The sequence below is a fragment of the Protopterus annectens genome, chromosome 3.part0, assembly GCF_019279795.1.
Source record: "Protopterus annectens isolate FY-2018-M chromosome 3.part0, PAN1.0, whole genome shotgun sequence".
Classification (NCBI taxonomy): Eukaryota; Metazoa; Chordata; order Ceratodontiformes; family Protopteridae; genus Protopterus; species Protopterus annectens.
The window spans coordinates 1139144416-1139288594 of NC_056731.1; positions in this window are offsets into that span (position 1 = coordinate 1139144416).

Genomic DNA, 144179 nt, shown 5'->3' on the forward strand with positions numbered 1-144179 from the left:
GCAAATTCAGCTCAAACTTTGCCCCCACTCACCTCCAGACACTTGCCCCAGAAAATACCTACAAACATAGCCCCCTCCAACTATATATAAGGAACAGGTCCTGGCTGCACTTGCTAAGCCCAATTGCACTGCCTCAGTGAACCCTGATAACATCCTGGGATGCCTCCTGCATAGCCCAAAGTATAACCTATCAGGGCCACTGGAGTCACTGTATAATTATAGTGTCAGAACAGGCACAACTGTCATTCCTCTTCATAAGGGTGGACCCACAACAGATCCAGGAAACTACAGACTTATAAGTCTGACTAGTCTTATATGCAAAACCATGGAATGAATTATTATGGAAATAATCAACAAAGACATAGGAAATCTTCAGACACTGGACCCAGCCCAGTCTGGCTTTGTAAAAGGAAGATAATGCCTACTAAACCTGGTGAACTTCTTTGAGAAGGTCACTAGGGCAATGGATGAGGGTGTAATGGTACATATTGCCTACCTTGACGGGGCTAAAGCATTCTATACAATACCTCACTCAGGCATTGTTAACAAACTTACAGAATTAGGCATAAACCTCAATATAACATGATGGATAGCCAGCTGGCTCACATATAGAACCAGGAAGTTAGGACTGGTGAAACCACCTCCACAAAGAGGCTGATCACCAGAGTAGTCCATCAGGTCTCTGTGCTGGGCCGGCTTCGCTTTGACATCTACTTCTCAGAAGTCAAGGCCATTGTCAAAAGCCTCTGGCTGATCATGTTTTCAGATGATTGCAAACTAACAATAGGCACAGAATCCCCATAAGACACTATCATCTTACAAGAGGGTCTGACAAATGAATGGTGCCAAAGTCATGGCTTAAAATTGAATGCCAAGAAATGCATAATAGTACCTTTTGTGAAGTTGGCCAACCTGGGAAACTACATCATCTATAAAGCACGACTAAGAGTAGACACATTCCTCAGGGATTTGGGAATACATGTAGATAGGATCCTGGCCTTTGACCAACATGTGTCCAAGGTAGTAAGGAAATCATTCTATGTTGCTCAACTTATAAGTAAGGGCATGGCATCTGTCTACAGGGAAGTCATTGTGCCACTGTATTCAGCACTCATCAGACCCATCACTGAGTATAATGGCCCCTTTGACATGTTTCTGACCAGACTCATGCAACAACTGGAACATCCACAAAGGTTCCTTACACGAAGAATACAGAACATAAACACAATGTCCTATGTGGATCATCACAAAGGGTTATCTCTTTATTCTGTCGATTACATACTACTGAGAGGCAATCTATGCCTCTCTTACAGAATGTCCTTGGATTCTGCTCTGATGGACTATTTGCATATCCGCCAAACAATAGCATCAGAAGTACTAGATCTAAGGACCTAAATTTTACTTGTGACTTAAATAGAGCATGCTGAAGAAACAGATATGTATGTGTGTGTGTATGTCTATATATATAACATCTAATTTCAAAACATCGAGACCATAACATCGAAAATTCAAAACATCTAAAACTCGTAATATCGAATTTCATAACATCGAAAATGTATAACCTCGAGTAGTGTATCATCAAACATGTAAATGGCAGATTATTCTGTTAGTCTTGTGGTATCACTATAAGATGTTGTAGTTTTTATTTATATAGTTATTATCTATATAGTGTAGGAATTTATAGTATTTCTATAGTGTTTATTTTGCCACTGTGTACGTGTTTTTAGGCCATACAGATAAGTGATTTAGACATTATGTGTACATTCTTTATGGTGATCACGATACAGTGGGGTTAGGAAATTAACTTTTTCCCACTGTAGTGTGATCTCGGAGTTGGTATATTTAATTTATGGGGGTGTGTGGAGGGCAGAGCTCCCAACAAGGGGGGGTGCAAGGGAGCTTGCCCCCCTGCAGAAACATGGTAAAAAGTGTGTTTGTTCATTTGGTGTTGTTATAGGTGAAGGGGATGTATATTTATATGTGCTTTGTAGTTTTCAATGTGGTGATGTAAAGTTTCAGTGTTTTGAGTTTTCGATGTTATGAGTTTTATATGTTTTGAAGTAGAACTATATATATATATATATATATATATATATATATATATATATATATATATATATTTACATACATACATACATGCACATATTATGTATATATATATATATATATATATATATATATATATATATATATATATATATATATATATATATATATATATATATACATGGAAACACTTTATAACCTTGAATTACTGAAATGTCGAATTTCAGTATCTCGAGACTATAAAGCCGAATGTTAAAAATAGCAAAAGGTCATAATTGCGAACTCGAATATATGTCGAATTTGCGGTTATGACCTTACGCTGCGAAATGTCCGGGATTGTGTTTTGATGGTGCGCGGTGCCGTGTGTGGATGTAGGTGTTATGTCAGGTAAGTGTTTTCTAAGGGTTTTGAGTGGGAGTTAGAGTGTGTGTGAGTGTGCTGATGTGTTTGATGTGTGTGTGAGGGGTTGGAGAATGTGCATGTGTGAGTTGGCTTTTGTTTTGTGTTTGTGCGATCTCGGAGTTAGTGTATATAGTTAGGGGGGGTGTGGGGGGTGCAGGGGGGCTTGCCCCCTGCTTATGTGTGTATGAGTTGTGTATGTGTGTAGTTTTGTTTGTTTATGTTGTGATGTGGATGTTGTGGTGTATGTGTGGTATAGTGTGTGTGGTTTTTTCGGTGTTGTGAATTTCGAGTTTTTTTTGTGTCAGTGTTTTGTGGATTCGGTTTTATAGTCTCGAGATACTGAAATTTGATATTTCAGTATTTCGAGGTTATAAAGTGAATCCATATACACACATATATATGGGTCCACTATATAATCTCGAAATGCTGAAATCCTGAATTTCAGTATTTCGAAAGTAAATAGCTGAAAAAAATACTAAATCCCGAAAACCCATAACCGCGAAATTTAAAATCCCGAACGTACACTACACATACAGCACACACATACACATACACACAACTTCCCCCCACAATAAAATATATAATCCTACACTACAGATAAGCAGGGGGGCAAGCCCCGTGCACCCCCACACCACCCCTACTTAATTATTCTAACTCTGAGATTGCCCAAACAGACACACAAAGGAAACTCACACCCACACATTTTACAGTTCCTCACACACACACATCACAGTCACAACACACACTAAAGCCCCTAACCAACGCACTGACACATAAATACTTACCTAAACTTCCACCCATCCATTCACACACCGCACCATCAGAAGCACTAATTCAACATCTCCGAGCTTCAGGATTTTGAATTTCACGCTTCTGCGGGTTTCGATATTTAGTGTTTTCGGCTATGTAATTTCGAAATACTGAAATTCGGGATTTCAGTATTTCGGGATTACATAGTGGATCCATATATATATATATATATATATATATATATATATATATATATATATATGTATGTATAAGAAAAGTCCTATTCTCTGGCACAGGCTCCCCACCCCTGATCTGGTACCCATGTCTCTGATGGACAGAGCTAGTCAGTTAATATTGTCCTAATCAATGCACGCCCATTTGTATAAACCTCTAAGTTACATTATACAATGACTATCCAGTAAAATTCAAAAAAGAGCACACTCATTGGTCAGCCCAATCAGCGTGTCCATTGTATATCTGAGAATATACCAATGGATATAAAGGTCTGGTTGCCCAAACTTTTTTCCATTAGTATATCCAATAAAACTTTTACTTTTCTTTCTTTTTTTTTAAATAAATTTACAAAACCTAAGACCTCAAATGACCATAGGAGATGGCACAGAGAAAAATAAGAGGATAAACAGTACATTCTGCAAAACTAGAAAAACATACCTGATTATCGTTTTATTTTCTCTATCCTGTCTCTCCCAAATGTTAGACGTCTCCTGGTTTCTTTTTTCTTAATAAATAAATAAAAACAAAGCAACAGAGATCTTCCTTTCTCCATTGCTTCCTTTACACCGCACTGATGTACTGTGTAAGCATTGGAACGCATGTCCCATAAGCATGTGCAGTACATCAGGAAAACCCCAGGCTACCGAAGAAAACGTGAAAGGGTATGGGAGTGTTATACAAAGACATTAGTCAAGAAAAGGAAGTATTTTTTTCTTAAATAATGTCATTGTATAATAGCAATAACTGATTCTGTGGTGAGGTATATTGAAGATTTACCCATGGTTGGCTTTATTTAATCACTTGGGCTTCACCCTCATGATTAAACGGGTAAATCTTTAATATAACACACCAACATCATCGGTTATTGCTATATTAGCTCATGGGACACATTTGGGTTGCATGGCTAGGCTTATAAAGGCCCTAGTCATTGTTAGCCTAGTATTCATCTATGAATATATGAACTATTGTAAGGTCAGGTGATGGTGAAGTCAAGAACAATAATGTGTACCTTTCAACTATCCCTGACTTTCAGGGATGTTTCTGATTGTGGTTCACAATTTTTCTCTGTCCTTCATCAAATTTGTGACCTTGTGACAAAACAGTGGGGGTTAAAATCATTAAATGATTCTGGAAAACAGAGTTATGGATTTAATGTGCTGCAGAAAATGTTTACTAAAACAGATCCTGCTATTCTACCAATGTCATAACTAAATATTATCACTATTTAAAACTGTCCCTGATTTGGGGATTTTGTCCATGATTATTTTTGGCTTTGCTCCTGATTTTAGAAATAAGAGGTTAAGAGTAATGGCTGTGAACTCTGATATGTTTATGTTTTATGAAAAAAAATGACTTCCAGAATATTCTCAAACAAGGAAAATGAACCTTACCTTACTAAACTGAACATATAGATAAAAGTAGATAAAAGGCTTGTCATTAAACAATTAAATAAGAATTAATGCTGACAGATAAGGCCTTATTCAATCAGCACCTTTATCAGTCTGAATCTTCAAGACTGCAGACATTCTAGTTTGTAAGAATTGTCCCTCCATGATAAAAAGCTATCTGCAAACAAGATGTGTCACGGTTTGTGACCACAGATCGCAAAATGTATGGCTTTTAAATGTATGGTGACATAAGCTCTTATGATCTGAACTCTTGTAGAACATATGTATCGAATATGGCAGAGGAGACCAAAATGACACAAGACAGGGATGTGAAGGGAGGAAATGCAGAAACAATAGGATGACTTACTGGTACATTCTAATGTGAAAAACTGAATGGCTTTCTACATTTTTTTCTTTTTTTGTCGATTCTGAAGTTTGAAAAAATATCTTCATTTTCCTAATTAAGATGTTGGCAATCAAGTGCTGTTACAGAATAATAAAAAAAAACAGTTCTCTGTAAAGTCTTTGGAGACCATAAAGTTCTGTCTGCCAATGAAAGCATACCCCACTCCTTTTGATCCTGGGCTAGAACTTTGGCAGACAATATATAAAGTCTAGCAGAGGGAATGCTACAACATATACCCATTAAAGATTAATGTACTTGTGGCATGAGTGGTCCTTTCTTCCCAGTCCTTGTTTTCCAATAACAAGAAGAACATAATTTTATTTATGTCAGCTTGACAAGGAGTCTAGATCAAGAGAGAGAGAGAGAGAGAGAGAGAAAACTAAACTTCTTTAGGATCATGAAAATGCCTTGTTTATTGCAAACTCTGGTTTATTTTGGCTAACGAGGGTGTTTATTTTACAAAAACAGCCAAATTGAAAAGTATTTTTATTTTCTCAACCTGAGAAGGTTTTTGCTTTATCACAGAATGTTATTACTATTCAGTAGTTATTCAGTTTGTTTTCATGTCAAGATTATCACAGCCAAGTTACTTAAAACACAAAACTTGAAAGCTTTAAATAATTTTAAAACATTCACCAGACTTTTATGTTATATGTGTTCTGACATGTCCAAATGTGCAGGGTGAGTATATGTGTGTGTGTGTGTGTGCAAGTGTGCATTTCTGTATGTTGGCTTCTGTTCACAAATGTGTCTATTATGCAATTAAAAGTCAAAACATTGAAGAAAAATGCTGGAAAAAATAAAGTGGAGATGGTGTGAGTAAACTTCAACAATGTATCATCCATCCTGGGTCAGAGAAGCAGTGTGGCCAACTGCATTGCAGATTCCAACAGAAATGCTGAAGGATAGCAGTTGTAGCTATTGCCTCAGTGTGGCTATATATGGCAGTTAACCAGGAAGACTTGCACATGTATGCAGAAGCATGCATGATACCTCCATGAAGTAGCAGTATATATGAAATCTACCAATAGAATGAGTTAGGTATTAATAGAGGAAGTCATGGGACAGCCTGCTCCCTGACAACTGATTTTAACATCTTGAGGAGCAAATCTCTCTCTCTCTTCCCCTAAACATAAGTTCAAACCCACTATCTACTTTTATCTCTTCTCTAAAACTAACTTACTTCCTATAACACTCATATCAGATGGAGACATCCAACCCAATCCCGGTCCCTCCCTTTCCGCCAACTTTACCACATCCACCTCACTTTTAGGCCTCCAACTCCCCACCACTTCAACTAAGCACCTATCAATATACTCTATCAACCTACAAATTCTTCACACTTGGGTTGTCCACCACTCCCCCCCACATATTAACTCTGTCAGAAACCTGGCTCAAACCTCATATCACAAAATCCCCCCCCCGGCTATAACATCTTCCGGCAAGATAGACTTTCTAAAAAAGGAGGAGGTATTGCCATCCTGTACTCAGAACAACTCATTCTCTTCCTCCCTCTCCCTACCCCTCCCTGATGTCTCCCCAGCAGAACTTATCCTTCTAAACTGTCACCTTAACCCATACAGAAAACTTGCCATAACATCTGTCTATATATCCTCTGGCACCAATATTCCAATACTCGAATCCATATTATCCTGGATCTCCCATCACGTATCATATGAGACAATAATACTTGGTGACATTAATATTGATTGGAATAAACTCTTTCCCAACTCCCCTAGCCTTAGTATTAACCTTTTTGGTTCCACTCAACCTATCTCATTTCCCACTTGCATCCATAGAAACTCCAGTTCCACTCTTGATTGGATTTTAACTTCCAACTGAAATCAGTAGCATAACTCCATCACTTTACCAGACTCATTAAGTGATCACCTCCCTATGTCAATATTAAGACTGCCTTCTCAAACTCCAAATACTCACCTCTATAGGAACTGCCACAACCTGTCCTACTTCAATGCTGAAACTTTCAACAACCAACTCTCCCTTGTCAATTGGGCTCAACTATATAACCTTCCTGTAAATGATGCTGTTCTTGAGTTTAACAATATTTTCCTAAGCATACTAAATGCCCTACCACCCATCAGGAAAATTAGCATCAGATCTAATCCTGTTCCCTGGGTCTTTAAATATACCCTTTCCACCATGAAACTTAGAGACAGTACTTGGAATCAATGCATAAAGTCTAAATCTTCTTCTCTCCTCCTTAAATACAAACAATTAAGAAACCTGACTACAAAAAACTTATCATCCAGGACAAAAAAAATTCTATCAAGGTGCCCAATCTACCCGCTTTTCTAACCCAAAAAAGTTTTGGCATACTATGAACAATATTCTCCATCTGGGGAAACCTTCTATACCCAATCCCTTCCCTAATAAAACACCTCATACAACCGCCACTCTACTAAACAATTACTTCATAGACTCTATTAGCAAACTAATTCCCCCTGACAATAATCAAAAGCAACCCCCAATCCCCTCCACCACCCACCTCCAAACAGCCTTCTCCCTGAAACCTGTTTCCACTGCATATATAAAGCCCCTTTGCAGAAAATTAAACCATGCTCTCCCTTCTTTGGCAACTTACCCCACCAATTTCTCAAACTTGCAGCCAGTTCTATAGCATATCCCATCTCTATCCTTATAAACCGATCTATCAAACAATCCTCAGTCCCTGACATCTGGAAATCCTTTTATACAATATCACTTCACAAAAGAGGTAACTCTACTGATCCTTCCAACTTCCAACCAATAGCCATCCTCTCCCCTGTCTTAAAAATTCTAGAGAAATGCATTCATAGACAACTTCTTACTTATCTACTTCAGGAAAACCTTCTCATCCCCTCTCAACATGGATTTAGATCCCATGACATCCACAATCCTTCTGTCCTTCACCTAGACTATAGCTGAAGCAAGAGATAATAAAAAATTGGTGTCATTTCTTTTCCTTGACTTCTTCAAAGCCTTTGACACCATCTCCCACCCTAATCTCCTCACTAAACTAACAGAACTAAACCTCTCCACATCCTCCATTAGCTGGTTCTCTACTTATCTGATTAACAGGCAGCAATTTGTTATAGCAGTCTTCCTACTCACCTTTCTTACCAGTCCAAACCTGTGTCCCCAAGGATCCATTCTAGGCCCCCTTCTCTTTAATATTTTCACAAACAATCTATGCTCCACCTGCTGCATCCCATGTCTGATCCAGTATGCTGATGATTCTACTCTTATAACCTTTCTGACAACCCTACCAACCTTCATTCCCTCACACAGACTTCTTTTAACACCATTGAACACTGGTTAAAAGATAACCAACTCATCCTTAACCCAAAGAAAACTAAGCTTCTTCTTTTCCTTCCAAACTCCATGTCCAACCTTAAAACTTCCTTCAAACAGCACCAGCATTCATGCTGACTCCCATACCAAACTTCTAGGAATTACAATTGATGATCAACTAAAATTTCACTATCATATCTAACAATCCATCAAAAAGACCAATCAAAAACTCGGTTTACTGTATAGACACAAAAAAAAAATCTTATTCGCCAACTCAAGGACCTCACTCACTCAAGCCTATCTCTTCCCCTGCTTACTATATACTTCCCCTATTTTTGCACACATCCAAGCAAACCTTTTAACCAAACTTGAACAAACTTACAACCAGATTTGCCTGTAACCTCCCTTACTAATCCCATCACTGTCATGCCCTTAAAGAGCTACAGTGGCTCACATTCCCTCAACTACGCCAACTTTTACAGCTACATATGGTACATTCTCTACTTCACAAACCTAAAGATTGTCCCTCCCTGTCCACCCTCATATCCATTCAGAAACCCTCCCAATCTCTCTGTAGCACTGACAAACTACTTCTTAATACCTACAGCCCTAACAAAACTATAGGCAGATTACTTTATAAATGCTCCATATCTCAAACTTGGAACAGACTGCCTACTAATATACATTCTATAAATCTTCGACCCATTTCAAAAGGGAACTGAAAAACTACCTTGCTAACTCTCCCTCCTGTACCTGTCAGCACCCTACCTAACTTTTTCTCCCCAAATTGACAGACTATAGCTATCATCCCTCCATAATTGTTACATAACTCTACAACAATTAGTTCTATGGTACCCTAGCAATGCCTCTGAGCACGTTTTACTTAAATCTCTTCTTTTACCTCCCTTAGGTGCTTTACTTTCTGACCCCCCACCTCATCTTTCACTCTCTTTTCTCTCCTCCATACTCCTCCTCTCCTCTCGACTTTAACCTTTCCATTTGATACGTCTTCCTTCTTGCTCTAGACATTAATGATGTTTTATAGGGCTTCTTTATTTTCTAATAATCTCTTCTACTCTGTATGCCCTATGTGTAAATCCACACTTTTATGATTTCAAGATTTATCTCTGTTAATTCATAGATGTACTTTGTCCTGGATCTTATACTTTGTTCCTGCATGAGTGTTTCTGTACTTATGTATTTTTATTTATATTACTTGTAATGTAACTTTGTTATTGTTATTGTTATGTTATCATTTGTTGTGGAGCTTTTCTTTTCTCCTCTGGTCTCCACTGAAAATGGGCCCCTATCCCAGTAGACTAGCCCAGTTAACAAATGCCAAATAAATAACTAAAATGGGATGATAAGGCTCATCCTCAGCAGAGAGCAAATGAGTGACAGAGCTCTTGCCCTGACTGATGAATAAGTGGGGCTGGCTTTTGCCCTTGTAGAAAGAAAATAGTGAGTCAGATGGGAGAGGTGCTTGATGGTGGTAGTGTGGGAAATAAAAACAAAGGGAAGAAGAAATGCATTGCTCTACATATCAAAACCTTTAATATCTGTAAGTAAGATGTATGTTATGCTACTCCAGTTCATAAAGTGTCCTTTTAAACAGACAGTACAGTGTGTTTAATAGATGGTTTATGAAATAGTTCAGAAATCAACACTTTTCCTGGCTATCCTTCAAGTCATCTCTGTTTTGTCGATTGTGTATTTTTAGTGTGAAGATGTTATGATACAGTAAGCTTCATCTCAGTGTATTGCATTTTGTGAGCCAGCTGTGCTTTTTCCAGGGTCTCTTCCCTTTTTCTCCACTGTGGTATGAGCATGGAATTGGTGTATGTAATTTTGGAGGGTGTGGGGGGCTTGCCCCTAACATCAAGGGTGCAGGGGAGGCTTGCTGCCTGCAAAAAGAAACTTCTTTCTATTTTTATGTTTTTCAATTCACATTTTTTTTAAATTACATTTTCTGTAAATGGTAAGCCGAAAAAGGTATCTTTAACGGCTTGTAGGTGAACCAATTTTAACTTACCACATGCGTATCACCAAATTATAGCTAAATGCAGTTGTTCTATCTCTGTGGGCAAGTTTGGGGATCTTAATGAGATTTACTGTTATATGCTTATATGTGCTGCTCTTTTATTTTTTCCCCATTTCTACAGCTTAGGTGTCATAAGACTGAAATTACACACTTAAAACTTGATATAGTGTGCAGTTTGAAAAGTGTATTCATATGCAGTAACAAACTGCTAACTGTGTAAGGCTAGAGTTGTCTTACTATATGTTGAAGCTGTACAGAATGTCCTAGACACCATGTCTCCTTTTTCCTGATTTCCGTCTCTGTGTTAAATACAATGTGGAGAATGTCACCACCAAAAATTGATAACCTCTTTTTTATGCTAAATATTTTAAGAACTTAACTCTGCAGTTAAGGGGTATTACAGCAGTAAATATGTTTGTTTCAATAGCTGTAGTACTTTAATTCTTTAATGGAAGACATTTAAAAATACCTTTGTTAAGAGTCACCAGGTGGTACTGAAAATTAGATTGGAAGGCAAACTCTTATACTGCCCTTGTGGAATTAAATAAATCAACTCAACAATAAGAGTCTGTAGTTAGTGCAGAGGACAAAAGCTTTGATCGGTCAGTGTGTTGCTTCCTGTTCCAAAGGTACAGGGTTTAAACCTTTTCACCTTTATTTACTTACTCTGTTACCTCAATCAAGTGACAACCAGAGAGTCCATTGTGAAAATTAAGAATTTGGGCTAGGTTCCTTAATGGTCTCCTGAACTGCATGCCTAGTAATTACCAATGAACCTATAGTTTTTCTTTAACATGTGAAATGCCCATAATCTTAATGGCTGATTTTCATGGGATTCAGAGCTGAATTCCTAGCACAACAAAACTGGAAGAAGATCCTGAAGCTTGAAATAATTGGCTTCTTCTTGCTTCACATGAAAGGTGATTGTCACATTTAGTCACTAAAGCAACTTTGCCAGGATTCTTTTTTCAATAATTTTTATTTTTATTTTTACATTAATAAATGTCACAAATAAAAACCATCTTACAACATGACCGTGTGCATATATATATATATATATATATATATATATATATATATATATATATATATACACACAGATACATACACACATATATACATACATACACATACACACATATACATATGTTATACATTGATGTCAAATACCACAGGATATAGGTCATACAACATATCTATTTACACTATGTACATAGATGCTTTCATTGTTAATTCCACAGTTATATAGACAGTATATACATTCGTAATATCCAAGTTATTATTTAATATCTGAACTTGTATGTGTTCTTTGGTTCCATTATAATGTATTTCTAAGTTGCTGTGTGATGAATTATGCTAATATGATGTTAAAGGTTTGTTCCCAAATTTCTCTGGATTTCATGTTTTTGTTTCTTTTATCTATTACTATTTTATGAGCTAAAAGGTGTTGCATAGCTACTTGTTTAAAACCCTCCCAAGAGATATTTATCGTATCTAGCCATTTAAAAGCTATATACAGTTTCATTAGTAGGCAAATTGTTAAAAGTGTATTTGCTTGTTTTCTTGGGATGTTGGGTGGGAGAATGTGTAACAGAGTGAATTCCCAAGTTAATGTTGATGTTTGATAACCCGTTTTTTGTAATTGTACCTTGAGAGAGTTCCAGAGTTTATAGACACATTTACAGCTCCAAAATACATGGATTAAGTCAGCTATCTGGTCCTTACAGTGTGGGCAGAAAGGTGATTTTGATGTGTTAAATTTGTGTAGGATTGCAGGTGTAAAATAAGCATTATTATTGATCATGAGCTGAGTGTATACTAACTTTTTGAGGGGTAGAATCTTCAGTGTTAGATTGATTGCCTGGCTTATTTGCTGATCATCTATGGATGGTTTAATTTTTCTCCAGTAGTTAGAGAAGAGGAGGTCCTTCTGGTATTTGATTTCATTTATCATTTTATATGAATTGGTAATAGTTTTCTTTGTTGTGATAATAGTTTTCCAAAGCCTGCTACAAGTTTCTATGTCACTATTGGTCATAGTAATATTTTGGAGATAACTGGAACACAGTTCTTTGATTTGTCTTAGGATTATTATGTGTGATTTAGGAGGTTTAAGTTGGTCCTCATTTCTTGTATTGAACAGTTAAGGTAGGGATAGATATCTTGGATTGTTTTATCTTTTAGTCTGGGAAAAGGGACTAAGTCCAGCATCTTATTGTTTATTTTTAATTTGGGTTTTATGAAGGGGTTGCAGTATTGTCATGGCATGTCTAAGGTTCAAGAATTGAAAGAGTTTTTGCGCTTAGGTTGATAGAATGTTTTAAGGGCTCTATAATGTTATAAGTTTGTATTTCTTTCTGCTTCAGGAATGGAAGTGCTTTGGGATTAAAACCTAGAGCTTTAATATATCTATAATATATTGTCACCCAGAGAGGAGACCAATTTTCCATTGACGGGTTATGTTCAGCTATTCTCAATATTCTGTTAGTGTTAATGATCGAGTAGTACATTTTAAAATCTGGTAGATTTAGTCCTCCTTTGCTTTTGGGGAGTGTTAATTTTGGATAGGAGATTCTGTTTTTTTTGGGTTCCCATATAAATTTTGCTAGGAAGGTATGAATTTGTTTGAATAATTTATTATGTATTGTTGTCTGTGATGTCATGAATATATACATTAATCTAGGTAAAATGTTCATTTTGATTATTGATACTTTGGCCAAGAATGGTAGTTTTAGGTTGTTCCATCTTTTGCAGTCTTGCATTATATTTTGCCATTTAAGGTTTACATTGTGTTGGTAGAAGTCTTTGTTACTCTGGAAAAAGGTGATTCCCAGGTATTTAGTTTCTTCTTTAATTTTTATTGTGTTTAACAATGGTATTAGTGAGATGAGTTTGGGTGTTTTAGGGGAAAATATTAGTTTTATTAAGGTTTAGTTTGTAGTTAGACATAGTCGAAATGTTCAATTGCAGCTATTATTTTGTTTATATCTGCATTTGGTGTAGTGCAGTATATGTTCAGATCATCTGCAAATGCAGTGAGGTATATTTTGAAGTTGTGTATTGATGGAAGATTGTGATATGTATTTTGTTTAATGTATAGAAAGAGTGGTTCTAGGTATAGGTTAAACAGGAAGGGTGATAGTGGGCATCCTTGTCTTGTTCCATTTTTTATTAGGATCCTATTTGACCAAGTTTTATTTATATACAGAGATGTGTATGGGTTGCTATAGAGAGTTTGGATGATCTGAATGAAGTTATTGGGTATATTAAAGTAGGGTAGTGTTTGGAGTAAGAATTCTATCTTAACCCTATCAAATGCCTTGTGGGCATCCACTACCATTGTGTAGATGTTGATATTGTATTGGTTAGCGTAGGATATTAGTGCATGTAATGTTAATGTATTGTCACTAGTCTGTCTATGTGGTGTAAAACTGGATTGTTCTGGGGAGAAGATTTTTTCTATCAGATTTTTCATTCTGTTTGCAAGTATAGAGGTAAATATTTTAGTATCTATATTTAAGAGGGAGATGGGTCTGTAGCTGTCGGGGTTTTTGGGGTCTGTGTGTTCTTTTAATATAAATATAGTTTTAGAGGCATTAAAGTGGATATCATTTATTTTATAGTTTATTATGTAATTCAGTGTATAGTATAGTAGTTTGGCTATCAAGGGGGAAAATGCTTTGTAAAATTCTGATGTGAGTCTATCCGGACCTGGAGCCTTATGCACTTTTAAGTGTTTGATTGTTGTAATAATTTCAGTGATGGATATCAGCTCAGTTAGTTTTTTTTGTTGGTCTAAATTGAGTTTAGGGAATTTCAGTTTTTGAAGAAAAAGAGTTCTATCTTCCTTTGAGGTTTGTAGTATTTGTGGTCCATATATTTGAGAGTATATTTGTTCAAATGTTTTAATAATGCCTTCATTTTGTGTGTAGTTTTTGTCTCTGTAGTTTATTTCTGATATATTGGAGGCATTTTTGTGTTGGCAGATAATTCTGGCCAGAGCTCTAGATAGTATTTGAGCTTCTTCTGCGTAAGTGGCTAACATTCTGGCTTCATAGAAAGATAGGCTCCTGGTTTCTAACATATATAGATCCCTTTGCAGTTTAAAAAGTTCTGCTTCTGTTTGGTTCTTAGGGTTATTTATTAGTTCTTTTTCAAGATGCTCTATTTTCCCTTTCAGTATATGCTCCTCTTTCAGTTGTATTTTTTTATAGTATGCTGCTTTTTTGATAAACAATCCTCTGATTTGTGCTTTGGTTGCAGCCCATTCTATGTCAGTTGGTACTTGGGAGTTAGTGATATTTGTAAGAGCTATTTTTAGTATTGCTTCTGTTTCTTTTATTACATCCATTTTGGAAAGTAAATTAGGGTTTAATGACCAATTATGACCCCTATTCTCTAAATATATCTTTCGTCCCAGTTAATGTTCAGTGTGATTTTGGAGTGATCTGAAAAGAACCTGGTATGTATAGTTATTGTTGGGTCCATGTTAATGAATATGTCAGAGATTAAGAAGAAGTCTATCCTTGACCACATTTTGTGGCATTGCGAATAGAATGTGAATTTCCCTGTTTTATCTGCACTGTTCCCATGTTTAAAAGGGTCATATAGTTTGAAATCTTGTTTGAGTTCATTAAGGGCTAATGTGGCTTGTTTATTATGTGATTTGGTCAGATTAGATTTATCCTTTTCTGGGTTTTGATATGTATTCCAGTCACCTCCAATAACTAGGTAGTGATCTTTAAATTGGTTTAAGGTTGGGTATAATGACATAAAAAAGTGTTGTTGGTTATTACAGGGTGCATAAAAATTAAGTACCATTATAGGTTTTGGTATTGTAGGACTATTAAATGTTACATAGCACCATCTTCCCTCCTTGTCAGCTTTGGTTTTAAGTATTTTTTAATTATTATGGCAGCCCCAGCACTGTTTGTTTTCCCCTCTGAAGCTATGATTTGACTTATCCATTTCTTTCTGCTAATTTCTGCCTATTGATCTGCAGTCAAGTGCGTTTCTTGTATTAGTATGAGGTTGGCTGTGGTTTTTAATGTAAGGTGTAAGAATAGTTTTCTTTTCTTCTTGTTTTGGAGCCCTTTAACATTCCATGATTCTATTTCCCACATTTATTTATTAGGTGTATTCCTTAGATATGCCATGTATATTAGTTTTGTTTTGTTAGTTTTGTATGTGTTACTGTGTGATGGTTTAGGAAAGCATCTATTTATCCCCATCCCTACACTGTGCCTAACCACTATATCCCTGGACCAGGAATAATCAGGGGGGGAGGATGAAGGTTCATTATATGGTTTACCTTTACATCTAATCTTGGAATGTGTTTTCTTTTTAGATATAGATTTACTCCATAGTATCCCCCCTGTGTTACTATAAACAATGTGGACAAAGCTGAACAAACTAGTTCCTTCAACAAACACTGCTACTTAATATCCCTAGCCTCTTCTAACATATTATTTATACAGTGATGGTATTGCATTTAAGGTACAGCATGTATTGTTTTTGTCTTGTGACTAATTCTTTCTAAGAGTATTTTTAAAACAGCATATTAATATACATTCCTTAGTAAATTATAGCAATATGTGTACCATAGTAATATTGTTAAACAATCAATCTTGTCATTTTTACATTTTTCTCTCATTTGACTTATTTTTCCTCCCCTTTACTTATTCAGGTTTCTGCCTTCTTTGGTGCCTATAGTGATGTTTTTCCACATCAGTCTGTGTGGGTTATAAAATATATACTTGGCACCTATTTAACAGAAGTAGGAAGTATAGAGAGACAAAAAAAAAACAGCTTAGCCAAACAGTCCTTCTGCTATAGTTGACATATTAAGGCTATATTTATATATTTACATTATCCCAGGATTGTTAGGTTATTTTACTAATTTCCTGAGATTACTTCTCTCCAGGATCTTTTAACACATTTCTAGTATTTACATAAAACATTTAACAATTTTTTCCCTTTTTTTCCCAATATTAATCTATGAGCTAGCATAATTCTGACAGTTTATTTCTTGCCTATTATTTAAGGCTGGAGTTTCATTCACCTACACAGTACTGGGTGTACTGTTTTAGTGAATGGTTCAGTTCAACAGTACCTTATTTCTTCAAGGTTTTGCTTACAGGTTGGTTGACACCTATGGTGCAGCTTTCTTCTTTTAGCTGGTGTAGATCAATTTTCATTTTTCAGGCAGTAAAATCCTTTGGAGCTTGCTGAAATTCATTTTATCTGACTGTTCTTAATGAAGCCATCAAAAGCCTAGGGGGACTGAATTTGCAAGCCAATATCCGAGGTGGGAACTTCCTTCCTATATTCGTGCATCGGAAACAGCAGTTAATTTTTGGTTCCCACCCAGGCTGTACTTCCCTTTCCTGTGTTCCTCATGGCTCACATCAATGACCCAAGGGCCTAGACAGCAAGGGGAAGATTTCAGAGTTGGATCCCAGCTAGAGTGCTCATGAATGGGGTCGTTTTTTCATCCAAGGGACCTTTTATCTTTTTTTTGTGGATTTATTTCACTTCTGAAGGTGGAATTTGCTTGAAAACAGCCAGGGATGTCTCTTTTGCCTCTTTGAGGTTAGCAACCATGTATTTAACCTCTTTGATGTAAAAGATTAACTGATTTGGATATTTCATCTGGAATTTGATTTTTTTTTCTATTAGGAACCTGCAGTATGGAGATAGTAGTTGTCTTGCTTGTCTTATTTGTATTGGGAGGTCTTGAGCAAAGGAGATTTTATTATTATTCCAGGTGAGTGTGCCTTTTTTCTTTGCTGCCAGTATGATTTTATTTACATCTTGGTAGTTTAATATTTTAATATAGACAGGTCTTGGTTTCAGTGATGTTTGCATTTCCCTCAGGGCTCTGTGGGCTCTCTCTATTGTTATTTGCTGCATTTCTTCAGATTCCTCTAGGAGGGAATTTATTATTTGCTTGATTGTTGCTATTAGATTGTTATGAAGTACAGTTTCAGGTATTCCTCTGATGATGATATTGTTCCTTCGAGATCTTGCTTCCAGGTCTGTTAATTTTGCTTGTAAGTTTTGTATTTCTTTGTCATGGGCATCAGTTTTTGAGAAATAGAGTCTATTTTTATTTCATTTTCTATTATTTTGGACTCAGATTTTTCCATTCTGGATATTATTTGGCTGAATGAGTCACCAAAGGTTTGAAATTGTAATGATAAGTCCTTTAATGCTTGCTGGATAGGTAATAAGGCAGATTTTATGTCTTCCAGATTAGCTGGCTGGTCTGTCTTGGATTTATTTGTATTTTTAGAGTTGTCAGTTTGTTTAGTTGTCTTTTTGAAGTTGTGTCTTTCTCAGGTGAGGCTAGTACTGAGAATTTGGTCTTAGTTGTTGTTGTTTCCATATTATTTTCCTCTTTTGACATCTTGCTGTATAGTGTTTTACCAATCTTGCAGTCAGATGCAGGGCCTTAGTAGCACATTGCTTAAGCTGTTATTCAGAAATCTTAGTTAATCCTGCTGTTTCTGGTCACTTTTTCTTCCTCTTTTGTTTGCTGGATGATATTAGCAGTAAATATCTATAGTTATTTCTGTATTATTAATTCTGCGTTGCCTTCAGGGTTTGTTTTAATCCGGGGTATATCGAGACCTAGGTGACAGCAGTGCTCACAGAACAGCGACCATTTTGAACTCCAACTTTGCCAGGATTCTAAATTTAAAAGTGATTAAAATACTAAAATATAAAAAAAAGAAGGCTGGCAGTTTTAAAAAGGACTATTAAAGTTTATACTATTATATCTTATTATGTTTGCTTAAATGGTCATGACTCTGTTTTTTTGGTCACTTAGTGGAGAAGTGTAGGATTTATAAACAGATGCTAACAAAGAAAATCCTTTTTTCCAAGAAATGCATTTTTGCTATGTGAGCACATGCATCAGACAGTGCAACAGCAGGAAGCAAACATGGAAAATGACAGTTCAGAATTAGAAAACTGGTTGATATCACCTGTTCATTTCTCTCTTATATGAGCTTCAGGATTTGTGAATCTGGGAGGTTATTTTTATCTTTCAGTACACCAGTTCACAGTACCGATTTAATATACAGAGTCTATAGGAACACTGTCTGATATACTCACCACACTTTGCCGATATATGTGCTTACATTTTTCCTAAACACTTTATTTTCTGTTATCAAATGCTGCCCTTTTGTTTTCTGCAAACACACTGATGTGGGGATTAGTGCTGTTTGATCAAAGTGTCTGGTTTTCCCTTTGGTTCCCTTCTTGTGTGCCTTCTCTGTATATTCTCTTCATATGCCCATGTTGGTTTTCATTGGGTGCATCAGTTTCCTCCCACATCACATTTCAAAGACATGTTAACAGGTAATCCTTCAAACTGCCCACAGGTTAGAATGTAATGTGCGCGTGTGTGTGCGTGTGTGTGGGTGTGTATGCATGTGTGAGTGTGTGCGTGTGTGCATGTGTGTGTGTGCACGTGTGTGTGTGTGTGTGTGTGTGTGTGTGTGTGTGTGTGTGTGTGTGTGCGCGCGTGTGTATGTACATCTGTGTGTGTACGTATGTGTGCATGTGTGTGTATGTGTGCGTGCGTGGGCATGCATGCGTATGTGTGCATGCATGTGGGTGTGTGTGTGTTTGTGTGCATTCTACAGTAGACTGGCATGTTATCCAGGTTGCAATAGACTGACATTCTATCTAGAATTAGTTTCTTTATCATGTACTCATTGATTGCTGGGACAAGTTTCACCTCCTCTACAAGCCTGAACTGAATAAAGCATTTCATGGAGAATGAGCAAATTAATGTTTTCTACATCTCATTTTCTGAAAGACTGTACTCTTTTTGATCTCTGTTGATTTTTCTGCCCGTCATTTCTTTGATTTACTTAAAACTGCACTTACTACATTTACTTGCCCTCTCACATTTTATTTAAGTGGCCTATACAGCAGGTCCTTCATCACTTCTTGTATTATCTTACTTGCCTCAGTTTTGTCTGTGTCATTTTGGAGATATGCCTACTGAATGGCAGTGACTACTCCAGTTTGTATCTCACCAGCTTTACGGAGTGGTAATATCTTCCTACTTCTTCCAGATTAGCCTTATCTAGTGCTTTCAGGCAAAGCATCAGGTCTGCTTGCTGCCACGTCATGTAGCTTTCTTATTTTCAGTTCAAATTACATGCTTAGTATCCCTTTCTGCATTACTGGCACAGCTTCTGAGGTCTTCTTGGTCATTTGCATATATCTGCATTTCTTTTTATTGAATTCAAGATATTGTGTTCTTTGTTAAATCCTTGAATCTTGTCAAATACATTTCCAGCCATTCTGGTTCAGTTTGTGTCGAACTTGATTACCAACCCAAGTATAATCTATATAAGAACTTTTTCCTTGAACAGCTGCAGTAAAAAAAAATACAGTTAGCAGACGATGGAACTAAAACCAGTAATCAGCATTATAACACATCATAGTTGGCTCAGTTTCCTGTTAACACTGAAAATCTGTTGTTGGACTAATGTTTTACCCAGTACTCTTGGATGCTCTTTAAAGCTACTTAATTTGACTAAAAATGATTTGTCCTGTACTCTACCAAATGGTTTACTAAAATTTGTAAAGACTTCAGCAGTCTCTTCTTGGTCTTTTACTTTTGGTTACCCAATCAATTAACTATGTCCCTTATAAATGTTTTCTACCTTAAGCAACAAGGTTTTCTTGAGGCTAAGTACTCCAAAATTCTTCCTTCACAAATTATTTCTTACTCTTTCATTCAAGTGAGGTCAATTTCAACAATCAGCTGTTCTTTTTTTTTTCTTTTATGGGAAATGAATAATTTTCTGTTTTACAGTATTCAAACACCTTATCTTCTTACCATGTTTTAAAAAGTTACTTGATGTGAAAGCTTGGAAGTTGAAGTGAGAAGAAGAAACAGTGCCTAAAAGAAGGCAGAGAATAGTTATAGTTTGGGTATTAGTTTGTAAGGCATTTTATGATTACTGGAAAATATTGATATCCAGAAAACGGGTCTATATTAGAACGTCAAAATTTCATTATTTCGAACGTTCTAACATTGACTCCTATTCAGCGAATGCTGAAAATAGCGAAATGACAGATAACCAAAATTTTTCCTAGGGAAAGAATTCAGTTGTCCGTTTCTGTCGTTTCACTATTTTCAATGCTCTGGTGGAAAGTTATGGGTTGGGTTCAGGTAAGTAAGTGTGCAATTGGGCGTGGGTTAGGTGAGTTAGGGTTAGGGCGAGAGGGGGGTATGTGTGTGATTGTATGGGCGTGTGGGTTAGGGTGGGTTAGGTGAGTTAGGGTTAGGGTGCGGGTGAGGTGAGTGTGCGATAGTGATGGACCTTAGGGTTAGGGTTTGGGTTAAGGTAAGTGGATAATCAATAAAACACGATGAACAACAACTGCAAAACAGAATTCCAGGACCAGCGATGAACAAAACAGGAGATATTTAATAGCAACACATCCACCGACTAAGCGCTTTCACCTAAAAAGGCATCATCAGAGTCGGTTTACACTTGACAAACACCATATTTAAAGCAATTATGACAAATTAATTGATGACATCAAAATTCAAATGCACCAATGAGCCAAAACACTACTGCTAACTATTTAAAAAGACAATACCTAGATTTAAAATTCAAACAACTAAAGCATTGACAAAAAAAGAAAAATATTATTATCATTCTAACCACACATTGCTCAATACAACCAATCTAAACATTTAATTTAATAATTTTAAAACATGTATCCATACTATAAACTTTAAATAAATGACATTGACAATAACAAAACAAAAAACATATACAATTACACTTTTTGTTATATATAATTTGCTTTGTGCTTTAAAACTGGCTTGATGGATATATAATCATTAATGCCAGGAAATCTCATGGCATTAAGCCTCACCTGCCATTCAACTTCTAATAGGGCCACCTTGTTACCTATATCACCCCCTTGGTCTTCGTGGATTCTATCTATGACAAAAAATAAGAATTTTTTAAAAACCTTACATTGACAACTATGTAGAAACAAAGCATTATGTTGATCTTTATTTTTTATACTACGTATGTGTTCACTAATTTGATCACGCAGTCTACGTGTGGTCATACCCACGTAAAATGCATCACATGTAATACATGAAGCAACATAGACTAAATTCCTTGTATTACAATTGCACAGACCCGGGCAGGGTATTGTACGCTCAAAACCTTTTATGACTAAATGTGTACCCTCACTAATAAACCTACAACATCTACAGTTACCACACTTGGACATTTTTGATTTTCTAACTCTAGGTACTTTCTCCATTATTGTTTTTAAATTTTCACCTTTACTAAACACAATTCTAGGTGTTTTCCCAATAATATCTTTAGTTGCATTGTCCAAACAGTGATTCCATATATCACGTACAACTGTGGCTATTCCAATGGCTTTCTCATTATATTTGAGAATGAGACATGGCTTCTCCATCTCTACACGTTTATCAGTACTTTGCAAATGTATATCACTCATCGTATCTACACTACTTCTCAATATAGGGGAAAAGGCCGTATTCCTTTTCCTTACCACTTCTCTTTTCACCTTCAATAATAGTTTGAGTGGATAACCCCTATCCATCAACATACCTATAAGTTTATACATTTCCTGTTTAAATAGTGTTTCGTCACTGATTAGTCTTGATATGCGTACCATCTGTCCCTTTGCCACACCTCTTTTTTGATAATGAGGGTGGCAACTTGTAAAGTGTAGGAGGGAATTAGAATAACTATCTTTCCTATACAAAGTACTAGCCAAACCTTCACCATCCTTAAAGATGGTCAAATCCAGATAGTTCACTTTGTCCACACTCCAAGCATGGGTGAATTTCAAAAAACTCGTGGACGAGTTTATATATTCAACAAACTCATTTGCACTAATCTCATCTCCATCCCACAAAATAAGCAAGTCATCAAGAAACCTGTTATATAGCACTACATTCACCCAAAATCTCGATTGGAAGATGTAAGCTCTTTCCCATGCCAATAGTACAAGGTTTGTGAAAATGGGCGCAAACCGTGCACCCATTGCAACCCCAGAGCACTGCTGAAACATCTCGCCTTCAAATTTAATGAAATTATTTTTCAAAATAATTTCCATCAAATCACATGTAAAGTTAATCTTACTTTTATCAAAACTAGGACAAAGCACCAAACTTTCACGGAACATTTCCATACCCTCACTATGAGGGATAACCGAAAACAAATTAACAACATCAATTGTTAAAAAACAAAAAGTCCTATTACAATTTCCTACAACTTTCAATCTCTCCAAACAGTGCCATGAATCCTTGATAATGTGAACTACGTCACTTATAGTTGTTTTACAAACTTCATCCACAAATGCTGCAAGGGGCTCGGTCTTAGAGCCCCTTGCTGACACAATGGGCCTAAATTGTAACTGTTCTATTCCCTTATGCACCTTTGGGATGCCAAAGATGCTTGGAATAACAGGATGTTTAACTGAAAGAAAATCAAATTCCGATTCCGTAATCTCACCATGGAATAGAGCATCTAACAATTACAAGTCAATTCTTCTATAGGCCACATTCATTTCATTAACTGATACCCTTGTATATGTGCTGTTGTCCTCAAGCAGAACCATCATGGATGTAGAATAATCAATTTGGTTCATCAAAACCATCCCCCCACCTTTATCCGGTCTCATACATCTAATGTTGTTTGATAATCTCAATTCTTTAAGAACCCCTCTCTCTTGTGGGGTGAGGTTGTCATACACAGTGTCCCTCCCACCACATATTCTTCTAACCTCAAACTCCATAAGTCTTTCCAAAGCTGAAATTTCATTATTACTAGGTGGAATGAATGTACTTTTCCTTCTCAATTTGGAGCAATTGTTGTTACAATTCAATGAAAAAACATCTTTTTTGTCATGAAAATAAATCTCCAAGTTCCATCTCCTCATGAAAAGCTTGATATTAATCAAGACCTGGGAAACATCTAGTCTAAAACTTGGTACAAAACTAGTACCTTTGGTAAACAATTGAAAATACACATCCCCTACTTCAGTATCAGTGTAATTGTAAATTACAAACACGAGGGTGGACAGATACATGGAGGGCAGGCAACGAGGTTACCAATTGAGGAGGTTTCAGTGACTTTAACTTATCAAAATAATTGTTGTAATAATGATTGTGTTGAGCCAAAACCTACTGGTATTTTAATGTGGGTTAACAATGGGGGGGGGGTTTGTTGTAATGAATGTATGGCATTGCATGATGCTCACAATAGTAACAACAATAACCATTTAGTTGAGTATAAGGATTTGAATGTGGATTGTGTTGATGTTACAGTTAATGTACATGAACAAGTATCACTTTTTTGTGATAGTGACAATAATTGTAACAATTATGAAGTTATTGGAGGCTGTACAAATGTTATTCAAACAGGTTCGTGTGTTGAGTGTAAAGTTATTAAACAGCAAGGCTTTTTTATTTACAATTACACTGACACTGAAGTAGGGGATGTGTATTTTCAATTGTTTACCAAAGGTACTAGTTTTGTACCAAGTTTCAGACTAGATGTTTCCCAGGTCTTGATTAATATCAAGTTTTTTATGAGGAGATTGAATTTGGAGATTTATTTTCATGACAAAAAAGATGTTTTTTCATTGAATTGTAACAACAATTGCTCCAAATTGAGAAGGAAAAGTACATTCATTCCACCTAGTAATAATGAAATTTCAGCTTTGGAAAGACTTATGGAGTTTGAGGTTAGAAGAATATGTGGTGGGAGGGACACTGTGTATGACAACCTCACCCCACAAGAGAGAGGGGTTCTTAAAGAATTGAGATTATCAAACAACATTAGATGTATGAGACCGGATAAAGGTGGGGGGATGGTTTTGATGAACCAAATTGATTATTCTACATCCATGATGGTTCTGCTTGAGGACAACAGCACATATACAAGGGTATCAGTTAATGAAATGAATGTGGCCTATAGAAGAATTGACTTGTATTTGTTAGATGCTCTGTTCCAGGGTGAGATTACGGAATCGGAATTTGATTTTCTTTCAGTTAAACATCCTGTTATTCCAAGCATCTTTGGCATCCCAAAGGTGCATAAGGGAATAGAACAGTTACAATTTAGGCCCATTGTGTCAGCAAGGGGCTCTAAGACCGAGCCCCTTGCAGCATTTGTGGATGAAGTTTGTAAAACAACTATAAGTGACGTAGTTCACATTATCAAGGATTCATGGCACTGTTTGGAGAGATTGAAAGTTATAGGAAATTGTAATAGGACTTTTTGTTTTTTAACAATTGATGTTGTTAATTTGTTTTCGGTTATCCCTCATAGTGAGGGTATGGAAATGTTCCGTGAAAGTTTGGTGCTTTGTCCTAGTTTTGACAAAAGTAAGATTAACTTTACATGTGACTTGATGGAAATTATTTTGAAAAATAATTTCATTAAATTTGAAGGCGAGATGTTTTAGCAGTGCTCTGGGGTTGCAATGGGTGCACGGTGTGCGCCCATTTTCGCAAACCTTGTATTATTGGCATGGGAAAGAGCTTACATCTTCCAATCGAGATTTTGGGTGACTGTAGTGCTATATAACAGGTTTTTTGATGACTTGCTTATTTTGTCGGATGGAGATGAGATTAGTGCAAATGAGTTTGTTGAATATATAAACTCTTCCACGAGTTTTTTGAAATTCACCCATGCTTGGAGTGTGGACAAAGTGAACTATCTGGATTTGACCATCTTTAAGGATGGTGAAGGTTTGGCTAGTACTTTGTATAGGAAAGATAGTTATTCTAATTCCCTCTTACACTTTACAAGTTGCCACCCTCATTATCAAAAAAGAGGTGTGGCAAAGGGACAGATGGTACGTATATCAAGACTAATCAGTGACGAAACACTATTTAAACAGGAAATTTATAAACTTATAGGTATGTTGATGGATAGGGGTTATCCACTCAAACTATTATTGAAGGTGAAAAGAGAAGTGGTAAGGAAAAGGAATACAGCCTTTTCCCCTATATTGAGAAGTAGTGTAGATACGATGAGTGATATACATTTGCAAAGTACTGATAAACGTGTAGAGATGGAGAAGCCATGTCTCATTCTCAAATATAATGAGAAAGCCATTGGAATAGCCACAGTTGTACGTGATGTATGGAATCACTGTTTGGACAATGCAACTAAGGATATTATTGGGAAAACACCTAGAATTCTGTTTAGTAAAGGTGAAAATTTAAAAACAATAATGGAGAAAGCACCTAGAGTTAGAAAATCAAAAATGTCTAAGTGTGGTAACTGTAGATGTTGTAGGTTTATTAGTGAGGGTACACATTTAGTCATAAAAGGTTTTGAGCGTACAATACCCTGCCCGGGTCTGTGCAATTGTAATACAAGGAATTTAGTCTATGTTGCTTTATGTATTACATGTGATGCATTTTACGTGGGTATGACCATACGTAGACTGCGTGATCGAATTAGTGAACACATACGTAGTATAAAAAATAAAGATCAATATAATGCTTTGTTTCTACATAGTTGTCAATGTAAGGTTTTTAAAAAATTCTTATTTTTTGTCATAGATAGAATCCACGAAGACCAAGGGGGTGATATAGGTAACAAGGTGGCCCTATTAGAAGTTGAATGGCAGGTGAGGCTTAATGCCATGAGATTTCCTGGCATTAATGATTATATATCCATCAAGCCAGTTTTAAAGCACAAAGCAAATTGTATATAACAAAAAGTGTAATTGTATATGTTTTTTGTTTTGTTATTGTCAATGTCATCTATTTAAAGTTTATAGTATGGATACATGTTTTAAAATTATTAAATTAAATGTTTAGATTGGTTGTATTGAGCAATGTGTGGTTAGAATGATAATAATATTTTTCTTTTTTGCCAATGCTTTAGTTGTTTCAATTTTAAATCTAGGTATTGTCTTTTTAAATAGTTAGCAGTAGTGTTTTGGCTCATTGGTGCATTTGAATTTTGAAGTCATCAATTAATTTGTCATAATTGCTTTAAATATGGTGTTTGTCAAGTGTAAACCGACTCTGATGATGCCTTTTTAGGTGAAAGCGCTTAGTCGGTGGATGTGTTGCTATTAAATATCTCCTGTTTTGTTCATCGCTGGTCCTGGAATTCTGTTTTGCAGTTGTTGTTCATCGTGTTTTATTGATTATTTGTGCAGTGCCCTCTTGTGGGGTTGTGTATTTCTTTTTTCTTCTCTAAGGTAAGTGGATAGTTAGTGGTGTTTGTACAGTTTAGTGTAGGGTTAGTGACAATATTTTGGGTGTATGTGTGTGGATTGCTGTTTGTTTAGTGTGCTTGTGTTGTGTGTATGTGTTTTGGAACAGTGAATTTTTTTCCCTAGGAAAAAGTTTGCTGTTCCGAATGTTCGATGTTGTCAGCGTTCGTTGAATAAGGGTCGATGTTAGAACATTTGAAATAATGAAATTTCGATGTTCTAATATAGACCCCCAGAAAACAGCTGAATATTCCTCATTATACCATAAATTCCTGCAAATGGCAGCTAAATATATTTCCTTATTTATGTGCCATAAATATAACCTCATAATCACCTCAGGAGTAATTGGAAACTTGCTAAAGATATGGCAATACCAGAAAACAAGAAATCTCGAAAGTGCTTCAGACTATGTGCCAACAGCTATTCATTGCCCCTTAACTAAGATTGTGAAAAAAATCAATTACTTGTTGACATATCAGGATATGAGTTACTTTATGACAAACAACTCATGATTTAGAATAGGGTTTAATACACAAACAGCTAATTACACAGTAGCCAGTTATATCTACAATGTCATGGAAAAGAATGAAATAACAGATGCAATATTTTTAGGGTGGTATTCATTGTTGCTTCACAGCACAAGGTTCCCTAATTCAATTATCAGCTGGAGTGCCTTCTGCTCAGAGTCTATATGTCCTTCCTGTGTTCCCATGGGTTTCCTCTCGGTGTTCCAGTTTCCTCCCACATTTCAAAGACATGCAGTAGGTGGATTGTACACTAAATTGGCCACAGGTGTAAGTGTGCATGCGAGTGTGTGGTGTGGAAGAACAAACACAGCAGGGCTAGTCACCCAGCAGTTTAAACTTTGGCTCTAGATGATTGCCAGTGTTGAAGTGACACCCAGATCCCATGTGCAATAAATAGGAAAAAATGGGGTTGTGGATGGATTGATTTAGTAAGGGAAGTTGGGGAAGGAAGAAGAGCATAGTGTGTCAGAGGGATGGTTAGGGAAGAGTTAAGAAATTCCTGCCACAAAACATATAACAGACAGGAACACTATGGTGGCTGCCAGTGGGAAGTGGAAATAAGACAAACAGCAGACAGACATAAAAGGGATGTGGATGGGGTATGAGGAGCAGTATATATCCTAAGCATGGTAACACCAATGGAATGGGGCAATGGGGGGGGGGGGTCATGCTCTCCAATGCTTTAATGGCCAGAGATGAAAAGGTCTGTGAATCTTCTATCCACAGAAGGAGAGATTGACATGGAAGACACATCCCTCTCCACAGCCCTCTTACCTAGAGCATCAACCAGGTCCTGAAGCCTGTGGTCCTAGCTTACCTGATGGCTACGAGCTGCAGACCCACAAGGGTGGAACCATTTTCTTCACTCTGTGAAATGGTCCCCAGATGCAGCCAGGCTGAGGTGGTGATCATTCCCTTACCTGGAAAGCTTGTGGCCTAAATGCCATGGACACTGCTGGATCTGCAGAAAACAGAATATAAAAGGGACAGAAAAAAGACAGAGAAAGTGAAGGGGAGACAGAGATGTAGACAACAACAGCAACAACAGCAACAACTTATACATGTTAAATACTAAATGTTTTTATAAATGACACAAAATTAAGAGAAGGAACATTTTATTGCTAATTATAAAACAGCCATTAACCAATTATACATATCTTTCTATTAGTAATGTAGTGAATAAATGCTAACAATTTTTGGTTGAGGTTCAAGTGTACTTTCTTTAGTATTACTGCTTTTACTGCAATATGACTGAATAACTGTATCAGTGTCTTCTATTAAATTACTTAAGCAATCTGCAATTAAGTACTGTCACAATAAATACTAACGTACTGATTCTGGATAAATTATGTTTTTACTTCCAAACTAATTATTGCTGACATACTACATTTCCTACTTGACTGATTGATTTAATAAATTCACATACTGTAAATATCAATGAATGCATGTACTAACCTCTTAGTTATGCTGTAACTATGACAGCCTTAAAACTTGACATCTGTTTCTTAGTTATGAAATGCCATTTTACGTTAATGTTATGTGTGTATCTATTATTTCCTTTTGTTGAATATTTTCATACCTAAAAGATTGGAACACCAGCAAGACAAGTCTCCTCTCGTACTGTTCCCTATTGTAGGCAACCTCCTCAGGAAATATGGAGATATGAGAAAATCAGGAGAAAATGAAAGTGGTTTTAAGGCATTGTGCCTTAAAGGACTACTATAGTTCATTTTTCTGGTATGATAGCAGCTTACCTTCCCCTTTATCCTTCATGTACTCCATTCTTTGTTTAGAAATGCAGCATGTCACTCTGTAAATCTGTACAGAGTGGTCCATAAGGATGCAATTATTTTAAGGTTATGGATGTAAAGGTGAGAATATATCCATCCTGCAAAAAAAAGTAATGCTCTGTATACCTTTGCTGTGAAGAAGGAATGTTGTACAACTTATTTTTTTATTTTTATTTTATTTATTTATCCTTGCTGACTGAGATAGCTCCAGAATAGAGGCCTTTTTTCAGGGAGACTTGAGGTAGTATTTATACTACTAGGGGAATATTGGCCAGTTATGAACATATTAATAAACCATCTGGGAAGTTTCTTTACTCTTTTCATTGTGAGGGGGACAGTTTTGTGGATGTGCTTCTTGCTTCTTTTTCTGGTGTGGAGGTTGCTCAGAGAAGCAGTTAGGTACAGCAATGGAGTTGAGTGAGTTCTTGGTGATTTAGAGCAGAAGAAGATAGTTGAGCCTTCAAATCACCTTAAAAATGTGTTGAGAGATAAAAGGAGAGAATAGAAGGTAGTCAAACCCTCTATATCTGTGTCTGAGGTCAGAGAATTGAGAAAGAAGGCATATGTGCCTTCTAGTGGAATTTCACTGGTTGGAGATGATTGTTGGAAGACAGTCAAGTCTTCTATGCATATTTTTGAAATAGTGGAAGGGTACATAGTCAGAGAAAAGATAGGTGGGCCTTCTCCAGATTCAGAAGAGATTTTTCCATCAGCAGCTATTCCAGGAAGAAAACTAGCATGATGAGGCATGTATTATTACAACTCTCCAGTTTGAGGGTTGCAGGATGTTTTATTAGAGAAATTATGTGAGGGATGTGAACCTGAGAGTGGCAAGGATGTGACATGGGGAGATATAATGGACAAAATTCAAAGTGAAGAGGAACTTTGATACAAAAAAAAAAAATGAGATGGTAAGATATGGTTAAGGAAAAAGCAAAAAAAAAAAAAAAAAAAAAAAAAAAGAAACTGTTAGGAAACAAAGAAGAAATTAAACTGTTAGGATTTTCTCCAAGGAAGTAAGAGAAACAGAAAGATATGAGATATGGGACAATATTATTTCACATTTAGGAACTTCTCCAGCAGAGGTAAGAGCTTTCATTCATGTAAGCAAAGAAACTTTTTGTGATATAATGTTTCAAAACGGTCAGTCAATGGAAAATGTTTTGAGTCAATATGATAATAAGAAAGACTATACTCTGTGGAATGCTTATATAGTTAAAGTTTTTTCAGAGAAACTAAGAAGAAAATTCATATTCAATTTAGAACCGAAATTGAGAAAGAGACTTTCAAAAGACATTTAAATAGCATATGTAAAGATGTATTGGGCATTACTAAAGGTTTCAACAACAGAGGGTTATGGACTGGAGGTTAGGACTGTAATGTTATACTAAAAATGGAAAATAATAAAGTCATTCATATTCCTAGTATTATAAATATAGATGGTCAAAAAGGTGATGATAAATATTGGGGCCAACCCAAAACTTATTTTTATTATGGAAAATCAGATTATTTGATTGCTGATTGTACAAAAGGAAATGTTTTATATGTGGTGTGATAAGTCATGATGCAAACAAAATGTTATAAATGTAATAAGGTAGGTTATATGTGGATGGATTGTAAAGAAGGGATGGTAGAAATGCATGAAGCTACTGTGTCTGAACGCATTCAATAGATTATCAAAGTAATAAGTGAAGAAGAACAGGGACAAAATCATGTAGAAAAAATGATGATAAAAGTATGGCACATAAAAAAACAAGAATTAAATATAGAAGAAGGTATTGAATGTTAGTGACGAAGAAGATATTACCTGGAATATAGTAAAAAAAAGGAAAATTCTATAGGTAAAAGAGTGAAACAGAGGAAAGGAAAAAATACTGGATTAAACGCAAAGGAAAAGAAGAAAGAAAATGATGAAGGTTTTATTCTTTTTCCTTAAAGCATTTTTCCTAAATATAAATAATGGTAATTGTAGGATACTAGCATTGAATGTTAACAGTTTTAAGATCATAGTTAAAAGACTAGCTATTACAGACTGGTGTAAAAAATGCAATAGTGATATCATTATACTAGAAGATATAACATTTTTAATGAAAGAAAAACAATTTCAAACAGAATATCTGAGGGGTAATGAGATATACTGGGATTTAGGACAATATTTATGTTTAGGAATAACAATATTTATGAAAAGGACAGGTAAGGTGCTTGATATTATTATAATTTTAATGGGCAGGATTATGGTTATTAATGTTAGATGAAGCGATGAAGTCTATAGAATACTTACATTTTATGCATATTAACAATTAAAGAAAGAGAAGATATGTTTGCCTTAATATTGAATTACATTGCTATTAATATGGAAGTTATTATAGTAGGAGACTTCAACTGTTACTTGAGAAACAAAGAAAGGGAATGATGTAAAATTATAGAAATTATGAGATATGTAAATTAAGACTATGGAAGAACAATTCATGGACATATAGTAGAGGAATATGTAGAAAACAGACTCATTTTTGCTTTTCGAAGGATGTGAAATAAAAAATGAAGGTACATTAGACACGGGTTTTTCAGAACATAAAACTATCTGGATAGAATTCAGAGACAACGTTACTAATGTTAAGATAGGAAAAGGTCTAAATAGAATTAATGAAGTAGAAAGTGAGGGTGAAGAAAGAAAGTTAGAATTATGGGAATGGCATATAAGTATGTGACAGTTCTATAAAAATTGGTCTGAATGGTGGATGTCTTTTAAAAAGAAATATACAAAAAGTTATCAAGGATGGCAAGTTAAAAAGAGAAAGGAAGTGAAAAAGAGTTATAGGAAGTTAAGTGAAGAATGTCTTAAAAAATTAGAAAGGAATAAAAATGAATATTTTAAAAAAAAACAAGAGTTATATTCAATGAATCAAGAAAAAAATGAACAGTTGTATAAATAAAGATATTTCCTGCAAGGTAAAAGGGAAGAGATAGTTTCTTATTTAAATAAAATATTTAAGGAAGATATTATAATGAGAGAATTAATAGATAAAAAGGGATAATACAGGAAAACCAAATATATATAATGTGTATAGTTGTAGAATATGCAAAAATGTTTTAAAGATATTATTAAAGAACAAAGGATATCATGGAAATTAAGAACTTTCTCTGAACAATAAAATATAGATTTGGAAAACATATATGAGTAGAAGAACTGGATATAGTATTAAGACAAGTAAATATACATACAGCAGTGGGTCTGGATGGCTTTAAATATATAACAACATAACAGTAAGCCAAAAGATGTATTTCATAGAAGTGTTAAATGAGTGGTTTGATGAATGATTTCAATATAAGGAAATACACAGTAGAATCTTTAAATGTGTATGGAAAAACATGAGAGAAAATATATAAGAAATTGCAGGCCTATAGTTTTGAATAATACTGATTATATTTTTTTATGAAACTGCTACAGAAAAAGAATGAGATCAAAACTTAAGAATATTTTATTAGTTTCAATATATAGTGTTATAAGAAAAGGATGTCAAGAATTATTAATGATTTTAGAGAAATTGTAGATGAAATACTAAATATACAAGTAAAGACTTTAATTATGGTAGGAGAGCTAAGCAAAGCTTTTGACGCTATTCAGCGTAATATGTTATGGGATATATTCAAAGCTTATAATTTAAGTACAAAACTAAAAAAAAATTGTGTGTTACAGCATACGCACTGTACAAAATACAAATTTTGATTAACAGATGGCTGAGTAAAGACATAAGTATTAAAAGAAGTATAAGGCAAGGATGTCCTTTTATTAACATTATATTTTCACTAGTTATAAATGCAATAATTAGTTATATTGATTCAGCAGATGGCAATGTTAGATATAGAACAAAGGAAGGTATTGATATACCTATAATGTTATCATACGCAGATGACCCCATTCTAGTTATTAAGCATTTGAATGGGATAGTAGAAGTTATAAGCAAGTTGAATTTGTGTTTAGATGAAATTGGTATGTGTTTGAATGGGTTCCCTTCAGAATCTTGAATGCTTGAAAACCCCGAATGTCACATGGCCGAGACCATAAGATCGAGTTTTCAGAAGCTTGAAATTCTGAACGGAGATCTGCATACAGTGCGGAATGGGAGATTTTCCTTTTCCTCACTGTAGTGCAATCGCGGAGTTGGTATATTTAAGTAGCGGGGTGTGGGGTGCACAGCCCCCCATGTGTGGGGGATGCAGGGGCGCTTGCCCCTCTGCAGAAAAGTTTTATTTATTTATTGTTGGATTACTTTCAGGGGTTTTGAGCTTCTGAAAACGCGATCATATGGTCTCGATAATATGACATTTGGGTTTTCAGATGTTCGAGATTCTGAAGTGACTCCATTTGAACATATAAAAAAAGTAAAGCTGTAGGGCATGAAGGTAGGATTAAAAGTTTTGACTTCAGCTCTCAAGAAATAAAGTTGTTAGGTATTACATTTGGAAAACAAGATGTCGTATTACTACAATGGGAAAATGTTATGAAAAAATCAAAAAGTTTTTTTTCTTTTTGGAGGTCTTTTAAAGTTTCTTTCAAGAAAAAAAAGTTTATTTGCTTAACTCTGTTTTATTAGGAAATTTTTCATATATAAGTAGTGTGTTTAGTATGTCGTTGTCAAGTGAAAAATATATTATTAATACTAGCTTCTCCTTTATATGGGGATATTGTCTTAGTCCTGTAAAGAGAGGTATACTATATGTAGCAAAAGATGATGGTGGTTTAGGACTTATAAAGCCAGTGTTATTTGCGGTTTTGTTACAACTACATAAAATACTTAAATGGTTAAAGGAAAAAATGGTAATTTAATAATTCTATTATTGGAAAAGAAATATAAAAAAATATGAGATATGATGAAATGTTGTAAAAGAGTATATGAATGAAGAAATGAAAGCACATCAAGAGAAAATTGTAATGTGGAAAATAATTATAGAAGATTTAGAAGATGGAAGAAAAAAGTGGCATATAAAAAAGTAATGGTAAAATATTTTTATGTATACCCATGGAAAGAATTGGAAGAAGTGAAAATCAGAGCTATAAAAGCAAAAAATGATAGATTTAAAAAGACAGAGTAGACTGTCATGTTTTTTATGGAGACTGATGATAAGAAAATTAGCAGTCAAAGCAAACATGCCACATAAAAAATAAAAGAATATGTAATTATTGTTTTAAAGAAAAAAACTACTGAACATGTCTTTTTGAAATGTAAAAGAATTGATACATTATGGACTAAGTTAGATGTGACTTATTATTTAGACAAAATTAAGGATACAAAATATTAGTATGGGTGTGATTAAATACTATTTTATAAAGATAAAGTATTTATTGAAAAGGTTGAGAAAAATATTTAATGTTATGTGGATAATTTAGAACAAAAGAGTGAAAGAAATTATGTATAATGCTTATAAAATATTTAATGTTATGTGGATAATTTAGAACCAAAGAGTGAAAAAAATTATGTATAATGCTAAATGTAATTTATCAAAAATGTTAAAAAAATAAGATTTTGGTTGTGGAAAGTAGAGTTGGGGTCATTTATAAATGGATTTTGAATGCAAAAAAATTAACATGAGATCAATTTAAATAGTTTGTGCATAATTTTGTAAATAATATAAATATTATTTTATTTATTTAATATATATTGTAAATATTTAAGATTTGTTAAATAAAGGTCCCCTACTCTTTTCAGTAAGTGACATGGGATCTTTTACATCCATCTGAGTTACCGCCAACTCATGCAGATGGGACTTCTGTTTAACATTTCATCGGAAGGATGACACACTCAAGAGTACAGCATCTCCCCAGCTTTGTAGTGTCAGCAATCCATCTACCTAGTATGGGAATAGAACTGACATCCTTCTACAACCAAGGTAAGTGTGCAACTTGTTGCACCACTAACACATAAATTATTACAGGCAGTACTAAACATTCCTGAGTTAAGACATTGACAAACACCAAATACCTTTGCTGGTGGAGGGGAGTTGATTGATTGATTTATCTTACTGATCAGTTTGTTACCATGGCAAGTGTAGCCAATAGTCAAATTCAGGAAGTTCAGGCTCCTGCAGGTGTTGCTTTTTGCTACAATAAATTATTGGCAGTAATGATCAGTTCTTAGTATGTATTTATCACTTCCATTACTTCTGTGATATTACAATATTATCTGCATTATTATTTCTTTATGACATTGATCATGGCCTAAGGCATTACAGTTTGCATTAAAGAAAAGCTAACAACATTATGTACTTCATTAAATTTCTTCACAACCCCCCACACCATGCTGAGTGTGGTGCACCTGTATATGGCCATTGCTGAAGCTGAAGAAAGCTCTGGAAATTCCCAAATTCATTATCACTGATTATTTACATGGCAGTACAACATATTTGTAGTAACATTTTAAAGTACATTTCTACATAAAAATCTGAGCAAACCTTGAGTTATGCACATATTAATACACCATAAGGAACATGATTAGTAGAATAAACAATAATTGAACTGCAAAGTACAAATAAGTAGAGAAAATGAAACTTTTCTGAGCAAGAGATTGAAATATAAATGCAATAATTCAACATTACCAAACTTTTACAATATCAATGAGTGTGAATAAGTCTCAATGACATAGTCATATAAGTTTACTACTTACTTTACTTAACTGCCTAGTTCAGTCCCTGGCTACTGCCAGTGAGAGTCAGGTAAAGATGGTTAAGAGTGCTATCATATTTATCATTAAATGGGAATGGAGGAGACCAGATAAAATGCCATAATAATTCTCATCCTTGTTATAGCTGCCCACACAGCATCAATGTCAACATCTATGCATGTACTAATAACGATTACCAGACACACAGAATTGGGATACAGCTGGATGTGGATAAGGGAGTGTCCACATGCATGGTGGATGATTAGGCCATGCACCACATGTATCTCAAGAAAGTTCTGCAGGACTTCATGTCAGTTTTCCAAAGAAACAGGCAGTCAGGACTCATCAGACTTCCATAATATGTGGTAGAACTGCTCAGTCAGGTCTATGTCCAGCAGCAGGGATGGGCTAATATCAAGAAGTTCCCACGTTTTCAGTATATCCTGTAATTAGAGCAACTCAGCATCAAGCTTACATGCTAGCATTTGTTGATGATCTCTGGAACCATCACTCACACTATTCTTAAGGGACATTCTATATGACACCTTTCAAATCTTAGTTACCTTTCTTCCCATAAATTAAAATGACAGCACTCACCCAGACTCACTCTGCAAACAGGACAAATTCTTTAATTATTTCTTGTACCAGAACAATAATAAACAGACAATTGCTGTACATAAATAAATAAATAAATAAATAAATAAATAAATAAACAAACAAATATCACCCCCACATACATACAAAAAACAGCATAAAAGACAGATTTCATTATTGAAAGGCAACTAACATTTTTATCAATGGGTATGTTCAAACTCAGTGAGTAGCAGTGGACTATAGCTATTCTACAATTCAAGCATACTCTGCCAGTACAATTATGACTTCTGCTGCTGATCCCTCAACACAAATGATGATGGCTAATACTCTACGAAAACAACTTTTTGTGTGTAATACAAAGATCATTGTTTGAAGTACAGTCTAAGCTGACCAAGCACCATTCGGCACAGCCCACATGTAACACTGCATACATCAATTAAGTATTTGCAACTTCTCTCTGTACTTAGTGAATGTCAATGCCCATAGTTCTGGACTAGATGCTGCCTCTTTGCCTGTGCGGCCATGTACCGTGTGCGAGTCTACAGGAGTAGTTCTCATGCTACTGCCATCAGCTAGCCACCACCACTATCATCACTGGTGGGAGAAATGACAGAGGGAGCTGCAATGACACCACCGGTGACTGGCTGTGGCACTTGCACATCAAGCCGATGTATGATCATGTACATAATGCAGCAGGCAGTAAACATCCAATGTGTAGTTGCAGGGTCACACTGAAGGGTCTGCCCGACTCATCCAGCTAATGAAATGGGCTTTGAGCAGACCAAATACTCAATCAGTGACTGTATGTGTCTGGGACAGGGTGGTGTTAAAGCACTCCTTGGCAATTCCATGTGGGATACAGATTCTTGTCATTAGCCAAGGTTACTGGGGCTAGACTGTGTCACCTGGAAAACAAAGAAAAGATGAGAACTTATGACAAAACAGGGAGTGACTACTCAATACTAATAATACTATTGTAGTGATGCAGAAATAAGTATGGTTACCAATAATATAATAGCTTGCAGTTATCAACTAGGTGATTGTGAGGAATCTTACCATACAGGAAGAGCTGGTACACTGAGCTTGTGTACCATTTATGAGACTTATGGGCACTGCCGGAATGCTAGGCTAACACATTGGTAATGCACCTCCATGCATCACATACGACCTGGAATGATAGCTCTAAAGTGCAACTATTGTTTATAAATCTCACCTTAGGTACAGCCAGCATAAATTCTCACTACTCCTTAGGGCAACGACTATGAACACAATCGATGGTGATTGTGGTACAGCTCAAGACAGCTCAAGACTGTAAAATTATACACTGGGCAGAAGAAATAGACAGAATTTATTGGGGGGTGCTCTGGGAAAAGAAAGTAATAAGAAGCATGACTGTTAGAACAATCCTGGGAGAATGGTGGGAGAAGGAAGGGGAAACTAACTAATGCAGGAAGCAGGGCTAGATCCAGGACAAAGCAACCTAGGCACCTGCTTAGGGCCCAGAGAGATTTGATTATTGTTTTCTGAACAAGGTGGAAGCACGGTCTTGTCTGAATGGAGTGAAGCACTGAATTGTTTCTGAACAGGGGAAATTGAGCAGCACTCTGCTTTCTTATACACTCTCAAGCAGGGAGGAGGAGGTGTGTGTGTGTGTGTGTGTGTGTGTGTGTGTGTGTGTGTGTGTGTGTGTGTGTGTGTAATGTTTATTCGAGTGACTTACTCAGAGTCAAACCCTGTACCTTAGCTGCCAAAGGCAAGAGCCTTAATCCTCCACACAAACTGGTCTCATCCTTCGGATGAGATGTTAAACTGAGGTCCCATCTGCTTTAGATGGTGGTAGCTCATATTGGTGTAAAGATCCCATGGCACCTATCCAAAGGAGTAGAAGAAATTCCTCAAAGCCCTGTCCAAATTTCCCCTAACAGTAAAAATACTGCCTGAAGTATCCCCTGAATAGATGCTGCTAGCCTAGTGAGTCTAACTAGGTCAACAAAGGATTGATGGCGAGATATAGATAGATAGATAGATAGATAGATAGATAGATAGATAGATAGATAGATAGATAGATAGATAGATAGATAAAATAAAATAAATAAATAAGTAAATAAATAAACTGCCAGACCTCCATCAGCTTTTCATCCCTTTTTGTAAACAACGGATTACAGTCAATATCAATCATTACAGTTTCATAGTTTTTGTGGTTCACAGATTACATGTTGATGCAAAACGTGTTGTTCTGTTAACTTTTTAAGTGATTTAGAGGAGTATGCTCTAATCTGTCTTCAGTTTTACAAAACACTTCTGGGTTTGCCTCATACATGTACTCTGTTCTTCAAAAAAAGTCATTTAGCCAGAAAATACTTTAGGGCAACTGGAAATTTGGGATAGGAGCCTCAATGATACCCTGGGCTGTAAGCCGAGTAACTATTTGTAAAACAGAGTATTTATTGTATAATGGAAGGAAACTGATCGGAATAAACAGGAGCATCATCATATGTTCTTCGGATGTGATCTTTGGTTTCCTTCTTCTGCTGAATGTTGACAGCATGTTTATCTTCTAACTGTCAATAACTGGGCAACATAAATTTTATGTTTAATATTAATATTTTAACTATAAATACATTTTTAATTTAGCTTGTTTTTTGCAAGCTCACGGGTATAAAATGCACTAATGCTTTGGCTACAACAGTTTGTTTAGCACTTAGTACAGACTGAGTAAGGCTTTGAGCTGTTAAAGACAGCTACTTCCTGCAGTACATGGTTTGATTCCCTCAGCCTTCATTTGTCATCTATGTGACTCTTCCAAGTAAATTCACCAATGTTCCTAGGCTGCTCATGAAAAAGAAGACTTGTGTCCAGTGGGCAGTGCAGCCTGCTATCAAATGAGTTACACATTTGTGTTTTGAATTCCTGTACCCTTCATATAGATGCTAATTTGTACTTCACTATATGTAGAGTATGAATCCCAGCACATCACTTGTAGTTTAATGGATTGCCAGATGCATTTTCATTAAATCTGACATTCAAGGGAAGAGATGTTTACAGTGAGAGTGTTTTGCTTTGTTAGGAAAATGTCAGTTTCTTTTCTGTAAAATTTCAAATTAAGGTTTTAAATGAAATCCAAGTATCTGTGATAATTGTAAAAATAAAGAAGAAAATATATGCATACTTACAGGTTTGATCATTATTTCCGGCAACTGAGGAAATACAGTCAAGTATTGGGATATTGGTATGGCTAGCAAGGGCCTAATTCTTTACCTTGCATAGTGCCTTGTTTATTCACAACCCAGCTCTGTACACCCTGGAGGTGTATACTGCAACAATACAACTTTATTAGCCATTTAAGTATGCTATATCTGTACTGAGTGATGTCAAATGGAATAGCTATTCTTGATGACAGAGAAGACAAAGGTCGGTCAAAAGGGAGGTTAAAAGGGAAATTTACTGTAAGTGTTTTGAAAACAAGTAAGCCTCTCCCTTCAAAACAGTATATTATATGTTGTAAAATTTCTGATTAGTGTATGACTTATGGTTTGCTGAACAAAAGCTTCTGCAGCATTTATATTATCTTTAATTGTTTTGCTTTATTCCTTGCACTAAAGAATGAATGGATTAATAGGCTTGGATATAGTCTGAACATGTTGCATTTTGTAGTTGAAACATGTTGCATTTTAGTAATATATTTTTAAAGTGCCTTCTTTACAGCCACCAGCAGCTGCAAAGAGGTTGAAATTTGTTAGGTCATATACACATTTTTTTTATAAAGATTGGACTGTAAAGGATTTCTGGGTTTCATTAAAACCTGCTACTGTGGTAGGTAGTGGAGATATCATTCTAAGCTCTGACTTCTTAAGGAGCTGCTACCTGTGGTAAAGGTGCAGACTTTGAATCTTTCCACCTTCATTTATCTACTGTGTGACATTAAACAAATCACTTAACCAGACAGTGCTGTGAAGCAACTGGAATTTTATGGATAGGTTCCTTAATGGTCAACAGGACTGCGTGCCTACAAACTATGATGTTTGTGATTTCCTATCCTATTGCATAGCTGATTTAGTACAGGAAATATTATGACAATATCACCAGCACAACAATTTTTTTAATGCAACATATGCAATTTATTCTTCAAGGGCAGCAGGCACTACATTTATAGGTGAAACACAAAAATGCAAAATTGTTTACCAGCAGCACCCTCTGCATTCATAACAGTTCTCTTTAATGCAGAATTATTTGGATGAATTTACTTCTACAGAGATTGTGCATATTGACTTGGCATATGTTATCAGGTGGTTAATATTTGTAAAGATCTTGTAAATACTATTCTGTTTTAAACTGTGCTATACATGGCTAGATCTTATGATATCATGCTAGTGATATTTATGCAGTTTGAGGCAGCCATGGTGGTGCAGTGGTTAGCATTGCTGCCTTAAAGTAAGAGGTTCTCCGGTTTGATCCTCTGCTGGGGTGCCTTCTGTGCAGAGTCTGCATGCCCTCCCTATGGTCGCGTGGCAACTCGACACCGTAAAACTCCACTGCCAATCATGAGCGGACAAGGTGATCCACTGTGGTGAACCCTAACTGGGAACAGCCGAAAGAAGATATTTATGCAGTTTCACGTTCTTCATCCTAAGCTACAAATAAAGTACATGAAATTAACTTCTTTATAATAATAAGGGGTGTACATAGTCAACAAAGTGGCTATAACAGCTGGTGGGAATGGGTGACTCTACGGATGAAAGTACCTTATGGTCTAATCATCAGTCATTTTTAAACTGTGTTTAATCTGGCTTTACAGGACTAGTGTGCATGTGTGCATGAATTATCTTGTCTTATGTTTCTTTCATCTTTGTTTTTTACTGGGTAAGTCCCACTTAAGTTGGAATACTTTGGCTACTGCACGTTTGTGTGAAACAAATTTGAAATACGTGACTTTGATCATTATTAATGATGTTAATTTTTTTGACAATCTGAGAAGGATGCAGTCAACAATGTAGCTATAATTGATGGGTTTGGGGGATGTCTGTGAATAAAAATGACTGATCCTGCTGAGCTGGTAAAGTTAAAAAATCATTAGTCTGTGTTTGTGTAAAGCAAATTGGAATACTGTGATGTGTACACAGTTGATAAAGAGGCTGCAATTGTAGAGTATGGATATTGTTGGCAGTCTGAGTGGCCTTTTACAGTGGAAATGTTCTGAAATCAGTACTTTTGTCATTTCACACTGAGCTAATCAGAGGAAGGGCACTGAGCAAACTGATCTGAGATATATAACATTAAGTATCCTGTTTTTTGCTTAATTTTACGAGTTATTTATATCACTTTTATTGTCTGCTGCATACTTTTCTAGCTACAAATAAAACAAAAAATAAAAAACACCACCAACGCTGAATAAATCCACACACGGAAAAGAAGGAACCATTTAATGAACGACTAAGCACTTTCACACTGTAACCTCAGGGCATCATGTTGCCCTGAGGTTACAGGGTGAAAGCACTTAGTCATTCATTAAATGGTTCCTTCTTTTCCATGTGTGGATTTATTTAGCATTGGTGGTGCTTTTAATTTTTTTGTTTTATTTGTATTTCTAGTTTGTGCTCCTTTGAGCAAGTTTATTTTACTTTTCTAGCTAGTTTCACAATGTGTGAGGTATTAACAAAAAATTTTCTACAATTGTTAAGCATCTGTTTGGGTTTGTTTGTTTGTTTGTTCTGATTTCCTGCCAAGGAGTGTATCATATAAATTAATTGTTTGTAGTTTAAAGCAGTCTCTAGAGTCTACTTGCTCCTTTATCTGTTTAAACATTTCTGCAGTTTTTTCTACCATGTGGGTAGTTGTAGCATTGTCCTTATTCAGGCTTGTGTTTTGGACCTTGTTCCAGTCCATTTTAGTTTAGCCAAAGGCAGAATAGGATGGATTTCGGGGAGAGTGAAGTGTTTATAGTCATTGGAAGATTGGCGTTACCTAGACTACAGCTTGGAGTAAGCACCTTATCGGTTCTTTTGAGCTTTTTTTTAAAGTTGTTTCAGGTTTCAACGTTGTTACTTCAGAAGTTAACTTGTGAGTGTTTCTGCCATTTCATACTGAGCTAATTGGAGGAAGGGCACTGAGTAAACTGATCTGTGATGTATAACATTAAGTATCCAGTTTTTTGCTTATTTTTACAAATTATTTATAGCACTTTTATTTTCTGATGCATACTTTTCTAGCCAGTTTCACTGTGTGTGAGGTATTAACTAGAAATTTTCTACAATTATTAAGCATCTGTTTGGGTTTGTTCTGATTTCCAGCCAAGGAGTGTATCATATAACTTAATTGTTTGCAGTTAAAAGCATTCTATAGAGTCTCCTTGCTCCTTTATATGTTTAAACATTTCTGCATTTTTTTCACCTAAGTAGTGTGGGTAGTTGTAGCATTGTCCATATTCAGGCTTGTGTTTTGGGCCTAGTTGTTTGTTGTTAGAGGCTGTGTGTCTGTGCACATGTTCCAGGCCATCTTAGTTTAGCCAAAGCCAGTATAACATTTCAGTGAGAGTGAAGTGTTTATGATCATTGGCTGATTGGGCTTACCTGGACTACGGATTGGAGAAAGCACCTCACTGGTTCTTTCGTGCTTTTTTTAAAAGTTGTTTCACTGTCTCAACTTTGTTACTTAAGAAGTTAACTTGTCAGTGTTTCTGCCATTTCACACTGAGCTAATCAGAAGAAGGGCACTGAGCAAACTGATCTGTGATATATAACATTAAGTATCCTGTTTTTTGCTTTTTTATAAGTTATTTATAGCACTTTTATTGTCTGGTACATACTTTTCTAGCTAGTTTCACTGTGTGTGAGGTATTAACTAGAAACTGTCTACAACTGTTAAGCATCTGTTTGGGTTTGTTTGTTCTGATTTCCAGCCAATGGGTGTATCATATAACTTAATTGTTTGCAGTTAGAAGCATTCTCTAGAGTCTCCTTGCTTCTTTATCTGTTTAAACATTTCTGCAGTTTGTTCTACCTAAGTAGTGTGGGTAGTTGTAGCAGTGTCCATATTCAGGCTTGTGTTTTGGCCTAGTTGCTTGTTGGTAGAAGCTGTGTGTCTAAGCACATATTCCAGGCCATCTTAGTTTAGCCAAAGCCAGTATAGCATTTCAGTGAGAGTGAAGTATTTATGGTCATTGGCTGATTGGGGTTACCTGGACTACGACTTGGAGTAATCACCTCATTGGTTCTTTTGAGCTTTTTTTAAGTTGTTTCAGGTTTTAACTTTGTTACTTTAGAAGTTAACTTGTGAGTGTTTCTGCCATTTCACACTGAGCTAATCGGAGGAAGGGTACTGAGCAAACTGATCTGTGATTTATAAAATTAAGTATCCTGTTTTTCTGCTTATTTTTACGAGTTACTTATAGCACTTTTATTGTCTACTGTATACCTTTCTAGCGAGTTTCACCATGTGTGAAGTATTAACTAGAAATTTTCTACAATTATTAAGCATCTGTTTGGGTTTGTTTGTTCTGAGGTAGTTGTAGCATTATCCATATTCAGGTTTGTGTTTTGGGACTAGTTGTTTGTTGGTAGAGGCTGTGTGTCTGAGCACATGTTCCAGGCCATCTTAGTTTAGCCAAAGCCAGTATATAATTTCAGTGAGAGTAAAGTGTTTATGGTCATTGGCTGATTGGGCTTACCTGGACTATGGCTTGGAGTAAGCACCTCATTGGTTCTTTTGAGCTTTTTGTTAAGGTTGTTTCAGGTTTCAACTTTATTATTTAAGAGGTAAACTTTTGAGTGTTTCTGGCATTTCACACTGAGCTAATCTGAAGAAGAGCACTGAGCAAACTGATTTGTGATATATAACATTAAGTATCCTGTATTTTGCTTATTTTTACAAATTATTTATAGTACTTTTATTGTCTGCTGCATACTTTTCTTGCTAGTTTCACTGTGTGTGACGTACTATCTAGAAATTTTCTACAATTGTTAAGCACCTGTTTGGGTTTGTTTGTTCTGATTTCCTGCCAAGGAGTGTATCATATAACTTAATTTTATGCAGTTAAAAGCATTCTCTAGAGTCTCCTTGCTTCTTTGTCTGTTTAAACATTTCTGTAGCTTTTTCTGCCAAAGTAGTGTGGGTAGTTTTAGCAATGTCCATATTCAAGCTTGTGTTTTGGGCCTAGTTGTTTGCTGGTAGAGGCTGTGTGTCTGAGCACATGTTCCAGGCCATCTTAGTTTAGCCAAAGCCAGTATAGCATTTCAGTGAGAGTGAAATGTGTATGGTCATTAGCTGATTGGGGTTATCTGGACTACAGCTTGGAGTAAGCACCTCATCGGTTCTTTCAAACTTTTTGTTAAAGTGGTTTCAGGTTTAGACTTTGTTACTTAAAAAGTTAACTTGTCAGTGTTTCTGCCATTTCACACAGAGCTAATCAGAATAAGGGCACTGAGCAAACTGATCTGTAATACATAACATTAAGTATCCTGTTTTTGGCTTATTTTTACGAGTTATTTATAGCACTTTTATTGTCTGCTGCATACTTTTCTAGCTAGTTTCACTGTATGTGAGTTATTACCTAGAAACGTTCTACTATTTTTAAGCATCTGTTTGGGTTTGTTTCTTCTAATTTCCAGCCAAGGAGTGTATCATATAACTTAATTGTTTGCAGTAAAAAGCATTCTCTAGAGTCTACTTGCTCATTTATCTGTTTATACATTTTTGCAGTTTTTTCTACCTATTTAGTGTGGGTAGTTATAGCATTGTCCATATTTCAGGCTTGTGTTTTGGACCTAGTTTTTGGTAGAGGCTGTGTGTTGGAGCACATGTTCCAGGCCATTTTAGTTTAGCCAAAGGCAGTATAGGATGGATTTCAGTGAAAGTGAAGTGTTTATGGTCATTGGCTGATTGGGGTTACCTGGACTATGGCTTGGAGTAAGCACCTCATCGGTTCTTTCAAGCTTTTTTTTAAAGTTGTTTCAGGTTTCAGCTTTGTTACTTAAGAAGTTAACTTGTGAGTGTTTCTGCCATTTCACACTGAGGTAAATGGAATAAGGGCACTGAGCAAATTGATCTGCGATATATAACATTAAGTATCCTGTTTTTTGCTTTTTTTAAGTTATTTATAGCACTTTTATTGTCTGTTGCATACTTTTCTAGCTAGTTTCACAGTGTGTCAGGTATTAACTAGAAATGTTCTACAATAGTCAAGCATCTGTTTGGGTTTCCTTGTACTGATTTCCTGCCAAGGAGTGTATCACATAACTTAAATGTTTGCAGTTAAAATATTCTCTAGAGTCTCCTTGCTCCTTTATCTGTTTAAACATTTCTGCAGTTTTTTCTAAGGAGTGTGGGTAGTTGTAGCATTGTCCATATTCAGGCTTGTGTTTTGGGCCTAGATGTTTGTTGGTAGAGGCTGTGTGTCTGAGCACATGTTCCAGGCCATCTTAGTTTAGTCAAAGCCAGTACAGTATTTCAGTGAGAGTGAAGAGTTTATGGTCACTGGCTGATTGGGGATACCTGGACTATGGCTTGGGGTAAGCACCTCATTTGTTCTGTCAAGCTTTTTTTTAAAGTTCTTTCAAATTTCAACTTTGTTACTTAAGAAGTTAACTTGTGAGTGTTATTGCCTTTTCACACTGAGCTAATCGGAGGAGGGGCACTGAGCAAACTGATGTGTGATATATAACATTAAGTATCCTGTTTTTTCCTTATTTTTACAAGTTATTCATAGCACTTTTTTGTCTGCTGCATGCTTTTCTAGCTAGTTTCACTGTGTGTGTGGTATTAACTAGAAATGTTCCACAATTTTTAAGCATTCATTTAGGGTTTGTTTATTCTTATTTCCAACCAAGGAGTGTGTCATATAACTTAATTTTTTTGCAGTTAAAAGCATTCTATATTATCTCCTTGCTCCTTTATCTGTTTAAACATTTCTGCAGTTTTTTTCTATCAAAGTAGTGTGGGTAGTTGTAGCATTGTCCATATTCAGGCTTGTGTTTTGGGCCTAGTTGTTTATTGGTAGAGGCTGTGTGTCTGAGCACATGTTCCAGGCCATCTTAGTTTAGCCAAAGCCAGTATAGCATTTCTGTAAGAATGAAGTGTGTATTGTCTTTGGCTGATTTGGGTTACCTGGTCTATGGCTTGGCTTAAACACCTCATTGTTTCTTTCAAGGTTTTTTTTAAAGTTGTTTCAGGTTTCAATCTTGTTATTTAAAAAGTTAACTTGTGAGTGTTTCTGCCATTTTACACTGAGCTTATCGGAAGAAGGGCACTGAGCAAACTGATCTGTGTTACATAACATTAAGTATCCTGTTTTTTCCGTATTTTTACAAGTTATTTATAGCACCTTTATTGTCTGCTGCATACTTTTCTAGCTAGTTTCAGTGTGTGTGTGTGTGTGTGTGTGTGTGTGTGTGTGTGTGTGTGTGTGTGTGTGTGTGTGTGTGTGTGTGTGTGTGTGTGTGTGTGTGTGTGGTATTAACTAGAAATTTTCTACAATTGTTAAGCATCTGTTTGGGGTTGTTTGTTCTGATTTCCAGTCAAGGAGTGTATCATATAACTTCATTGTTTGTAGTTAAAAGTATTTTCTAGAGTCTCCTTGTTCGTTTATCTGTTTATACATTTCTGCAGTTTTTTCTACCAAAATAGTGTGGGTAGTTGTAACATTGTCCATATTCAGACTTGTGTTTTGGGCCTAGTTGTTTGTTGGTAGAGTTTGTGTGTCAGAGCACATGTTCCAGGTGATTTTAATTTAACCAAAGCCAGTATAGGATGGATTTCAGTGAGAGTGAAGTGTTTATGGTCATTGGCTGATTGGGGCTTCCTGGACTACGGCTTGGAGTAAGCTCCTCATCGGTTCTTTTGAGCTTTTTTTTAAAGTTGTTTCAGGTTTGAACATTGTTACTTAAGAAGTTAACATGTGAGTGTTTCTGCCATTTCACACTGAGCTAATCAGAATAAGGGCACTGAGCAAACTGATATGTGATATATAACATTAAGTATCCTGTTTTTTCCTTATTTTTCCAAAATATTTATAGCAAATGTATTGTCTGCTGCATACTTTTCTAGCTAGTTTCACTGTGTGTGAGGTATTAACTAGAAGTTTTCTACAATTATTAAGCATCTGTTTGGGTTTGTTTGTTCTGATTTCCAGCCAAGGAGTTTATCATATAACTTATTTGTTTGCAGTTAAAATCATTCTATAGAGTCTCCTTGCTCCTTTATATGTTTAAACATTTCTGCATTTTTTCCACCTAAGTAGTGTGGGTAGTTGTAGCATTGTCCATATTCAGACTTGTGTTTTGGGCCTAGTTGTTTGTTGGTAGAAGCTGTGTGTCTGAGCACATGTTCCAGGCCATCTTAGTTTAGCCAAAGCCAGTATAGCATTTCAGTGAGAGTGAAGTATTTATGGTCATTGGCTGATTGGGGTTACCTGGACTATGGCTTGGAGTAAGCACCTCATTGGTTCTTTTGAGCTTTTTGTTAAGGTTGTCTCAGGTTTCAACTTTGTTACTTAAGAGGTTAACTTTTGAGTGTTTCTGCCATTTCACACTGAGCTAATCTGAGGAAGGGCACTGAGCAAACTGATCTGTGATATATAACATTAAGTATCCTGTATTTTGCTTATTTTTACAAATTATTTATAGCACTTTTATTGTCTGCTGCATTCTTTTCTTGCTAGTTTCACTGTGTGTGACGTACTATCTAGAAATTTTCTACAATTGTTAAGCACCTGTTTGGGTTTGTTTGTTCTGATTTCCTGCCAAGAAGTGTATCATATTACTTAATTTTATGCAGTTAAAAGCATTCTCTAGAGTCTCCTTGCTTCTTTGTCTGTTTAAACATTTCTGTAGTTTTTTTCTGCCAAAGTAGTGTGGGTAGTTTTAGCAATGTCCATATTCAGGCTTGTGTTTTGGGCCTAGTTGTTTGCTGGTAGAGGCTGTGTGTCTGAGCACATGTTCCAGGCCATCTTATTTTAGCCAAAGCCAGCATAGTGTTTCAGTGAGAGTGAAGTATTTATGGTCATTGACTGATTGGGGTTACCTGGACTACGGCTTGGAGTAAGCACCCCATTGGTTCTTTCAGTTTTTTTTTTAAGTTGTTTCAGGTTTTAACTTTGTTACTTAAGAAGTTAACTTGTGAGGGTTTCTGCCATTTCACACTGAGCTAATCGGAGGAAGTCCACTGAACAAACTGATCTGTGATATATAACATTAAGTATCCTGTTTTTGCTTATTTTTATGAGTTATTTACAGAACTTTTATTGTCTGCTGCATACTTTTCTAGCTAGTTTTCCTGTGTGTGGGTTATTAACTAGAAATTTTCTACAATTGTTAAGCATCTGTTTGGGTTTCTTTGTTCTGATTTCCAGCCAAGGAGTATATCATATAACTTAATTGTTTGAAGCAAAAAGCAGTCTCTAGAGTCTCCTTGATCCTTTATCTGTTTAAACATTTCTGCAGATGTTCATCGTGTTTCACTGTTGCAGTCATTACTCTTAGGTTATCCTGCTGGCAGGCTACCCACAGTCGGCCTGAATTCCAAAGTCCTGGTCCGGCGTCGGTTGCTGTCACCTCTTCCCTGAGGTCAGTGCGCCAGGGGTATAAAAGATGCAGCCGACGCCATTTTCTTCAGTCTTTCTTGCCACACAGTGCCCGAAGCAAAAGCAGTTTGCAAGTGCCGGTCGGCCGACTCCTGAGATTTTCAATTCCGAATTTCAGAACTGTAGTCTTCATTAAAGCTAAGTACCCCATTGGGGAAACTTTTTTCTTGCTCCAGACCGATGTTATAAAAAGTTAACAATTGTATTTCTTGTGGGAAGCAAATACCTCATAAGGATTTTCACTCTTACTGTATTCCTTGCCTAGGCCCTGACCACAATGTTGCTAGCTGTTGGTTTTGTGCTAGATTTAACCAACGCGCTATTAAGCGTCGGTTCGATTTTGCATTTCATTACTTTGGCCGAAGATTTAATTATATAATGCCGTCAGAACAGCCGATGACCAGAGTTTACAAAAACCGCAAGGACAAGGAAAAAGATAGGCATCCGAGGTTCAAAACCGATGACGAGGCCTCCGTTAGGCCAGTCGCCGGTTCAACGGTTCTCAGTGAGGCGCTTTCGCGGCCCTTGGTACCCACTACCTCAGAGCCACAGGCCGCTTCTGACTTCCACGTGGAACCGACTGGGCCTCTGGATACCCAAGGTATTGGACACTCGGAAATCATTCCCTCAGATGGGTCTGGAGCCACTGAGCAGGCATCGGCTTCTGAGGGTGTCTTCAGACCTACACAGTTATATGTTAAACCATCTTCAGCTTCAAAGACAAAAACTAAAGCAGCTCTAAAGACAAAGAAACAAGTACAGCATTGACATTATCGTACTCAAACTTCCATGCCTAAAATCAGATGCTTAAAATGGCCCAAGACCTAATTACTTTGATCAGGGGTTCCCATCCACCTCCTGATAAGAGGCCTAGGCAAGAGACAGAATATGATTCTTCTGATCAGGTTTCTATTTCCTCTGATTCCTCTTCTGAACAGGATTATTCTATTCCTCCCTATGAGGACTCTGATGCTGAAGAATCCATTCCTTCAGCCTCTCCTCCTGAGGATTATTCTTTTGGGGAAACCCTGCATACCATGAGGGAGCATTTCCACTGGGAGAGCCAAGATTACTCTGAATCTAAGAAAAGGCTCAGAGACTTTCTGCTACTTCCTCAGCACAAACCCCTTGCTATTCCACCTGTTCTAGACATTGTAGATGATGTATTTTCAAAGTCCGGCCTGTCCCCTGACTCTTTACCCCCTGCACCTGCTAAGCCAGACAGATACTACAGGGTCCCGGATTCTCATAAATTCCTATATAAAAACCCCACCGCTGACCCAGAAACTATATCTCAGGGTCCCAAAGGGGTCAAAGCTTCCACTGCAAAAAACCCTGTCCCCTCTGATAGGGATTCTGGAGCACTGGACAGATGGGGGAAAAATGTTTGCACTTCTGCTACCTTGGCTGTAAGGGCTTTAAATTGTCAGTTTCATATGCTTAAATATCAGCAATATTTAATGTCACTGCTTAAACAGAAAATGTTGGCAAATTCTGAAGGTTCAGAGAACAGGGAAATGCGGGAATTATTGCATGCAGCTGAATAAGTGGGAAAGCATACTTTGCAATGTGGTTATGATTCACTGGAGGCCTCTTGCAGGGCCTGTTATTAGAAGGCATGCTTGGTTAAAGGAACTGAATATGCCTGATCATGTTAAAGCAAAATTATTAGATGCCCCATTACAGCATGATACTTTGTTTGGTGCTAAAGCAGAAGAGGTGTTTAAGAAAATGGAGGATAAAGCGAAATCCATGCAGACAGTTAAGGATTTCTTATAGGTACAGCCACCCAGATTTAGCAGGAACTGGCCTTCAAAAAATTGGTCCTTTCCAGTGTCAGACAGACCACAAAGAGGCAGATACAGATGTCCCAGAGGCAGATCTCAGCCCCAAGGCTCATACAGGCCTAAGCAATGGGGTGCTCCTACCTCCAAAAGCAGAGAAGACAAATCACAACCTTAGAGGAAGCAGTCCCAATGACTTTCCACTGCCAGATCCAAGCACTTTTCTTTTTGGCAGCCCCCTTAGGGGGAAAACTAGCACTTTTTTCATCAAATTGGCAAATGGTTACCCAAGACAAATGGGTCTTGAACATAGTGCCCCAAGGCTACAGGTTCCATTTTCACAACCTACCAAGGGCAAAAGGTATGCCAGACCTGTCACACAATCAATGGGCAGAGGCACAAAAGCAAATTACAGCCCTCATGGACATGAGGGCCAATCAACAAGTACCACAACAAGAGCAGGGGCAAGGATTTTACTCCAGACTTTTCTTAGTGCCCAGAAATGACAAAGCCTGGAGACCAATACTGGACCTGTCTATACTAAACACATTTCTGGAGGTTCCAAAGTTCAAGATGTTGACTCTACAGCAGCTACTGCCCATGCTGGGCAAAAAGGCTTGGCTCGTAACTTTGGACCTAAAAGAGGCATACCTGCATGTCCCAATCTGACAATCTTGCAGAAGATACCTCAGATTCATAGCTGGCTCAATGCACTACCATTTCTCTACACTGCCCTTTGGCTTATCTACTGCGCCCAGGGTCTTCACAAAATGCCTGGCACCAGTAATTGCATTTTGCAGACAATGGAATTCAAATATATCCCTACTTGGACGACTGCCTTATTCAAGCAGAGAACAAAGACATCCTTCTAAAGTATCTGACATTTGTAAAATATTATTAATCTGCCTAGGGTACACAGTAAATGAAAAGAAATCAAAATTAGTACCCTCTCAAGAGATAATATTCCTGGGTGCAAGCTTAAATGCAACTGCCCAGATGGCTTATCTCACGCCAGACAAACAAAAACAACTGACTTCTTACTTCAAAAAGTTGGCAACAAAGACCCAGTTATCTGCAAGGAAAATCCTGCAGGCCTTGGGTTTCATGGCATCCTGCATTCTACTAATTCCATATGCCAGACTGCATATGAGGAAACTACAATGGTATCTAAAAAGTGTTTGGACTCAGCACTGCCACAGCCTGGAGACAGTAATTACCCTCATTCCCTGCCTGCAACAGGAGTTTCAATGGTGGGCACAGGCCTGTCACCACAACAAGGGTCTGCCATTCACTTTACCCACAGCCAGACAGACACTGGCAACGGATGCATCAGATTATGCCTGGGGGGCCCATATGGCAGGAAAATATATTCAGGGCACATGGCCTGCAAGCCAGATGCATCTTCACATCAATCAAAAAGAGATGCTAGCTGTTCAGAATGCCCTGACAGCTTTCAAGGATCAACTTCATCCAGGACAGCTACTGATAAAGACAGACAATACTACGGTCATGTGGTACATAAACAAGCAGGGAGGTACACATTCCTACCCCCTCTGCAGACAAGCAATGACCTTATGGGACACAGCATTGACTTATCAAGTTCACCTGCAAGCACAATTCCTGCCAGGAAAAACAAATACTCTGGCAGATGAACTAAGCAGAAACCTCATGGATCCCCACAAGTGGAAACTGGATCCACAAGTCTTCAGCATGATAATAAGGAAATGGGGATGCCCAGACATAGATCTATTTGCCTCCACTTATAACTGCCAATTACAGAGATTTTTCACAAGAATTTATCACAAACAAGCATGGAGAGTGGACGCCCTATCCTTCAGCTGGAAAATACTAACAGTATATGCCTTTCCTCCACTGCCTCTCCTTCCCAGGGTACTCCTAAAGGTCAGACAAGAGAAGCCAAAAATGATACTGATTGCACCAGACTGGCCATGCCAGCACTGGTATCCAATCCTAAAGAGCTTGTCTCAAGGTCCAGCATGAATATTGCCTCAGACTTCTCACTTGCTGACCCAACAAAACAATCAGATCCTGCACAGCCAACTCAGGACCTTAAATCTGGCAGCATGGCGGATAATGTAGCCATTCAGAACACTCCTCTTTCAAAAGCTGTTATGGATGTTATCTTGGAGGCCAGGAGGCCCAGTACCAGAAAATCTTATGCAGAAAAATGGAAGAGATTCTGTGCTTGGAACCAGGAACAAGGCATTGACACGTATGTACCAAATATCCCTCAGATTTTACAATACCTAACTGAGATGCTGGACAAAGGCCTTTCCTTTTCATCAATTAAGATTCATGCCTCTGCCATTTCAGCCCATTACAATACGGAACCACCTATCTTTTCTCATCCTTTAATAAGACAGTACCTCAGAGGGGCCAAAAACATCAGGCCTCCAAGGAGAACACCAATTCCGACATGGGACCTCAATTATGTTTTGGAAAAAACTCACACTGCCTCCTTTTGAGCCAGCCCCAACAGCTGAGATAAAATTCTTATCCTGGAAAACAGCTCTGCTCCTAGCAATAACCTCTGCAAGACGAGTCTCGGAGTTACAAGCACTCATGACTGTGGGACCTTTTATCATTTTTCATCCAGACAGGGTTTCTCTGAGGACAGACCCAACATTTATGCCTAAGGTGGTGTCCAGTGTGGCTCGCAACCAAACCATTCACTTGCCTACCTTTTATCCAAACCCACAGAACAAGGGTGAGAAAATTCTGCATTCTTTGGACATACGCAGGCAGCTATGCTTCTACTTGGACAGAACTAAAGTTTTCAGAAAGACTGAGCAACTTTTAGTGTCATATGCTGCAGGGTCACAAGGAAAGGCTATCTCAAAACAGACTATTTCTAAATGGATAAGCCATTGCATCTGTTTCTGCTATTCACAGCATGGCAAATCAGTGCCTAAGGGCATTAGGCCTCATTCTACCAGAGCAGCAGCCATTTCAGCAGCCTTCGTCAGAGGAGTACCAACCAAAGACATCTTAGAGGCTGCAACTTGGAGTTCAGTGCACACTTTTACAAAGCACTACCACTTATTTCTTTACTCTAAATCCAGAGCAGGCTTTGCCACTGCAGTTCTGCAGGGCCTCATAGCCTCTCCTAATCCTATTTAGCCCAGCCACCCTTCCTCAGCTTTGGGATTCAACCCAAGAATAATGACTGCAACAGTGAAACACGATGAACATAGTACAGTTGTGTACCTACCATAAATGTAGATGTTCGAGTGTATTCACTGTTGCAGTCCAGGTTACCCTCCCACCGTCCCCCTTTCTTTTGCTGGGGTTTATCTGTACTTCGCTATTCTATACAACCTATGTGGTGTATTTGCTTGTAGATGAAGGAAATGTTTCTTTACTGCATGTATGTTTATTGGCATAATATATTTAGCCTACCCTTTTGGGGGCACCTGACATCTGGGGCAAGAAAAACTGAAGAAAATGGCATCGGCTGCATGTTTTATACCCCTGGTGCACTGATGTCAGGGAAGAGGTGACAGCAACCGACGCCAGACCAGGACTTTGGAATTCAGGCCGACTGTGGGTAGCCTGCCAGCAGGATAACTCAAGAGTAATGACTGCAACAGTGAAACACGATGAACATCTGCAGAAATGTTTAAACAGATAAAGGATCAAGGAGACTCTAGAGAATGCTTTTTGCTTCAAACAATTAAGTTATATGATATACTCCTTGGCTGGAAATCAGAACAAAGAAACCCAAACAGATTGGGTTTACCTGGACTATGGATTGGAGTAAACACCTCATTGGTTCTTTTGAGCTTTTTTTTAAAGTTGTTTCAGGTTTCAACTTTGTTACTTAAGAAATTAACTTGTGAGTGTTTCTGCCATTTCACACTGAGCTAATCGGAGGAAGGGCACTGAGCAAACTGATCTGCGATATATAACATTAAGTATCATGTTTTTTGCTTATTTTTACAAGTTATTTATAGCACTTTTATTGTCTGCTGCATACTTTTGTAGCTAGTTTCACTGTGTGTGTGTGTGTGTGTGTGTGTGTGTGTGTGTGTGTGTGTGTGTGTGTGTGTGTGTGTGTGTGTGTGTGTGGTATTAACTAGAAATTTTCTACAATTGTTAAGCATCTGTTTGGGGTTGTTTGTTCTGATTTCCAGCCAAGGAGTGTATCATATAACTTCATTGTTTGTAGTTAAAAGTATTCTCTAGAGTCTCCCTGCTCCTTTATCTTTTTATACATTTCTGCAGTTTTTTTCTACCAAAGTAGTGTGGGTAGTTGTAGCATTGTCAATATTCACACTTGTGTTTTGGGCCTAGTTGTTTGTTGGTAGAGGTTGTGTGTCAGAGCACGTTACAGGCAATTTTAGTTTAGCCAAAGCCAGTATAGGATGGATTTCAGTGAGAGTGAAGTGTTTATGGTCATTGGCTGATTGGGGTTTTCTGGACTACGGCTTGGAGTAAGCTCCTCATCGGTTCTTTCGAGCTTTTTTTTAAAGATGTTTCAGGTTTGAACTTTGTTACTTAAGAAGTTAACATGTGAGTGTTTCTGCCATTTCACACTGAGCTAATCAGAATAAGGGCACTGAGCAAACTGATCTGTGATATATAACATTAAGTATCCTGTTTTTTCCTTATTTTTACAAATTATTTATAGCAAATTTATTGTTTGCTGCATACTTGTCTAGCTAGTGTCCCTGTGTGTGAAGTATTAACTAGAAATGTTTTACAATTGTTAAGCATTTTTTCGGGTTTGTTTGTTCTGATTTTCTGCCAAAGAGTATATCATATTACTTAATTGTTTGCAGTTAAAAGCATTCTATAGATTATCCTTGCTCCTTTATCTGTTTTAGCATTTCTGCAGCTTTTTCTACCTAAGTAGTGTGGATAGTTGTACAATTGTTCATATTCAGGCTTGTGTTTTGGCTCTAGTTGTTTGTTTGTAGAGGCTGTGTGTCTGAGCACATGTTCCAGGCAATCTTAGTTTAACCAAAGCCAGTATAGCATTTCAGTGAGAGTGAAGTGTTTATGGTAACTGGCTGATTGGGGTTACCTGGACTATGGCTTGGAGTAAGCACCTCATCGTTTCTTTCACGTTTTTTTTTTAAGTTTTTTCAGGTTTCTACTTTGTTACTTAAGAAGTTAACTTGTCAGTTTTTCTGACATTTCACACTGAGCTAATCAGAAATAGGGCACTGAGCAAACTGATCATTGATATATAACATTATCTTTTTTTGGCTTATTTTTACGCGTTATTTATAGCACTTTTATTGTCTGCTGCATACTTCTCTAGCTAGTTTCACTGTGCATGAGGTGTTAACTAGACATTTTCTACAATTGTTAAGCATCTGTTTGGGTTTGTTTGTTCTGATTTCCAGCCAAGGAGTGTATCATATAACTTAATTGTTAGCAGTTGAAAGCATTCTATAGAGTCTTCTTGCTCCTTTATCTGTTTAAACATTTCTATATTTTTTTCTACCCAATTAGTGTGGGTAGTTGTAGCATTGTTCATATTCAGGCTTGTGTTTTGGGCCTAGTTGTTTGTTGGTAGAGGCTGTGTGTCTGAGCACATGTTCCAGGCCATCTTAGTTTAGCCAAAGCTAGTAGAGCATTTCAGTGCGAGTGAAGTGTATATGGTCATTGGCTGATTGGGGTTATCTAGACTACAGCTTGGTGTAAGCACCTCATTGGTTCTTACGAGCTTTGTTTTAAAGTTGTTTCAGGTTTCAACATTGTTACTTAAGAAGTTAACTTGTGAGTGTTTCTGCCATTTCATACTGAGCTAATCGGAGTAAGGGCACTGAGCAAACTGATCTGTTATATATAACATAAAGTATCCTGTTTTTTTCTTATGTTAACAAGTTTTTTATAACCCTTTTATTGTCTGCTGCATACTTTTTTAGCTAGTTTCACTGTGTGTGAGGTATTTACTAGAAATTTTCTACAATTGTTAAGTATTTTTTTGGGTTTGTTTGTTCTGATTTTCTGCCAAGGAGTATATCATATTACTTAATTGTTTGCAGTTAAAAGCATTCTATAGATTATCCTTGCTCCTTAATCTGTTTATACATTTCTGCAGTTTTTTTCTACTTAAGTAGTGTGGGTAGTTGTTGCATTGTCCATATTCAGGCTCGTGTTTTGGGAATAGTTGTTTGTTGGTAGAGGCTGTGTGTCTGAGCACATGTTTCAGGCCATTTTAGTTTAGGCAAAGCGAGTATACGATGGATTTCAGTGAGAGTGAAGTGTTTATAGTTATTGGCTGATTGGAGTTTCCTGGACTACTGCTTGGAGTAAGCACCTCATCGGTTCTTTCGAGCTTTTCATTAAAGTTGTTTCAGGTTTCAACTTTGTTACTTAAGAAGTTAACTTGTGAGTGTTTCTGCCATTTCACACTGAGCTAATCGTAATAAGGGCACTGAGCAAACAGAATTGTGATATATAACATTAGGTATCCTGTTTTTTGCTTATTATTATGAGTTATTTAGAGCAGTTTTATTGTCTGCTGCAAACTTATCTACCTAGTTTCACTGTTTGTGAGGTATTAACTAGAAATTTTTTACAATTGTTAAGCATCTGTTTGCATTTGTTTGTTCTGATTTCCTGCCAAGGAGTGTATCATATAACTTAAATGTTTGCAATTAAAAAGATTCTCTAGAATCTCCTTGCTCCTTTATATGTTTAAACATTTCTGCATTTTTTTCCACCTAAGTAGTGTGGGTAGTTGTAGCATTGTTCATATTCAGACTTGTGTTTTGGGCCTAGTTGTTTGTTGGTAGAGGCTGTGTGTCTGAGCACATGTTCCAGGCCATCTTAGTTTAGTCAAAGCCAGTATAGCATTTCAGTGAGAGTGATGTGTTTATGGTCATTGGCTGATTGGGCTTACCTGGACTACGGATTGAAGTAAGCATCTCATTGGTTCTTTCGAGCTTTTTTTTAAAGTTGTTTCAGGTTTCAACTTTGTTACTTAAGAAGTTAACTTGTGAGTGTTTCTGCCATTTCACACTGAGCTAATCAGAGGAAGGGCACTGAGAAAACTGATCTGTGATATATAACATTAAGTATCATGTTTTTTCCTTATTTTTACAAGTTATTCATAGCACTTTTTTGTCTGCTGCATGCGATTCTAGCTAGTTTCACTGTGTGTGAGGTATTAACTAGAAATTTTCTACAATTGTTAAGCATCTGTTTGGGTTTGTTTGTTCTGATTTCCAGCCAAGGAGTTTATCATATAACTTAAATGTTTGCAGTTAAAATATTCTCTAGAGTCTCCTTGCTCCTTTATCTTTTTAAACATTTCTGCAGTTTTTTCTACCTAAGTAGTGTGGGTAGTTGTAGCATTGTCCATATTCAGACTTGTGTTTTGGGCCTAGTTATTTATTGGTAGAGGCTGTGTGTCTGAGCACATGTTCCAGGCCATCATAGTTTAGTCAAAGTCAGTATAGCATTTCAGTGAGAGTGAAAAGTTTATGGTCACTGGCTGATTGCGGAATAACTGGACTATGGCTTGGGGTAAGTACATCATTGTTTCTTTCAAGCTTTTTTTTTAAAGTTGTATCTAATTTCAACTTTCTTACTTAAGAATTTAACTTGTGAGTGTTTCTGCCATTTCACACTGAGTTAATTGGAGGAGGGGCACTGAGCAAACTGATATGTGAATTATAACATTAAGTATCCTGTTTTTTCCTTATTTTTACAAGTTATTCATAGCACTTTTTTGTCTGCTGCATGCTTTTCTAGCTAGTTTCACTGTGTGTGTGGTATTAACTAAAAATGTTCCACAATTGTTAAGCATCTATTTGGGTTTGTTTATTCTGATTTCCAACCAAGGAGTGTGTCATATAACTTAATTGTTTGCAGTTAAAAGCATTCTATATTGTCTCCTTGCTCCTTTATCTGTTTAAACATTTCTGCAGTTTTTTCTATCTAAGTAGTGTGGGTAGTTGTAGCATTGTCCATATTCAGGGTTGTGTTTTGGGCCTACTTGTTTGTTGGTAGAGGCTGTGTTTCTGAGCACATGTTCCAGGCCATCTTAATTTAGCCAAAGCCAGTATAGCATTTCAGTGAGAGTTAAGTGTTTATGGTAATTGGCTGATTAGGGTTGCCTGGACTATGGCTTGGCTTAAGCACCTCATTGTTTCTTTCAAGCTTTTTTTAAAGTTTTTTCAGGTTTCAACTTTGTTATTTAAGAAGTTAACTTGTGAGTGTTTCTGCCATTTCACACTGAGCTAATTGGAGGAAGGGCACTGAGCAAACTGATCTGTGTTATATAACATTAAGTATCCTGTTTTTTCCTTATTTTTACAAGTTATTTATAGCACTTTTATTGTCTGCTGTATACTTTTCTAGCAAGTTTCACTGTGTGCATGTGTGTGTGTGTGTGTGTGTGTGTGTGTGTGTGTGTGTGTGTGTGTGCGTGTGTGTGTGTGTGTGTGTGTGTGTGTGTGTGTGTGTGTGTGTGTGTGTATGTGTGTGTGTGTGTGTGAGTGTGTGTGGGTATGTGTGTGTTATTAACTAGAAATTTTCTACAATTGCTAAGCATCTGTTTGGGGTTGTTTGCTCTGATTTCCAGCCAAGGAGCGTATCATATAACTTCATTGTTTGTAGTTAAAAGTATTCTCTAGAGTCTCCTTGCTCCTTTATCTTTTTATACATTTCTGCAGTTTTTTCTACCAAAGTAGTGCGGGTAGTTGTAGCATTGTCCATATTCAGACTTGTGTTTTGGGCCTAGTTGTTTGTTGGTAGAGGTTGTGTGTCAGAGCACATGTTACAGGTGATTTTAGTTTAGCCAAAGCCAGTATAGGATGGATTTCAGTGAGAGTGAAGTGTTTATGGTCATTGGCTGATTGGGGTTTTCTGGACTACGGCTTGGAGTAAGCTCCTCATCGGTTCTTTCGAGCTTTTTTTTTAAGTTGTTTCAGGTTTGAACTTTGTTACTTAAGAAGATAACATGTGAGTGTTTCTGCCATTTCACACTGAGCTAATCAGAATAAGGGCACTGAGCAAACTGATCTGTGTTATATAACATTAAGTATCCTGTTTTTTCTTTATTTTTACAAATTATTTATAACAAATTTATTGTCTGCTGCATACTTTTCTAGCTAGTTTCACTGAGTGTGAGGTATTAACTAGAAATGTTCTACAATTGTTAAGCATTTTTTTGGGTTTGTTTATTCTGATTTTCTGCCAAGGAGTATATCATATTACTTAATTGTTTGCAGTTAAAAACATTCTATAGATTATCCTTGCTCCTTTATCTGTTTAAGCATTTCTGCAGTTTTTTCTACCTAAGTCGTGTGGATAGTTGTACAATTGTTCATATTCAGGCTTGTGTTTTTGGCCCTAGTTGTTTGTTGGTAGAGGCTGTGTGTCTGAGCACATGTTCCAGGCAATCTTAGTTTAACCAAAGCCAGTATAGCATTTCAGTGAGAGTGAAGTGTTTATGGTAACTGGCTGATTGGGGTTACCTGGACTATGGCTTGGAGTAAGCACCTCATCGTTTCTTTCAAGTTTTTTTTTAAAGTTTTTCAGGTTTCTACTTTGTTACTTAAGAAGTTAACTTGTCAGGTTTTCTGCCATTTCACACTGAGCTAATCAGAAATAGGGCACTGAGCAAACTGATCATTGATATATAACATTAAGTATCCTTTTTTTGGCTTATTTTTACAAGTTATTTATAGCACTTTTATTGTCTGCTGCATACTTTTCTAGCAAGTTTCACTGTATGTGAGGTGTTAACTAGACATTTTCTACAATTGTTAAGAATCTGTTTGGGTTTGTTTGTTCTGATTTCCAGCCAAGGAGTGTATCATATAACTTAATTGTTAGCAGTTAAAAGCATTCTATAGAGTCTTCTTGCTCCTTTATCTGTTTAAATATTTATATATTTTTTCTACTTAAGTAGTGTGGGTAGTTATAGCATTGTCCATATTCTGGCTTGTGTTTTGGGCCTAGTTGTTTGTTGGTAGAGAGTGTATGTCTGAGCACATGTTCCAGGCCATCTTAGTTTAGCCAAAGCCAGTATAGCATTTCAGTGCGAGTGAAGTGTATATGGTCATTAGCTGATTGGGGTTATCTAGACTACAGCTTGGTGTAAGCACCTCACTGGTTCTTCCGAGCTTTGTTTTAAAGTTATTTCAGGTTTCAACATTGTTACTTTAGAAGTTAACTTGTGAGTGTTTCTGCCATTTCAAACTGAGCTAATCGGAGTAAGGGTACCGAGGAAACTGATCTGTTATATATAACATAAAGTATCCTGTTTTTTTCTTATGTTAACACATTTTTATAACCCTTTTATTGTCTGCTGCATACTTTTCTAGCTAGTTTCACTGTGTGTGAGGTATTAACTAAAAATTTTCTACAATTACTAAGCATCTGTTTGGGTTTGTTTCTTCTGATTTTCAGCCAAGGAGTGTATCATATAACCTAATTGTTTGCAGTTAAAAGCATTCTCTAGAGTCTCCTTGCTCCTTTATCTGCTTATACATTTCTGCAGTTTTTTCTTCCTAAGGAGTGTGGGTAGTTGTATCATTGTCAATATTCAGGCTTGTGTTTTGGGCCTAGTTGCTTGTTGGTAGAGGCTGTGTGTCAGAGCATATGTTCCAGGCCATTTTAATTTAGTCAAGGCAAATATAGGATGGATTTCAGTGAGAGTGAAGTGTTTATGGTCATTGGCTGATTGAAGTTTCCTGGACTACGGCTTGGAGTAAGCTCCTCGTCGGTTCTTTCGAGCTTTTTTTTAAAGTTGTTTCAGGTTTGAACTTTGTTACTTAAGAAGTTAACATGTGAGTGTTTCTGCCATTTCACACTGAGCTAATCAGAATAAGGGCACTGAGCAAACTGATCTGTGTTATATAACATTAAGTATCCTGTTTTTTCCTTATTTTTACAAATTATTTATAACAAATTTATTGTCTGCTGCATACTTTTCTAGCTAGTTTCACTGTGTGTGAGGTATTAACTAGAAATGTTCTACAATTGTTAAGCATTTTTTTGGGTTTGTTTGTTCTGATTTTCTGCCAAGGAGTATATCATATTACTTAATTGTTTGCAGTTAAAAACATTCTATAGATTATCCTTGCTCCTTTATCTGTTTAAGCATTTCTGCAGTTTTTTTCTACCTAAGTCGTGTGGGTAGTTGTGGAATTGTTCATATTCAGGCTTGTGTTTTGGCCCTAGTTGTTTGTTGGTAGAGGCTGTGTGTCTGAGCACATGTTCCAGGCCATCTTAGTTTAGCCAAAGCCAGTATAGCATTTCAGTGCAAGTGAAGTGTATATGGTCATTAGCTGATTGGGGTTAACTAGACTACAGCTTGGTGTAAGCACCTCATTGGTTCTTCCGAGCTTTGTTTTAAAGTTATTTCAAGTTTCAACATTGTTACTTAAGAAGTTAACATGTGAGTGTTTCTGCCATTTCAAACTGAGCTAAACGTAGTAAGGGCACTGAGCAAACTGATCTGTTATATATAAAATAAAGTATTCTGTTTTTTTCTTATGTTAACATGTTTTTTATAACCCTTTATTGTCTGCTGCATACTTTTCTAGCTAGTTTCATTGTGTGTGAGTTATTAACTAGAAATTTTCTACAATTACTAAGCATCTGTTTGGGTTTGTTTCTTCTGATTTCCAGCCAAGGAGTGTATCATATAACTTAATTGTTTGCAGTTAAAAACATTCTCTAGAGTCTCCTTGCTCATTTATCTGTTTATACATTTCTGCAGTTTTTTCTTCCTAAGGAGTGTGGGTAGTTGTAGCATTGTCAATATTCAGGCTTGTGATTTGGGGCTAGTTGTTTGTTGGTAGAGGCTGTGTGTCAGAGCATATGTTCCAGGCCATTTTAATTTAGTCAAGGCAAATATAGGATGGATTTCAGTGAGAGTGAAGTGTTTATGGTCATTGGCTGATTGGGGTTACCTGGACTATGGTTTGGAGTAAGCACCTCATTGGTTCTTTCGAGCTTTTTTTAAAGTTTTTTCAGGTTTCAACTTTGTTACTTAAAAAGTTAACTCGTGAGTGTTTCTGCCATTTCACACTAAGCTAATCAGGGGAAGGGCACTGAGCAAACTGATCTGTTATATATAACATTAAGTATCCTGTTTTTTCCTTATTTTTACAAGTTATTTATAGCACTTTTATTGTCTGCTGCATACTTTTCTAGCTAGTTTCACTGTGTGTGAGGTATTAACTAGAAATTGTTTTACAATTTTTAAGCATCTGTTTGGGTTTGTTAGTTATGATTTCCTGCAAAGGAGTGTATCATATAACTTAATTGTTTGCAGTTAAAAGCATTCTCTAGAGTCTCCTTGCTCCTTTATCTGTTTAAACATTTCTGTAGTTTTTTCTACCTATGTAGTGTGGATAGTTGTAGCATTTTCCATATTCAGGCTTGTGTTTTGGGCCTAGTTGTTTGTTGGTAGAGGCTGTGTGTCTGAGCATATGTTTGAGGTCATCTTAGTTTAGCCAAAGCCAGTATAGCATTTCAGTGAGAGTGAAGTGTTTACGGTCATTGGCTGATTGGGTTTACCTGGACTACGGCTTAGAGTTAGCTCCTCATTGTTTCTTTCAACCTTTTTTTAAGTTGTTTCAGGTTTCAACTTTGTTATTTAAGAAGTTAACTTGTGAGTGTTTCTGCCATTTCACACTGAGCTAATCAGAGGAAGGGCACTGAGCAAACTGATCTGTGATTTATAACATTAAGTATCCTGTTTTTTCTTATGTTTAAAAGTTTTTTATAGCACTTTTGTTGTCTGCTGCATACTTTTCTATCTAGTTTCGCTGTGTGTGAGGTATTAACTAGAAATTTTCGGAAATTGTTAAGCATCTGTTTGGTCTTGTTTGTTGTGATTTCCAGCCAAGGAGTGTATCATATAACTTCATTGTTTGCAGTTATAAGCACTCTCTAGAGTCTCCTTGCTCCTTTATCTGTTTATACATTACTGCAGTTTTTTTCTACCTAAGTAGTGTGGGTAGTTGTAGCATTGTCCATATTCAGGCTTTTGTTTTGGGCCTAGTTTTATGTTGGTAGAGACTGTGTATTGGAGCACATGTTCCAGGCCATTTTAGTTTAGCCAAAGCCAGTATAGGATAGATTTCAGTGAGAGTGAAGTGTTTATGGTCATTGGAAGATTGGGGTTACCTGATCTACGGCTTGGAGTAACCACCTCATCAGTTCTTTAAAGCTTTTTTTAAAGTTGTTTTAGGTTTCAACTTTGTTACTTAAGAAGTTAACTTGTGAGTGTTTCTGCCATTTCACACTGAGCTAATCAGAATAAGGGCACTGAGCAAACTGATCTGTGATATATAAAATTAAGTATCCTGTTTTTTCCTTATTTTTACTAGTTTTTTTATAGCACTTTTATTGTCTGCTGCAGACTTTTCTAGCTAGTTTCACTGTGTGTGAGGGGTTATCTAGAAATTTTTCTACAATTGTTAAGCATATGTTTGGGTTTGTTTATTCTGATTTCCTGCCAAGGAGTGTATCATATAAGTTGTTTGCAGTTAAAAGCATTTTCTAGAGTCTCTTTGCTCCTTTATCTGTTCATACATTTCTGCAGTTTTTTCTACCTAAGTACTGTGGGTAGTTGTAGCATTGTCCATATTCGGGCTTGTGTTTTTGAGCCAAGTTGTTTATTGGTAGAGGTCGTGTGTCGGAGCACATATTCCAGGCCATTTTAATTTAGCCCAAGCCAGTATAGGATGAATTTCAGTGAGAGTGAAGTGTTTATGGTCATTGGCTGATTGGGCTTACCTGGACTACGGCTTGGAGTAAGCACCTTATCGGTTCTTTTGAGCTTTTTTTTTAAAGTTGTTTCCGGTTTCAACTTTGTTACTTAAGAAGTTAACTTGTAAGTCTTTCTGCCATTTCACACTGAGCTAATCTGAATAAGGGTACTGAGCAAACTGATCTGTGATATATAACATTAAGTATCCTTTTTTTTTGCTTATTTGTACGAGTTATTTATAGTACTTTTATTGTCTGCTGCATACTTTTCTAGCTAGTTTGACTGTGTGTGAGGTATTAAATAGTAATTTTTTTACAATTGTTAAGCATTTGTTTGCGTTTGTTTGTTTTGATTTCCTGCCAAGGAGTATATGATATAACTTAATTGTTTGCAGTTAAAAGCATTCTCTAGAGTCTTTTTGCTCCTTTATCTGTTTAAACACTTCTGCAGTTTTTTTCTACCTAAGTAGTGTGGGTAGTTGTAGCATTGTCCATATTCAGGCTTGTGTTTTGGGCCTAGTTGTTTGTTGGTAGAGGCTGTGTGTCTGAGCACATGTTCCAGGCCGTCTTAGTATAGCCAAAGCCAGTATGGCATTTCTGTGAGAGTGAAGTGTTTATGGTCATTGGCTGATTGGGGTTACCTGGATTACGGCTTGGAGTAAGCACCTCATTGGTTCTTTCGAGCTTTTTTTAAAGTTGTTTCAGGTTTCAACTTTGTTACTTAAGAAGTTAACTTGTGAGTGTTTCTGCCAATTCACACTGACCTAATTGGAGGAAGGGCACTGAGCAAAGTGATATGTGATATATAACATTAAGTATCCTGCTTTTTGCTTATTTTTACAAGTTATTTATAGCACTTTTATTGCCTGCGGTGTGCGTTTCTGGCTAGTTTCACTGTGTGTGAGGTATTAACTAGAAATTTTCTACAATTGTTAAGCATCTGTTTGGGTTTGTTTGTTCTGATTTCCAGCCAAGGAGTTTATCATATAACTTAAATGTTTGCAGTTAAAATATTCTCTAGAGTCTCCTTGCTCTTTTATCTTTTTAAACATTTCTGCAGTTTTTTCTACCTAAGTAGTGTGGGTAGTTGTAGCATTGTCCATGTTCAGGCTTGTGTTTTGGGCCTAGTTATTTGTTGGTAGAGGCTGTGTGTCTGAGCACATGTTCCAGGCCATCTTAGTTTAGTCAAAGCCAGTATAGCATTTCAGTGAGAGTGAAGAGTTTATGGTCACTGGCTGATTGGGGATACCTGGACTATGGCTTGAGGTAAGCACATCATTGTTTCTTTCAAGCTTTTTTTAAAGTTGTATCTAATTTCAACTTTGTTACTTAAGAATTTAACTTGTGAGTGTTTCTGCCATTTCACACTGAGCTAATCAGAGGAGGGGCACTGAGCAAACTGATATGTGAATTATAACATTAAGTATCCTGTTTTTTCCTTATTTTTAAAAGTTATTCATAGCACTTATTTTTGTCTGCTGCATGCTTTTCTAGCTAGTTTCACTGTGTGTGTGGTATTAACTAGAAATGTTCCACAATTGTTAAGCATCTATTTGGGTTGGTTTATTCTGATTTCCAACCAAGGAGTGTGTCATATAACTTAATTGTTTGCAGTTAAAAGCATTCTATATTGTCTACTTGCTCCTTTATCTGTTTAAACATTTCTGTAGTTTTTTCTATTTAAGTAGTGTGGGTAGTTGTAGCATTGTCCATATTCAGGCTTGTGTTTTGGACCTACTTGTTTGCTGGTAGAGGCTATGTGTCTGAGCACATGTTCCAGGCCATCTTAATTTAGCCAAAGCCAGTATAGCATTTCAGTGAGAGTGAAGTGTTTATGGTCATTGGCTGATTAGGGTTGCCTGGACTATGGATTGGTTTATGCACCTCATTGTTTCTTTCAAGCTTTTTTTTAAAGTTGTTTCAGGTTTCAACTTTGTTATTTAAGAAGTTAACTTGTGAGTGTTTCTGCCATTTCACACTGAGCTAATCGGAGGAAGGGCACTGAGCAAACTGATCTGTGTTATATAATATTAAGTATCCTGTTTTTTCCTTATTTTTACAAGTTATTTATAGCACTTTTATTGTCTGCTGCATACTTTTCTAGCTAGTTTCACTGTGTGTGTGTGGCGTGTGCGTGTGTGTGCGTGTGTGTGCGTGTGTGTGTGTGTGTGTGTGTGTGTGTGTGTGTGTGTGTGTGTGTGTGTGTGTGTGTATGTGTGTGTGGGTGTGTGTGTGTTGTATTAACTAGAAATTTTCTACAATTGTTAAGCATCTGTTTTGGGTTGTTTGTTCTGATTTCCAGCCAAGGAGTGTATCATATAACTTTATTGTTTGTAGTTAAAAGTATTCTCTAGAGTCTCCTTGCTCCTTTATCTTTTTATACATTTCTGCAGTTTTTTTCTACCAAAGTAGTGCGGGTAGTTGTAGCATTGTCCATATTCAGACTTGTGTTTTGGGCCTACTTGTTTGTTGATAGAGGTTGTGTGTCAGAGCACATGTTACAGGCGATTTTAGTTTAGCCAAAGCCAGTATAGGATGGATTTCAGTGAGAGTGAAGTGATTATGGTCATTGGCTGATTGGGGTTTCCTGGACTACGGCTTGGAGTAAGCTCCTCGTCGGTTCTTTCGAGCTTTTTTTAAAGTTGTTTCAGGTTTGAACTTTGTTACTTAAGAAGTTAACATGTGAGTGTTTCTGCCATTTCACACTGAGATAATCAGAATAAGGGCACTGAGCAAACTGATCTGTGTTATATAACATTAAGTATCCTGTTTTTTCCTTATTTTTACAAATTATTTATAACAAATTTATTGTCTGCTGCATACTTTTCTAGCTAGTTTCACTGTGTGTGAGGTATTAACTAGAAATGTTCTACAATTGTTAAGCATTTTTTAAGGTTTGTTTGTTCTGATTTTCTGCCAAGGAGTATATGATGTTACTTGTTTGCAGTTAAAACATTCTATAGATTATCCTTGCTCTTTTATCTGTTTAAGCATTTCTGCAGTTTTTTCTACCTAAGTCGTGTGGGTAGTTGTACAATTGTTCATATTCAGGCTTGTGTTTTGGCCCTAGTTGTTTGTTGGTAGAGGCTGTGTGTCTGAGCACATGTTCCAGGCAATCTTAGTTTAACCAAAGCCAGTATAGCATTTCAGTGAGAGTGAAGTGTTTATGGTAACTGGCTGATTGGGGTTACCTGGACTATGGCTTGGAGTAAGCACATCATCGTTTCTTTCAAGTTTTTTTTTAAAGTTTTTACAGGTTTCTACTTTGTTACTTAAGAAGTTACCTTGTCAGTTTTTCTGCCATTTCACACTGAGCTAATCAGAAATAGGGCACTGAGCAAACTGATCATTGATATATAACATTAAGTATCCTTTTTTTGGCTTATTTTTACGAGTTATTTATAGCACTTTTATTATCTGCTGCATACTTTTCTAGCTAGTTTCACTGTACGTGAGGTGTTAACTAGACATTTTCTACAATTGTTAAGCATCTGTTTGGGTTTGTTTGTTCTGATTTCCAGCCAAGGAGTGCATCATATAACTTAATTGTTAGCAGTTAAAAGCATTCTATAGAGTCTTCTTGCTCCTTTATCTGTTTAAACATTTCTATATTTTTTCTACTTAAGTAGTGTGGGTAGTTATAGCATTGTCCATATTCTGGCTTGTGTTTTGGGCCTAGTTGTTTGTTGGTAGAGAGTGTATGTCTGAGCACATGTTCCAGGCCATCTTAGTTTAGCCAAAGCCAGTATAGCATTTCAGTGCGAGTGAAGTGTATATGGTCATTAGCTGATTGGGGTTATCTAGACTACTAATTGGTGTAAGCACCTCACTGGTTCTTCCGAGCTTTGTTTTAAAGTTGTTTCAGGTTTCAACTTTGTTACTGAAGAAGTTAACTTGTGAATGTTTCTGCCATTTCACACTGAGCTAATCATAATAACAGCACTAAACAAACTGATCTGTGATATATAACATCAAGTATCCTGTTTTTGCTTATTTTTACAAATTATTTATAGCAGTTTTATTGTCTGCTTCATACCTTTCTATCTGGTTTCACTGTGTGTGAAGTATTATCTAGAAATTTTTTACAATTGTTAAACATCTGTTTGCATTTGTTTGTTCTGATTTCCTGCCAAGGAGTGCATCATATAACTTAATTATTTGCAGTTAAAAGCATTCTCTAGAGCCTTTTTGCTCCTTTATCTGTTTAAACATTTCTGCAGTTTTTTCCACCTAAGTAGTGTGGGTAGTTGTAGCATTGTCCATATTCAGTCTTGTGTTTTTGGCCTAGTTGTTTGTTGGTAGAGGCTGTGTGCCTGAGCACATTTTCCAGGCCATCTTAATTTAGCCAAAGCCGGTATAGCATTTCTGTGAGTGTGAAATGTTTATGGTCATTGGCTGATTGGGGTTACCTGGATTACGGCTTGGAGTAAGCACCCCATTGTTTCTTTCGAGCTTTATTTAAAGTTATTTCAGGTTTCAACTTTGTTACTTAAGAAGTTAACTTGTGAGTGTTTCTGCCATTTCACACTGAGCTAATGGGAGGTAGGGCACTGAACAAACTGATCTGTGATGTATAACATTAAGTTTCCTGTTTTTTCTTTATTTTTACAAATTATTTATAGCACTTTTATTGTCTGTGCTTAATTTTCTAGCTAGTTTCACTGGATGTGAGATATTAACTAGAAATTTTCTGAAATTGTTAAGCATCTGTTTGGATTTGTTTGTTCTGATTTCCTGCCAAGAAGTGTATCATATACCTTAATTGTTTGCAGTTAAAAACATTCTCTAGAGTCTCCTTGCTCCTTTATCTGTTTATACATTTCTGCTGTTTTTTCTGCCTAAGTTGTGTGGGTAGTTGTAGCATTGTCCATATTCAGGCTTGTGTTTTGGGCCTAGTTGTTTTTTGGTAGATGCTGTGTGTCTGAGCACATGTTCCAGGCCATCTTAGTTTAACCAAATCCAGTATAGCATTTCAGTGAGAGTGAAGTGTTTATGGTTATTGGCTGATTGGGGTTACCTGGACCATGGCGTGGAGTAAGCACCTCATTGGTTCTTTCGAGATTTTTGTTAATTTTTTTCAGATTTCAACTTTGTTACTTAAGAAGTTAATTGTGAGTGTTTCTGTGATTTCACACTGAGCTAAGTGGAGGGAGGGCACTGAGCAAACTGATCTGTGATACATAACATCAAGTATCCTGTTTTTTCCTTATTGTTACAAGTTATTTGTAGCACTTTTATTGTCTGCTGCATACTTTCCTAGTTAGTTTCACTGTGTGTGAGGTATTAACTAGAAATTTGCTACAATTATTAAGCATCTGTTTGGGTTTGTTTGTTCTGATTTTCAGCCAAGGAGTGTATAATATAACTTTATTGTTTGCAGTTAAAAGCATTCCCTAGAGTCTCCTTGCTCCTTTATCTCTTTATACATTTCTGCAGTTTTTTCTACCTAAGTAGTGTGGGTATTTGTAGCATTGTCCATGTTTAGGCTTGTGTTTTGGGCCTAGTTTTGTGCTGGTAGAGGCTGTGTGTTGGAGCACATGTTCCAGGCCATTTCAGTTTAGCCAAAGCCAGTATAGGATGGATTTCACTGAGAGTGAAGGGTTTATGGTCATTGGCTGATTGGGGTTACCTGGACTATTGCTTGGAGTAAGCACCTCATCGGTTCTTTCAAGCTTTTTTTTAAAGTTGTTTCAGGTTTTAACTTTGTTACTTAAGAAGTTAACTTGTGAGTGTTTCTGCCATTATACACTATGCTAATCAGAATAAGGGCATTGAGCAAACTGATCTATGCTATATAACATTAAGTATCCTGTTTTTGCTTATTTTTACGAGTTTTTTATAGCACTTTTATTGTCTGCTGCAGACTTTTCTAGCTAGTTTCACTGTGTGTGTGAGGTATTAACTAGAATTTTTTTTGAAATTGTTAAGCATCTGTTTGGGTTTGTTTGTTCTGATTTCCTACCAAGGAGTGTGTTATTTAACTTAATTGTTTGCAGTTAAAAGCATTCTCTAGAGTCTCCTTGCTCCTTTTTCTGTTTAAAGACTTTTGCAGTTTTTTTCCACCTGTGTAGTGTAGATAGTTTTAGCTTGTCCATATTCAGGATTGTGTTTTGGGCCTAGTTGTTTGTTGGTAGAGGCTATGTTTCTGAGCACATGTTCCAGGCCATCTTAGTTTAGCCAAAGCCAGTATAGCATTTCAGTGAGAATGAAGAGTTTATGGTCATTCGCTGATTGGGGTTACCTTGGAGTAAGCACCTTATTGGTTCTTTCAAGCTTTTTTTTAAAGTTGTTTCAGGTTTCAACTTTGTTACCTATGAAGTTAACTTGTGAGTGTTTCTGCCATTTCACACTGAGCTAATTGGAGGAAGGGGACTAAGCAAACTGATCTGTAATATATAACATTAAGTATCCTGCTTTTTCCTTATTTTTACAAGTTATTTACAGCACTTTTATTGTCTGCTGCATACTTTTCTGGCTAGTTTCACTGTGTGTGAGGTATTAACTAGAAATTTTCTACAATTGTTAAGCATTTGTTTGTGTTTGTTTGTTCTGATTTCCAGCCAAGTAGTGTATCATATAACTTAATTGTTTGCAGTTAAAGGCATTCTCTAGAGTCTCTTTGCTCCTTTATCTGTTTATACATTTCTGCAGTTTTTTTCTACCTAAGTAGTGTGGGTAGTTGTAGCATTGTCCATATTCAGGCTTGTGTTTTTGGGCCAAGTTGTTTGTTGGTAAAGGCCGTGTGTTGGAGCACATGTTCCAGGCCATTTTTCTTTAGCCAAAGCTAGTATAGGATGGATTTCAGTGAGATTGAAGTGTTTATGGTCATTGGCTGATTGGGGTTACCTTGACTACGGCTTGGAGTAAGCTCCTCATCCGTTCTTTTGAGCTTTTTTTTAAAGTTGTTTTAGGTTTCAACTTTGTTACTTAAGAAGTTAACTTGTGAGTGTTTCGGCCATTTCACATTGAGCTAATTGGAATAAGGGTACTGAGCAAACTGATCTGTGATATATAACATTAAGTATCCTTTTTTGCTTATTTTTATGAGTTATTTACAGCACTTTTATTTTCTGCTGCATACTTTTCTAGCTAGTTTCACTGTATGTGAGGTATTAAATAGAAATTTTTTACAATTGTTAAGCATTTGTTTGCGTTTGTTTGTTCTGATTTTCTGCCAAGGAGTATATCATATAACTTAATTGTTTGCTGTTAAAAGCATTCTCTAGAGTCTTTTTGCTCCTTTATCTGTTTAAACATTTTTGCAGTTTTTTTCTACCTAAGTAGTGTGGGTAGTTGTAGCATTGTCCATATTCAGGCTTGTGTTTTGAGCCTAGTTGTTTGTTGGTAGAGGGTGTGTGTCTGACCCCATGTTCCAGACTGTCTTAGTTTAGCTAAAGTCAGTATAGCATTTCAGTGAGAGTGAAGTTTTTATGGTCAATGGCTTATTGGACTTACATGGACTACGGCTTGGAGTAAGCACCTAATTATATGTTTCAAGCTTTTTTTTTTAAAGTTTTTTCAGGTTTCAACTTTGTTACTTAAGAAGTAAACTTTTGAGTGTTTCTGCCATTTCACACTGAGATAATCAGAAGAAGGGCACTGAACAAACCAATCTGTGGTATATAACATTAAGTATCCTGTTTTTTTTCTTATTTCTACGAGTTATTTATAACATTTTTATTGTCTGTTGCGTACTTTTCTAGCTAGTTTCACTGTGTGTGAGGTATTAACTAGAAATTTTCTACAATTGTTAAACATCTTTTTGGGTTTGTTTATTCTGATTTTTTTCCCACACTCCCTGCCTATTTGTATCCTGGTTTTATACTTGGGGCCTTGCAGTTGCCCACCCTTATGGTAAATTTGATGTGGGACACTGCTCCCAGTCTAGTGTCATTACCTCATTCTACCTAATACAAGGAGGACATTTGAGAACGCCAACCAACTTAGTTTTTTAACCTTAAATTATCTTCTGCTCCTCCTTTCTCCCTTTCTACTTTACCAAAAAAATTTTTTCTAAGCTTGTTTCTTGCCTTTCCTGTTAAGTAGTCTAGTCCAGATACAGATTTGCTTTATCCAGGACTGTTTGTAAGTTTCTGAGACCCCAAGCCTTTCTATGTTGGAAGAAAGACTTCTAGCTTATCAGTCAGAGTGGTAAGCACTAGCTAGCTTATCTAAAAAAAAAAAAAACACTTTATGCATTGCTGCTTAGCTAGGGTTAAAGTATTCCCGGTGCCATAAAGTCTGCTCTTTGAGTTTTCCCTTAAAACTTGCCAGTTTTATTTTTAGCAAACAAATCTGTTTCTTTGAGCTCAGCACTTGTTCAGAGCTCGTTGTAAGCACTAAATAAGTTACAAATTACTACAGAACTCAACTTTCCTCACTTGTCTAGAGGAAAAGAGTTTCTAGTACTTAACAAATAAGCACCTCTCCAGGTATGTCTAAGAGTCAGCTCTTGGTGTTTTCTCCTATCTACCTGATGAATCTGGGCATCTTGGGGCAATGCAGCAATTGCCTCATGTACACAGACAACCCTCTTCTCATACCACACAACACTAGAACCTGTGGGAGATGCACTTACATAGTCAAACTGGAAGCAAAGCTCTCTTCACCCAAGGCTGGACTAAGCAGTCAAGAGGAGAAGGTAAACACTTGCACTACACCACACTCTTCACATAGTCCCTCAAAACCTACACCACCAAAACACACACATAGAAACACTAAACACACACCTACATTCATGAAAGCTCTCAATAAAAATCTGCCCAAGCAACAGGGACCTCCAAAGCAGAAACACAAGCAACCTCCACCCTCCAACACAATCCAAAAGACACATAGCCCACAAACTCAGTGTGCCACTCAATCACAGCTGATAAGGCATAACAACATACCCAATACTCTAGTCATAGGTGACTCTATAGTCAGGCACACTGATGTTCCACTCACCAGGCTAAACAAGGAGAAAGTTACTGTCAGCTGCCTGTCAGGTGCCAGGATCCGCCACATAACGCACACACTCAGGTCACTCCACAACAAGTACAAATATGACTCTGTCATTGTCGTTGTTGGCATGAATGACCTGAGACGTACCTCCCTGGACTACATGAAAAGAGACATGGAGGAGCTTTCTGATCTTGTAGCCCAGGCAGGTATGACCCTAGCCCTGAGTAGAATCCTGCCATCACCCAGAATGATGCCACAGTACAAGGACAAAATGATTGACTTCAACAATTGGCTAAGCTTCTGGTGTCATTCTAAGGGGATCCGGTATCGGTCTGCCTGGGATTACAAGATCGACAGACAATGCTTTGCCAGAGATGGCCTGCACCTGTCACACTTGGGATTCTGGATACTAGCTAAGGCTCTTGCCACCCCTATAGTGCCTTTTTTAGGCAAGGTATAAATGACCAATTCACCACCATAACAGGTACAAGCAAGCAAAATCTGAGGGTAATGCTACTCAATGCTAGAAGTCTAAACCTCAAAATGCACTCACTCGAGGCACTCCTTAAAATTGAGAACTTTGACATCTGTGCATTGACAGAGACCTGAATCAAGGCTCCAGAGAGCACCCCTGCATTACCAGGCTATAATTCATACCACACATTTCGGCCACCTTACCTGGACCGAAACACTAAAGGCAGAGGTGTGTCTATATTCATTAAGGATATCCACACCTCCAGGCTAGTTGCTCAGCATAATGCATCCGAGATTATCCAAGTGCAACTAACTCTGGGCAAGACCGCAATCCAAATTGTAACTTGTTACAGATCCCCCACCATGCCCCAGCATTCCAACTCCTCATTTCTTGATACACTGGAAAATATTAGGGTACAACCTAACACCCTAATAATGGGTGATTTTAACTACCCCTCCATTAACTGGGAAAACTACTCATGTACCAACTCTTTTGCTCAACGTTTTCTGGAATTCATAAATTCCAATGCCTTGGATCATCTTATCCACACCCCTACCAGGGTCAGCAATATTCTAGATGTGTTCATTACCAACATGGGCAACCAGTGTTCCACACCAGAGGTCAGTTCCTCGTTGGTCAAATCCGACCACAAGCTAATCAACCTAGATATCCACATCCTGCCCCCACCCCCCCATTAGGGAAACCACTATAAATATTTTCTCCAAAGCCAACTTCACTTTTCTTAAGACAGAAGTGGCAAACTTCACGACACCCATGCAGATGGACAATAGAGGTACGACTGCTGAATCCTACACAAATGCACTTTATAAGCACTTACATGAGTGCATGGATTGTGCAATCCCTAACAGAACCAAGATGCTATCCTCCAAAAAAAGGAAGCCACTCTGGTGGTCCCCTGCCATAAACAAGCTCTACAACAGAACAAAGAAACTGTTGCAAAAAAGAGTAAAATCCCATGATTGGAGGAACTCCCTGGTCAGCCTCAGTAAGAAGCTGAAATCCCTCATAAAATCCTCCAAAGCTAGTTACGAAAACAAAATCGCCACTGATTCTAAAGACAACCACAAAGCATTCTATAGCTATGTCAAGAATCTCAATGGCAACACTCAGATGTGCTCTGAGTTACAGCACAATGGCACTAAATATACAGAACCAACTGATATTGCCAACATCCTGGCAGATAGTTTCAGTGCTAACTTTACCCCACTCTCACCCCCTAAAGAGCCCATCTCTGTACTGGAAGAATGAAAAGTTCCTGTAATCATGGCTGCACAGTAAAAACACATTCTCCAAAGCCAAGAACACAGCATCCATGGGACCTGGCAACATCCCAGGCTGCGTTCTACACAAACTACAGAATGAACTGGCACCCCACCTAAGTACCATGTTCAATCATAGCCTTACCTCAAGCTTTGTGCCCACTGAATGGTGCACAGTGACGGTCATCCCACTCCACAAAGGGGGAGCCACTACAGACCCAGGGAACTACCGCCTCGTTAGCCTGACGAGCCTGGTCTGCAAGGCTATGGAATGTATCATCATGGAACTTATAAACAATGACATTGGTAATCTCCAAACTCTGGACCCCACCCAGTTCGGATTTGTAAAAGGCAGATCATATCTCCTAAACCTGATAGACTTCTTTGAAGCGGTCACCAAAGCTGTAGATGAGGGTAAGGTGGTTCACACAGCCTATCTAGATCTCACCCAGGCTTTCGACACCATCCCCCACTCTGGAATTATAGATAAACTCAGTAAGCTAGGTAAAAATCCCTATGTCACAAGATGGGTTGCCAACTGGCTCACTGACAGAACCCACACTGTGAAAGTAGCAGACTCCAAATCCAACTTCAGACCAGTGACAAGTGGAGTACCACAGGGTTCAGTCCTGGGTCCTCTCCCATTTGGTATCTACTTCTCTGAAGTACAGGCTAAAACAGAAAGTCTTTGTCTAATGAAGTTCACAGATGACTGCAAACTAGGAGCCATAATCAAAACTCCTAATGATGTGGACATCCTACAAAAAGGCCTCACTGAGACAGATGCCTGGTGTCAAAGCCATGGCCTCAAGCTCAATGCCAAAAAGTGCATTGCCATCCCTTTTGGTAAAAACTCTGTATCCATGAACTACCACATAGGCGGTAGTGTACTTAACACCGAAAGTGTGATAAGAGACCTTGGGACACAGGTAGACAGTAGTCTCTCCTTTGATAATCACTTCACCACAGTAGTCAGGAAATCCATCTACATGGCACACCTCATCACAAAAGGTTTCTCATCCAAAAAAAAGAGGTCATTGTTCCCCCCTACTCGTCACTCATTAGACCCATTATAGAATACAGTGCCCCTTTTGGTATGTACCTCACAAGACATCTACAACAACTGGAAAGGCCGTAGAAATACCTCACAAAGAGTATTACTGGCCTCAAACAGATGCCCTACTCAGACCATATGAATCTATGAATCTATGAACCTATTATTGGTTTATATATTTTGTTTCACTGCTTAACGGAAAAAATGTTCAAAACTGCAAACTTAAAAAAACATTCTAACAAATGTTGCTGCATTAAACTCGAAATATAATTCAAAACAATCAGGAAGGTAAATCAAAAAACACATGCATTTATCCATGGTCCTAAATATGTGTGAGTGGCCCCCTGGTTGGAAAAGGTACACTTAATCCATAACTGCTTAGGTACATTTTCAATCAATGTGAGTTTCAATGTATTCTTAAGGTTCATAGGTTCATAGGTAGGTACTAGGCTATTGGCCCTAGGGCCTATATAAGCCTAGCCAAAAAGGTACCCTGGCTTTCACCACCCAAGAAAATTATTTTCCTGTGCCCCTGTCGAGCAGAGCCACAGAGGTGATCCCTGGGGTGAATTTCCTATTTCCCATCCAATTATCAAGATTTTTCTTGAAGAGTGCTAATGAGGAGTTTTGTTTGATATAGATAGGTAGTTTGTTCCAGAGTATGGGAAGTCTCTGGGACAGGAATCTATCCCTCCAGCATGTTCTGTTTATTGTGTTGACAAGGTTTAGGTCCCTAGAGCATGTAGCTTGGAGTGATTGGGATTTCTTTAAGTAGAGCATGTCCAACAGTTCTGGGTTTGACATAGCTTTGTGTGTTAGGCAGCGATTGTCTCTAAGTAGGTGATATGCGATGGAGTAAAGCTGTAGTTTTTTGAGACAGTCTGCATAGGGCATCTGTTTGAGGCCAGTAATCCTCTTTGTGAGATATTTCTGCAGCCTTTCCAATTGTTGTAAATGTCTTGTGAGGTACATATCAAAAGGGGCATTGTACTCTATAATAAGTCTAATGAGTGACGAGTAGAGGGTAACAATGACCCCTTTTTTCCTGGATGAGAAACCTTTTGTGATGAGGTGTGCCACATAGAAGGATTTCCTGAATACTGTGGCAATGTGATTATCAAAGGAGAGACTACTGTCCACCTGTGTCCCAAGGTCTCTTATCACACTTTCGGTGTTAAATAGACTAGCACCTATGTGGTAGCTCATGGGTACAGAGTTTTTACCAAACGGGATGACAATGCACTTTTTGGCATTGAGCTTGAGGCCATGATTGATGATCATTTTCTTGAGGGAAGAAAAGTTTACTATTGCTCATGCTAAGTCTGTTTTCAATATGAGACTGTTGTTTTGTTTAGCAAATGGCCATCAATGTTTGTCCTATAAAAACTGAAATAAAAGTTTTAAATTAAATCCAAATCTCTGCAATCAATGTAAACGTAAAGAAGAAAATAATTTCCACACTGACAGGTTTGAACTAGTGTTTATGGTAATTGGGGGGTAAGTAATTGAACACTGGAATGGCTGGTGATGGTCCTGTTCCATTACCCTGTATAGGGCCTCATTTGACCATAATTCAGTTCTGGCTGGAAGACAATGTTTGATATAAAATTAGGAATGACTTTTAAATTGTTTGGGAATATTTAGATTGCTCTTCCACTGGAGTTGGTGGCATCTTCGTCTTTTGGGGTTTTGTAAAATTTGCATGAGGTTGGGGCTGCGGGGAATGCAGACTGGGGTTAGGTGAGGAACTGCTTATGGGTTAACTGTATTTCAAGTGGGTTACATCTGTGATTACTCTCTCCAGTCACAGCTCAGGCATTAGCATAGTCCATACTGCACATTAGATTTCTTCCCAGAGCAGCTTGCTTCCTTGAAATCAAAAATATAACTAAAGGATTCATTCATTGTAATTGTTTGCTCTTGTCATTATAGGAGTCAGATTGTTACTCTCTACTTTTATTAGAGGTGTGCCATTTTACAGGAAAGTAGTTAGAACAGAAGAAAGCAGATAAACTGCTAAAACTCACCACAGTGACCTCTCCATAAACATTATACAGTGTCAGAGAACAAGAATGGTTGCAACTTTTTGTATGGGTAAAACCTTAAGTGTAAAGATCCTAAAATTTATAATATTATCTCTGTATACTGTCTACTTCCATAAAACCTTAAGTCCCTGCGAGGTTATTAATGACAAGCATCCTAACAGCTTTGTTTTACAGAGCAGATAAATTAGTTTCCTAAGTAAGTTTCCCATTCATAATATTTTACATGTGACTATGGAGAACATCATAGCATTCCTTGCATAACAGTGCTTTTTTTTGTGTGTAACTGCTTTTATTAATTTAAAATAATTCTCAGAAAAGTTCCTTTTAAAAATAAAATGTTGATTTAAATTCAAGAGCCTTGAAATGGTTCTGAAAAATACAATTAAGTTATAAAGATTGCAAGCAATATGTTTGTTAACATATTGTGTTTTCTTCTAGGACCTCTTTTGTAAATGTGCTTTGACCATTTGTGCCTCCTATTTTACAAACCAAAATAAGTAATAAATAAACAAACATATCAGAAGTGAGTTGACTGAATGATGACCTATCACAAGCACTGCTATCTGACTCTATGTTAATCTTCATTATAAAGTATAGGAAGGTTTAGTAAATACCATACTTCATTAGTATGAGGGGTACGGAGGATGTGTGGTAGCTCTAGATAACAAGTACATTAATAGCTACATGACGGGGCCTGCTTAGACACAAGCCTTATTTTTTACAAATCATGGGTGGTGAGAGGATTAAATGTACATGCATTGCTTATACTACAGAATTACATGGGTTGGAGAAAATACAGTACTTCCCCCTCCCCCAAACATGAGCCTTATGTCTACATATCATGGGAAGAGAAGGAGATGAGTGCATATACATGTACTATCTGCCCATCATTATATGAGTTCAAGGAACTACCCTGTTAGACACGAGATTTACGTGTACATATTATAGGAAGGAAAGGGAATGAGAGGATGTACATGTGCTATTTTATAGCATGATGTAAGCCCAAGGAACTATATGTTTAGTCACATGCTTTATGTCTACATATCATGGGAAGGAATGCAGATTAGAGATTATATACCTGGTTCTGTTTGTATAGCATTATACAAGATAAAAGAACTATCAAGTTAGGCATGAACCTTATGTTTTCATTTCACAGGAAGAGAATGGGATGAGACAAAGTACATGTATTCTTCGTACAACATTATACAAGCTGCAGGAAATTACAGTTGTGTAAGTACTTACCATAACATTAGATGTCATACTGATCACTGTTGCAGTATTCCAAACTGATGGGTTATCTCAACAAATAACCTAGATGTCTGGCCAGGGTACCAAAGCTAAAACCTTCCATAGCACCATACTTCAACTTATGATCTAAGCCCCAAGGTGTAAGGCTACATAAGCAGATCTATGAGTGTAAATCACCAGACTATCTCCAAACTAGTAAGCCTGAAGAGGCCTAAGCAACAAAAAGAATTGGTCAGCTCAGATGGGAAAGGAAAAAAGATGGCAGTCCCCCTCAGCCCATGGGGAAAATGAAGGAAGTTACAGGGAAGGGAGATGGCAGGGTGGAAAAGAATATTAAAACAGGGATCAGCAGGAATCTAGTGCTATGGAATGTTCCTACATAAGTGCAGTGTATCCTTCCTTAGATCACTGTTGCAGTACCCCAAACTGATGGGTGATTCTAAAGCTTATGAAATGAGAAGGCTGGTTGGATGAGAAAAAGGAGAAATATCCCTCAACCCAAAGAGAACTGACCTAGCAAGGCTGCTTTGGACTTAGAAAAGGCATCTAATATGTAATGTTTGGTAAAGGTATGTACAGAAGACCAAGTAGCTGCTTCAAGGATTATCCTAGAGTCAATCCCCTTGTAAAAGGCTAGAGATGGGGCCTCTGCCCTGGTACAGTGTGACTTAGCTGGACAAGGTAAACATTTACCATGTTGGGTGCAACAAAAGGTAATGGATATAGAAATCCACTTAGCAATAGTTTGTTTTGACACTGGGTTTCCAAGCTTGGAATCTTGGAAGGAGACAAACAGCTGGTCTGACTAGTGGATATTCTTATTCTTATCTAGGTATAATATAAATTGTCTATGTAAATCCAGGGAATGCAAAATCCTTTCTCCCCTGTTTTGTGGATTAGGGAAGAAGGTGGGCAAATTTATGGCCTTGTTAAAAAATAGTTTATTAACCACTTAATCATAAAGGAGAGATTTGCTCATAAGGATATTCTAGCCTTATGAAAAACAAAGAAGGGATGGGAAGTCATAAGGGCTTTAAGCTCAGATACCTATTTGGCTGAGGTGAGAGCTACCAGAAGACTGGTATTCCAAGAACAGAATATGAGAAAGGCGGAAGCTGCTGGTTTGAATGGGGGAAGAGTGAGTTTTTCCCAGCACAAAACTGAGGTCACGAGCAAGACGGATAGCTTTCCTTGGGGGTTTAAGGTGGCGTATATCTTTTAAGAACTATTTTAACTATAATCTTCCCATGAGCAAAGGGTCCAAATGTAAGCAAGCAGAAATGGTTGAAATGTGTGCCTTGATGGAAGACTATCCTAGGCCAGATTTCAAAAACTCACACAAATATTCAGGATCCTAGGGATATGAGCCTGTACTGGGTCCAGTTTTTAGTCAGACTCCATATAGTAAACCTTTTCATTTTGCTATGTAATATTTTCTGGTACTAGGTTTCCTTGCCTCCTGGACAACATTGAGCACATCCTCAGAAAGCTGGTGCCTAAAAGGGATCCGAATTGTATCATCAATAATGTCAGATTGAATGATGATAGATCTGGATGAAGCACTGAGTCCTTCTATAGTGAGTAAGGGTAGTTTCTGGTGATAACCTTTGGCTAGGTGGAAGATAAAGGGGAACCAGTGCTGCCTTGGCCAATAGGGAGTCACCAGTAAGATCTTTGGGTATTCCCTTTGGATCTTTATTAAGACCTAGTGGAGACAAGGAAGTGGAGGGAAGGCATATAAGAACCTCTCTTTCCAAGGATATGACATTACTTTCATTTTCCAGGCTTGAGGATAGCAGGTCCTGGCAGAAGTTGCTTGTTGCTGATGGAGGCAAATAGAACTATCTGTGGAACTGTCTAGGAAGATCTCCCTGTTTAGCATCCATTTGTGGGGTTCTTCCCTTGATCTGCTTAGCAAGTCTGCTGGGATATTGTCCCATGAAGGAATGTAAATCACATGGAGAGACAGTTTTGCTTTTGTGGCCTGCTTCCATGCAATAATTGCCAGTCTGCACAGTTGATAGGACCTGTTGACCCCTGCTTGTTTGTGTACCTTATGACCATTGTGTTATCTGTGGACAATCTTAAATGGCCTGGCTTCCAAGAATAGGAAAAAATCTGAAATACCTGTATTAGTGCCCTCATCTCCTTTAGGTTGATGCGCTCTGCTCTCATAATAGCTGGTCATTGTTCCTGAACTCTTATGTTGCCTATCCATGCTTCCCATGCATAGCCTGAAACATCTGTGTGTAAGTCCTGTTGTGGTGTCTGCAGTTTGAAAAGTAGACCCAAGCTGGGACTGATCTGGAATATCTACCAAAGAGTTTCCTTCTTCAGGCAAAGCAGATGAGGAATCTAGATGTCCAGGGGAAGTGACTGTAGGGAGCAGGTTGATTTTGAGTACCACTGGATCTTCCTGATATGGAGTTTGGCAAACGGGACCATAGGGATGGTTACTGCCATGATTCCCAGTGCTCTGAAGATCTCCTTTGCAGTTTAGGACTGAAGAGGAAGAATTGGTGAGGCTCTGTACTTTGTCTGGTAGGAAGGCCTGCATGAGATTGGGGTCTCTTCTGCACCCCAAGAAAACTGTTGTCCAAGGGTAAAAATGAACAAATTCCAAATTGGAAAAATTCCCTCCTTAGCCTCAACAAGCACATTAGATCACCAGTGAAAACCTCCAAAGCCAATTATGAATCAAAACTAGCCTTCAAAACAAAGGGAAACCAAAAAGCCTTCTTCATTTATGTCAGGAACCTCCATGGTAAAGCCCAGGTTTGTTCCAAATTAGTACTTAATGGTATCACTTACACTTATCCTGTTGACTTAGCCAACCTGCTAGCAGATAGGTTCAGAGCAAACTTAACCCCCCTGTCTCCCCAAAGGCCCTTTTGACATTCCCGATACATGTCCCGCACCTCACATCTCCCTAGATCAAGTGTTAAAGGCCCTATCCAAGGCAAAAACGCAGCTTCCATGGGACCGGATAGTATACCAGGCTGTATTCTGCACCATCACCAGCAAGAGCTAGCTTCACCATTGAGCACCCTATTCAACCACAGCCTAAGTCCAGGCTTTATTCCAGCAGAGTGGAAAACTGCCATTGTCATCCATTTGCACAAAGGTAGTGCCACAACTGAGCCTGGAAACTATCGCCTCATTAGATTGACAAGCCTGATCTATAAAGCCATAGAGCATATTCTTATGGATCTCATAAACAAGGACATAGGCAATCTCCAAGAACTTGACCCACCCAGTTTGGATTTGTCAATGGCAGATCTTACCTGTTCAACCTGGTTGACTTATTTGAGACTGTCACCAAGGACCTGGATGAGGGAAAGTCAGTGCATACAGCTTACATTGACTTGGCCAAGGCCTTTGACACAATCCCCCACTCAGACATCATTGAAAAGCTAACAAAACTTGGAGTAAATCCCTATCTCATCATGTGGGTAGCCAGTTGGCTCACTGACAGGATTCACAAGGTCAAAATAGGTGCCTCCACCTCTGAAAGCAGACCTATTACTAGTGGTGTTCCCCAGGGATCTGTCATGGGATCCCTGCTGTTTGGCATCTACTTCTCAGAGGTCCAGGCAAAGACAAAAGGCCTGTGGCTGACTAAGTTTGTGGACGACTGTAAGTTGGGTGCTGTCACTGACTCCCCAAATTATGTCAACATACTGCAAGAGGGTCTCACAGCAAGAAACAACTGATGCCAATGTCATAGCCTTAAGTTAAATGCAAAAACATTTATCATCTTACCATTTGGCAAAAACACAGCCCCTACTGATTACCACATCAACTGCAACCCCCTGAGTATGCAATCTGTGGTGAGAGACCTGGGTACTCAGATTGACAACAATCTCACATTTGACCATCATGTAGCGGCAGTGATCAGAAAAGCCTTTTACTTGGTTCATCTCATAAGTAAAGGGATTGCATCCAGAAAAAAGGAGGTTATTACCTCTCTGTACTCCTCCCTCATTAGACCAATAATTGAATATGATGCCCCATTTGGCATGTACCTCTCCAAACATCTGCACTAACTGGCAAGACCACAGAAATACTTTGCAAAGAGAATCCATGCCCTCCAATGCATGTCCTATTAGGACAGGCTCAAATCACTGTCACTCTGCTTGGTATTGTACAAATTGCCCAGAGGTGATCGGTGTCTCACTTAAAAGGCAATCTCGGATCCTGCCCTAATAGAGATATTCCAAATTTGTAAGTCTATCTCCTTGCACATTACCAGCTCAAAAGGCCTGAATCTAATATGCAACATCAGCAAAACCTGCTGGAGAGACAGGTTTGTCTCCCAGAGGCTGCACCATCTCTGGAATAGACTTCCCATACATGTCAAACACAGTACCTTGCTGACCCTCTTCAAGTGCAACCTTGATGAATGGATTGGAAGCCACAAATTTCTCCCAGGGGTTCCATCTGTGTCCCTCATTGACAGGGGCGATGGGTGCTGACTGAGGTTTCTTTTTTTTGGGATAAACTCTTGGCTAGGCTTGTAAGGCCCCCAGCACCATTAGCCTAGTAACCTCCTATGATCCTATGATCCCATGATTTAGATTGCCCAGAACAGACAGTAAGTATTTCATCATTTGGGTATGATAATTCAGAGCCCTGAATACGAGAGTGGAGGATGTGTAAACCTTTTTTCCCAATCTTTCCATTGTTCTGCTGTCTTTATCTGTAGGGAGAGTATTGGCTGCAGGTAGCAACTTAGAGAGCTTGCCTCTGGGTAATGAAATCACAGAGGGGTCTGCCACATGGTTTTTGTATAGAAATTTCAGATCTTCAGGAACCTTGTAAACTCTATCAGGCCTTTTGGGAGCTGGTGGTTGTGAATCAGGAGTAGTGGCTGTAGATGCAAAAACATCAATGAAAGCCTCCAGGACAGGTGACACAGGTGAAGGATCAGGGGTGCCCACTTCTAGGAGTTTATAGTATCTTTGTTGCACCTTAGAGATCTGGTTTGATTCCTATTCAAAATGTGTCATCATATTCACAAATGAAGCTTCTTTAACAGGGGAGTGAGGAGAAAAGAAAGGGGATCCTCATCACCTGATGCTACTTGGCCTGGGGGGTGGATTTGGGATGAATAGGCTGATTCAGCCTCCTCATCTTCAGAGCAAGACTCTAGGGTTCTCTCTTTAGAAGTGGTAGGAAATTCAGAATTTTGAGTAGACCCTGCAAATGATGGTGGCCTGAGTGGCATTATGGCCATAAACAGGCATTGTGAAAAGTCCATCCTCTTCTTTTACCCTGGATATCTGGAGGGAAGAAACATATTTAGTTTTTTGTTTCTTATTCTTAAACATAATGTCTGATTTTACTAATCACTAAGGATGCAAAACCTGATGAGCCTCAATGAACAACCCAGGAATGTTCTCTGTCACGAGGACCTGAGTAAGCACTTAGGCCCTTTGGAAATCATTAAGCATGGTTCCTCCTTCTCACCTTCACCAGTAATGTCAATCATTTTGGACATGCAAACTTAAGATACCATACCAGCCTCTAATGTCACAGCAGCATTGCTCTGAGTGGGAGTCAGGTTCTGAGACCTCTGCAGGTACATCCAAGTCTGACTGGACAGCTGAAATTTCTGGCTTAGGCCTCTTACATTTTTTCTTTTGAATGATTGGGACATGAGGAGTAGAAGGGTCTGCCATCTTTGATGGATTGAAGTGCCTACGGAGCTGACTTTCTAAGTAGGTACTCAAAGATGAAAGTCACATTCTTAAGGTCTTTGGAATGAATGATAAATCATGCAGCTTTCATAGTTATTTTCTGCACCTGAGCAGTAAAGGCACTGGGAGTGGAGATCCTTGTCGCTAATCTACTGATGGCATTTGCAGTTTCCCCTCCTAGCTGACATTTAATAGCAGCAAATGGCAATGCCAAGAGAAAATAAAAGAATGGTTCCCCAATGGGGCATTTGTTTGAAACAGCAAAAGCCAATAGTACCTGTGATGCCCGTGCCCTGGCCCAGTAATCAAGGCGCCTCAATCCTCACCACTGACACCAGTGAGGGGCATCTCATATAGGAGTTAAGGATAACCAATACACACAGTAAAGTGCAATTTCCCTTAAGAGCACACAGAGTTCACAGTCAGTCCAGGGCTGGTCATGCCCTTGCTCTCCATGTCCCCAATAAGACTCCCCACTGGCACAGCTATATGATCCAGATCTCAGCCAGCTGGGCAAGCTAAAATCTCCAGCACCCTCTTTGTCCAACCAGTGCTTCGTGTCCCTGCCCAAGTAGCTGACACACACACACACACACACACACACACACACACACACACACACACACACACACACACACACACACACACACACACACACACACGTACACACACATACACACACATACACACTTTGAGATAAGTGTTTATACAACCACACAAACACTCCTGGGGAAGGCTGGCACAGGTTCTCCAGCTGTGCCCCTTTTACCCAGTATATACAGTAGAAATCACTGCCACCACCCAGCTAATATTTATCAGCTACTCAAAGACCCTTAAAAGGGTGTCCAATTATTACTGTGCAATATTATTATCCAATTGGTGGTATACCTAAACAGTCAAGGCTTATTAGAGTGACTTGGTACAGAGCCCTATATATATATGCAATGTACTCTTAGAGCTTAACTTATCTCTACACAAAACAGCCACAGTTGAAAGGTTTTAAAATATTTAATAATAAATAATATAAACACATGACAATACTTCTTACTACACAGTGCTAGTCAAGAGTTCAGAGGTCCCAGAGAAATACTTAAAATAATTCAGTAGTACAGTTCTGATATCACAGAAAAATACTTAGTCTAATCTTTCTAGTTCTAGTTATTTCTAAGAGAAAACACAAGTCTATGATAAACTTACTTATAGAACAAGACAGTTCTGTGAGTTGGATGGTCAAGAAAAAACTGCATAATAATCTCTGATTCTCTCTGTTTTTAAAATCACATTCCTGGTTCCCATTACATCATTCTTCACACTTGCCTGGGTTCCCAGGCTAACAGAAACTACATTTACATTTTAACATCTCCTTGTGTTATCTTGCAGCTGGTCAGGAAACTGAGCAATAAAAATACATTTGCATGTTTAACTCTAGCAATTTAACTCTTGGTTAAAACAATAGAAAGAATGTCTTCATGTAGACTGACCAGAGCCGACTTTAGATCAAAGGGTCATAACATGCTTTACTTGGTTAGTAGAGGGCACTGTTGTTGCATTTTTTTCAGTTCCACATGTAATTCTATTTTTACCATTTAAGACAATAAACCTGTGTTTTACATTAATATTTACAGATGACAGAATTATATATAAAATTCTATCTGGCTAGGCTGGCAGCCTTCACATTTCTCCCCCTTGGAGAACTCAAGCTAGTTTTTCAAGGGACCCTTGAGAAATGCTGCTTGAGAGGGTTAGGTCTATCTGAGTATACCTGACCCCATTCCCTGTCTTGAGAAGCCATCTGCATTGGCATTGCTAACCCCACTGTGGTATTGCAGTGACATATCATATGCTTGCAACCCCAGGCTCCATCTTAGCAACCTGACATTTTGCTGGATGGCTCTGTTTAACCATGTTAGGGGGTTGTGATCTGTCATAACTGTGAATCTCCTTCCATACAGATAAGGCTGAAGTTTCTGCAGTGCCCACACTACGGCTAGACATGCCTTTTCTACAGCTGCATAGCATTCCTCCCTGGGTTGGAGCCTACGACTAAGATAAACCACTGGGTGCTCTTCCCCCTCTGACGAAATCTGGCTAAGTACAGGCCCACCCCATGGTTTGAAGCATCCACCTGCACAACCAATTCTTTGCTATTTAAGCTTCTGGAATGCCTGCTCACATGCTGGGATCCACACTACCTTATCTGTCCTGTTCTTCCTTGTCAGGTCTGTGAGGGGAGCAACTATGGTACTCTAACTGGGGATGAACTTTCTGTAGTACCCTGCTCTCCCTAAAAATGCCCTCACCTGCTTTTTGGTAACAGGTGCAGGCCATGCCTGAATGGCTTCCACTTTGGCAGGTTCTGACCCTATCTTACCACTCCCACTCTATGTCCCAGATAGGAGACCTCTGCTATACCCACCTGACATTTGCTCAGCTTAATGGTCAACCCTGCCTTCTGTAGTCTGCCCAGCACCTCCCCAACATGCTGAAGGTACTCTGGCCAGGAATGGCTGTAGATGGCAATATCATCTAGGTAAGTGTTAAATAAAATCAAGAATTCAATACACAGGAGGTTCAGATTCAAAAGTTTACTAGTGTACACCAGGAGGCAAAAACCGTACAAGTACAGAATTTTGTCTAACATGAAACAGGAAGCACACAATTTTATATAGGTTTAACATTCAAGCTGTGCCCACCTTACTGACGTGGCATATCACAGGACATCTACATCACTTTAGCTTACAGTCCTCTATTCATTAAAACTGCTGATGCTGTATATTTTAAAAAAGTTTTCCTCTGGTAACAATACGGCCTTGCTATCCATCTGGTCAGACATAATGTCTTTCTGTAAAGTTACTTCTTCAAGGTTTCATATCAGTTCGAATACAATAGCAGATTCAGGCTTTTAATACACATCTTTGTTCTCTGTTACACTTTCTCACACAGCTGCATGCTATCTCAGTAATACATATACAAGGCCAAATCATCCCAGCAGGAAAGAGCAGAAGATTTCATTATTTCACACATTTAATTTCCTGACCCAGCAGATAATCATTTGTCAAAAGCATAAACATTAAAACTTGCTAAGCTAGCATCTGCCAGGGTCGAAGGTCAGCTTGCTTCAAGCCACACTGCAGTTTCAAAACTACTTTACATTTAAACATGAATTAATCCTCTCTACTATATGATTAATAGAATAAAATGCATTATATACTACTTTGCTTTTAAACTAGCATTTCTCATATATTCAAATACATATTTTTCTAACATTTTCCCCCCTATTAATACTTTTTGTTCTGTTTTGAAGTATGCATAGTGTCATTTCATCTCCCAACTTCTTCCACTTAGGATTTTCAGCTAGGTGAGTTATTCAATCTATACTTCAGAAAAAATGTCATCTGAGATCAATTTTTCAATCTCAATATCTTGGTACAAAGTTTCAGTAACAGATACATCAATAAAATCTTTGATTAATCTTTTCATGCAGGGAATTCCACAGCAAATACGTGCTCCTATTAGGAGTATACCCACACAAATGGCAATCAGAATATTCATTAGGATGGAACCCCACCCCCCAAATAGATTATGGACAAAGTCCATCAGTGAGTTTGGGCCTGGTTCAGTCATGGCTGATACTTGCTGAATTACCTCTAGGTGATTATTAATTTCATGCCTGTTATCTGGTATATACGCACAGCATTCTTCTTTGATAAGCGCGCATGTACCACCTCTCACCGCTAGGGTGAAGTCAAGAGCCATTCGATTTTGTAGCACAACAGTTCTCATTGCATTCAGTTCATCAGTCACCAGTTCTAGGGCAGAAAAAGTTGCATTACTCATTACTTCGAGAAGTTTCGACAACTTCCTCAGCTCCCAGATCGATTTGACTGCTCCATAGGCTGGGAATATTCCTGCCCAGGATATAACACTGTCACTCAAGTCCATATGAGTCAATTTGCTTTTGTCTTTCACGGCATTATGATCTTTCCAGCCAGCTTCGATCTTTCCGACTGGATTCACAGGTTTTTCAACTGGACCTTCATGTTTTCGAGCTGCTTCTCTCACGTTTCGTATCTTACCCAAAGGTAATTCTGCAGTATGTCTTATTGCCGGAACCAAATAACCCAAAAAACAACTGCCAGACCAATTCTCAGGTAACCATTTATATGCCTTTTTCCCACAAATAAAATAACAGTTTTCTACTTTAGTACTAATACGCATCAGCCCTGCATGAAACATTTTCTGATCTATAACTGACAATTGTTTAAACAAAACTGGATTCTTGCGAATGTCATTCATGGTTGTTTTCAATGAGTTCAAATATGAGTCATAATTAGTATTGCAAAAGTATTGCCATTACTATTCTTAATATAACATCGGTAAGATATGGTTATGTTACAATTGCTCCAGCCCACCTGGAGGGTATCATTTTTATAAAAACATACAATTCCTTTTTGTGTGACAGGTAAAAATAAAGCTATTTTGTCCTGTGATCTCACAGTTCCTGTATCGAAGAGTAAATTCTCCCAAGTCTCATTTATCCCCAAAGGGACAGCGGACATTATCAGTCCTCCATATGCTGTTGGTATAGCTGTACAAACCCAGCAATTTGAAATGTTCATAGTCTCTGCATATACACGTTTCATGGCTAGGTATGTGTTAAAATTTGGATGCCAGTCTATAGACGTTTCATCACGCCTTCCCACTTTCACTTGTGTGGTTGTGTGTAGGATAAACCACAAGAGGAAAATTGTCACAATTACAGTCAATAAATGTACACTCAACAAAATGATTATGTAACATCTCTGGGGTTGATCTAAATTTCTATTCGCTTTGTTTTTGGCCATCTCGGTCTGGTTGTGTATCAGTCACAAAGTTTCTATCAAGTTGAAAGTTCTTTACCGGTTTGCAGTGTGTCAAATGAACCCAGGATGTCCTCTCGGCCACTCTAACTGCAGTAGACGTTGCCAACAGAACCTGGTATGGTCCCTTCCACTTTGGACTCGCCCAATTCTTCCTTTTCGTCACTTTCAGCCACACAAACGTCCCAGGGGCCAAGACTGCTTCCACCGGTCTGGTCTGTTCCTTATCTGAAAAAGAGTTAAACTGCAAAACAGATTTATTTGTTAACAGTTTCCTCATATAACTAGCTAATGAACTGTCAGCCAACAGAACCTGGTACAGTCCCTCCCACTTTGGACTCGCCCAATTCTTCCTTTTCGTCACTTTCAGCCACACAAACGTCCCAGGGGCCAAGACTGCTTCCACCGGTCTGGTCTGTTCCTTATCTGAAAAAGAGTTAAACTGCAAAACAGATTTATTTGTTAACAGTTTCCTCATATAACTAGCTAATGAACTGTCAGCCTCTTGCTCTGCAGGCATGAGAGCTTTCCACTGAGGCACATAATATGCTCTCCCAAAAACCATTTCAACGGGAGTCAAACCCTTTACATTTGGAACCGTTCTCATACTCAGCAGTGCCAAAGGCAGACAGTGTATCCAATTCTTCTGAGTCTCCTCAACTAGCTTCCTAAGCTTATTTTTGAGGGTACCATTGTACCTTTCCACCAGTCCTGCTGACTGTGGGTGGTAGGCGCAATGGTTCTTTAAGGAGATACCAAAAAATTTCCCAAGTTGCTGGATTGTCTGATTTACGAAATGAGTGCCGTTGTCACTATAAATCCTTTCCGGAATGCCAAATCTAGGGATTATCTCTTTTATCAGGGCTTTCGCCACTGTTGCTGCATCCGGGTTTTTGGTTGGAAAAGCTTCTACCCATTTGGAAAACATGTCTACAATAACTAAACAAAACTTTTTCCCCTCACACTTATTTAATTCTATGAAATCCATACAAATAGTATGGAACGGGTATGGTGGTATAGGAAAACTTCCTTGCTTGGTTTTAAATACCCCTTGTGCATGGTGCTTGTTACAAGTATGACAAGCTGCACAAAATTTTTGTGTGTAATTTGTGAATCCATATGTTTGGAATATTCGGTTTACTAACTGTACCATCCCCTCTTTTGAGACATGGCACTGCCCATGGCTCAACAAAGCTGCATATCTAATTAAATTAGACGGCAATATCGTTTTTTTCTCTTTGGAAATGTACAGTCCATTCTCAAGAATTGCACCCCGTTTTACCCATTTATGTTTTTCTGCTTTTGTAGTAAGCGTCTGCATTGTTTTTAACATGTCTAAATCTAAAATCTCAGAGGGTTGTAATTCCTCATTCAAAAGTAAAGTTTCTGAGTCTGCTTTGCAGCTGCATCAGCTCGTGCATTGCCTTTCGAAATCTTATCCTGTTGTTTCGTATGAGCTACACATTTACAAATAGCTACTTTGGTAGGTAACTGAATAGATTCTAATAACTTCAAAATAAATTGCGCATGATTAATAGGTTTTCCACTAGATGTTATCATTCCTCTATTTTTCCATTGTTGCGCAAATACATGTACTGTAGAAAAAGCATACTGACTATCAGTATATATGTTTACACACTTGTTTTTTGCTAAAGTACATGCTCTCGTCAAAGCTATCAATTCTGCTGCTTGTGCAGATAAGTTATGTGGTAAGGATTGGGCTTCTAAAATTTCAGTGTCTGTAACTACTGCATACCCTACCAGATTCTTCCCTGTAGGACCCCTTCTGCATGAGCCGTCCACGTAATATGTCACCTCGGCATTATCCAAGGGCATATCTGTGAGATCTTGTCTAGGTAAAGCTAACTGTTCAATTTCCTGCAGGCAGCTGTGTGGTGTGCCATCTGCAGGAGTTGGAAGTAATGTTGATGGATTTAATGTCGTACATCATTCAATTGTCATATGAGGTTGGCTCAGCAGTATAGTCATACATGAAAGATGTCTAGCAGGAGAAAGGTATGCCACTTTTTCTTGCAGTAAAATTATTGCAACTGCATGAGGCACTCTCAACGTGAGGGGGTGGAATAACACCACTGAGGCCGAAGCCTGTACTGCCATTGCAGCTGCAACTACTGCTTGTACACAGTGAGGCAAAGATCGCGCCACTGGATCTAACTGTGATGAATAATAGGCTATGGGGCGTTGCTTATCCCCATGTTGTTGCGTCAATACTGACGTCATATATCCTTGCTTGCAATCTACGGTCTGAAAGAACCGTTTGTGATAATTCGAAAGTCCTAAAACTAATGAAGAAGCTATCAACTGCTTCAACCTGCAGAAAGCCATTTCTGCTTCGGGTGTCCATTGTAAGATATCTTGTGCTGCCATTGGTGTCTTATATATCAAGTCAGACAGTGGAGCAGATTCCAAAGCATCATTTGGTATCCAGCTCCGACAGAAATTAGTTGTACCCAAGAAAGATATCATTTCCTTCTTGGTTACTGGTTTGGGTGCTTGCAAAATCGCTGTTTTTCTTTCCTCGTCTAATATTTTACCCTCATTGGATATTACATATCCCAAATATCTAACTTGTTTTCTCCAAAGTTGTAACTTACTTTTGTTTACTTTGTGTCTTTGTGTTGCTAAAAATTTTAATAACGCTACAGTATCCTCCCTGCATTGTTGCTGGGTGGGGGCTGCTAGCAAGATGTCATCTACATAAAGTAGAATTTGACTACCTCCCGGTGGGGTAAACCCTACCAGGTTGCTAGCCATTTCTTGTGCAAATATTGTTGGGCTCTCACAATATCCCTGTGGTAGTCGAGTATATGTATACCTTTTACCCTGAAATGTAAATGCAAACCAATATTGACTATCAGGATGTATAGGTATCGAGAAGAAAGCGTTGCTGATATCTACCACAGAGAAATACTTCTGTTGTGGTTCTAAATCGTTTAACAAAGTATGTGGGTCTGGCACCGTAGGTGCTCTAGGTATTACTGCATTATTTACAGCTTCTAAATCTTGTACCATCCGCCATTCCCCGTTTGCATTTTTAACAGGAAATAGGGGTGTATTACATGGTGAATCAGGAGATTCTACCAGTACTCCTTCTTTGAGTAATGCTGCTATTATAGGCTTAATTCCTATTTCTGCATCCTTTCTCAAAGGGTATTGTCTTTTCTGTGGTCTGAAAGCTGACTTTGGGGTAATTGTAACTGGTCCTGCTGTTCGAATAAGTCCTACATCTGACTTGCCTGTTGACCAAAGAGTTGTTGGAATTTCACATAAGGCCTTTTCTTCTTCTTCTAATAAAAATGCTAATCAGCTGTCCTCGCTAGATTGCAAGTGTACAGCTGGATGTGTCTGTGTCAACCAATTCAGTTTTTGTTTTTGTATCCCTTGTTATGATAGTTCTAAATCAGTCTGTTTCTTCCATCTTGTTACTTTTTCTCCTAAGTCTGCCCATTTTACACTTTTGTTCTTTGTCAAACTGACATGTGGTAATCGATTTGATCTATATAGTGCAAGGAATTCTTGAGGTAACGAACAGCTAACTACACTGTTCCCCTCAGTATCCCAGTACAAAGTACGCAATACTAGTCTAGTTGCACAATTTCTGAACAATTCTTGCTCATACTCTCTATCAGGTCCTGGTGTAGTACAGTAGTATAGAGTACAGTGTAACAAATGCTGTCGATCAGTGTCAAGGGAGGGGGCTTTACTGATGGCTATGTTCATCAGTTCCTCGGTTACTGCCCCTGGACCAGTCGTGACTAGGTCCTGGCTGTACCAGTAAAAAGTTTCACCCTCCGATCGCACTACAAAGGTATCCATTTGTCTCTGTGCCTCCATACCTTGTACAGTTGGAACTACTGCTATGCCAAATATCTGCATAAGGTCCCTGCCCAATAGGTTTACTGGACACTTTGCAAAAACAACAATTTTACTTCTCTGGGTCATACCTGAAACAGGGTCAGTTATTGCTATATCATGGGAAAGTGGTTCCCTGTATAGCTGTCCATTTGCTGCTTTTACTAGTATATAATCAGGTGATTCAGAATGTTCTGGTAACTTGGAGGGGTGTATCAAAGTCCGTGACGCTCCTGAGTCACACAGGAATTTGACTTCCCTTCCCTCCACCAGAAGTGTAACTTCCGGTTTCGTATCTGCTAAGTAGAGCTCTAAGCTCAATAATGCTAAGTCCAAAATTTCATTTTCTTCATCTTCCATATCTACTTGCACTTCCTCTACTCCTTCTATCACATTTACATTTGTTTTCTGTTTATTAACTTTTCCTGATGATTTCTGACTTTCACATGATGTATCTTCATTATCATATAGTCAGTCCTCATCTCCCTTATCTTCTGAAATTACCTTCTTGTTTTGCTTACAATACCTTGCTAAATGTCCCTTTTTCCCACACTTGAAGCATTCACCTCTCCTTTTTCTCTCTTCAAAATCTTCTGATCGTTTGTCAGACTGTTTGTTTCCCTGGGCATTCTTCTTGCCCTTTTTACCTGACTGTAACACAAATACTTCAGCTCCGTCTTCAGCAGTGAAGACTTGCGCCTTCTTTTTCTTTTTACTATTAAAATGTCTTTCAGCATGTCTAGCGTATTCAAGTAAGGCTTGTAGCCTCCCTGTTCGATGGTCTATCATATGCTTCATAATGAAGCTACTAATAGGTGCAATGCAACCTTTCAAAAATACGTTTTTCAATTGTTGTTCATACGGGGAATCATTCGTTTGGTTCTCAGGAACCGACATACCGCTATGATTATTAAAACATTCTAATAATCTAGCATAGTACCCATCTATTGTCTCATTTTCCTGTTGTATGCATTGGTTAATGCAAGTCCAGACTGCTCTAGGTTTCCATTTCTCAGAGATTCGGTCTGTCAGACCTTTCACTCTATTGTCTAACTCTGCGTCACTATGTGGGAGTGGTTTAAGCTCTGCATTACGTGGATTCCAGGCGCCACAAATCATGTGCCAATCTGGACCTATAATTTGTCTTACTACTTTTTCTACTTCTTCCTCATACCTTGTAAATCTTCTAAAAATTTTGTAAAATTAACTTTCGGATGGGGGATTCCCTCAGTAGCTTTACGGATATCTTCCGGTGTCCATGGTCTGTATACTAAGAGTGTTGGGTTTTGCCCTTCCTGTCCTGCCTGAGGATTTGGAACTTCTATAAGTGGGCATATTTCTTCCTCACTCTCATCCTGTAGGTTTCTCTCTATTTGATATGATTCTGTGTCCCTATGTGTTATACGTGTTCGGGACCTAGTTTCAATAGGATCTCTAACAAATGGTTGTCGTCTTGCTGAAACTTTAGGATAACGCGGAGGCAGACCAGCCTGTCCACTCGCTTCATATCCTGAAAAGGGTAAGGGAGGGGGCAAGGGAGGAGGAGGAGGAGGAGCTGTTGCTACTACCAAGTTATTATCTTCTTTGTCTAAAAACAATGTTTTTGAATTTTTAAGCTTCTGTTCTCTATGATTTGCTTCCTCAATCCACCTGTGTGCCTGAGGAATGCCTAATTGGCATTGCTTTTTTGCCTGACCTCCTGCATCAGATTTAAGCTGCTTAAGGAGTTTAACTAGTGAAGTTTTATCTAGTTTACCATCAAATTCATATTTGTTAACCCATTTCGTATAATACCAAACGTTATCGGAACGTTGTAATTGCATATATTTTGCGTCTTCGGTTAGGGGTGGATCTCGCGATGTTTTAGTGCACTGATTTCCCATGGCAAAGAAAATGTTACGTAACCCTTTTTTATCAGGTGATATCAAATTCTCAGTTCCTGTTCACAGTTTATCTAGAATGACTGCCTACCTTATTCTGTTACCCTGATCTATGACCAAATATACAGTACTTCCTTTTGTCCCTGATCTGCAAAACAAATCTTGACAACAATATACTGTAACCTAGTCCCTGATCTAAAACAGAAAAAAGGCAATTCTTCCTACCTGAGCCACCGGTATTGAATCGTCCAATATCCGCTCTTCGGCCACAGATCAGAAAGTGGCCAGCCTCTTTAAATGACAATTCAGTTGGAGGTCTTTTCACCCAAGAAGAACCGTTTCGGTAACTTCTCCTGCGCAGTATTCGACCACCGATAAACTCTGATCTGCAGCTATCCGAGGGAATTCCGGCTCGAAGGACCAAACTGTTAAATAAAATCATGAATTCAATACACAGGAGGTTCAGATTCAAAAGTTTACTAGTGTACACCAGGAGGCAAAAACCGTACAAGTACAGAATTTTGTCTAACATGAAACAGAAAGCACTCAATTTTATATAGGTTTAACATTCAAGCTGTGCCCACCTTACTGACGTGGTATGTCACAGGGCATCTACATCACTTTAGCTTATAGTCCTCTATTCATTAAAACTGCTGATGCTATATATTTTAAAAAAGTTTTCCTCTGGTAACAATACGGCCTTGCTATCCACCTGGTCAGACATAATGTCTTTCTGTAAAGTTACTTCTTCAAGGTTTCATATCAGTTTGAATACAATAGCAGATTCAGGCTTTTAATACACATATTTGTTCTCTGTTATACTTTCTCACACAGCTGCATGCTATCTCAGTAATACATATACAAGGCCAAATCATCCCAGCAGGAAAGAGCAGAAGATTTCATTATTTCACACATTTAATTTCCTGACCCAGCAGATAATCATTTGTCAAAAGCATAAGCATTAAAACTTGCTAAGCTAGCATCTGTCAGGGTCGAAGGTCAGCTTGCTTCAAGCCACACTGCAGTTTCAAAACTACTTTACATTTAAACATGAATTAATCCTCTCTACTATATGATTAATAGAATAAAATGCATTATATACTACTTTGCTTTTAAACTAGCATTTCTCATATATTCAAATACACATTTTTCTAACAGTAAGTAAGGGCAAACTCTCCTGCTCCTGCTAGGATATGATCTACCAGTCGCTGGAAAGTTGCTGGGGCATTCTTCATCCCAAAGGGCATCTTTGTGAACTCATCCAAGCCAAAAGGAGTCACAAAGGCTGACTTCTCTCTAGCACTGGGAGTCAAGGGCACCTGCCAGTAACCCTTGGTAAGATCAATGGTTGTAAGATACTTAGCCCCCCCCCAGCTGCTCTATAGCCTCATCTGTCCTAGGCATGAGGTAAACATCTGACTCTGTGTGATTATTTAATTTCCTGTCATCCACACAGAACCTGGTGCTGCCACCCATCTTTGGCACCAGCACCACTGGGGAGGCCCAGTCACTGTTGGACTCTTGAATCACCCCTAGTTCCAACATCTCCTGTACCTCCTCCCTCAGAATCTGTTTGACACTCTCAGCCACTCTATAAGGGGCCTGCCTAATAAGCCTTTGGGGTCCTGTATCCACCTGGTGCTGCCCCAGGTGGGTGCATCCTGGTTTCCCAGTGAACATGTCCCCAAATTCCTGCAACACTGCTCAGATTTCTCGAACATGGGTAGGAGATAGCTGCTGGGTCATTGCTACCCCTTCCACTGAGGTGTCAGCCTGAGCCTCACTGAGGAGATCAGTCCCCAGCTCTCCCTCAGACTCCTCCTGCAAGCCACTGCAAATGCTCAGCACAATGGCCTCCCTATCATGGTAAGGTTTCATCATGTTAACATGGTACAGTGTGTGCCCCTGCCTTCTGCTTAGCAGTTCCACATGTAGTTAACATCACTTACCTTTCTTACCACCTTGTAGGGTCCCTCCCAAGCTGCTTGTAGCTTGTTGTGTCTGACAGGAATGAGAACCATTACCTGCTGCCCCACAGTATGCTCTCTAGCTCGAGTATTCCTTTCATACCACACCTTTTTCTGTTGTTGGGCTTCTGCCAGGTTCTCCTGAGCCAAGCCCATGAGTTCCCTGAGCCTTGTCCTAAGGTTTAGGATGTATGCCACAACAGACAGACCTATGCCCATACAGCAACTCAAAGGGTGAAAAATCTGTGAATTCCTGGGGAACCTCTCTGTAAGAAAACAACAGATGGGGCAAATATGTGTCCCACTCCCTCTTAAACTTATATGCAAATGCCCGTAGCATGGACTTGATTGTAGAGTTTAACCTCTCAATAATATCATTAGTCTGGGGATGGTAGGGGGTGGCCTTCGTGTGCTTCACTCCACAGGACTTTCACAGACAAGCCAGCAGGTCTGATATGAAATTGGCACCTTGTCAGTCAGTATTTCTTTTGGGAAACCTACCCTGCTGAAAATCTCTAACAAATCATTTGTCACCTTCTCTGCCTCAATGGAGGACAAAGCCACTGCCTCCGGGTATTGTGTAGCATAATCCACTACCACTAGGATATTCATTTTCCCTGTGGAACTTGGGGTACTCAGAGGACCCACAATATCCATAGCTACCCTCTGAAATGGCTTCTCAATCACAGGCAAAGGCATAAAGGGAGCTCTCACCTTGTCTTCTGCCTTGCCTACCTTTTGGCACTGCTCACAGGTCCTGCAGTACCCTGTTACATCTCTTGAAATTCCAGGCCAATAGAAGTTCTGCATAATACACCTCTTTGTATGTTTTATGCACATGTGACCTGCAAAGGGAATATCATGGGCTATGGCTAGAAGGGCCAGATGGTAGGCTCTAGGCACTACCAACTGCTGTACTCTCTCACTTTCTAGCCCTCCCTCAGGGGTCCACTCTTTGTATAGTAACCCTTTGTCCCAGTATGCAGATTCCCCCTTTCCTTGAGAATCAGTTGCCTCCCTAGCTACCTGCCTCAGGCCTTGCAATGTAGGGTATGAGAGCTGAGCCTATCTCGACTCTCTCCTTGTAACCCTTCCCAGATCCCCTTCCACAGGAAGTCTGGCATCCTCTGACAGTGGTGCCTCACTGTAACCCTGTCTACTACTACTCACCTCTACCTTTGCAGTCACTCTGTCCAAGGGACCATCAGTACCCCCAAGCAGCTGTGGCTCACCTTCAGTCTCACTGCTACAGGGTTGGCCCTTTCCTGAAGTAACCACATCACCAGTCCTGGCTGCAAGTATGCAGTCTGTCTGGCTCTGCCCCAGGCTACCAGAACCACATGCTTGTCTCCTAGCCTGACTGCATGTAACTGCACAAACACATATTACTGCATCATTCAAATCCTTCCCTATCAGGATATCGACAGGATGATTGTTTGGTACCCTTGTTGTCTCAAGACAACCTACTATTGGCATTTTGTCTTTACCACTTACTGGCTCCCTCACCTTTTGTTCCCCACCTTGCCTCCATGAACACCTGTATGCCACATAGCCCCACTGGTTGCATTCAAAACATTTAACCCTAACTCCTGGACTTGTACCTGGACTAGTGGCTTCCCCTGCTACTGGCAGATTCTGTTGGGGCAGTCTGTACTGCCCACCATGGGCTCCTTTAGACCTATGAGCAGTACTGGGGGTCCCTTTCCTGTGCAGGGCTGCCCTGCTTGCCAGGTATAGGTCTCCCTTCTTCGTCAACTCGTTTGAAGTGGCACATTGTCTATCAGCTAACCAGATCCTCATGTCCTCAGGCAAAGTGCTAAGGGCTTGTTCCCTCACCAAAAGGTCTGCCAGCCCTTCAAAAGTGGTGACTTGACATCCACTCACCCACGTATGGAAATAAGTGCTCAGTTCAGCAACATATTAACTCACACTTTCATCTGCCTTGCCTCTATGCTCACAAAACTTTTTCCTATACGTTTCAGGTGTTAGCTTAAACAATTCTAACACGTGATTTTTAACAGCAGTATAATCAAAATATGCAACATCAAACATTTTTGACAAAACAATTACAGCTTTACCATGGAGTAAGGGGGTCAGGAACTGTACCCAGAGCATTTGGTCAACGCCATACTGTTTGCATACCTTTTCAAACATATGAATGAAACTATCAAAATGATCCCCCTCTTTAAACTGCAGAAGGAATTTGCTGACCTTTTCTGCTTCTGGGGTCCAGTTACTCCCTTCTCCATTACTTCCATGACTCTGGCAAAGAGTCAGCATCTCCTTTTCGTGCTGCCTCTGCCTCTCCTTTTCCTCAGTTTCAAGGCATAGCAGTTTCTCAATCTCCTCAGCCTGCAAACATCACAGTTTCTCCTTGTCCTCACTCTCTAGATGCCTTACTCTCTCAGCTGCTTCTAGTTCCAAATGCTTGGTCTCCAACTCAAGTCTCTTTAGCTCCAGATGGATTTTTAAGTCCTCTGCAGAAAGGTTGAGCTGTCCATTCTTCGAGGGTATTATATCTCTACTGCCAGTCTGATTGTCCTCCTGGCTGCTGTTTTCTGATGCAGCTGTAACCAAGGCTGCAATCAGGTCTGCCTTAGGTTTCCATGCACCAGTCCCCTAGCCTGGCACATCTCTGCCAGCTGGCTCCTTGTCAGCTTTCCATACTCCTCTGCTGACATGCTGCCTGCTCACCCTGACTAACTAAGCTAACAAAAGAAATAAAACAATTGTGATCTGAACTCTGAGTATTCACTGTGTGGCTGATTTAGAGTACAAAACACCCTCAGAGCTCACTGTACACCAGCAACAGGAATTCACTCTACTCACACCACTACAAGCTAATTAGTATTTGCCAAGCAATTAATATGTGGTGTGGATATCCCACCACTGCCAAACATTTAATATGTGATGCCCATGCCCTGGCCTCGCAATCAAGGAGCCTCAATCCTCACCACTAACACCAGTGAGGGGCATTTTATATAGGAGTAAAGGATAACCAATACACACAGTAAAGTGCAATTTCCCTTAAGAGCACACAGAGATCACAGTCAGTCCAGGGATGGTCGCTCCCTTGCTCTCCAGGTCCCCAATAAGACTCCCCACTGGCACAACTATAGGGTCCAGATTTCAGCCAGCTGGGCAAGCTAAAATCTCCAGCACCCTTTTTGTCCAATCAGTGCTTCATGTCCCTGCCCAAGTAGCTGACACACACACTTTGAGATAAGAGTTTATACAACCACACAGACACTCCTGGGGAAGGCTGGCACAGGTTCTTTAGCTGTGCCCCTTTTACCCAGACTATACAGTAGAAATCACTGCCACCACCCAGCTAATATTTATCAGCTACTCAAAGACCCTTAAAAGCATGTCCAATTATTACTGTGTAATATTATTATCCAATTGGTAGTATAACTAAACAGTCAAGGCTTATTAGAGTGACTTGGTACAGGAGACCTATATACATGCAATGTACTCTTAGAGCTTAACTTATCTCTACACAAAACAGCCACAGTTGAAAGGTTTTAAAATATTTAATAATGAATAAAAGACAGTACTTCTTAGTACACAGTACTAGTCAAGAGTTCAGAGGTCACAGAGAAATATTTAAAATAATTCAGTAGTACAGTTCTGACATCACAGAAAAACACTTAGTCTAATCTTTCTAGTTCTAGTTATTTCTAAGAGAAAACACAAGTCTAAGATAAACTTACTTATAGAGCAAGACAGTGCTGTGAGTTGGATGGTCAAGACAAAACTGCATAATAATCTCTGATTCTCTGTGTTTTTAAAATCACATTCCTGGTTCCCATTACATCATTCTTCACACTTCCCTGGGTTCCCAGGCTAACAGAAACTACATTTACATTCTTAACATTTCCTTGTGTTATCTTGCAGCTGGTCAGGAAGCAGAGCAATAAAAATACATTTGCATGTTTAACTCTAGCAATTTAACTCTTGGTTAAAACAATAGAAAGAATGTCTTCATGTAGACTGGCCAGAGCCGACTTTAGATGAAAGGGTCACAACATGCTTTACTTGGTCAGCAGAGGGCACTGTTGTTACATTTTTTTCAGTTCCACGTATAACTCTATTTTTACCATTTAAGGCAACAAGCCTGTGATTTACATTAATATTTACAGATGACAGAATTATCTATAAAAAACGGTGCCATGGCTTTCTAAAGAGTCTAAACTCAAAATTACCCTTAGAAACAAAGTATGGGCTTTATGGCGTTCTTCTAAAGACCCCCAAGATCACATTAAATACAGGCAATCCAGGAACAAAACTAAAACATCCATTTTACAAGACAAAAAACAATACTATTGTAATCTACAGAAAATAAATCAAAATAACCCTCAGACGTTTTGGGCAGGTTTAAATAATCTACTACATCCTGGACAAACTTCAACCCCAATCCCTGCAGCTACTATTGATAAAACCCCTGAAGATGTTTCTGACAGTTTTAACCAATTCTTTACTGAGACAATTCAAACCCTAGCTAGCCAACTACCTCCTAGCTCCCCTGGTCCTGAAAGTACCACCCCAAGAAACCTACTCGCGTTCAGCTTCCAACCAGTCGCCACTTCACTTATCCGTACCTTGATCAAAAAATTAAAACCCACTACACTTTCTGCTGATCAACTCCCTGCTGAGTACCTACAAAAATCAGCTGATGCTATTGCTTACCCCGTCTCAATACTAATCAATCGAACCATAGTAGAAGCTAAAATTCCCACCATCTGGAAAATATCCTATGTAATCCCACTTCACAAAGGAGGCAGCTCTACTGAATTCTCCAGTTATAGGCCAATAGCTATACTTTCTCCACTTGCAAAGATTATGGAAAAATGTATTCATAGACAACTCATGCACCACCTAATCCAGAATCACCTTATGACAGACACTCAGCATGGCTTCCGTTCACATCACAGCACTACTTCAGCCCTCCTAGCCTTTACCAACACCATAAATCATAATTGCAACAATAATTATATATCCTCAGCCCTCTTTTTGGATCTTTCCAAGGCATTCGATATGGTTGATCACCAACTTTTAATCCACACCCTGCAAACATTCTGTCTAGATACTAGAGCCCTTCAGTGGTTTCAGTCCTACCTGAGTGGTCAACAGCAAGCTGTCCTCTGGCAGAACAAACTCTCTAATCTTCTACCTAACACCCTTGGAGTACCACAAGGCTCTATACTAGAGCCCTTGCTGTTCTCCATCTTCATTAACGACCTTTATACTGTCATCCCAAAAGTCAGCTGTATCCAATATGCTGATGACTTTACTCTGATTTGCTCGGCCACATCTCCAGTAGAGTTATGGTCAGCTACCCAGACCACCTTTAATACAATAGAAAACTGGCTTTCTGAACGTCATCTGATCCTAAATCCCAAAAAAACTAAAATGCTGTTATTTTCACCAACACATAGTTCTACCACTTTCACCTTTACCATAAATTCAAATGATGGCACAATAATCTCCCCTGACCCCTCTACAAAGCTATTAGGTGTCATCATAGATAATAATCTAAAATTCAACCTACATGTTAACCAAAATATCAAAACCATCAATAAAAAACTAGGGTCACTTTACAGAATAAAAGCCTTCCTAACCCCTCCAGCTAAAATTGCCATAGCTCGCTCTCACCTTATTTCAACCCTTCTGTATGCATCCCCTCTACTCTTGAATTTAAACAAGACTGTCCTTAACAAACTCTCAATTTGCCACAACCACATTGCCAAGTTTGCCACTGGGCTGCCTTTTAGGACACATCATTGCATCAATCTAAATCAGCTTGGGTGGCTTGAACTACCCAGCCTAATCCAGTATAACCAACTGACTATGGCCTATAAAATCCTCTATAATCCAGACAATACTCCTGCACTTAAAAATATTATCACCCCCTATAACAATCCTATACCGCTTCGATCCTCTAACAAACTACTAATTCAGACTAGCAAAATTAATAACACAGCTGGTGACTCTCTCTTTGCAAACTCTGTAAGTAGACCCTGGAACTCTCTTCCAGCTGATTTTACCTTACTTTCTACCTTAGATCAATTTAAAACTAGACTCAAACAACATTTGGCACTTAACTGGCTACGTCAATGTATAAAGCCTGGCTAACTCTCTCTAGAATGCGTAAAAATCTGTTAACCAGTTTACTGTGTAATTTAATTTAATCCTGATTTACGCTCGGGATTAACTCTAACCTATGGAATTTATTTAACTTGCTTACTTATGTAATCACTGTAAATAGTCTGTTTGTAATATGTAATGCTGGTATTATGTAATATGCTGTATCTGCTTACCCTTGGAGCTTTTTTCCCCTGGCCTCTGCTGAAAATGGACATGCATCCAGTCGGACTATCCCGATCAACAAATGTAAAATAAAATAAAATAAATAAATAAATACAATTCTATCTGGCAGCCTTCATAGTACCAATGACCATGCATGGAATAGACTAATTGGTGAGAGACCTGTGTTTGGACTGGTGGCAAGATAATCTAGGGATGTATGCCAATATATCCATGTATATACTCTTATGCCTGTCTGCTTAGGTCATATGTGGGACGTATAGTATTTTGGCTTTAGCTGTGGTTTTAGCTTTGGTACACTGGACAGACATCTAGGTTATTTGGGGAGATAACTCATCAGTTTGGAATACTGTAACAGTGATCTAAGGAAGGACATCAATCCCATTAGGCTTGAGCCTTATGTCTGCATGTCATAGGAAGAGAAGGGGATGAGATGGTGTACATATACTGTTTGTACAATACTGCATAAACTGAGGGAACTACATATAATGTAGTGCAGTGCCATGATGTGACTCTTTCCTCACTGTGTGGTACTGTCAGTTGAGTTAGTGAGACCATGCAGCAGAAGCTTCATCTATGTCACCAGGGGTGGGTACTAAACTATAAACTATGTATGTGCTGCATATTGAGGTCACTGATGACTCTATCCCATATACCACACAATGCACTGTAGAAGGCCTTTTTTCTTGATAAATCCCAGTCATTATGATATTTTTTTTTTATTTAAGTTAATGTATCAACTGGTATTGTAGGGGTCAGTGGTGGATTATAATAGCTGCATGTGCCAGATTGTGATACAACAATGAGTGGGATGTCTCCCTTCCCCACTGTAATGTGGTCTCAGAGTTGGTATATATAATTAGCTGGTGGTGTGAGGGTGCAAGCAGGTTTGTCCCCCGCATAAAATATGCTTAAATGTGTTTTTTTGATTTGGGGTATCTGGATATTGCAAAAAAAAAACATACAAATTGATCGAATAACACAGCTGAAAACTAAAAACTTTAATAACAAAGTGGTAAGCACTTTCACGCCACAGGCACTTCTTCAGACCAATTTACAAACAGAATAAAAGAACTATACAGTGGATATAAAAAGTGTACACACCCCTGTTAAAATGCCAGGTTTTTGTGATATAAAAATATGAGACCACAATAAATAATTTCAAAACTTTTCCCACCTTTAATGCAACCTATAACCTGTACAATTCAATTGAAAAACAAACAAAGCTGTTAGGGGAAAAAATATAAAAAATAAAAAAATGTACAATAAGCTGGTTGCATAAGCATGCACACCCTTAAACTAATACTTTGTTGAAGCACCTTTTGATTTAAGTACAGCATTCAGTCTTCTTGGGTAGGAGTCTATCAGCATGGCACATCTTGACTTGACAATATTTGCCCACTCTTCCTCGCAAAAGCGCTCCAAATCTGTCAGATTGTAAGCCACTGAGAAAATCTGCTATACATGTGAAGAAAGTTGTTGATGAAAGGAAAAAAGCAACATTTCTACCTCTGTGAGTTAAGATCTACTTTTCCCTATCTTTTATCTCTGCTGGTTTGTCTTCAGAAAATTTGACTTCTAGAAATGCCCAATGAATTGGAATTTTGTGTTCTCTGGAAACATTTTTTTACTTACTGCTGCAGTAAGAAGTGCCAGCAAGGCAAGCATATTAATCAAATGGAGACGTTAACTATGGTAAAACTGCTTGCAGTGAAGAAGAAAGCAAGCATGACAAGTTGCAATGCAAACTATTTTGGAGTGTTGTTTAGTCTTATTGTGGAGTGCAGAACAAGAGATTATGCAGGTGTCAGGAGGGTGGTCTGCTGCTGTTGTATGACTGTCTGCTCTACTTTCTGATGAATGCTGACAGTGCAGGTAAGACATGCTTAATGTTAAGTTCAGTCAGGCAGTCAGTGAAATGTGTATGCTGTACAGGCACTGTGTGAAGGACTACCTATTTTTGGGGGTAGGCGTTCACATGGTTACACTCCCTTAGCTGAACTTAAGGTCATGGTTCTGACACCAGTCGTTGGTCTCAGTGAGGCCTTTTTGTAGGATATCAACGTCACTTGGAGAGTTAATAATAGCTCCCAACTTGCAATCGTCTGCAAACTTTGTCAGCCAGAGTCCCTTTGTGTTGGCCTGGACTTCAGAGAAATAGGTACCAAACAGGACAGGACCCAGGACCAAACAATGTGGGACTCTACTCATGGCTGGTCTGCAGTCTGACTTGGAGTCAGCTACTTTCACACTGTGGGTTGCAACCCACCTAGTGATATAGGGGTTGATGCCTAGCTTAGTGAGTTTTTCTATAATTCCTGATTGGGGATTGGTATAGGTTCATAGGTTCATAGGTTGGTACTAGGCTATCAGCCCTAGGGCCTATACAAGCCTAGCCATAACAATTTCCTGGCTATTTCTTCTCACAGTATTTACTTCCCTGGACCCCTGCCTAGCAGGGCAACTGACATGATCCCTGGGGTGAATTTCCTATCTCCCATACAATCATCAGGGTTCCTTTTGAAAAGGGCCAATGAGGCGCTCTACTTGACATGTATGGGCAGTCTATTCCAGAGTATGGGGAGTCTCTGGGTCAGGAACCTATCCCTCCAGCATGTTTTGTTCATTGTGATGACAAGGTTTAGATCCCTGGTTCATGTGGCTCTGAGGAATTGGGATTTCTTTAAGTGGAGCATGCCCAGCAGCTCAGGGTTTGACAGGGCCTTGTATGTTAAGCAGAGATCACCTCTGAGTAGACGATATGCCACAGAGTATAGCTGGAGTTTTTTAGACGGTCAGCATATGGCATCTGCTTTAGGCCTGTGATTCTTTTAGTGAGGTATTTCTGTGGCCTTTCCAGCTGTTGCAGATGTGCTGTGAGGTACATACCAAACGGGGCATTATACTCTATAATGGGTCTAATGAGGGATGAGTACAGTGGGACAATGACCTTCTTTTTTCTGGATGAAAAGCCCTTAGTGATGAGGTGTGCCACATAGAAGGATTTCCTGACTGTTGTGGTGATGTGGTTATCAAAAGTGAGACCACTGATCACCTGTGTCCCTAAGTCTCTCATCACACTTTTGATGTTTAGTGTCCTGCCACCTATGTGGTAATTCATGGGTACATGTTTTTTTCCAAAGAGGATAACTATACATTTCTTGGCATTAAGCTTGAGCCCATGGCTCTGGCACCAGGCATCTGTTTCTGTAAGGCCATTTTGTAGAATATCCACATCATTTGGAGATTCAATAATGGCTCCCAGTTTGCAGTCATATGCGAACTTTGTTAGCCAGAGTCCCTTAGTGTTGGCCTGTACTTCAGAGACGTAGATGCCAAACAAGAGTGGTCCCAGCACTGAACCCTGAGGTACTCCACTTGCCACTTGTCTGGAGCTGGATTTGAAGTCAGCTACTTTTACAGTTTGGGTTCTGTCAGTTAGCCAGTTGGCAACCCATCGAGTGATGTAGGGATTTATGCCCAGCTTAGTAAGTTTTTCTATGATTCCAGAGTGGGGGGTGGTGTCGAAGGCCTTGGCGAGGTCCAGATAGGCTGTGTGGACCGCCTTACCCTCATCCACAGCTCTGGAGACTGATTTGAAGAAGTCAATCAGATTCAGGAGACAAGATCGGCCCTTCTCAAACCCAAACTGGGTGGGGTCCAGTGTTTGAAGGTTGCCAATGTCTTTGTTTATAAGTTCCATGATAATGCGTTCCATCCCCTTGCAGATCAGGCTTGTCAGACCAGGATGCAGCAAAACTTGTGTTATTGAGTCCTTGTGCATAGCCTGCACTAATTCTACGAATGTTTCTGGGACTTTAACCCATCACAGGACTGCCCAAATCAGCTTTAGTGGAACCTTGTTATATTCTTTTTCCAAGCCTAGGAATTCCTAGTTGAACTCTTTCCCCATCTCTAGCATTTCTGAACTACCTGTCTCACTGCAAACAATGGGTCCTTTTTGCTGCATCCTGATCTGAATCTGAACTGCTCATCCTCCATCTTACCTTTTACTACCCTGCATATTTGTTTATTAATCACCCTGCCCAGAACTATCACTTATACGTATAGTGAGCATTTTATTTTGGCACCTTCACAGGTGATGTACTATCTGGTTCCACCACCATGGATATCTCACTGCCTGATGCAGGAGATGAGTCTGACTCTAAAAATGACAGTAGTGGACAGTGTCTACACTGGAAACAAGGAATGTGGTTCATAGGTTCATAGGTTATTACTAGGCTAATGGCTTAAGGGCCCTTACAGGCCTAGCCAATATAACCCAACTTTACCCAATATATGGCCCCTAGGGTCAAGAGGATGGCATGGGTTTGTGTCTATGCCTTGAGCATGTTACTGATTGCCCCTCCCCCTAAGGGACATAGGCACTACCCCAGGTGTGAATTTACGATTTCCCATCCATTGATCCATATCCTCTGCCAAGCTAATGTACATGACTTTTGTGTCTGTGGAGCCCACACATAACACAAGGATTATCTCTGAAGGACAGGTTGTCACTAACAGTGCTAGTCAGAAAGGTATGTATCCCTATGTGACATAGGCCTCATTGTCTGCATCAAGCTTCACAGGGAACAGGCAGGACAGGGGTTGTTCGTGTACTGATTGCCATAGAAGCCATGGGTACTGATCCCCCAAACTAGCTGTCTCAATATCTGCATATTAGCATATCAGCATATCAGCACATGTGCAGAGCCATCATAGAGACATAGGCCAGGAACATCATAGTCTTTTTGGGGATGGTGCATGTTTTATAGGGTATGCATGATGAACTGAGGCAGTAAATGTCCCATATGTTGGACTAACTGGACATGTTCTTTCACCTGCTGGCACATCTCAGGCCCTCAGTTACTCACAAGACAACTGCCAGGCAAATGGCATGTAACTGATCTATACATATGACTCTGGTATTGTTGGCAATCATGGACATAGGAGGCCTAAGTCAAACACACGCAGGGCCACCACTTCTACCCCAACATCTTGTGTGAAGGTGCACATAGGCAGATGAGGACATCATTGCAGGTGTGGTGCTCATGCCAGTGCCATGTCTGATACAGTCTATTACTCACATTCTTGCATCACCATTACCTCTAGGCAAGGGCTTTTCACTGCCTGTGACACTCAGAGGAGAGGCATCTACCATGGACAGAGATGTGCACTTCTTCTGTGGGTGTCCTGGATCTGTCCATAAGACCCTACCACAGTGCTGCAATATCTGCTGAGGCTACTTCCCAACAGAGAGACAAACACACACACACACACACACACACACACACACACACACACACACACACACACACACACACACACACACACAAACACACGCACATCTCACAAAACTGTAGCTATTAATGGCATTTAAAGCCTGCTGCAAATACAGCTATTGCTAATATAATTTTACCATTCCCTTGTTGTAACACTGTGATTTAAGGGAGGTCAAATTCACTGTGGTGTCTCTTCAGTCATAGATTTTGTACATTTCTGAATTGCTCCACCATATTATTTTTACTCATTTGCATATGCAGAGTCCTTCATTTTAATAATGTTACTCATTACCATGCCATTTTATAGCATTATCATATATTGCTTGCGGTCAGTGTGTTTATAAATCGCACACACCCTGAAAGTGGTTGCTCAGTACATATAATTGCTGATCACAATGTGCCCAACATTTAGGTATCTCACGTATGCACTTATAGTTGTATATCAGTTTCATTATCATAAATTTATTACAGAGGAAGTGAACTTGAGAAATATTAATTCATATAGGCACAAAGGAGGAACACAAAGGATGCAGAGGGTAGAGGAGTGGTAAATATGCATGTAAGAGGGAGAAAACAATTCACTCAGCTGGAAACATAACTTGTCAATTTGTGCAGTTTAGTTAAAGCAATGTAAAGCTATTCAGAAAAAAATAAAGTGATAAAATATAATAACAGTTAGTGCAAATGTCCTGGTATATGTAAAAACAAAATTTAAGAATCTGCTTTTATTACATTGTTCTTTGGGTTGCATCCTGAAACTAAAATCCCTCGAAACATGAAAAATAGTAAAGGCAGATTCTTAAATTTTGTTTTTACATATACAAAAAATATATATTTATATATTTTATTAAAATGTTTATATATATTTTTAAATGGAATGTTGAATGGGCTTTTTAAGATTTTGAATTGTGTGATGTCATAATTATGGTGGGGACCATTTAAATGTGTTTTTATGAACTTGAATTTGTCTGAAGTTCATGCTGTCTGGAAGAACGGAAGAGCGTACGATAAATTTTGGATTGAATTTGAATGGAGTTTAAGTGTCTTCATTAAACATCCTTGTCTGCATTTTTAAAAGTTCTTGAAGGTCTTCGTTCGAAATTGGTTAAGTTTTACATATTGCCAAGATGGGAAAGGAAAGAGAAAATGCCATACAAGGATGGAAATGTGAAGAGGGATTATTCACCTGTGGGAAAAATATGGAAAACAGCTTTATTTTTCTTGTTATAATATGGGTTTGTAATAATAGGAAATTTTAAATGTACAGCTGTGTATTTTTTGTTGCAAGGAATAAGTGTTGATATTTTTATGTAAAATAAAAATCGCGGAATGGCACATGTTCATTTTGGTGTGTATCTTATCTCAGATTTACTTTTTCTGTAGCATGGGTCAGTGTGTGTCTGTGGGGGAGTAAAGAGGTTACTATAGCACTGCTATATAAAACATGTATTAAAAACAACAGAAAAAGCATGTTTAATGTTTCATATTTAAATAACTATTAAAATCCTAATGAGAGATTAAGCTGTCCACTAGCCAGCTAGGGTCTGTAGTTATTGAGTGTAGGTGATTTGATAGGTTTCTCAAAACAGTGTCTTCCACTCCAGATTGGGAGAATGAACCTGGAAACAAGGGCAATGAAAGGGAGGGAAGATAGGGAGGTTTGCACCGCAGGCTCAACCAATAGCAAAACTGCTATCCAACACTTCATTGCATGAAATTCAGGAGAATGTCTACACCCATTTACATTATAAAATTATATATTACAAAACATATAAAGGGGGAGAAAGATAAGGTCATATTAATGTAATAAACAAAATTAAAGATGAGAGATTTGGCAAAATGGAAATGTGAATATTTTCAGTGGTGACAGATCATAAACCTGGGGAAAGAACTGAGAGAAAGCAATATTGTTTCATAAAATGTGGAAGCACATGCAATACAAATCTTAATATGAAACAGAAGAAGATTGCTGATCAGAATGTGGTACATATCAGGATATAATGTAATGACTGGCAACATACATATGCCAAATAAAGCCAGACCATCATTTTTTGAGGCATGGGATAGCATGTATGGAATAGAGTATATACAAATTCCAAGAGGAGATTTTAATATAAGTATGAATGGATCATTACATGGGTATTTTTTAGGAAGAAAGAGCATCATACACTAATACAAGAGAAACTTATCAGAGAGTTGGAAAAAGCTATGTGAATAACGTGGAGAGGCTGCATTAAAAACAGTGACAGTTCTCCTTTTCTTTGAAATATTGAAAGTCATGCAAATAGAATAGATCATTTCTTAATAGATTCCAAACACCTACCAACAGTGGAACAAAGTAAATTGCAAGTTACGATGGGGTGATGGTGGCCTGTACAGATCAATTAATGGCAGAAGAGGTTAAAACAGAAGACAGAACAGAAATATAGTGCTATAGAAAGATGGCTAAGGGAGATATATTGAGAAGTGGGGAAGACAATAACAGGAAGGAATAACAAAATAATTGAAATGAAGACATTATAGTGTGAGCTGGAACAAATCACAGAAGCAGAGGCAGAATGCCTAGTCACAAGTAACATTTGGTGGCCATATGGAGAAAAAAATCAGCTAAGTATACAGCTTGTATATTTCAACAGAGAAAACATGAGCAGTTTATTTTAACAATCATTAAATGGGAAGACATAACCAGGTTAAAGGAACCAATAAGATTACACTTGTTTTCACTGCACATAATGAAAAGCAGTATAACTGCAAAGAGATTCAGGGAATAGGGACATGATTTTATTTTATTTATTTATTTATTTATTTTATATTTGTTTACCGGGGAAGTCAAACTAGACTAGTAGCCCTTTTTCAGCGGAGGCCCGGGGAGAAAAGCTCCACATATATAAAAATAATGCAAAAAGAGAAAATGTGAAAAAATACACATTTACACAAATTTTGAGATAAATGTACATAATTTTGTGTATTTCTAGATTGATATGACATTACAAAAGATGCAGAGTAAAGGAGAGAGAAATGAACTATTGATACAGTACTAACTAAAACAGTCTTAACAATGTATACAATACTTTTGTTCCCTGAAGTCAGGATTGTAATACAAAGTTTGAGGTCAGAAAAATACAGATATACAATGAACAAGATGAACTTTGATTAGTAACCCTAGAAGTGTACCACTCTAAAGCATGTTACAGAGATTTTAGATTCAGACAATGACAATGTTCTATGCATTATTAGATAGCAATTTGGAGAACACTGTATTGATCTGATGAGGTATAAGATCAAGAGAGCATGAGGAGATATCTTAGTGGGAAAGCGGTTGGGTGAGTGGAGAAAGAAAAAGAAATGCAGAGAGAAAGTAAAGTGTCAAAGGACAGGAGGGCTCAGATAATAGCAATGAAGCAGTGTCTTAGCCCGGGGATGAGCAGGAGCACAACCCGTTATTGTTTAAATGTGTTTTGAGCAGTTTTTGAATGTAGCAGGGCAGCTGGTGTTGATAATGTGTTTAAGAATGGAATTCCATGCTTTTGACATGTGGTATGAATAAAGACAGTACCCAAAGCTGTTATTGGATTTGGAGACTTTTAGCTGGAATTTATCTGATGATCTTAGGGTTTTGTTACTGGTGTGGATTTGCACTAGGTTTAGTAAGGCCAGGCATTTTTCAGGTTGGTATATGACAGAATGAGTTGCTGTAAGTTGGTTGTATGATAAAAGGATGGCTAGCTCTAGACATTTTAGTTGGTGGAGAGCAATACAGTGATGGGTTCTGTGAGGAAGGTTTGCGGCAAATTTGACATTTTTATGGTAACATGCCTCTAGTTTGTTTAGGTCAGATTTTCTCAGGGGAGGTGTACAGTAATGTAGATATTAGGTGGGTCCTAGCAATTGTTTGTCTGGAGGTATTGGTGAGTTAAGTCTTTACTCTATAGAGGGGACCTAATTCTATGTTTTTTTTTAACAGTAAATGAGACGTTTTTCAAATATGAGACTACTGTGTATAGTGACACCTAGTAGCTTGGTATGTGAGACTGGTTTGATTGATGTGTTGTTGGAAGAAGTCATTTTAAAGGGATAACTGTCATTAATGGATTTGTTATAGTTACTGTGGAAGAGCATTAATTTGGTTTCAGTGAGGTTTAGAATAAGTTAAAAGTTGAGGAGATAGGATTCAATGGCAGTAAAGGATTCTTGGGTAATCTCTTGAAGTTTAGACAAGGAGGGTGCAGTGCAGATGAGAGAGTCATCTGCATACTAGATGACAGTAGCAAGGCTTGTAGCAGTGTACAGTTTGTTTGTAAAGATAGGAAAGAGGAGTGGGCCTAGACCTGACCCTTGTAGGATGCCTACTGTAATGGGAACAGCGAGGAGAGCTCATTTGCCACTTCACAGCTTGTTGTTGGTCAGATAGATAGCTGTGGAACCAGAAGAGTGTTTATTTTGATATGTTAAGGGATGCAAGCTCATTTAAGAAATTCTGGTGGGATACTGTGTCAAATGCCTTTGACATGTCTAGAAAAATAGAGGAGACAAGTTATCCATCATTTTTGTGTTGGTTGACAGTGTTAGTGAAACTTACGATGGCAGTTGTGGTGCTGTGTTTGGGACGAAAGCCATGCTGGGTTTTGGATTGGAGGTTATTTATTAATAGATGATGCAATACTTGTGAATGGATAAATTTTTCCAAAATTTTAGACAGGAGTCATAGAATGGATATAGGCCTATAACTGGAAAGTTCTGTAGAGGAGCCCCCTTGTGTAATGGGGTCACGTAAGAAATTTTCCATAGTTTGGGGATGTATTGTTCGGAGATAGATCTTTTGATTAAGATTGATACAGGGGAAACAGTTGTCATCAGATGCTATCTTGAGGTATTCATCTGGTAGCTGATCAACAGCTAGTAGTGTAGGTTTTAGTTTGTTTAACAGTTTTTTTTATTTTATTTGTTTGGACGGGTGGAAAAAAAGAGAGTATTGGGGTAACACTGATTACAGGTGGAGTGGCTAGTGGGGCATTGTTGTTGGAAATGGTGAAGAAGGAGTTGAAATGGGTAGCGATACTATCTAAGATTAGGGGTAGAGGGGGTGGGGGTAGAGGATTGGCCTGGATGTAGAAGTTGTTTAATAGTACCCCAAAATTTTTGTGGCTAATTTTGTTGATTATGTTGGATAGTGGTATAGTAAAGTTGTTTTATCATTTTTGATTTGTTTTTTGGATATATTTCTTATCTGCCTGTAGTTATCAAAGGAGGCTTGGCATTTGTTGACCTGGTAAAGGGACCATAGTTTGCTTCTTTGTTTTAGTAATTGTATAGTTTCTTTAGTTAGGACAGTAGTTGGATCTAGTCCTGACCTTTCTGATGGGGGCAAGGTTATTTAGGATATCCAGGAATTTTTGTTAAAATGCTGAACTGCTGAGTCTAGACTGAGATATTTTAGTGGGGACCAGTCATAACTGTGGAGTAGCAAGTTAAAAGTATATACTGTACAGTTAGGAATCACTACTTAAAAAGCAGTATGCCACGATGTTGCAGGAGGAAGGGGTGGTAGGAGCTGGGTGCAGTGAACAAGGCACTCAATGCCAGGAAAGGGGCAGCTGCTTTGAGAAAAAACAACATTACCAAAGAGATGAGAGTAGTTAAAAAATAAGTATAATAAAATGGAAGTGCAACAGGCAATTAATGAAATAAATGGTAGAAAATCCTCCAAGTAAGATGGCTTTCTAAAAGAGTTTTATAAGTGGGTAGAGGAGTCTCCTTGAGTGCTTTTTGCTACTGTACACTATGATTAATGTAAAAAAGAAGCTTGCATTATCAACAGAAAGAAGAAGGGCAAAAGTGGTCCCAAAAGAATAAGGGATTCCGATGAGCCTGGGGTCCTCAAACTAATATATTTATTACATTTAGATATCAAGATGCTAACAAACTTTTTGACAAGTAGGCTGGATAAGGTGCTTTCATACCATATTCAAGGACAGAGTGGTTTTGTACAAAACAAGTAGATGATCAATAAGTGGTGGGTAGTAATTAACTTTACACAGACATACCAAGGTTAGAGGGGAATGGATGTAGTATTATTTGATATTAAAAATGTACTTGATTTTCAAGAGTGGACATGTTTAATAGAAACTGTGTCTACCAGAGGTTTGCGTTCATAGGTGATTACTGGGCTAATGACCTCAGGGGCTTTTTAAGCCTAGCCATGCTTCTCAAATATATCTGCCATATTTTGATACCCTGGGGTTATTTTAAGGGGTATATGTAGGCTTGCACATGGGTGGCCAAACATTTTAGCCTGCCTTTGTCTAATAGAGACATAAGTTCTAGCCCATGGGTAAATATCCAACCAAGCTACTCCCTACTGCTCGTAGAGTGCAGACCTAATCCTCACAATTTTAAATCCACGAAACAACCTGGAAGTCAGGTAAATAATCAACTTAAGCAGAATCCAAGCTGCAAGTGCAGGAAATAACTTATACAATAACTCAAACAGCAGAGACTTAAACTAGGCAGGAATACACAATTTAACCGTTTAAATGCAGTGGCAAAACAACAGTACTCCTTTGCTGCTTCGCTTACCAGCAGCAGAAGATTCGCATTGGAAGGCCTTTGGGAATAGAAGAAGTATGCTCCAATTCCAAATTTGACATACTGGTCAATAGTCAGGTACAAAGGAAAGTACCCTTGTGTAAAATCTTACCATAACAGTAGATGTCCTTGCCTTCACCACTGCAGTATTCATTACTTATGGGATTCCCTGCTGCTAAATCCATTATCTGGCCAGTTTACAAACGCCTACCTTTGCTTTAAGGTACACTGAACATCACCTACACATTCTTTGAATAACGTAGGGCATAAATGTGATGTTCAGGTGTACCATCCTCAGAAATGATTGCCCCAGTAGGAACAGCAGTCCAAGGAGAACCAAAGAGAACTTGCACACCCAGAAAGGAAAAAAGAATATGGGGATAGAGGGAGGGAGTGAATACTGCAGCAGTGAAGGCAAGGACATCTACCATTATGGTAAGATTTCACACAACTGTACTATGTCTTTACATTCACTGCTGCATTATTCATTACATATAGGAGAGAGCCAAAGCTCAAAAGAAACTTGGGAGGAGGAAGCAGCAGTAGAGCCCTCTAAGAAGCCATGAAGAATGGCATCAGCAAAGCAAAACCAGTCCTAGCTCTGGAGTTACCATCCAACTGGTAATGTTTGGTAAAGGTATGCACCGAAGTCCTGGTAGCAGCTTCAAGAATGGAATTATAATCTATGCCTTTGAAAAAAGCACCAGAAGAAGCCACAGCTGTAGTGGCATGAGCCTTCATAGAAGCAGGAAGGATCTCACCATGAAAAGTGTAACAAAAGGAAATAGCCTTTGAAATCCAAGTAGAAATATTTTCCTTGGAAACAGCCAAGCCTAAAGACCTAGGATGAAAGGAAACAAACAACTGATCAGATTTTCTGATAGCTTTAGTTTTATCCAAATAAAATCTGAGCTGTCTATGCGGGTCTAAGGTATGCAGCACCCTCTCACTGTCAGATTCTGGAGAAGGGAAAAAAGTAGGCAGATTAATAGACTGATTAAGTGACAACTCATTAACCACACTGGACATAAAATAAGGATTAGTATGCAGGACACTCTGTCCTCATGAAATATCAAAAAAGGAGGACAAGCCATAAGGGCTTGTAATTCAGACACCCGTCTGGCAGAAGTAAGAGCCATCAAAAGAACTGCCTTCCAAGAGCAAGGTTGCAAGCAAGCTGAAACAGCAGGCTCAAAAGGAGCCTGAGTCAATTTCTCCAGAATGAAATTAAGATCCCAAGAGGAGGAACAGGCTTCCTAGGAGGTCTAATATTAAGGACGCCTTTAAGAAATTGCTTAGCCTCAAATCTAGAAGCTAATGGGGGAGTTAAAGGCAGACAAGCAGAAAGAGCTGATAAGTGGCCCTTAATAGAAAAATAGGCCAAACCAGCAATGAGCAACTCACACAAATAAGAGAGAACTAAAGGAACATCCACAGTAAGTGGGTCCAGGTCATGAGAAAGACATCAAACAGAAAACCTTTTCCATTTAGACAAGTGGGATTTCCATGTAGTAGGTTTCCTGGCCTCCTGCAGGACCTGCAGCACGTCCTCAGAAAAAAAGGTGTCTATGAGGGATCAAAAGCCTATTACCCACAGTGTCAGTTGAAGCGTGGACAGGTGAAGATGGATGAGAGATCCCTTGACTTGTGTGAGTAGATCCACCCTGTGAGGTAACTTGTGATGATTGCCCTTGGCTAGATGCAGATGTAGAGGGAACCAGTGCTGTCACGGCCAAAAGGAAGTCGCCAACAAGATATTGGGAACATCCTGTTGAATCTTGAACAGGACTCTTCGAATGAGAGGAAGGGGAGGGACTGCATAAAAAAACAGCCCCTTCCAAGAAAATGAGAGGGTGTCCACCTTCCACACCAGAGGACCTGGGACTCTGTCACAAAACAGAGGAAGTTGCCTGTTCAGAAGGGAGGCAAAGAGATATACTTGAGGAGTACCCCACTGGTGAACAATGTCCAGAAACACAACCCTGTGAAGCATCCATTCATGGACTTGAGTGAAGGACCTGCACAGAGTGTCTGCCACAATGTTGTGATATAAAGGAATATAAACTGCCTGAAGAGTCACTTGATACTTGACCGACAGATTCCATACCAGTAGGGCCAGCCGGCAAAGAAGGTAAGATCTTATTCCCCCCGTTTGTTGATATATCACATAACTGTGATATTGTCTGTGAATACCTTGAGAGACCCCAGAGAGAAAAGAGGATGAAAGGCCTGAAGAGCTAGCATAAGAGCCCTCATCTCTTTGATGTTGATGTGCTCCTTCTGCTGATAAGGCGACCACACTCCCTGAACCTTCAGGGAGCTAAACATTGCTCTCCATCCCACATCTGAAGCATCTGTGAACAGTTCCTGAGAGGGAAAAGGAGAATGAAAAGGGAGCCCTGGATACAGAGACAACTGCTGAATCCACCACAGAACTTCCTTCTTGAGACATGAGAGAAGAGGAACTGTAAAGTCTAGAGGATGTGCATGTTGAAACCACACCGACTTCAGAAATCACTGGAACTTCCTCACATGGAGTTTGGCCAGACGGAGCATCAGAATGGTGAAAGCCATGAACCCCAGAGCTCTCAGAAACTCCCTGGCTGTAGTGGAGGCCATGGGAAGAAGAGTCTGAAAGTAAGAAGTGAGAGTTAAGGCCTTTGGAGGAGGCAGGGATGCCAGCATTGGCAGCGTCTGAATCCTGCAACCCAGAAAAAGGAGCCAGGGTAGACTTTTTGAAGTTTATCTTGAACCCCAGGTTCTGAAGAAAAGAAATGGTAAAACAAAAATTTTGCAAAAGGATCTCTGGAGAGGATGCCTGAATCAGCAGATCATCCAAGTAAGGAAATATTTGGATCCCTTGAAGCCTGCAAAAAGCAATCACAGGAGCGAGGCATTTGGTGAACACCTTTAGGGCAGTAGAAAGGCCAAAGGGCAAAGCACAGAACTGAAAATGCAGGAAGCGACAGAGAAATGCAAAAACCTCCTAAAAAGAGGATGGATCATAATATGGAGATAAGCATCCTTGAGATCCAGAGACACTATATAGGCTTGACAGAGCAAGAGAGGAAAAATGGTCTGAAGGGACAACATCCAAAAAGAAGGCACCTTCAAAAAAGTGTTTAGGTGAGAGAGGTCTAGAATTGGTCTCCAAGTACTTTCTTTTCTGGGCCCTAGAAACATTCTTGAATAAAACCCCTTCCCCCTTTGGGTCACAGGCACCTCTTGAATAGTACCCTGAGACAAGAGATCTTGAAGAACCTCTGGGAAAAAAGGAAGTTGTTCCCACGGAGGCTGAGGAATGCCCATAAGAGGAGGAAGGGAAATCCATACCATGAAGTACCCCTGATGAATGATTGACAGAACCCATGAATCCGGGGTGATTCGAAGCCAAACAAAAAGAGAACAAGAAAGGTGAAGAGAAAGAGGAATGTCGATGAGAAGAGTCAGACAGCACCTGTTTTTTTCAGGAAAGGAATGCTTTATAATCCCTGCAGTATAAGTGGCCTTAGCAGGAGCAGTCCATTTACCACCCTTTTTACCTTTAGCAGGAGGGCGAGATTGCCTACAACCAAAGGGTGGCTCAGAAGGGTAGTTTCTCTGAAATTTACGTACAGGAGAAACAAAGACATGGTTAAGCTCCTGTAAGGCCTTCCTGTTGTCCTAAAGAGACTTAAACAAACCAGCAGCCGCTTCCCTAAACAAAAGTTTATTATCCAGAGGAGCATCCATCAACTTAGCCTAAATATAATCGGGTAAAGGTTGAAGCCTAAGCCAAGAATACCTCCTCAATACTGAACCAAAAGCAGCAGCCCTAAAAGAGGCATCCGCTGCATCATAACTACATTTGATAGAATGACGAACTAATTGAGAGGAAGTTCCTAGCAAGGAAAGAGCAGAAGATTTATTCTCAGACTCTGGAAGATCAGAAAAAAGCTGACAGGCTTGAGAAAGAAGAGCCAACACATACCTATATATATGGGCCTGATAATTAATAGCCCTAAAATCTAGAGTAGCCGAAGTATAAACATTCTTACCCAGCCTGTCCATGGTCCTGCTGTCCTTGTCAGAAGGCACTAAGTTGGACGAAGAAAGCAACTGAGACAGCTTATCAGAGGCTACAGACACCACAGAGGGTTCAGCAGCAGGACATTTGAATAACATGGAACAATTCTCAGGCACCCTATAAAACCTATCAGACTTCTTGGGAGCAGGGGGCATAGAATCAGGTACTTTAGAGGCACTGGAAAAACATCTAGTAAAGCAACCAAGACAGGAGGAATAGCCGTAGGTTTAGGTGATTCCATCTGCAGTAACACATAGTACCTCTTATGGATATCAGAAATCTGGGCACAATCCCTCTTAAAAAATTCCATCATCTTAGTGATTGTGTCCCCAAAGGAAATTTCCTCAGAAGGAGTATCTGGAGTATTAGATTCCTCCTCCTCAGATCTATAGTCTAAAGGAGAAGGAATCTGGGTAGAATAAGTGAAGGATTCTTCATCGGAATCCACCTCTTCCTCAGAAGAATTCAATTCCCTGGGCCTTTTAGGTGAAGAAGAGGACCAAGGAGGAGCAGGAACCAAAACCCCTCGAGGAGGCCTTAACAACAGTAAAACATTAAATAACCCCTGAGTAAAGGCCTGCCACTCACCTTGTGGATTCCTAGGAGCAGAAGAAACATGATTAGTTTTCTGTTTCTTTTTTAAGGGGACATCCATCCTAGAAAACTGAGAAGGCCCTGACTCAGGATGGCATTCCACAACTGTAGTAGGAACTTCTTCCCTAAGAAGAAACTGCAGAACCCTCCTAGACTCCTAGGAAGCAATCAACCGTTGTTCCCCCTGAATGCCCAAAATGGATGCCTGCAAAGCCTCGTTGGATGTGCTATACTCCAGATCCTCACAGGCTTCCAACCTGGATGCAGCAGAGGAATCCAACAACACAACCAGGTGAGTCTCTGGATTTGTAATAACCTTGTGAGAAATGCCCAGCAGAGACTGGAGAGCAGAAGATTCTGGTTTTACATTTTTCATCTTCTTCATCCCTGATAGTTGACTCACAGGGCAGGAAGTTCCATCCATAGCATCTTAACTAAGAAGCTTAAGACGCTAGTTCTCAAGATACATTGAAAGGGAAGAAAGCCTACTACAAAGGGTTTTCAGGACAAATGCCTGGCAAATTGAACAAGAAGCTCCTAGGAAAAAAAAGTCACTTATTGTGCCAGTCTTTATGGGGAATCAGTCTCCCACACTGACATTTACCCTTACTGGATGACATTAACCCCCCCAAACAGCACATACAAATCAAGAAAAGAACAAACCCCCCAACTGGGTAATTATCTGCAATGGTGAGGACTTCAGCAAACAGGAGTAATCACTGGAATTCCAACAAACAGAAAAATGGCAAAAAATGGACAGAGGCAAATAGACTGATGGTTAAAAACAGTGTTTGGACTGGCGTCAAAGAAGTTCTGAGGATGGTACACCTAAACATCACCTTTATGCCCTACGCTACACAAGAAGTGTGTAGGTAGCATTTAGCATACCTTAAAGCAATGGTAGACTTTGGTAACCTGGCCGGATCATGGGCTTCACAGCAGGGAATTCCATAAGTAATGAATACTGCAGCAGTGAATGTATGGACATCTGCTAATAAAAAGAAGCTGGAGCTGATCCAATTACATGGAAGGAGCCAGTTTCAGATCTTTCATAGATAATTGAATTTTAATGGCAGAAAAAACAGATGGTGTTACTCCAGTGGTAATGGACATTTTTGAGAGTTTTCCAAAAGTTTCTGGATTAATTTATATCACTAAAAAAAACAAAAAACCCAGTAGCATGCTTAGTGGAGGACTTCACAATAGAACCATGTGGAAATATTCAGTAATGTGACATTAGAATTTATTTGTGCATAAAAGTCAGGAGTACAGTAAAAGCAAAAGTAAATCCGATTTTGAAAGTCGCAAGTGAAAAACTGTAATATATGTTAAATAAAGGAGGAAGCAGTCAAAATATATTAATGGGAAAGATATGTTATACTTTGAGGTCCATGGCAGTGTAACACTGCATGTTATACTATGAGGTTAGGTTCACGGCAGAGTGACACTTTATGGTATACTATGTGGTAAAGTCCATGGCAGAGCAACACTGCATGTTATACTGTCAGGTGAAGCCCATGGCAGACTGTCACTTTATGTTATACTGTGGAGTCTGGTCCATGGCAGAGAAACACTGTATGTTATACTATGAGGTTAGGTTCATGGCAGAGTGGCACTTCATGATATATTATTTGGTAAAGTCCATGGTAGTGTAACACTGCATGTTATCATGTGAGGTGAGTTTCATGGCACAGTGACACTTCATGGTATACTGTGGAGTCGGGTCCATGGCAGAGAAACACTGCATGTTACACTGTGAGGTGAGATTTATGGCAGAGTGACACTTCATGGCACACTATGTGTAAAGTTCATGGCAGAGTGACACTGCATGTTATACTATGTGGTAAGGTTCATGGCAGAGTGTCACTGCATGTTATACTATGTGGTAAGGTTCATGGCAGAGTGACACTGCATGTTATACTATGTGGTAAGGTTCATGGCAGAGTGACACTTCATCGTATACTATGTGGTAAAGTCCATGGCAGAGTGACACTGCATATTATACTATGTGGTAAGGTTCACGGTAGAGTGCCACTGCTTTGTATGCTATGCACTGATGTGCATGGCAGTGACATTGCATGATATATGCTGTGCTATGGCATGGAATCAGTTTTCATGTTACACTCAGAGACTATGGATATTAATTCTGTTGCCGAGATGGGCAAGAAGGTCCATGGTATAAATGCATAGGCTGGCAAGGAAGCTGGTAGAGAAAATTGTTAGGGAAAGGATGGATAACATGACAGGAAAGAAACAAATACTGGCAGAAACTGGGTTAGGTGGATTCAGACAATAGGGAAATGTGTTTATAAAACAATTAAGATAGACTGACTTGGTGTCAAAGCATTCTTATTAAAATCACAAATGACACGATGTCTAGCACTTCAGATTACAGGTATTTGTTTTCAAAATCAAAATTAGTTAACATGGAAATGTACTTAATATAGAACTTTGCAGAGCCACATTACATAAGAACACCCATTTCCAAGAAAAATCACCAATACTTTAGTTCCATTTTAGTGAAGAAAAATGTCAGTGGGAAGTTTTACACTTTTTTTCTGTTTAAATATGGAACACTACAAAATATAGTGTTTAGGATGTATTGGCCCACTTCTGTTAGTTCTGTTTGTCACAATGGCTTAACTTTTGTAAGAGTATTGTCCCTGTCTTTTTCCATCGTATTATTTTCAACTATTTCTAATTCAAACAGTATGAAAATATGTCTGGGCCTTTTTCTACATGTGCCTCCAAGGCATTTGTTCTATCATTATGATCAGTTTCTCTAGCATTATCAGAAATTATCTTCTATACTGCAGATTGTATTTTGAATACAAACAGAACAGAAATACAAATAATCATGTAGACAAGAAAAAGTGTTGAATTAAAAAAATCTTCATGCCATACCAGCTCTTTGTATCTTGGCTTGAAAAACTATGTCTTCATTAATATATACATTATTTATAGCACACAAGCTCCACGTGCCCAGCAATAAAAGCAGGCTCTGCTGTCCTAAAAAGGTTTGTCCTTAAAATTTTTGACTAATGCTTACCCAGTAAAGAACTAACCCATGTTAAAATATGAACATGTTACCATCTGTATTAATGTCAGAAGTATTTAATAAATCCTCAGTAGAGATTTGCAAACTTAAGTGTGAACATCGTAATATACAAAGTACTACTCTCCATTCTTCTTATGAGCATAATTATTATCAGCTTTTTAACAACTTTTTTAAAATTATCAGTTGAGACATAGGCACACATACATTAATGAAAAAGAAAGGAAACAATATTAACATTTTTCCATTTATATACATTATACATCACATATATTTTCTTTGTAACTATCATCAGTACCAACATTACATAAATTGCTGAATTCCTGCCTTCCCTTAAACCTCACTCCTCCTTCTGAACAATATGTATTGCTCTCACATTTTCCATTTATACCTATGTAATGTGCTCTTTCCCTTTTCTAAATATCTCTTTTCCAGTTCTTTTATCTCTTTTATAATATTCAATACTTCAGATACAATTGGTTTAGACTTTGATTTCCATTTTCTAGTAATTAAAATTTCTGGCAGCCAGCTTTATCCATACTAGGGATAACATTTCCGAAGAATACACTTCGTGCAAATTTGTTCTATATTGAGCCTTTTATTTCACCTTGTAATCCATTTCTGAAGTTGTGTTCCTCACGCTAATGAAGTGACCCATCTAATATAAAAAATGAACAGGGGCCACTGTTTGCTTGCAGATTACCTGGATATTTTTGGTGACCTGGACACTGGAGGAGCTGTAAGAAGAGGAAGATGTGGGAGAAGAATGATGGAATTGCACCTATGTGCTTATCTCTCTCAGGAAGTTTGGGGATGATCGTCCCCTTCCAGAATACAGGAGAAGGATAGGTGTTGACCTATGGGGGCTACTGAGATTCAACAGAATTCATGAATGTGGGTAATAAAGGTCTCACACCAATCCGTTTGACTCACATACCTTAGGCTGCTTTGGGAATGTTCAGGAGAATGGTAGTGTTCAAGAAGAAAGTCCATCTGAGGGCTCGCTGGCCAAAAGCAAAGGGGTCCAAATGGAGATATAATAGCAAGAAAAGGAAAGTAGTATTGCTGGAATTGAATACATCCTTAAATCTTGGTGAGTACCTTCATGAAGTGAACCCTGTTATTAGAAAATCTCACTGAGATGACACTGATATATAGTCTGTGTTTTATATAGAATATATAATGGACAAAAGTAGGTTAACAATTGAAAAAGACAGCTGGGTACACAAGTGCCACAATAAAAAGTGTCCAATCCTGGTATGTGCACTGGTGCCAGGAATGGAAAAATGACAGTGTAGAATCTTCAAGACGTGGAAACATTCCTACAATGAGGTTAGGCCAGGCTAAGGTGGAAGAAGGCACCAGTATTGTAAAAGGAAGTAGTAGTACACAAAAACTGATAGGCCAAAACAGAGCCATAAAGATGATACAGTGGACTACTTAGGATAAGAAACAAATTATGTATTGTTACTGTTATGCAAAAAGCCAAGAAGTTTAAGAAAGAAGATATTCAGAAAGATTAAAGAAAAATTAGAGGAAAGAAAAACATTTGCACAAGAAAAAAACGTCAAAAGCTTCAAATGCAAATTTATGTTCATTAATACAACAGATCCGTGAAAAATATTATATAGACCAAGAAACTTTGGGCCATTCGGAAAAAGAAGTTACAGAAGAAGTTCTAAATATCAAGAACAAAACACAAAGATTTTTGAATGCTATAAAAAAAGAAACATGGACATGGGAAAGAAAGAAAGAGAAATCTGTTATGGTGCAATATTTATGCAAAGGACAAAGCCAAACTAGTCAATACAAAAAAGCAGCTCCAAAGATATTTGAAGAAAAATACAAGCCATATATGATAAATTTCACAGTGCAAAAAATAAGATCACAAAGGAGGAACATAGAACAGAAGATTAATAAAGCTGAAGTTATACAAATGGAAGCTGAAGTTATGGGACACCTGTGAAGTGAAGGATTTAGTGTAGAAAGTCTAACACAGGTTATATCACAGCATGATGGAACAATGTGTCCCCAAAGTAAGGAGAAACAGGCAGAGTGGGAGACATCTGAATAAGAAATATGGTCATGAGAAAAAAAAAATTAATATGATGCAATGTGTATGCATAGGGGAAATCAAAATTAATAAATACAAAAAAGCAGCACCAATGAGATTTGAAGAGAAATACTGGCAAAAGCATCCAGATATGGATAATTTCACAATATAAAAAATAAGAAATCAAAGGGGGAGAGTAGAAAAGAGGATTAGTGGTGGAGACATTAAAGAAATGGAAACTGAAGTTAAGGATTTAGTGTAGAAAATCCAACTCTGGAAACGTCATAGCATGATGGAATAATGAGTCCCCAAATTAAGGGGGAACGGGTGGAATGGGAATGATCTGATTACTTGCCACATGAAGATAGTCTAGAGCCTTCAGTAGGAATCCAGTACAAATGTTCAGCTGGAGCTGTACAGCAAGGAAAGGAGCAGTAAACAGTGGTGCCTCTGATGCAGTCAGTGTTGTGGGGTGATAGGCCACTGAGTTCCTATATGAGAGAGCAATGGTTGACACAGGATGAAATTGAAGAGAATGTGTCACAGGAAGATATTCTGAAATTTTCTATACAGTGCATGTTGGAAACAAAGAATGTGATCTCACATTAGAAGAAAATGATCTAAGGGAGGAGTTGCTTGATTTAATAGAGGTGGCTAGACATAAAAGCTGAAAATGCCCAAAACGGATGAAACAACTAAAACAAATTGAAAAATCACCCACAGGTTTTAAGATTGATAAAATAAACAGATTACAGAAAGTCAATAAGACCCAAAATGTTAGATGTCTGCTAAAACAAATGAACACAGTAATCAAGACTTACAGAAATTCATGTGATATAACAGAAGTATGGTATACTCTCACTTAATGAGCACTTGTGGGGGTTAGTAGATGCCGGATAAGTGTAATTTCTGGTTGCTTGGGAGCTGCTTTGTGATTTTTGATTGGATCATATACCGGCATACCAGCCAATCAAAAATTGCAGAGCAGAGCCTCTTCTGTTCAATGTGGAACAGCGGTCATTGAGTAGAAGGGGCTCATCTTTGCGATTTTTAATTGGCTTGTATACCAGCATATAAGCCAGTCAAAATTGCCAGTTGCTTGATTTCTGGTAAATGGAGACTCTACTGTAAAAAGGATATATTACTGTGTGGCTAAATTAATAACAGATAAAATCTTACCACAAAACACAGAGCAATAAGGGAAAGGAAGGGAAGAAATCAAATGCCATCATGGAAGCATCGAATAGAAAAAAAAATGTAAAGCAATTAAGACAAGAAATGTCACTGTTGGAAGAGTATAGAAGAGGGAAGAGACCAACAAAAATACTTAAAAAGCTGGATGTGATAAAAGTAGTGCTCACTATCAGTACAGACCAGGATCTATCGTAAACCATTGCAAATAGTAACCTAAAGATATCAGCACAGGCAGAAAATCTTAGAAACTATGCTTGATACTTATTAAATGATGTATAAAAATCAGTGCATACCATTCTTTGTTCTGAAGGAGGTATGGGCCTCCACAAAATTCATTCCATGTATATATATCTGCAATTGTAGGACTGCATACATTTCTGCTGATTTCACCAGATCCAACCATAATGAAAGTTTTAAAACATGAGTAGAATTAGTCTAAGATGACATCCTTGCTAAGTTTAGCAGAAGCATATTGGTGTCAAGGGGAATGCAGGTCAAACCAGAACTAGACAAAAATCAGGTAGCAATTGATATGCCAGAAAGCAAAAGGAAGAAAGAATATAAGGAGAAGGATCAGATGAGAAGGCAAATAATGTGGAAAAGGCATAAATATAGTTGGAAGTGCAGAACCAGGAACCTCATGTCAATCAGGATTTAATGCAGGAATGGCTAAGGAGCGGTGAATTTAAACCAAAAGATGAAAGGTTAATATTGGCAGCCCAGGATATTGGACTACATACACATTGATTTACAAAGTCTATTGAACATGTGGGAGAAACAGACAAATGCAGTTTCTGGAAACAGTCGCACATCTTGTTGTTGGGTGCGATACACTAATGGCAGAGAGTCTGTACACTGAAAGACATAATAATGTTGAAATTGGAATTGTGCAAACATTACAATATAGAAGTAGCTGAGAACCATTGGAAACATTAGCCACAACGTATTATAGAGAATGGTAAAGTTTATATCAGATGGGATTACCCATTACCAGCAGTTCAAAAAACAGATGCGAGAAAACTAAATATAGTAGTCCATGAAAAGAAGACAAAAGTAGCATTGATCATTGAAATTGCTACACACAGTGATTATAGTGTCTTACATACAGAGGGACACAAAGTCATAAAATATCAGGATGTACAGGCAGAAATGACAGTTATATGGAAGAAGGATACCCAGACAGTTTCAACAGTAGTAGGAGCAATGGGTCTCATAAAGAATAATTTACAGTCATATTTAGATATGCTGATACATGCAACTCCTATGAATTGCAGAAGGAGTCAGTTGTGGGCACATTGTGTGTGTTGCAAAGAGCACTTTTGGCTAACATGAAAGACTGAAACAATACTGATTTCATGAAATTTAATCACACTTTGAGTTTCTGCTTCTGCCCCCTCCCCCCCATTACCTGATATACACTCATCAATCATAGGTAATAATTGCTTTAACTCCTACTACCATCACACTAGTGCTTTGATTTCAGTCTTCCCTCTACTAGCTGTGAAACATGATAATGTCTTCTTGGTTGTCTAAAAGATTAATTTGAAGGTTTGCAAGAATCCTCAACATCAGAATGAAAATGTTATCATTATTTTATGGTCAGAATGAAACTGCTCAAATGGTTGTTCTGGCAATTTAGCAGAGAGGGAAAAGGCTGTGAATTGCTAATAAGCTTCATCCTGTAATCTGGAGTTTAAAATCATTCATTTTCCACTTGCCAACTGTGCGATTCTGAGAAGTCATTTAATCAGAAAGGGCTCATAGATCATCCCTGAAAAGGGATTCTTGTTTATGGTGGGCTTAGTCAGAAGCCAAATAAGTACAATAAAAAATAAAATAAAATTGTATGATGACTTTGACTTCTTGGCAGTTGCACGTGATCTATTCTGTTCTGACTTGCCCATAAGCACTTTCTTAGTTTGTATAGTCTGATATCTAAAAGCTTACATGCTCTATAAAAAGCTTACATGCTCTATATTTTTTTTCCTGCTCCACCAAGTACTTATTTGCAGTATTTTGAAGTCAACAGCAATTTTCTTCATTATCCTTAGAGTATTGCATGGTGATTCAATTTGAATTATACTTAATCGCTAACATGCTGAAACGTTGGCAAATAAATCATCGACAGCAAATCATTGAACCACAAAACATCAGTCCACAAAGGATCAGATAAAACCAAACCATTAAACTAAACCACTGTTTTTGCAGGGGGAATGCCCCTGCACTCTCCATGTGGAGGACTGCATTGCCCCCCCCCACACCCTGCTAATTATACATACTAACTCCAAGATCACACTTCAGTGAGGGAAGGGCAAATTCCCTGATCCCAACTGTTCTGCAGTCCCAAGGTGAGAAAGCTGGTAAGGTTCAACAAGCTGATTTTTGATCAGCTTCACTGGCTTTCTCACCCTTTAACGAAGGGACTACTCGATAAAAATATATGCAGCCACTAAATCTAGTGTTATTTAAGTCCTTTGCTTAGAAACTCATTGAATGTATGCAGGGACACTGATTTTCTTTTTTTTTTCTGGGAAAAATACCAGTCAATCATGATTTTGAACTGAGAAATGAAAAAAAAAAAACAAAAACATGATTTTCACGGAATTTGACATTTTAGGCCAGTGAACTAATTCACAACAAGATATATTTCTGTTCATATTTATTATTTAAATTATTGTCAGCTTGCATTATTAAGTGTTCTGTGCCTAGAATCGGTTTAATGTTTAATTTTCAGTATACATTGATGAAGAAGAAAATTATAATGAAATCATCATAACTACCAGAAATTACATTTAAAAACCACCCCCAGGATTCATTAAACGTTTTATTCTATGCAGGAACAGTGCAGCTGCTCCTGCCTGGGATATAGCTGCCGAGCGATTCAGCAAACAGCTGATCTGACGTGCATGAGCCTGCCGACACTATTCCTGTACGGAAAGCGTTGTGGAATGCTAATTACCTCATTTGCTGGTGAAACCCATGCAAATGAGGTGAATTAGCGATTCAAGAAGCAGGCAGGCATCCGTGCAGGAACAGTGCTAGTTGCAGAAATGTATTTGGTTACTAACCGAACACATTTCTGCAAATAGCAAAATGGAGGCATGACAGCTCAAATAAAAGTGTGTATTATAAACTTTAGGCATGCCAATGGCCAAATATATGGTCATTGCCATGGGAAGGTGTTTAATTTAATAAAAAAATCAAAGTATTTTTTTTGGCCGATCTTGGCCATTTAAGCATAGGGCAGTGGCACACAAATGGGATCATGCCAGAAATAAAAAAAAAAAAAAATGTAAAAACTCAATTTGAGGGGAAATCTGCATTTTGCCATTATAGTCAATGGCATGCAGAATCAAAACATTACCAGGGAACACTGGTTGCCAAGGGGAAAGGCTCCGTGTCAGAGCAGTAACTATGTACTAAGGCAGTGGGGTATGCAAATGAGGGGATATTTACTGAATCACATACTGCACCTAACCATGTTGGTGCTAGAACAGGAGAGTGTAGGCAGGAGGAGCATCTAACATGAAAAGGAGGTGTGTCATGCTTGCTGTAAGCACATTGGAGCTCTGTTGCTCGGGTTTGCGCTTAGCTAAACACAGCTAAGCAAGGGCGTGTGTCTGAGGCTATAATGTCTTACACCATGAAATGAAGAGTGTGTTCGCATCCAGGGAGGGCCATTTCTACTAAAATGTGTTTACCTTAGCTGAACAGGTGTGTGCAGCATGCACTGGGACTTAAACAAACAAACAAACAAAAAAAAAAAACAGAAATAGCAGCACTGTTTACATTTAGGCAGCAGGTTTGTGTGCTGTGCCACGGGGCTTAAAAGGGGCTGAGATGGGAAGGGGGAAAAGAAAAAAAAAAGGAAAATAGCAAAATACAGCCACTCAAATACAAGTAAAATAGCTGGCAGGTGGAATGTCACTACGTCAGCCAATCACACAGACAGCATTTGCAGCACACCACTATAAACTATCCAAACACCTTCCAGTCTGGTTTTTCCCACAAACTCTGCACCATAGGTATACACATAAGGGGGAGTTTTATCTGACAAAATTAAAAAAATGTTAGGGGCTGCTGTCGCATTGATCTATCAGTATGTGCAAGAGGCCGAGGGCCCTTTGGAGGATAATGCTAACAACCAACTCAGACTGAGGAGGAGGAGAAGAGTGTTCAGACCCAGGCTAACCTACCAGGGGCTACATAATCTGGAGATAGTAGAGCGCTACAGGGTGGACAGGGACATACTTCAGCAACTTGTTGAGCTGTGCCGGCCTCACCTCAGACCCAGAACCAATAGAGGGGAACCCATCCCAGTGGATATCAAGGTATGTGTAGCCTCAAGCATACTAGCTACAGGTACTTTCCAAAGACCAACTGGGGATATCATGGGGGTCTCACAGGCATCCACGTCCAGGATACTCCACCAGTTCCTGGATGCCATGCGCCCACATGCTGCTGAGCACATTTATTTCCCCAGCACCTGTGAGTACAGGACCAGCAATATGCTTCTCTTCCACCGTGTAGCAGAATACCCGGAGGTACTGGGTGCCATAGACTGCATGCACATCCACATCAAAGCACCACCCGGTGACCAGGGTAGGATCTACCTAAACCACAAGGGTTCCACTCCATCAACTGCCAGGTCATGTGTGATGCCCAGGGCATTATCATGAATGTGTGTGCTGGCAGCCCTGGAAGCTATCATGGCTCCCACATCTGACATTTGTCACAGCTGTACCAGCCATTTGCCAGTGGGGATGTCCCATATGGCCATCTGGTGGGGGATGCTGGCTACACACTAGAGCCGTGGCTGATGACACCCATCAGAAATGCACACACACCCACACAAGAACACCATAATGAGGCACACACACAAACCAAGATAATTATAGAACGTGTGTTTGGGATGCTCATTTCACACTTCCACTGCCTTGACATATCTGGTGGAGCCTTACAGTACTCTCCAGCCACATGTGCACACATGTTCATAGTATGTGCCATGCTACACAATATGATCCTGTGGAAACAGCTGCAGCAGGGACAAAAACGGGGAAGGGTCACACAGCCCCCCACCATTGCCAAGGTCTCCACAGGCAGAGAGGGACTCAGAGAAGGAACATCCTGAGCCTGCCCTTGTAGGCAGAGGAAGGCGTGCCCAGTATGCCCTGTCCTTGGAAAAGAAGCAATGCATAGCACATACACTGACACTGCAGGGCCAGAGGGACAGATCTCTCTCTCTCTGACTTGACCACACACTAAAATGGATGCCAAACATCATACCAACTATACCTTACCATGTATAGGCAGTGTAACTGCATGCATCTGATATAGTCAGCCCTCAAGCACTGTCCTCACAACTGCCTCAGGCACAAGGTAAATCAGTCTCCTTAACAATAAACGAATAGAGTAGAATGTTCTGATTGCATATCTATGGTATTGATGCAAGCATGCAAGGGAATGGGGTGGATTACTGGGATAGCAGCAGACAACTGACAGCTTTGTGGGACAGCAGGAAGTGTATTCCATACTATGCAGTACCACCCTAGTTGACAAATATCACTGCAGTATATGTGGTGAGCCAAATAACTGGGGGGGGTCATAGGTCACATGCATGGATGTCAAAGTGGGGGCCCCATACCCACTCCCAGCCTCACCCAGCAGATCAGCTGTAGAAAAACATACAGTAATGTCTGGCAAAGGCCCCCACATGGCGATATCCATGAAATCCCCACCTACAGACTTATACAGTAATATCATACCAGGTCTGGCAGTGGCAGTATGGCTCTGAAAGGTAAGAAGTCTGAAACTACAAATGTTTATGCCACAACAATCTGACCTGTGGTTGATATTTTTATGCCTGTAGTCTCAAAAATAGGACACACCACTATGCTAAATGGGACCAAAATGTTAAACAAATATCAGCACAGTCTCTGCAAATGTGTATTGTGTACAGATATGTAGTTCATATAGTTCAGTAGAAATGCAGTAACATGTCCCTAGCTTTAAGCATCATCCAGTCATCAACTAGAGTGATGGCTCAACACAAACAGAAAGCAATTGTCAGTAACACCCACAGTCAACTTACTGGTGCCATCCCAGGGGTGTCCACTGCCAACAGCCTGGGAACATATGATCATCAGAATGCACTGCCTTGCTATAGATGGCCTGCATCTGTCACACCTGGCTTACAGTCCTCTGGCAAATGCCCCTGGCTCACCCACAGTGCCCTGTTACAGAGTGTCATGGGGTCCATAACACCAACATAACACAGTCTGCAAAATGCAAAAAAAGGCCATGCTGCTAACTGCTAGGAGAAAACCTGCCAGCGTCAGAGAGCCAGAAATCTGGACAAAACCATGAATAATGGGGTGAAAAAGGTCCAAAGAGAAGGACACATTTGAAATACTGCTCTAATAATGTTAGAAAGTTGACGGAATGATTGTATTAGCATGGAATGTCTGAAGGGTATGAAGTCTGAAACTGTAATGTCAACTGTCAGTAATGTCTGACTTCAATCCTAAGTGACTTGCAAAACACTTTTCCTGAAAAACACACTCGTTTGGGTAGCCAACCAGATATATGAGTCAATAATCTGGACATTCTGTTATACTCTGTACAGTTGACAGGCAGGGCTAGGACTCTAAACATGGGAATGCACTCATTGCAGGCAGTCCTAACCCTGGAAGATGGTGACATGTTTGCACCCACAGAACCCAGGTCCACAGCCATGGGGAGTAACACACCCTTCCCTGATCACTCATCCAATGCAACATCCTGACCCCAAAATGTGGCCAGCCAAGCAAAATGAGGTTGCCATACATATATGTGAGACACACACACACACACACCTCCAGGTTGGTCAAACAGTCTGACACACACAAGACCCTTCAAGTGCAGTCAACTTTTGAGAAGACCTCTATGCAAAGTACTCGTAGCTATAGGGCAATATATCTGACCTAGGACAACCCCCACATATCTTATCCCCTACAAATCTATCTGGAGTCTGCCTGTCACCCTGATCTTGCCTGACATATATTACCCAACCGTGGACTGGAAATCAGACCATGCCAGAACAGGAATGCACAGAGATTCCACTATTATAATATATCACCAAGGTGCTGGCCCATTTCCACAGCTCCAGCAGTCAGCTGGTTATAGGCACACCTCTCAACAGGCTGGCTTATGCAAGAAGATGTAGTATTTGGCCCATAATATTGGTGTGTGCATCATCCATCCTGTATTCCTCTGGTAAATCACTGTGATGATCTGAGGAGGTATGTCACGAGGTACTGAAACAATACATGAGTGTGCCAAATGTTAGATATGTCAGATGTCTGCTAAATAAACCCTGTAACCCTAGCAAGCCATACATTACTGAGAGAAATAGTCAGAATCACCGTATGGCCCATTGCCTCCCAATTTTGATAGGCTATCTCCAGATATCTTGCACCAACAGGTTGAGAGGTATGGCTGTAACACAAAACAAACTGGACTGGAGTACAACAATCCCTGGAATGGAGTCCCACATTTACTATAGAAGGTCACAATGGGCATGTTGTTACACTTACAGGATTGTCGGTAGGATCTAGGAATTAACAGGCCTTCCCCACCCAGTGCACTTCCTATTGCCCTGCTTTAGCAGTCCTGAAGATGTCTGTCACCATAGAAGTACCTTTCATCAGGCTTAAGCCCTATAAGCTCTGTGGCATGTGGGGTAACTGTGTAACACTATAGTACAAATAACTAGTTAGGTAGGAGTTCTAATCTCAGTCCTGGCAAATGTAAAAGTGTGTGTGTGTGTGTGTGTGTGTGTGTGTGTGTGTGTGTGTGTGTGTGTGTAAGAACAGTATCCTGTCTGTGTGAGAACTATATCCATTGGGGGTGGGTTTTGCTACTTTTTGCTGTTGCCCACCCAGTACATGTCCCAATGTCCACATTACAAGGCCCACAGTTGTCATCCACTGTAGAGGGACCTGTAGACATTCTGCAGCCCTGTAAGCATTGCGCCCTGTGCAATAACTATGTGACAGTATGGACTAGATAACAAGATAGGTGATCTCTGATATAATCCTTGATATCACACCCCACTCAGGAATCACACAGAAACACACTCAGGTAGGCAGCAACCCCTACATCAGTAGGTGACCTGCAAACTGGCTCACAGATAGAACCCACAGTGTGAAAGCATCGGACTCCATGTCAGACTGCTGAACACTCATGAGTGGAGTCCCACAGGTTGTGGACCTGGGTCTCCTCATGTTTGGGATCCACACATCTGAGGACCAACCCAATACAAAGGTGCCCTGGCTGACAATGTTTGCAGATGGCTATAAGGTGGGTGCCATTACTACCCTCCCACGTGAGGTTGACATCCTTCACAAAGGCCTCTCTGAGACCTATGACTGTTGTCAGAACCCTGAACATAAGCTCAATGCCAGATGATGTGCTGCCATCCCCTTTGGGTACGACATGGTTCCCATAAAGGAATACATTGATGCAGTCCACTGAACACTGATGCTGGTATAACGGAACTGGGAACACAGGCTGACAGTGAGGTCTATGGTGAACACCACAGTGCCACTGTCTTCTATGTGTCACTTCTCCTGACTAAGTGTATTGAATCTGGGAAGTAAAAGGACAGTGCTTCCCTGTACACTCCCCTCAGTAGGTCAATCAATGTGTACTATGGCTCATTTGCCATGTACCCCACTAGACACCAGCAACAACAGGAGAGGCTGCAAATGTGCTTCACAAAGAGGATCTTAGGTACTACACACTTGCCCCACACAGACAGACTCCAACAACTGCAATGAATCTCTGTCTCATATTGGCTACTTAGGTGTGATCTCTGCCTGACATACACAGCCATGTCTGACCCAACCCTGTCAGGAATGCTATATGTGAAGAAACCAATCGGTCCACACAACATGCCCCAGATACCTCAACCCTATCTTCACAATCAACAGGACATGCTGGAGGGACAGATTCACAACCCAGAGACTGGCCAAGCTATGGAATAGACGTCAAATACATGTCAAGCAGAGCACATCCCTGACCCTCTTCAAGAGAAATCAGGAGGAGTAGATGGGGAATAGAATACCCACCCTGGGGATCACTCCAGTGACTATACTCTGTAGACACACTGGGGAGTATTGTCAGGTGGCATGATCCCAGTGTATTCCCATGGGCTAGCCTTGTAAAGCCTCCATGACCATTTGCCATGTACACACCTATGAATCTTTGAACCTATGGATCTCAGTACTGTCAAATGTGTGTGTGTTCATTAGTGTGTATAAAAGTGTTTGTGAGTGTATAAACATGTGGGTGAAAGAAGTTGGTGGCCCATCTCACCCAGTACAACTACCATTGCCATACTTTACAAGTGCTCTAAATGTTATTCACTGTATAGGTACCTTATTTATTTATTTATTTATTTATGTATTTATTTATTTATTTATTTATTGCATTTGTTTACCGGGATAAGTTCACTGGGCCTAAAAGAGCCCATTTTCAGTGGAGGCCTGGGGAGAAAAGCTCCAACGAGATACAGAAAAAATATAAACATTAATTCGTACATAAGCAGAAACAGTGTTACAGATAGTAAATATAGTAACATATACAGAATATATACATAAAAGCAGGAATCTAGTTTGTTTGATTACAGCAATATATACAGAAAATATACATTAAAGCAGAATTCAATGAATTCAATCAGATTGGTATAAACAGAGATCAGTATTATTGTACCAGAATCAACAAGTGAAAATAAAAATAAATATGGAGAAAATATCATCAGTCACTAGTAGCAAAAGACCTAGGAGTTTAGTAATCATATAAGGAGAGTGAGGAGGTTAGGTTATAGAGCAGGAACATAGCCAGGAGGAGTTGAGATGATTTTTCAGCATTTGTTTGAAGGTGGTGGTGCTGCCTGTGTTTTTTATAGAAGGCGGAAGTGAGTTCAATAATTTGGCGATGGTGAAGGCATTGAGGAGTTGACCAGCAGGTAAGGTGGGCTTATCTACTTTTAGAAGTAGATGATTTTCAGATCTTAGATGCCTGCTGGAATGGTATTTGGCAAGTAGAGTTGAGAGAGCAGAACAGTCTGTGAGTCTGTAGATTATTTTGTGCACAGTAGTTAGTTGGGTGAATGAGAGATAGTTGGAGGAGTTCCAGCCACCCTAATTGTTTCAGTGACTTACAATGGTGGGATGAGAATGTGGCCTTGGTGGCAAATTTTGCTATTCTGTTGTAACACATAGCAAGTTTGGATTTTGTAGAATTTCGGATATTAGTGAGGAGAGGGGCACCATAAAGGAGAGAGGGTAATAAAAAGGTAGTTGCAAGGGTTTGCCTGGTAGAGAGGCTAAGAAAGTGTTGGTGCCTGAAGAGCATACCAAGCTTTTGGTGTGTTTTTTTGATGTTATTGTTTATGTGTAGGTTAAAGTTAAGGTTTTCATCTATAATAATGCCTAGCAATTTAGTGTGTGGGACAACGTCTACAGTGGTATTGTCTTGGGCTTGTATAGTGAAGAGTTTTTTATCAAATGGAGTGGTTTTCCTAGTAGTAAAAATTACTAGTTTAGTTTTTTTTTGGATTTAGGCAAGATGATTGTTAAGCATCCAAGATTCAGTAGATGTGAGGGCATTCTGAGTAATTTGCTGGAGTTCAGAGCTGGAATTTGCAGTGCATATTATTGTAGAGTCATCAGCATACTGGATTACTGAGCATTGTGGGAGAGTGTTGTGAAAGTTGTTAATAAAGATGCTAAATAAGAGAGGACCAAGTATGGAGCTTTGGGGTACCCCTGTGGATGTACTGAGGAAGGGAGAGTAAGACTGTTGCCATTTGGTGGATTGCTGCCTATTGGGGTGATCGCTGTTGTACCATTGTAGGGTAGGGGGAGAAATGTGGAGGGTGGATAGTTTGGAGAGTAGGATAGTGTGGGAAATGGTATCAAAAGCTTTGGAGAGGTCAAGGAAAAGTGAAGCAATTATTTTACCAGAATCCCATGTCCGGTTAACTGTATCAAGGAAGGATAGGAGGGTGGTAGTGGTGCTGTGTCCTTGACTGAAACCATGCTGAGTGGGTGATAACATTTGATTTTCATGCAGGTGGTTGAGGAGTTGGGCATGGATGCATTTTTCAGTATTTTAGAGAGGGGTGAGTAAATTGCTAGGGGTCGAAAGTTTGTGGTGTCTGTGTTGGTGCCACCTTTGTGTAAGGGAAGAATGAATGCTTTTTTCCAGATGTCTGGGACAAGGGATTCGTTAATTGATCTGTTAATGAGTATGCTGATGGGATAAGCTATAGAGTTTGCTACTAGCTGCAGGAAGTGTCAGGGTAGATTGTCAGGGGCCAGAGTACAGGGTTTTAGCTTAAGTAAAAGTTTTTTTTATTGTGCTGGTGGGTATGGGGGGGGGGGGGATTTTAGGTTAGGGTTAAGGATAGACTTGTTTTCTGGGATGATTTGCTCATAGCTGTCTTGGTGGTGGTGCTGTTAACTGTAGGAAAGGTGGTGATTAGGTTAGCTATGGTGTCAATGAAGTAGGAATTGAAGAGGGTAGCAAGTTCAGTGGGAGTTTTTTTGTGGGTCAGGGGATGGATTGCTTTGAGAACCTGGGTGTAATAGTTTGCTGATGGAAGACCAGAATGTTTGGGGATTATTTTTATGTTGGCTTTGTAGGTGGAAGTAGTGGTCTTTTTTATCAGTGGTTATTAGACGTTTTGCCTGGTTACGGAGTTGCTTGTAATGTAGTAGAGTTGAGGGGTTTGTTTTTCTGCCATGATTTCCAGATTTTATTCCTTGTGAACATTACTTCTTTGGTGGATTTTGAGAGCCAGCATGTATGGTTATGTTTTATTCGTTTTTGGCGGGTGGGTGCTTGCCTATTTAGGATGTATAGAAATGTTGAGTTAAAGAATTCAACAGCCTTATTAAGTGGTAGGGATTTGAGGGGTTTCCAGTTTACTTTAGCTAAGGTTTCATTAAATATGGATGATTGGAACTTAGTAAAATTTCTATTAGATTTGTATTGGTGTTGGCCTGTGGTTGGAGTAGTTTTGCTTATGATATATGCTGGGTGGTGGTCACTAATGGTATTAGGTAGTATGCTGGCACTGATGACATTGAAAGGGTGGGACACTAATATCCAGTCTATTGTGGAGCCCCGGTTGTAATTTCTGTGAGGTCTAGTGATGTCTTCAATTAGTTGGGAGAAGTAGTAATGATTTATGTTTTTTGAGGGGTTGTTGTGGCCTATATCTAGCCAGTCGATATTTACATCATCTAGAATGATGGTTTCATTATCTATATTTTGGGAAGTCCAGGCAAGTATGTTTTCTAATAATGGTATGTTGTTTCCTGGGGGAATATAAAGAGCAATTATGCAAATATTTTTATGGTTGTTAAGTTTTAGTATAGAGATTAGTATTCCAGCTGGGGAGAAGTTGGGTGTTGGTTTTGAGGAGGGGATTAATGTGTAATTGCTAGGGAAAAGTATTGCTACTCCTCCTCCTCCTCCTCTCTTGTTGGGTCGATCAACCCTCAGGCATGAGTAGCTTGGGGGGAGAAATTCAGTGTCTTTTATATATGATTTCAACCAGGTTTCAGTAGCTGCTATAATATCTGGGTTGTACTTAGAAATCCAGGCATGGAGTTCAGGTATCTTGTTCCTAAGGCTTTGGAGATTTATGGTTGATAGCATAAGATATTTGCTAGGTTTGCTGGAGCTGAGGGGGGCTGGTCTTGGGTTGGGTTGTACATCACCACATTGGGAAATAGTGCTTTGGCAAATTGTGTAGGTTATACTTCGCAGTTTTTTCCTAAAAATGGTGTAGTTGCTACTGGTGGTATGATAAGGGGAGTGTATTTGGAGAGGTAGAATTTTCACTTTGCATAGTACAGAGATATTAGCTGTGAATAAGCTAGTGTAGATGTCTGAGTAACTTGATAATTGTGGATTATGGGTGCTGGTTGTACAGGTATGTGCAGGAGATATATTGGGTGCCTGGAAAGTTGTGATTATTGTTAGGAGAGAGAGTGTAAGTGAGACAAGCAAGATCAAAGTAATAGCTGTGATGGACATGATGGTGGTTGAGGGCAGTGTGATAAAGAATATGAGCAGGATAGAATTAGTTTAGAGGATGGAGTACTATATGGGCTTATTTAGAAATGGGTGGGGAGGTAGAGTATAATAATGAGGAAGTATAATAGGGGAATAATTAGGGGGGTTATGGGATAGGTGGAAGAGAAGCATAGGAGGGGTCTGGCTAGTTATAAGGTTGATGTTATGGGGGGAGGGTAGGGATGGGGACAGGGAGCGGGTTCAGCTCCACAGGGAGAAGACCTGAAAAAATTATCAGTTTAAAGGTGAGTACTGAGCTTAAAATATCAGCATCTAACAAAAGCTTAATTGAAGTAGCTCTGGAATACTTTAAAACTGCCAAACAACCCTGTTTATGTGCCTGCAGTGTAAATTAGAGAGAGTTGTGATTAGTGTAGAAACTATGCTGAAAGTAAAAGCAAAATTTACTAATGTAAACAGTAAAGGCTTGGGACTGTGTGTGTGTGTGTGTGTGTGTGTGTGTGTGTGTGTGTGTGTGTGTGAGGCTGATTCAAGGTATTGGCCCAATCTAGTGTCAGTTGGCTGGAACCCTTCACTGATGTTGTGCATACACCTTTTAAGCCTTAAAACCTAACAAAAACTAAGTTGCAATTCACCTATTACAACAGAAAAGCTGTAGGGTGTCAGGTTCTTTTTTCCTGGAGTTTTATTTAGTTACGATAGTCAGCTTTAGTGGATGAAGTGGAAAATGTGTATTGTAGTTAATCCCAAGTGGGGGTGGGGGTCACGCATGAAAGAAACCCATGCAACTGAAAAATAAAATTAAATAAGGCAGAATTAGTGCAAAGGCTACAGAATGTGAAGTGCAAAGCATGCAAGGTATACAGATAAAAAGTAAAATTGATTAAATTGCATACATTATCAGCATTAACATGCAGCCTCTGACTGATAACAGCTGTACAATCAAGCAGTGAATACAGACAGGATATACTGCACAAAGCAAGTATGGCTGTTCTAAGGCAATAATTTTACAGCTAAGTTATACAATATGAACAGTAACATGAACTACACTCACTTAGCCTTCTATAAAAGCAATTAAAAGTCCAGCCTCTGAGCCTTCTAAGAGCAGTAGCATACAACAGGAATGCTTACAGATGCAGTCAGAACACAAATAAGATTTGCAAGCAGTTAAAAGGATGCCTGGCTGATATATAATTAAGCTCTACTATCATGAAATAAGATAGACATACAAGTAGTTTGTCAGTTAATACAATAGCTAGCTCTCAAAGCATATAGGAGTTCTGAACATCAGTTACAACTCAGCACCATCAAATGACTCAGCAGTTAACAGAAATAACCAAATAATTCAGAAGTTAAACAGTAATGCATATCAACTCTAATAGAAATGTAGCACTGCTCTACTTACTAGCTGTGCATGCACAATGAACAGAGGACACTTGGGACACTCTCCAACCTATAAGCTCTGTGGTGTGTGTGGTAACTGCATAACACTATAATACCAATAACTACATAGCTAGGGGTTTTAATATGAGTCCTGGCAAATGTGCGTGTGTGTGTGTGTGTGTGTGTGTGTGTGTGTGTGTGTGTGTGTGTGTGTGTATTATTGTGTGCAAATGTGTTTATGTGTAGGTTACAGTATTTTGTGGCCTCTCTCATCCAGTACATCACCCACTGTCATAATTTGCAAGGCCTGGTGATATCCCTCACCTTAGAAGTACCTTTGGACAAGTGTCACTCCATAACCTTCACACATGCAATAAATGTGTAATAATGTAGTAACAATAAATAGACAGGCAGGGGTTCTAATCTCAGTCCTGGCAAATTTGTATGAGAGAAGAGTATCGTGTGTGTGTGTGTGTGTGTGTGTGTGTGTGTTTGTGTGCGAATGACATCCATTGGATGGGCATGGTTTCATATTTTATGCCATGGTACTCACAGCACACATTCCTAGGTCTACTGTATGAGGTCTGCTGTTCACATCAACTGTAGTGGTATCTGTAGACACTCTTCAGCCCTATAAGCCCTGCAAAACAGTATAGAATAGTATGGTATGAATAACAAGATAGGTTGGTCTGCTAATGTCAGTACTGGCAAGTGTGTGTGTGTGTGTGTGTGTGTGTGTGTGTGTGTGTGTGTGTGTGTGTGTGTGTGTGTGTGTGTGTGTGTGTCTGTGTGTGTACGTGCACGCGCATTGGTGTGTATAGCAGTGGTTGTGAGTGTGTAGACTTGTATGTGACACTATTATGAGTACTCTCATACCCAGTACAACCACCATTGCTATACCCCTCAAGGCCACGTGATGTTATTCACCTTACAGGTACCTTGTAACACTCATCACACTAGTAGTCCTGTGCCACCTGCAATAACTGCATAATAGTGTGATACCACAACTTGATGGGTAGGAGTTCCAAACACAACACTGGCAACTGTGATCCTGTGCGTGCATGTGTGTGTGTGTGTGTGTGTGTGTGTGTGTGTGTGTGTGTGTGTGTGTGTGTGAACAATATTCTCTGTGTGGTTGGTCGACACAATATCCTCCAGAGTTGAGGGCATTAGCAAGCTGAGGTATGTTCCACCGACCACACTTACCATTGTCCACTATACTAGAGCTGATGTCAACCACCATAGACTGAGATACAACCCCTCAGCCCTATAAGTTGTGAGGCACATGCAAGAACTGTTACACAGACCTGGGAAATGTGTGCAGATACAGCTGTACCTCATCAATGGCATTTTCAATGTGTTACAACACTACCATACCCCTCGTTTGTGATGTCTGCAGGGCCACATCCTGCTGATACACAGACACCTGGAACACAAACAGAATACAGCATGTGAGAACACATTCGCTTAGTGTTAGTAACACCAATAAGGCATCATGGCTGAAAAGGTACACACATTCTGATGTGTACCCATTACAAATGCCAGATGACAGCACCTTACACAGCATTAAATAGCTACACTCATATCAGCATGTCCCTGCATTGATGGTATGGATGGCATGGATGTGGCACAGGTATCACCATATGCACAGGGTGTTGTGTGGGTTTGCCAGAAGCCTAGGCTGGGCCATATGGTTGACATCATGTGTGTGTGTGTGTGTTTGGAGGGTGCTCATTAAATGGGCTGTGCAAGGGTGGTGTGTGGAGGTGACTTGTCTGATGGTAATGTGTGTGTGTTTGTATAAACACAGTCACACCATTGGACACCCTACACAGGGATATTTTGGACAGCTGTGGGCTGTACAAGGCAGGGTGTATAGTTCACCGTCTCTGGCCATGGACACGAGAACTGGGCCTGCTGAGGGTATCACCTGCACCACCAGGGCTGAGTCCAGATGCAGTACTACTCCCTGATGGTGACTGCTGCCTGCTGGATCCACATCCCTGTTGGGACCAGCCAGGATCATGTGCCCATGGCCTGCTGCATCGTGGCATAGACAGCACATCCCCTTCAGTAGTGCTGGTGGTACTGCCAGCATGGGAATGTGATGGTGCATGACCACTTAGACCCTTAGCTGATCATGGTGCTGTCCTATAGCTACGTGTTTGCTGGCCAGCATCCACTAAATGCTCAAGCATAGATATTCCATAGTTGAGGAGTGCCAAGGTCTCCCCCACCATCTATCCATGATCCCAGAGTGCTCACAAATGGCTGCAGTGAGTTCATATTGCCACAGACACCAGGGATGTGCTCATCCATGAGCCTGCGTATATGTCTGGTATTAAGTTCATTATGTGCCTGTGCCACCATGATGACCCGAAACATGCATCTGGTGACTGCTGCTGTGGCACTTGCAACAGGGGCATGACGGGCTGCAATCCTCCTCCAAGCACATCTGCCCATCTGCCTGTGTGGGACCTCACCAGCACTCTGGCTATGGCTAGTGCCTGCACCCTCACTTGCCATATTCACCACAGTAGCATGTTCCATGCCACCACCTGCCAACTGTCTATTATTTGTGGCCACTGGTGAAGGGGTATGTGTGGGCATTGTGACTGTGTGCAGGGATGGGGTTGACAATAGTGGGATGCCAACTTATGGCACAGATTCAGCCACTGACAACCCCACCTGTTCCTCAATATGAGTATCATCATGGTCAGCGTCTGCAGAAACACTGACATCAGTATTAGAGCGGGAGGGACC